Source organism: Neoarthrinium moseri, assembly GCF_022829205.1.
Source record: "Neoarthrinium moseri strain CBS 164.80 chromosome Unknown scaffold24_Wmoseri_CBS_16480, whole genome shotgun sequence".
Lineage (NCBI taxonomy): Eukaryota > Fungi > Ascomycota > Sordariomycetes > Amphisphaeriales > Apiosporaceae > Neoarthrinium > Neoarthrinium moseri.
Window position 1 is genome coordinate 301,187 of NW_026055138.1, and position 134,400 is coordinate 435,586.

Consider the following 134,400-nt stretch of genomic DNA (forward strand, 5'->3'; position numbering starts at 1 on the left):
AGCTCCGATTCTAGGTATCCCAAGACAAATGCCGCTTCACAGTATCATAAAACACGGTCATTATCATTTTGAATCAATAGTTAATCCGAGTCTTCTATCGTCTCAAGTGGCTGGGCCATATTCGATGCCATTGTCACCTGGGAGGGTCGGAAAGAGACACGGCCATCCCAGTGATATGGTTCCCTTAGTTGTATGGCAGTTATCGATGGCATGAGAAACGCGGGTCGAGATCAATCTTTTAGAAGTCGCGGCAGTATGGACAAGACTATCGTCGGTGTAATGGGATGACATATATCGCGGTTGCTGTAACATTTGATCACGCAACCAACTCGGCTGGCAACGAAGAGGACCTGAAGAGCGGACAAGTCCGAAGTGAGCGGCACAACAACTAGAATTGACTTGAAAAAATGCGATAACGGCTGCGATGATCGATGGCATCTTGGTTCGATCGGCTGGAGTATATCTCGAGCATATCTTTTCGTGTATTGGAGGAATTTCCTAGATATATGAAGACGGCGTCAAGGAGCTGGAGGCTTGAAGATGAAACAGAGAGGTGAGATGCAGCCGATGCATTGAGTTATCTACTGACATGCATAACCATAGCCCGCTTCTCGCCGTACTTGGGCAAATCTCTTTTGCGTAGTCTCGAAACCAGGGATACTAAGGGCAATGACAGTGAGGTTGAAAGTTATAACTAGATTGGGTATAATTTCCCAAGATCTGCAGCGACGTGGGCGCCCCAAAAAAGAAATAGACAACGATAATAGCAGTGCACTTGGCAAGATCTGTTTCGCGAATTTGGCGGCATTTTGAAGCAATTCCCATGACCCTGAGACTCAACTGAATCAGGTCTCTGTATTACACAGTGAGAAGCAGAAAGTCGAAAAAAAGAGTCAAGAGCATGTATTCGAAGAAAGTTGAGCTGATCTTTATCTCTTTTCTCTTCACTCGTATGATATCTATTAGCCTACACAACGCTCAGCCTCGAATACCCTTCTGCGTTTAGCCATAACCAACACCTGGTTTCGCACGAATGGGTGCGCACTTAAACTCAATATCGCTTCATTAAGGGGCTCTATCTGATCTCGCGAAGGCCGTCAGATAAATGAACTCGTAGCGATATAATCATTTATTAGAGATAACGCCAGGGCAAAGCCTGGCGTCAGACGAAAAGTCATTGTGTCTCTTAATCTATGTCCCAGAAGGTTTTTCTGAGACACCAACTCTGATGAAGTTGTAGGAAGGAGAGTTTGGGCATTGTGCTAGAATTATGGCTACCCTCTCCCCTCTCCCCTCTCGCCAGAACGTCACGAGCATCGAGCTGGAGCGTGGCGGCTTTGCTTGAACGCAACGGTTGTGAGTCGTTCTCTACTTGCCTCTTCCGTTTTTCGTCCGTTTGTATTCATCATCAGTCGCACGTACCGCTACTGAACTGCCGCGATTGCCTCCATGCATCTTTATCTCGACATAAGCCGGGGCAACGGACCTGGCCATGACAGACGAATGTGTGAGTGCGCCAAGCGGAGTCGTCCCGGCTGTTCCCAGCCCCTGAAATCTGCCCTCAAGACGGCTGGAGGCGGCATACGAGTAGCGGCGCACGAATCTATTACGGCGATGCATCTACGCGGTCCCTGTCTCGAAATATGGTCCTGGCCACCAGGCCTCCCGCGCTACTGCCAGACCTCTGACTGCATGTAAAGCATGTTTTGGGCACATGATAGCACCTACTTTTTCAGGGATCTGACAGACACAGAATGTCCCGTACCATGAGGCTAACATTGTACTGCATGTTTATTTGGTTGCGTCAAGTAGTAAAAGAGTAAGTAGAATTATTATGTGTATCTAGAATGGTCGTAAGCCCTGCGCACCCGTAGAGGTTGGCATATCATTAGACACTGGTTTATTGTGGACTGTTCAGAATCTTTGCCGTGTACGGTTGATACCACGACATCTATAATTCCAACGAGCAGCTGTACTGGACGAGCGCTATGGTGTCCATCACCCACCAGCGGAATCAGTGTCAGCCCATGAGTGGACGGGACAGGGCAACTCCACAACGGAACGATAGTGTGTGGGCCCGATGGCTTTCAAGAACCTGGGTTGATGTATATTGCATTTGCCTGCCATGTGCACTGTCTCCTGCGTGGTGTGGGACTTACTACATGATGCCGGATACTCTGGCCTGCTGAGCATATGACCGTCGGTACGTACGAACAAGCCAGCTGATGCCGGCTTGTCGTGTATACCACTAAGGCCCGACCGGGAAATAAGCTAGATCAGGGGTTATTCAGGGTTGACTCGGGCAATTACTGATCTCGGATCATTTAGGCAAAAGCTAGCATGACAACATTCCCCAGATTTTCTTCCCATCCGAGCGAGATAGCCTCGCTGAATTGAAGCAGTATGCAGGAGAAAGCGCGTTACTACAGGTAGAAAAAAAACAGCCCTTTCCAGCAGACACACAAATGAAGGTGAAAGACCAGTCTGATCCTAGGTTGATACGGACATCTCATGACATTTGGAGGGGGCGGCCATACTTCGGTGTATCCTAGTCGCATCGCACATCTAGCTGAGGCCCCTGCAAGACTAAACATGTACAGAACTGACTGTTGCTAATCTGTCAGCGGTATCTTGCGGTCGCAGCTCAGCGTGCCATCCAAGAGGCGTTCACATATATGCCATGGCCATGGTTCCGAGAAAGACAGTGTGGCGCAAAGATGAGGCGCAGTCAGAAGAAGCCAAGGTTCAACACGTATTCCTCATGTGCGTCATTCCGTATCCTAACGTTAAGGCATATACTGAAGCCGAAGCCGTTGATCGGCGGCTTTTTGCCTCTGTTGGCCCGTGGATCGCAAGATGTCAAAATGTCATCAATGCTACCCCGGATAAGTCATCGTGCCCACCGGGGATCTGCTGTACCCATGCCGCAGTGCCCATAAGATCCTGACAGCAGACGCCAAAAACGAGCTAGATGTGCCCAATTGCCAGGGGGTCTACCCTAAGGTAGCGTAGGGTCGGATCTGCGCCCAGGGCGATTCCTCCTCCGGGGCTGGACAGCGTAGCATCAGCCGGAAGCAAGAAGCGAACACCACCCAGTAAAATCTGTGCGTGATGCTTCCCTGGGTTCAGCGCTGTCCACAAAAGTCGTAGGTAGCACACGCGACAGGGGAACAAGACTCGACGGTGGGTCTGGATCTGATGGGACCTTAATAGGCGTCATATACCCCCTTTCGGCTTCTACGGCCAGTTGCATAACACGAACCATACTCTGTTTCAACCGGCTGCGCTCTGCTGTCGCTCGACAGGATCTAGGGAGGGGAGATTTGGTAGCATCCAGGGTATCTGGCCCGCTGGCCTCCGTGTATCCTGCGTGAGAACTTCAAGCTAAGTGCCGGCATCAGAGACATGTCGTGACTTGCCGGGGTAGCTGACGCTTGGAATCGGTGTGCGAAAAGGTTGCTAACCGCGATCTGCAAGAGCGCCAGGAAGAGGTGACATCGCAGGTACAATAGAGTCTATGGTGCATCGGGGCTGCCTCTTGGGTGCCTGGATGACATGACTTCGTGGCTGCTTGGAAATAATAGCGTGTATCTAAGCCTCGTGGAATACAACTTGAAAGCTGCGTTCCATGTCCACAGAGTTTCCCCCACCATTTCATGCAAGGGATTGTATATCAATGATGTATGTCATAGCCAATGGCATGTTGGCTATGTACACAGGCTGACTCTGAGCAGCCTGAGCTCCTTGCGTTTTGTTCAGCCAAACATCACTAGGCTTTCGTAGTAGATTGCAATATACCTGCTGTCGAGTATGTGTTTGCAATAGGAGCGCAATGAGAGAGAAATCTCTCCGAGCAGAATCTCCCTCATGACAACCGTTTCCAGTAGCAGTGAGGGCATCTTGACGGCCCAAAGTGATTTAAGAGCCAAAGCCAAGAGCTGCAGAACACCGTCCCAAGACCGTCTGCCCCATTCCATGTAAGACCCCAGTTCCGACCGGGTTCTGCAACCAGAAGCCAGAATCTGGAGTGTTACACAAAGCTTAGAGCGCCACGATCCCTCGATGAATTAGCCTTGGGTTGTGTGACCCAACATGCATTTTCAGCCTGCAGTGTCTAGGTATCCCCGCCGGTGCTCGACAACGTAAGACGTATCTATCCGTTTTGGGGGCTGGTTAAGAGTCTACTCCGGCCAAGCTATGCTCTTTGGGGCCGACAATCGAGGAGCTGTGCTCAAGATATCAGCCTCCCCAAGGAGGCAATTTACGCTTTAGCAAAGTATGGGCCTGCGTGACATCGCCGGACGTGCCTGACATCAAGGCGGTGAAGGCACTGGGTGAGATGTACGATGTTGCTGTGGAATACAACCCGCATAGTTGAGAAACACCAGATCCAGAGCCTGGTTAACGTAGTATTGAACCAGAGTCCAACGGTACATTGTCAAGCTTCAGAGGCGCTTCGGGTTTTCTGAGATGAACAGATCTGAAAGTAAATCAGCTAGGAATCGGGGTTGCGTTCCGAAGTGTAACCTAGGCATTACCGTGACTTGGATCTGCGGGAAATCTGCAAGTAGGGGAAGAGGCCAAATCGTGCCAGGCCCCAAGAAATGACAGCTTCCAAGAGGTAAACTGACGAGTTCAAAACACGCGATTGCGACCAAGAGCAATCGATTGGTTGAGTAAGCATGTTTAATTGCCATGGTTTTCACTCATAGCGCTCAAAGGTGCGTTTCGGGTCATGCGCCTTGCTGGAATTGTGAATGAACGGAGGTCCACAGAATATTCGGTATGCATGCGTAAATCAAAGTTGCAAAGTCTTGGACAATGTAGAGTTGCTTGGCCTGCTCTCATTTCGTAGCGAAGGCCATAGAATCTCAAGCTCGATCGTTTTTTATGTACATGGAGAAGCGGACTTCAGCTCGTTCCCGGCTAACTCAGCTCTCGTTCCTCGCCTGAAGAAGACATACCGTGTCACCGTCTTTTCGAAGGTCATGGCCGTGTCATTCTGCCTCTTCCATCGTTCCAAAATCACCAAACCCCAACGCCATTGAACCTGACTAATACGCTCACGCCCATTGATGCGATTCATTTGCCGTAACCCGGCAGCGTGCAAAAAAAGCTACCAATCCCACAAAACACACCAAGGAAAATATAAACCTGTATAGTAAGAACATATAACCCAATGAATAGAAGGCTGCAGAAAGAAAAGGTTGGGTATGTTGAAGTGGTCAGCACAAAGTTGCTGGAAGGACTTGACTACGCCTAGTACAACCCTGTTGCGGAGGAAAGAGCCCTGAGTGTTGGCTCGTTCAAGATGTATGGGGGTATGACTGTGCACCTGCGCCAGAGCTGTAGCTTCGCTTGCGTTTGAGGCTGGCTGCACCGAAGCTATCTTGGGAATATTCATCGGATCTCTCATTCGACCCTTGATTCTGATTCGCACCCAGGGCCGAACCACTGAAAGAATCCCTCATTGGTGTTCGTGTACTTGGGGCACCCATACTGCCATGGAGAGCCTGAGAGAAGTCCTGAGGGGGTGCTATGGGCGCACTCATTTGCGGCATCGAGTAATCATGGACCGAAGATCTGATGCCCGGAGTCCTTGGCTGTGCAAAATCAATTGGCGCAGTCAGTGGTGCCGAGGGAAAGCTCGAGGTGTATGTTGTCGAGTACGGAGTAGCCGAAGCAGCTCGAGGCGTCGAGTGTCCGGTACCCTGTAGGTTGTGACCGGACGAAACTGATCGGTATTGATGGCGCAGATCTAAGCCCAGGGGCAGCGTGGCTGAGGCAGCTCTTAGTCGCGTGTTTTGAGGAGGCTGCTGAAGAGTTGCGGAGTGTAAGCTGGAATAGTTGATGTGAGTCGGCGAAGATGAAAGGCCGCCTGCTAGAGCCGTTAGCTGTCTATAACATGGAAACCTATGGTTCGGCTACTCACCAGAGTAAGAACCCGAATCGTAGTTGAGGCTGTTGCCCGAAGAAGTCCCAGACTGTTCTGGTTGGTAGAGCGACGGGTGGCGGCCCCCAATCGCAGGACTCGAACTGCCTGGTTGGTAGGTATAGTCGATCGAGTCTCCTTTCCATGACATGCCCGATCTCAAGGGAGATTGGAGGTTGTCAGATCTTGATCTCGACATGGTTTCCCTCAGCTGAAGCGGTTGCAGGGGTCGAATCTGCTGTCTGCTCTGTCCGTGCAACTGCAAGCCAGTGTCCAGACTGTTCTGTCGTGCGAAAGGGTTGGATGACCTGGGACCACTGCTCAGTGGACTAGCTAGATGGCTTGAGTAGTATCCACGATCGTTTGACGTCGTTGACAGCGGCGAGAGGATATCAGGTGTGTTCATGCTTCCAGAGGGCGTGAAGCCAATGCTTCCAAAGGACGGGCTCAGGCCGGTCGGAGACATGTGGTCGTCACCTTCACCTCTCCTGATGGTGTCCAGCATGAGCGGCCTCATCATGTGTTCCGCGTATGATTGAGCTCCAAAATCCACAGGCGGTGTCATAGGAGCGCTCAACGTGTGTACAGCGCCATATGGAGAGTGGAGTGCTTGGACATTGTCAAAGTCGTCAGGGACAGCACGCATCTTGATCATGCGGTCACGGTCATCGGCGGTAAGTCGCTTGATCTTTGCGCGCCTTGTGTATCGTTAGCCAACATTGATCTGAGTAGGCGGTTCCCATTACCTACCGGTTCTGGAACCAGACCTGGACCTGCCTAGGGCTGAGGCCTGGGATCTCTCTAGATAGCCGCTCGCGGTGTGCAGCATCGGGATGAGGCTGCTTCGCGAACTCGCTCATCAGGAATCGAGTTTGCTGATGGGTAAGGCTTTGGGAAAATCAGCTAATCGGCTTGCATAAAAGAGAAAATTTACTTACCGAAATCTCTTCATCTTCCGTCTAGCAGCCGTCCTCTCTGCGGCTGTCTGAGGCTGCGTCCCAGTCTCCCCTTCACCTTCCACCTCGAGCATGTCGTCATCATCATCTACGATGTCGTCGTCCTCTTCCTTTCCCAAAGCCACATCTTCACTGCCATTTTGACCCTCAGGATTCACCTGAGCTTGCTCTGCGGAGAGTAGCCCTGGGGTGTCCGTCAACGCTAATGACTGCTCTTGTGCGCCTTCGGTCTTGACCCCGTAAAGTACAGCCCGGGGTTCAGTCATGTCATTGACTGGCGATTCGACCTTTGGTGCGCGTAGTCCTTGCGAATCCAAGGCGCGAGATTGGGATGGTGGGTCTGTCGTACTCTGACTAGACTGGTGAGGAGACTCTGGGACGTTGCTTGTGTTGGCCGAAGCGTGCGGCTCTGTAGGAGCATCGTTGCTCGGGGCAGAGGTTGAGACTGGCTCAAACGGTTGAGCGAATATGTTGGGCTCCCCTGGGGGAAGATATGAGTAATGTCCTTGCCACTCAGGCTGCGTTGACAACGGTCCCTCAAAGTTCGACATCCGTGGGCTCGTGGGCTTGTGGAATATGGTCTGGTACTTGCTGGACCAAGGGCTTGACTCCGAATCTAACTGCCTAGTAACAAGCATTGGGAAGAGTATGCTGACTGCCTGAACTGTGTGTTGGATTGAAAACCAAGGTCAAAACAGTAACTCTCTAGGAGCTATCTTGGAATAATAAACGAGCGTCGAGAGGGTTTCCAGACTCCGTGCTTTTGTCAGTGCTATTGCTGTCCGGGATTGCCAGTCAAGTTCTCGAGGCGAGTTCCCAAGCCGGACTGTGGATTCTTGACGTTGGTCCTGCTCAGCAGCTTCAAGAACGTGTTGAGGAAAAGTAGAAGTTGACGCAGATGTTGTAGTTCGAGACAGCTGTAGGCTTCGGATCTGTCCGCACTTTCCTTGCCTGCTTCTAGTTCTCTATCTTTCCCAAAAGCGCTGTGAACCAAGCTCGATGTTGTAGAAGAAAAATCCAGAAAAGAAATGGTGTGTCCACAAGAAGCTGCTAACGACGGTGGGACTAACAAAGATCGAGGCCAGCCCTTCAACAATCAAGATCAAAAGTAACCCGCCTGTAATGAGGCTGGATGTCCAAGAACGAATCGAAAGTGAAAGGGAATTGAAAAGAGAGCGGTGACCTCGTTGAAAGTGAAGTGTGAAGTAGAAGTGAAGGAGACTGTCCGTGGGTTTGAGCCTCCTCGATTGGGGATACGATGTGTATAAATTGGGAGGAGACGATGGTGCTGTGGTGGGGTTGATCGCCTCGACATGCCTGGGCCTGACGGGTCCAGTTATTATGTATGGGAACTCGAAGATTGTCTTGTCGAAGCGAGACAAGTCCTCGAGGGGACCCCTGCTCGTACGAATGGCAGAGGTGGAATTAATACCGGACAGTATGGCATACCCTGACGGAGAAATGTCCAGGCTGGATCCGAAAGAACGACAGGGCCAGCACGGGTAGTGTGTGAGCGATCACAAGCCGTTCGTGGGTAATGGACCAACTTCGGACGGTACCTTTAAAAACGGTCAGAAAATTGAGGCCAGCCCTGGTTGTCCGTTTCAAGGCTCCAAAGCGGAAACTTGGACGGAGACAGCTTGGTTTATGCTGAGCCACACACCTTTTTTGGCCAGTGGTATCAGTGACAAGATCTTGTCGAATCGAGCTAAAATCATTGGAGTTTCGGCTGAATGGGTAATGCCGTGTTATGGTAACCCTGCCATAAGGCTGTCTTTGAAGAGAAGGGTCATCGCTTGATGACGTTTGTCTCCCAGGTGATGGAACGTAAATTCTATAGTTGCTGCATTGAGAGGATAGGGAACAAGACAATGGCGAGAGCGAGAAGACAGCAATGCGGCATCAGTTCATCGTGGAAGTGTCCACACAAAGAAAGATGAGCACGGATCTATCCAGCCTAGCGGCGTAAGTTGCATCGATCTTGGGGTTTTCAGATGCGAGTAGTTGACTGTACACAGCTGACAGAGCAGGGTACCTGTGAGTTCCCAATTGGTCCTTCATTACACCAGCCGCGCGAGATATCCACGGATGTACGCATGACCGTTACAAAGCTGCTAGAATCTTTAGCCAATGGAAAATCCACACCATTAGTGTAGCTCGTCTATCCCGTGGGAAAGGGCGTGGCCCGACGCAGCGCGAGGAAGACTGAATTGGCGTTGTTGGCCGAGGGAGTGGGCCGAGTAAAGGAAAACAGAAGCAAGGGCATTGGTGTCTAATGCCTGAACCTTGACGGCTGACAGGGAACCAGTGGGTAGATCCAAGAGATCACCTCTGCTTCCGAGGACCAGTACCATGTACGTACACCATCCCCCAGAGCTCCTCCACTGGGTGGCGCCAGGACAGCGTACAGGCGGGCTTGTTCTCCAGCAACCGTCCGGAAAAGCCGTGGTCAAGGACATTCATTCGCCCGCCCGCTCGCGTTCGCCGCCAGGCGCAGCTGGTAGTCACAATGCCGGATCATGGAGCATGGTGAAGACAAGGTTCGCAAGCTAGGCCGCAGGAGGTTCACACTTAGATTGGGCCATGTTCGGGATGCCAGAAATGACCAGGCGGAGGAGGCTTCAGTCATGCACTAGCACGATGGCCACAGCAGACACCCAGCCATTATGCCGACGTTGGCGAGCTGACTATAGCGAGCCGCCTAACACTCGGCAGTCTGGCGCTGCTCAAAACGACCTAAAGGCTCCGGAGGGTCATAGGAAGCTGCGCCGAACAAGCCGTAGCCTGATATGACGGGTTACTTGCTGGCCGTAGTGGGGCTAGAACGACTGTAGGCAATGCGAGGTAGTGAGGTGTAGTGAGGTAGTAGTGCAGACGACCCAATGCAGCCAGATGTCTGGTGTCGTGATATCGTCCAGGCAGTGGCCGTGTTTGCATTCGGACAGGTGCCGTGAAATCCACACCTCGGTGCACTAGTCAACGTCAACATGTAGAGCCGGAGTCCAACACCACAAGCAGACTGGCAGAACAAAACCGAGCTGATGGTAGATGCAAGCCTCATGGCAATGGCTGCTAGGTGGGCATGCCCCAGGGCCCTTGAGCTTGCGATGCGGGCTTGCCAACCTTGGGTGGATCGCGGGCGAGCTCCAGTGTCTGTGCTTCGCGTTGGCCGCTTCTGCAGCATGGATTCACACCATGGCCTGTTTCATCAGGGGGTGCTAGCCGCGACATGGATGCAGGGTCGGGGAGGTCTGCCAGGACCCCAGGTCTGGGAGGGAAGCTGGCTGGGTCTCGCGCTGCGGTCCAGTTCGCCGACCGGTGATGGCTCGCAAGGATAACGATCCCTGGCTATCCCAAAACGCCTTGCGCACCTGTGAATACGTAGGTGCTGACCGCCAAGGAATCGCCCACGGCAGAGCAAATTGGAGGATTCCAGCGATGGAAACTTCATGGTCGTGGGCCGGTGGATACAGGTGTCGTCCTCCCGCAATCTCGCAAGCACCCACCAGCGCCATACCAGAACGACTTTTAGTCCGACTACAGAGGAATCTGGCCGTTCGCGCATCTTTAGCAGCGAACCCGACTGATAGCGGGACAGCCAGCAACGGCGCGGACACCGGCCGAGGATAAGCAATGGACTTTGCGAGCGCCGTTACAGTCGTGAGCCACGCTCCCCTGGATTCTAGCTCCGCCAATCACATGGCACCTGGAGCAGCGCGCCGGTGGACGGCAAGCCCTGGTAAGACGGCTAAGTTCGATGTACCTGCATATCGGCGCTACGGGACACCAGGCCGTGAGTACAAGATACCTGGACATCACAAGCCAACAAAGTGCGAGATTATCAACATGGAAGTCGATCCTCGTGAATGTCTTGCAGCACGGGGTGGCTGAACACGACACTAGCTGGACAACCTGTCCACGCTGTGGTTCTGGCTTGACAGGTCTGTCTGTCTGTCCGTCCGTCTGCTCGTCTGCCTCTCTGCCTGCTTGCCTGTGTGTCCGCCAGTCTAAGCCGAGGCCAGCCACACTGGATCTGCACTTCAACCCATGAGATGCCATATGTATTGCGGGCAACCGTGGCAATGGTACCACGGTAATTGGGAGATCCCAGCAGTGTGGGCAAGCAAGGGTCACCACTGACAGTACCGCAGCTCATGAACACTAACTAATAAGAGACCCCAAATAATGGAGTACGGAGTTGTCCCTGGATCAGAGTCCTCTTTTGTCAAGTATGTAGGAACTAGACATCTGGAGCAAGTTCGAGACAACGACTCTCAAGACGATGCACTTGTAATTCCCCCCGACGCACACAAGCTCCACAATGAAGCCCCAGCACATATCTCCAGTTGGACCCGTTGGCATCGCAAGTTGAGGCCGATCCAGGCCTTTAGGGTGGATAATTCTTTTGGCACCACAGATTGCTCACCGCTGCAGCGTAGGCCATCCATTACGCTGTCCGTCGACATTTGGTCCCATTGCAAATCAGAAGCTAGTTGCATCGTGAGTTTGTCTGAAAAAGCTGGTTCGCTGCTCCCTGCGGCACCCCGGCCTTCCGCAACAGGTGTCCACGCCCGTCGGAGCCGTACCGGAGGCACTGAATCTAGGAATTTCGACGGCGATCTTGTCTGCGCCGTCATGGGACAATTGGGCATAATCAGCAACCAGGCATTGTGGCGGGTGACCGCGATCGTCGGAAGTGACCTCGTCGTGCTGTTCAACGCCATGGGCTCCGACAGCAGCAGTTCCTAGCCGTGGCTATTGATTTGATATGTGGGTAAGCACCCTTGTCGCTCAACCTTACAGCAAGACGCGGCGTGGTTATTTGGGGAATGTATGCTTCTTTTTTGAGTAACTTGCAAGCATTGTTTCCGTCTGTGAGTAGGAGCACATGTTGTGTAGCTCTGATATTGGAGTCATCATGGTGATACCACACAGCAGATTCAGATGGCCGAAGTCAATTCCAGATTTGTCTACTGTCAAGCCATGTTATCCATTGCCATGCCAGGTCGTAAGTCGTGTGGGATGCACTAGCCTGGCTTTTCGAAACACCCTTCCACGGGATGACATCTGACATACAGGGAGGACATGTGTGAAAGATACGGACTCCATAGTCAGTATAGCCACGTTAGACGACCCACGCTGTCGACGAGGATACGAACGTATCGAAACAACTAAAAATATCGCCATTCCGCGGCCAGGCTCAGCAAAGAGCATCATCAGCGGTTGCGCAAGCATGATTCGACTCAAGACATTTTTGGAACCCCCGCCCGCCCAGGTAGCTTTCGCTCAGCGAAGACAACCCTCGCACTTAACGGTGGCTGCGTTATGAGTGCTGTATCCCAGAATAGCGAAGTCGCCTCCCGTCGAGGCGCTGCCAGCTCAGGGGCCCCGGTAATATGGAGTCACTGGCGATGAAGAAACCCACAAGAGATGTTTTGAGTCCTGCAGAATCAGTCCAGGCAGGCGGATTAAGGTTGTTCTGACTCGAGTTGGAAGCCGATGATCGAAGACGAGCATTGAAGTCGTCTTGGGATTTCCCAAACGGAAGCAGGCATGCCCACCTTGACAGGCGATGGCGACCTGCCATTCCAGTGAGGATCTCCCGGCAGAGTAGACTGCCCCACTGCCGTTGAGACACTGCGATTGCGCGCGCACCACTACGACCTACCAACTCGAGATCTGATACAGGGATGGCCGGGCCCGACACCCAGCGAGAGATGTGACAGCCTCACCAGATTTAGACGCTATCCAAGATGCCAAACGCGGTAGCTATAGCACGCGTCTTAATAGATCGCAGGGCTTCAGGGCCTGCAGCGTCCATGACGTGCCCGTTTCTTCCCCATGTCACTACATGTGACTAGGCTTCTGCAATACTGCAGAGATACGGAACCAAGGGCCTAGACAAAACGTTGCACTAAACCAGTAGTCTCGTTCGGGCAAGTGACAGATTCGAGCTAAAATGTATGGTTTGGGCATGGTATGGTTCGCGGTATAGGCTAGCAGGCGCCGCCTGTGCAGTGGTTTTCCAGCTCCAGAGGCTGTGGCTACCTGTCCCTTAGCTATGCCGCCTCTCGGAATATGCACCGCATAGTGTATGCCAGGGCGAGCGGGTACAGATATTAACGATATTGAGCTTCAAATTAAGATGCAGATGGTGCAAATGATTGCCGCAACCCAAAGAAAAACCTTAATTCAACTCGATGCCATTCTAACCATCATCTGCCACTACATCTCTCAACGCTTTTTCGAGATTTGTTTACTTCATCCCTTTGCTCGCTCACACGTGGGCATCCTACAGTCGATTTTTCGTGTGTGCGCGACTTTGCGCATGCGTCCCGACATGGCCTGCTTTAACGTTTTCTCCAGTTTCAGAGAATGCTTAACGTGTCGATCGACATTTACATAAACTGCTAAACATAGACGCACACCAAGGAACAGAACAATGCGGCCCCCAGCACCGTGGCCAAAGTTTACTGAGCTGGGTCAAGGATGCGACCCACTATGCTGGGAACCCCCCCTCTCCCCTTCGAGCATTCACTCGTCGCCAGTCCTTCCGCGATGGTACTGTAATTCACGGGTCGTAAGGCTGATTGATGTTGTTTGTGTTCTGATGAGACCATCCTCGTCAGACCGTAAGACTGGGCTGTCTGAGACTCTGGGTAGCGAAGAACCAAGATGAGACTGGTTGACTAATCACGTCGCCATGCAAAACCCGCGAAGCCGCTTTTGAACGTGGATAATTGCACGAAGTCCAGGGTCATAATACCTTGGCTGGGGCTTGATCAGTCCTCGGTAAATTCTACGTGATCATGGTTCTTTGCGTAGTGCGATTCCCTGGTTGGTGCGAATATACTAGCCATTTGGACACCTGAAGCACGGAACACGCAATGTGCGATCCATTATTCTGGACGCCAAGAAGACCGTGGCTTCACGACTGTAGGGGCGATCCGCCGTCGACTCCGTCCACCACCGTCGACGAGGGTTCCTTGCAGCTAGATGGGTCCAAGTCTAACAGGTCTCTCGTTCTCTCTCGGGACGGCCAAGCCTCTGCGCGGAAGCGAGATCATGGTCTAGGTCCCTGGAGACATTGGCGCCGTAGGCCGCGAGACAGATGCAGTCAACCGCCGGGTGGTGGGGTTGGGGATGATCTCGAGTAGCCGGTACAAATGCGTCGAAGACGAGAATAGAGCTGGTGATGCACTACACTGCGCAATGGTTCACGGCCGAGCGTTGCACAGAGTGTGCGCAACGTATTGCCGCCCCCGCCAGCGCAAAAAGAGCCTTGCAATATGACGGGTGGCATTTCCATCGAGCTGAGACTGCTTGATCGGAGATAGGGTCGTGTCCGAAGCGGAGACTGATGGAAAAAATATGGCACCAAGTCGTCTGATCTTCTGACGCCACAGAGCCTCTCGCTAGCCACCATACTGCGATCTCAACCCATGTAGCTGGATATCGTGGAGACTATCACCGGACGTCATAACCAAGACGGCAACGCAGTCGAGATTCCTTGCGTTTCTAGACCTTCTAGCTCGACGGCTTCCCCCATGTCTAGACAGACAGGGTGGAGGTGACCCCATCTATCTGTGTCAAACACCAAATTACGAAGCATGGGTATCAGGCAGCACATCTCCAGCGGGCGCTGGCCGACCCAACAGTCTGGGTGGACAACTGAGCGTGCCCTGGAGGAATTGGCGCCGCAAGAGTACTCAGTATCGTGTCATGGGTGGTGGGATGTAGCAATCCATCTTGGATGTTACCGAGGCAAGGGTCTGTCGTTGGGATCGCACTGCCGGGAAACCCGCACCCTTGTTCCCCCTCGGCACGCGTTGTTCGTTCTGATCGTTGGACCTCCTTTTCTTTTTCCTTTGACGTCTTCCCTCAAGTAGCTTTAGATGCGAACACTCAACGCGCGGACCCCCCTATTTTCCCGCCTCCGAGACGCACATTCAGCGACCCACCCTATCACATTGTGTGGGATTAACAAATCATACGGTCAGGGAATGATATCGCGTAATGTTAGCAGTGCTTTCCCTACCCCTTAGCCGTGATGACAGGATTGGGTGTTCAGATCTTCCGTGTAGGAGAACGTAGATCCCCCAAGTATACTTAGCAAACAATGGGACCTAGTGCGCCTGCATCTATGTATCAGTGTGCACGTATGTAATGCGGCAAAGATATCACAGCATGGATCTGGATTACTATACATTACTGGAGACATCATTCTCTCAACGGCAGAATTGGTTTAAAGTTTACGTACCGAGAGCTGTCTGGCTACCTGGGAAGTCTTGCGCTCCATGTATTGCGGTGTTCCGGCTTACACGCAAAACTATGCGTAGACGTGAGGAACTAGCTAGACGGCTAAATAGTCTGGTTATTGTGGTCCTTCCTGGAACAAAACTCGAAGATTGGAGAGCGCCAGCAGTAACATTCACAAATACCTGCTTGATCATTCTCAATTAGCTGATTAGGTTATCATGTTACCCGGGGACGAGTGAAAGCAATAGGGTGCCACAGGTAGGTAGAGGTACCTATAGGGAAGTCCAAAAGTGCAGGCAGTCAATGTACCCAGGTGGTCTACAGGCGTAGAGTGTACTGCACAAGCTTGCTGATCCGGCTGTAGCATGCTACATTTTGTTCCCTTTCATGTAAGGGCCAACGCCATACATAACACAGACCTTGGATGGGTCTACGCATACGAACATCGACATGTTTGCAAACTGGAGCAAGTTTGCCAGGACTCAGGTGCGGCCACTGATGGTCCATTGCACCCAATGTTCAGGCAAAACGCTCAATTAACCAGTGCCGCCTTGTTCACAGCGTGTTCGCGGTTCAATTGATATTGCAAGTAAGGTTTTACTCTCTGAACTTCAAGGCTACATTGGCATTGCTTCGTTCTCTCTGGCTTTCAACGGAATCCTACAAGCATTGAAGACCAATTTTCTTCAACCTGTATGTACTGAGTATTGTAGCATACGTTAACTGTAGATCCCCCGAATTCGCCTTGGAACCATTCAGCCGGCTCGCAGTTTGATACCCTCGCGCGGGGACTCACACGACCAAGTCAGGACTGAGTACATTCAGCCAATGTACACTTTCTTCACATCTGCACTAATGGGGGCGGATTCCACGGGTTGAACCAGCACATCCAAATTTGTGAATTATAGCCTGCTGGCAACGTAGTTCTACTTCCTCACGTACTATTCACAGATAATTTGGTTTGGGTCGTGGCCTTACCTGAAGCATTATGTTCCATCGACACTGTCCGGCATCCTGCTATTGACTGGTTATGAGGGCGTAGTGACGAATTTTAGATGCTGAATATTAGTATGGATTCGGCGGGATATGAGCACTGACGACGCTGGGCTTAATGAATAGCACAGCAACGATCTACGATCAATGACAAATAAAGAAATCCCTGGGTTGTACTTTTCAAACCATCTGTGTAACATATACCAACTGACGTTTTTTTGGCATACGCCTGATATATAGATGCCTAACGTATCCCTGAAAGAACTTGTTACTCGAACAGGTGTATCATGTTCTGGGAAGACAGCCAACGTATTTTATGCATTGAAGGTTCTGGAGGTAGATTGTCTCTTCGGAGTCTTATCTCTGACAATACATATCTAGATGCCGAGGTCTCTTTACTTTGGTGTCATGGAGGGCCATTGCAATACCATTAGATCTTTTGCCTCTGAGTATTACCAGCGCCGCTGAAATTGCCGTGAAAAATCATACATGACTATCTAGCCTGAAGAGGACTTTTTGGCTTAGAAAAGGAGTAACCGCTTTCTGAATTGCCACTGAAACGTCTACGGTGTCTACTGTTGGTAGTTCTTCCGCTTTGGGAAATACCGGTTGAGCCTGGAGGCTTGTTCCCGCCGGCTGAATGTAAGCTTTTGTTTTTCAGCGAAGATACACCAGCCACTGGATTTCATGAAAAGGAGAGCTACAATCCGGCCTTTGCGGGCCAGCTCCGGATCCTGCTTCGGGTGGTTGGGCTTCCTGACAGGCCCAACCGCCGCCAGTCGACTGCTGATTCGCTTCGGCCCTCTCCTCCCACCCTCCTCCCCACAGGATCATCACGATGTGCCTGGGCGCGTGACTCGTTTCCCGGGGAATAGTGCTCTCATCCTTGACATATGGTTGATGCGGAGGAGTTCGTGGGGTCGTCGACATGCTTGTGGCCCGTCCCCATGCAGCTACCGATCGTACCTGACCAACTTGCACAATCGCTATAGCAGCACAACTATTACGCCCTTAATTGATAACGCTATAATAGCTCATACGCGCCTTCGCGGACTCGTGAAGCAGGATTTGCCTCCACCACGGCCGTCAGATGATGGACGAGCCGCCCGGCTTCCCTGCCCACGGCTTCAGTTTCAAGGAAACGAGACCCTTCACCCAGCCCGTCCAAGCGGATAATTGTTCTTACCAACGAGCTCACTTGCACCGTTATGCTTACTCGCACCTGTGGAAGGGAAAAGACATTGTCTCGAAAGTCTCCGTTTCTTGACCGTTTGCGCATGAGCCGCTTACTTGAGCGGGGAGCGCTTGCTTTCGAGGCCGCCTGCCGTTCCCTCCCAGCGACCCTATATCAGGCCTTGCTGTCGCTGCATCATGACCATTGGCACGCCAACGGGCCTATCAGAGGGTGAGAAGGCGTGTCACAAGCATGGAAAGATAGATGAAGCGGTCATATCAGTTGCTTTTCTTTTCCGCGCTTCCGGCAGACGCGTGCTAAGCTTGGACGCGGCAACAAGGCCTTGCAATTGTGAGTTGAATCTGTCAGCATGTTGGGACCGGCCCTGTTTGATCCTGCCGCAATCAGCGGTGAGCTTTGGGGTTGAGTGCTGTCGGGAGACCCTCGGCGTGGTAGTAAAGGCGTATCCATTGTCCAGCATGCCTTGATATTCACTTATCAGTCATTGTGCAGTCATCATTCAATGTTGTATGGCTAGGAAGGAGGCTGGAATCCAGGGCGTCGGGAAGTGATAAGCTTCGTTTTCCATTCGCTTCATTTGTGAGAGATTAGTAAATATGTATTCATCTATCCTAAGGTGACGAGTCTGTATGTAATTAATCGTCGTAAGAAGCTTGCAATATGTCGAGTTGAGGAGATGGCTGTGTCGTCATATAGAAAGCTGAGCCTCATTTGACTTTAAACTTTCTATGTTAGAACCCTGATATAGCAACTTACCATGAATCATTCATATGGACCTGAAACCCATACCCGAGCCTCATCGTAGGCAAACGTTTCTGCACAGATCTACATATATATCACAATTTGTTGTTCTCTAGATGCTTTGGTTTCACACCCCTATACCGTGCTTGCTGTTTTATTCTCCTTAGCTGGAGATTAGGTTGTTAGCCCTTCTATAATACAGGATGACCCTCTTGATGATAAGCACTCGAGGTGATGTCCTGGAGCGGATAATAGTGATATCGACTAGTACTCTCAACGGCCTCTCAGCTCACGGCTATAGTCCATATGTGAAATATCAATTCCAGGATCCGTGTTATACTTTAAATACAAGGTAAACCAGCTTACTGTCTTCATTTCCCAGACACAAGATAATCGTCCGACGGGCCTCAGCGCTACCCCGAAACCAAAACTCCCTGTCGGTCTCTATTCGAATTTCTTGCATCGAGATCAACAGCCCACTTTTGTTCTGCAGTTGGCCTCCCGCCGGATGCACTTCCGTAGACGGATGTTAAACATACAGTCCCGCAAGTCTCCAGACGGCGCAGTCCTTCCCAGTCTCCCTGTGCTCGGACGCAGGCTGTGTAGTTAGCCTGACCCCCAATGTAGTAGCCAAACTCCAGAAAGCTGCCATTGTTTCACTAGTTTGACCGGAGTGGAACTTGAACGATAAAAATCGCACTGAAGTAATGCTAACTCACGGGTACTCCTGCGTGAAGTGCCGAGATACGAATAACGGTTGGACCAGTACGATAAATGCCGCCGCTTCCGACCGTAATTGACGACCCTAGAATTGTAAGTTTACTTCACGGGCCGCGAAAGCGTTGTGAAGGGATAGCTAGCAGGACCAGAATTCAAGTGGAGTAAGTCGACAACACTAGCATTGCCAGAGCGACCAATATCAACTAGAGTATCCATCGAGGAGCTAGAAATTCTGGTTGGCTGATAGATAATAAAAACCGTGTTGGCAGGGTCTATTTGGTATCAAAGCCAGCTAAGCTTCAATTACGTTTGTGCAATTTGGACTGCGCTTGCACCTTTACTATTTAAATTTCATATCTTGTAACACTTTGACGATGCAGCCTAATAATCGTAGAATCCCTTGCCACTCTTCTTTCCCAGCCAGCCAGCGTCAACCATCTTGGCAAGCATCACGCTCGGCCGGTACTTGGAGTCGCCCGTCTCGGTGTGCAGCACCTTCATGATGGCTAGACAGGTGTCCAACCCAATGAAATCAGCGAGCTGAAGTGGGCCCATAGGCACGTTCGTACCGTTCTTCATAATAGAATCGATAGAGTCCCTGTCGCCAACTCCAGTCTCCAGGCAAATAATGGCCTCATTGATATACGGCATCAGGATGCGGTTAGCAAGAAAGCCAGGAGAATCGGCGGAAACGGAGGTGATCTTGCCCATAGCCTTGCAGAAAGCCACTGCGGTGTCGAGCGTCTCGGCGCTGGTCTGGAGACCACTGATGATCTCGACACCCTTCTGCACTGGCACGGGGTTCATGAAGTGAGTCGACACAACACGGGAACTCGCCGAGGTGTCCTTAGGGTCTTTGGTGGTGGCGGCGGCGATTTTGGTGATGGATATCGACGACGTGTTTGTAGCCAGGATGGTGTGCTGGGGACAGATCGCGGCCAACTTGGCAAAGATGTCGAACTTCAGCTTGGGGATCTCCGGGACGGCTTCGATCACAAAGTCGACTTTAGACAGGTCCTCCATAGCGGTGCTTGGGGACAACAGAGAGCGCGCCTTGTCGGCCTGCTCCTGCGTGAGTCGTTGCTTTGATACATCCTTGGCCAACAGCTTGTCTGGACGAAGCAGTTAGTCAAGGCACGCTGCCGGGGTTGGCAAGGGATACCGACCCGCAAAGCCCATTCCCTTGTCTAGAGCAGCCTGAGAGGTATCGACGAGAGTGACGGGGACACCAGCCCTTTGCGCAGCCACGAGGGCTATCCCGAGGCCCTGTCACTGCGTGAGTCGAACGAATGCCAAATGCGCCCCCTTGATCACATGTCTGCGACTTACCATCTGGCCTGCGCCAATGACACCCAGGCTCTTCACCTCGGCGGCATTCCTGCGGGCCGTAGAGCTGAAGTATCTCGCCTTCGTCGCGAGCTGGAAGGCCCCCCTTCTGCCGATGAGACTTGCCATGTTCCTTGGTGTTCCAGTGTGGCCTATAGGACTTGGAGACGAGCTTCGGCAGCCGAGAGGTGATGTAGTGGTAACAAGCTCGGCCCTGCGGCTAACTTCGGCTCCGTCTAATCGTCGGCCCACGGGCTGGAGAATGGGCCGGGGTGGCTGGCGGGCTGGCGAGCGGGCGGGCGGGCAGCAGGTGGGTCCAACCACTTTAACTTAGGTACTCAGGTACTGTAGCCACTACCTCCAGCGGCCTGCGGTACTGTGGTACCACTGTAAGTTAGCGCGAACGCGTCGCGTTTCTGGTCCCGCGCAGCTAAAGCCTCGACGCGTCGCCCATCCCAGGCTTCGAGATAGCAGAGAGATAGCATCCAACACAAACACACAACGGTCAGCTTCACATGTACGCCCATTGATCCCGCAAACGGCCTCAAGACCCGAACCGTCGGGCCACCAGACCCCCAAGATCGCGAATATGGAGGTCGCCGATGGCACCACCGACGTCGTGCACCCGGAAGTTCGGGCCCACATCAACAGTCTGGTGTCGGCTGTGAGTACACGCTTCTTCCTGTGATATTGCTCTCGGCCGGGACACTAACGACGGCGAACCAGCTCGGTGGCAACAGCGCCGAGGATGACGGGCGCTATGTCATGGGAGACTCTGCCCTCGAGGTTCTCCGCGATATCAAGAAATGGATCCGCTTTTACGACGAGAAGACGAACCGAATGGACGTTGCGCGCTGTCTGGCCGAGGCGAACCTGGTCGACGGCGACCTGCTCCAGATCCTCGCCGCGTGGCCAATCGCTGCGACCGAGAACAAGTTCAAGTCGAGAGCCGCCTTGGCCTGTCTCGAGTTGCTGGTGCCCTTGACCTGGCCCATGGATCGCAACCTGGAGGAGATGACGGTGAACCATCACCGTCACATGCCCGTCTTGCAACTGGCTCAGGTCAACTACAAGCGCTCCGTCATAAACTTCGATGCTGCACAGATACTGCACACCGCCGTACGCCTCACTTTGCCGTCCATGGTTCTGTCGAGGAGCGACCGAACCGCCCGAGACGATGGCATCATCAAGCTTGTGCTGCTCTTCCTGCGCAACATCGCCATGATTGCGCCCCCTCCCAACGTCACGTACGACGGCGACGAATCGCAAATATCCCGGTCGGCACTGATAGACGCCTTCTCATACCAGGATATCCTGCTTACTCTCTTGACGATAGCCTCGAACATAGGCGAGGACTTCAATCAAGAGGGGGTCATACTGATGGAGATCATTTTCCATCTGGTGAAACGGGTCGACGTCACCAAGCTCTTCATGGACGACAAGCAATTGAGCAAAGCGAAGGCGAATGAGTTGACATCTCTGATGAATAAGGAGGCGGCGATGCATCGGCCACACAATCGAAAGGCACCAACGAGACATAACAGATGGGGCACCATGATCTGGGTCCAACGAGATGATGGGAAGGTGTCCACGGTCTCCGGCCAAGATGCACTCCTAGACGCTGCCACAAGACAAGAGAAGATGGACAGCAGCAAGACCTTCCGGCCACCCCGCAGACCGCGGAAGGAAGAGATGGAGCCCAAAGACCTCGGACCGCCTGTTACGCTGAACACGAGGGCTCGAGGACAGCTGCGAGACTTTGTCGAGGAGTTCCTGGACTCTGGCTTCAACCCCTTGTTTTTTAACGTGCGGAAGAAGCTAGACGAACAGAAAGACTACGTCATGCAGTACCACTACCGACAGTTCTACTATCTGGTGTCATGGTTCTTGGAAGCCGAGCGGGTGCGACAGAAGGTGGCCAAGGGCAAGGGCAAAAAAGCCACCCAAGAAGAAGGCGAGGAGGATGTTGGCAGCTTCAATCTGGTGGCCACTGTTTTGAACCAAGAAATGTTTATCACGCTGAACCGGAGCATGGCCGAGGCTTTGGACACCAAGAACTGGCAAGAGCTAGGTGCGGCCATGAGATGTTTCACACAGATCTTGTTGACAGTTCAAGAGATGTCCGAGACGGGCAAAGAGGAGGACGAAGAGATTGCGGAGAACATTTTAAGCCGAATCTTCTACGAGGAGGATACACATGATCGTGTGGCCAACATCGCCAAGAACTTCAAGGACCAAGGCTTCGAATACCTTGATGCCTGCACCGAGCTTGTGCATACCTACCTGCGCATATTGGAATCGTACTCGAAACAGAATGTAGATATGCAAGTGCGATCTCGAAAACGCGCACGAAGAAAGAAGAAGACTGCCAAGGCTGCAGGCGCCGAAGACGACGTGACGGCAGATGTCGTGGACGAGTCGGAGAACGACGAAGGAAATGCAGAACAGACCAGCAAAGAGCGGAAATTCGACTTCACCCGTTTCGCCAACCGATTTACTCCGCAAGGCGTGGTTGACACATTCGTCAAGTTCTCCAAATACTACCAAGATCTGAGTGATGCGCAACTCAAACGGGCTCACCGATATTTCTATCGCGTGGCCTTCAAGCAAAATATGGGTGTTATGCTGTACAGAGTTGACATCATCCATCTGTTCTACAGCATGATCAAGGGCCAAGAACCACTAGACAGAAGTTGCAGCTCCTATAAAGAGTGGGAAGAGCTGGTAAAGCAAATCCTCAAGAAATGCATACGCAAAATCGAGGAGCGACCAGCCCTGATGATCGAGATGCTATTTTCGAAGATCAATGCCACAGCGTACTATTTGGAGTACGGATACGAGAAGCAGACGGTATCGGCATCAACACCACGACCGGCAGCAGAATTGGAGTTCCGTCATCTTCTTGAGCATGATCAGCAGGTCGCCACTGCTGTAGGGGTCTTGCTAGACAAGGAGATGTCGCATCATATTAAATGGGTCAGAGATCAATTGACATCGGCAGAGAGCGAGAGGAGGGCGTGGGAGGCGGCAGAGAAGGCGATGGAGTCTGTGGAATCGAACGTAGACGTAAGCATGGAGCAGCCTATTGAAGGTTCACCTGTCAAGGAGGCGCCTGTTTTCTGTAAGTTTCCTACGGATCCTGCGATGAGTCCCTACTAATAGTTCCAGCTATTCGTCCCGACGATGATGCTCGTCGGACTGCGATGTTCAAGAACGCTCATTTGCGCTTATTGATGAAGCTAGTCGGCATGGAGTGTCTGGCCCCTACTCTGGACGAGACACCAGAGTCTGCATGGATCATCCCATCATCATTCACCGCAGATCAGCTCAAGGAGTCATTAGACATGGTTAGCAAAGCCGAGTTTGACCCACCGACCTTTGATGATGGCCAGTTAGCCGAAGATCAGCTTCGCAGAAAGACCGCGCCTCGCAAGAAGGCAGTTTTCGATGATGACGATGACGGGCTGAGTGACGATGAAGAGGCAACGCTTTTCCCAGCCGGCGGGCCAACAGCTCGCAAGTCAACGGCAGAGGACACCGATAAGCCAAAGAAGATCCGCCGCCGCCGAAAGGATGATGCTGAACCGCCCACGGAAGAACAGCTCGAGGAGAAGGCGCGCAAGCGGCGTCAGAAGGAGCTGGAGAAGGCACGTCGCTTTAAGTCTGACGTATACGTGCACGCCAGCGATGATGAGACGGACGAGGAGCGCGATCGCGAGTTCTTCGCCAACGAGGCACGACTGAGGCAGAAGCAGAAGATTGTTTCCATTACGCACCAGCGGCCGCCCTCCCCCAAGCTACTTACGAAGCGCAAAGCGGCTGCACTGCTGGGCAGTGATGACGAAGGCGAAGAAGAAAGCGAAAGGGACAGCGACGACGAATTGATGCCGACGCAAGAGTCTGCTTCCAGCAGGAACGCGGATAAGACACTGGATGATGCGGATGACGACGACGATTTGAATACAGATCATACGCCTTTGTCATCGAGTCCACACGCAGCTTCAACCACAAGCAGTAACGGCGCCAAGAGGAGGCGCCTTGGGGAGGCGAGTAACGCGGTTAAGATGGCCACCGTAGATGCGGAAATGGAAGACGCGGCGGAAGACGAGGAGGAGGAGGACATCCCAGCGGCCAAACCGGCGGCCCGCCGGCGGCCCAGAGCCAAAGCTGGGTTTATCATCGATAGCAGTGACGAAGAGTAATGAACAGGACGGTTTAGTTACGCATGGTCGAGCAACGGCGTTTCTAGGAATACAGGATTTGCTTGTCATTATCATGAACTTTTCACGTAGGTGATAAGTAATACTTTTCCGAATGAACAAAAAGTTATAATGCACAGCACCTCAGCATTATTACATTTACGATCTCATCTTACCATTGCAACTTAAGACTTTCAGTGCCCTGCCGATGTAAGTAAAACTAAAATTGTTTGCATTGGCTAGGGAGCAGTTGTTATACGGGAAATGTCTCTCAGCCGGTTATCTTAGTCCCTATAGTCTGCAAGTAATACTTGAGTCAAAATGGTCTCACGTCGCCTTTCATCTCACAAATTGTGTCTTGACGTTATGAGCCATATAGGACATGATAAGAAATCGATTTCATACTGTTATTTATGGCCCCATAGCATGTTTAGCTCGGTCTCAAACGCCCGCGCGACAACAAAGTTGGTTCCAACCCTTCTTAAGAGTGTCCGAACCTGATTGCGCTGCCAGTCATCGACACATCTTGCACCAGCCACCCTGAGAGGAAATAGGTACAGTAGATGTGAGATATTTGTCCGCTCCATTGCGAGGCTCACCGAGCTCAAAATCGTATGCACGTGACATTGGACATCCTCCTTAGAAAGGGTTGGGACAAGGATATCCCAGTTGCGCCAAAGCGTTATGCTATAGTCATATACTCCTGAAAGGTATATGCTGATCGCAGCGAAAAAAGCATTCGCAAGCAAGCCTGTGTGATCTACTATACGAGAGGACCCAACACAGGCTCCCAAATTCATGGCTGTGTCGAGTATTTCTGAGTTCATAACTCTCCACATCTCGAGAGTATGTCGCAGGCGGTGGCCTTCTAGGGCCAGATCATTGGCCAACTCGCTTACCTTGACGGCACCGAGCTGGTCCAGATTGTCTAGGAGGTTTCCGCTTCTGTTCAATGGTCAGCTACTGGTTATTTACCCTTAAAACACAGTGCTCCCATTCAACATACTGTACGCAAAGCTTTGAGCACATGGAAATCGCGTCCAAGAGACCATCCAGCGGACTCCATTCCCAACTGCCGTTACCAGTCCACGACTCACTCGATAAAGCCACCCAACCAGGAGTTGTCAAAAACGTGCTTTCATTAAAGACAACAGCCCGGCATACTTCGAACATTCTTGCTTGGAGGAAAAAGCCTCTACCCAGTCCTGACCGAAACAAGACTGGGCCGGCAGCCTCCATAGCTCTTGATGTTCCATGAACCATGTGCTTCACCCACCCGCTTCCAGTTGAGTCGTGCATTAGCTGTAAGATGTGGTTAGATAGTGGTATTTAACGGCTCAGGCAAGAAATTGTAGCGCGGCCAAGTTGGTGTGAAGGTGACTAACCTCGAACAGTCCCAGCAAGAGCGTGGTCCAAAGCACCTGGATCCGTGAAGGAACCCCGGGGAGGTTTATAGCATCTCGAAGTGCCGCCATCGAGCCAGAATACGACATTAGGGCATAACGACTGTCAGACCGATGATATGACACATCGATAGGGCTCGTGGCAGAGGACTTGGAAGACTCCAGGGCGCCAACGGCCAGAACGGCCTGGACCAAGGGACTTTCGGGTTCAGTGCCCAAAAGTTTTCTGATGTCAGTGTCATATGATGGATACCATGTGTTGAAGGTATTTTTTCGAACGAAAAGGTCAAAGTAATGGAGGTAGCGATAAGTGGGTTCGGAAGAAGGACATTGCAACAGACGGGGTGTGCGGCCGCCCGGCACCTCCGTAGTGGAAACTGCGTTATTGGTATATTGTTTGGGCGTTCTATGTTTCCCGCGATCAAGCGTAATAACATTTATGGCTTCCGCGTTGGGAAACTTGCAGGCCAGACCTCGGCGATAGCAGTGGCTGCAAGGGGGTTTTCCAGAACACTCCAATTGTTAGTTCAAGCATGTCTTCGGGGCTAAAACGAAGTACCTTCAAATGGCTGCTGGCACACTGCAGGCATCGCGAGCGCCTCGCTCTAGGGTCGAAAGGTCCGATGGTCATCACGGAAACAACGTGGGCTGAAAGTGTGTAATAATTTTCCACAGTATTCTTTCAATATTCTTCTGAATGTTCAACAGACCCACGAGAACCGGTCACTTGGCTGAAGACTCAGCTGAGAGGGCTGTAGCTGAGCGCTATGCCAGAAGCAGCAAAAATCGGGCGAGGATGGCCCACTTGCAATTTGAGGCGGTGCTAGAGCGGTTTACCGCCAAGGCCAGGGAGAGCCGTGTTCGCCAGACTATTACCGCAATAGGAAAGGATCTTGCGCGTTACTAGTTGACTGTCATTATACCATGTATGGATCTGGTGACATACTCCATAATCAGGCATGCACATTAAGGTGGGAAAATGTTATATAAAGTCTTCGATGCGAGAAGAGTTTAAAGGAAGCTTATTAGCAGAATCAACTGTTCACTTCTGTTGAACTCCATTCCCGACCACCATTCTTATATATCAGCGCAATACTACACTGTTACCAATCCCTCCTTCTCCTTCAGCCAACGCAGCCATCAACGCCGTCCCGCGCAGCGCCACGATGTTTTGCCTGACGTACCTTCTTTTTGTGGCATCAGCTTACGCTGTTCTCCTGCCAAACGCTACTGGGCCATACTCGGTTGGAGTATCAGTCCACACGCTCACCGATGCGACACGCATGGACCCCTACGCACCCGACGATAAGCCTCATGAGCGTAAAGTCTTGATCTCTGCGTTTGTTCCGCTCAACAGTACGACAACGCCATGTGTTTCTCGCTCCACTCTCTATATGACCCCCTTGGTCGCTAGAGATTACGATACTCTGGCTGCTTCTGCTGGGCTGTCTAACGAGACATTCACGTCCTTGAGGATGCAGCTGTGTGATATCCCACGGGGTAAATCTTGCTTCAATGGTCATGGTCAACGCCCAGATATCAGCAAGCCTTCACGTCCTCTTCTTCTGTTCTCTCCCGGATTTGGACAATCACGGCTCCTTTATGGCGCCATGGCGAGGTCGTTGGCAAGTGAAGGATATGTTGTCATAACGGTTGATCACCCATACGATGCCTCGGTGGTCGAGTTTCCGGACGGTAGCTTCACAAGAGCCGCCAATATCTCAACTGACGACATAGCAGCTCTTGAGATGGTCATACAGGTATGAAACGAATTCCCCTCGCAATCCCTCTAGATATTGGAGATGAATGGTTCTAACGACATCAAGGTCCGGGCGTCAGACATCTCCTTTGTCATCGACCAGCTCCAGAACGTTACAGCTCTGCGACAGTCCATTGACCACAGCGCTGTCCGTATCGACTTCGATAGAATTATCATGTACGGCCATTCGCTGGGTGGAGCAGCGGCTGCAGCCACAATGCTGTCAGACAAACGCATTCGAGGCGGTGTAAATCTGGATGGGAGGTTCTTCAGCCCCGTCAAGGAACTTGGGCTAGAAAGACCGTTTCTTGATATTGGGCGCCCGAACCACCGATCAGACGATCCTACTTGGGACGAGTTTCAACAAAGCATGCGGGCTCAAAGCATCGAGCTTGCCATTGCCGGAACCACTCACAGTTCCTTCACGGATTACCCGCTGATTGTCAGCGCTTTGGGTCTTACAGAAACGGCTAAGAAAAGCTTGGAGGATTTCTTGGGAACAGGGCAATGGGACAGAGTTGGCGACATCATCAAAAGACTCGTTGTGGCATTCGATGATCTTGTGTTTGAGCATAAAACCCCAAAGATCTTGCAGGGTGCAGATACCAAGTTTCCTGAAGTTGAGCTTGTACGCAGCAAACCTTCATAGGCGGTATGCTTAATGGATAGACAGTTGTCATCGTTCTTAGCAATTCTGTAATTAAGAACTATGTGCTATATTTACAGGACTTGGTTGATATATTTGATCCAGGGGGGATGGCAGATGTGGCTGTGCCAGTTGTCAAATGGATGAACATGTCAGCCACTGCTTAGTTAAGGAGATAAACTAGCACCATGGTGGACACACTCCGAGGAGAGTCACGGAAAGCTGCGTTCTCTATGTTTGATACATCACTCATGCTCTTCGGAAAGGAATAAGATATTCAGATCTCCGTCGAGAAGAAACATGGACGGGCGGCATAGGGCGGCTGCTGAGCGTTTTGATCTGGAGGTGGCGAGACATTCCATGATGTGGTTTTCCATGTTACGACTCGGGGGCATTGATACGCCACGGTGTGGCCAGTGAGTGGTGGCTGCAAAGACTGAGGTTAGTACCCTACGGCGCAGAAGATCAAGGCTTATTAAGACATCGGAATTAATACTATACTTCACACATCTTGCACAGAGTTGCTGATACGCGTGGAAATCTACAAGGCATGAAACCTTGCGATTGTGTCACTTCGTAATTCGGGAATGGCTAATCGGAAAGTTTCGTTTTTATAAGATTCTTGGGAGATTGGCAGAGAAGGAACCCGTAGTGGTCTACTTAAGGCAGGTGACGAAGATGTTGGATATCTCCAGTTCATCAAGGTGTTCCCAAACGCCTGTCAAAAGCTCGGCAATGCCACAATGCACTTGATGTTGAACTACAAATCTCTCTCACTATTGATGTATAACTTGCTACCCCATTCTAAGCTGTACGTCTCATATGTAGTTCTAAAGGTTGTTAGTATTTGGCAAAGTTCTGGTTTGCCCTGTCGAGGTAGTCCTTGTCGCTCATCCTGTTACTGCCGCCTGAAGAGCCACCGTGCGAGGAACTACCATGCGAAGAGCTACCGTGTGAGGAGCTACTCTTTCCCTTGTGGGAGCTGCCGCCGTCCTTTGAGGAGTGCTTCTTTGACGAATCCTTGGAGGAGGACGACTTCTGTTTCTTCTGCAGCTTTTCGGGCATTGTAGAAGTTGGCTGTTGGTTTTGTGGTGGTAATGTTGTAAGTAGAGAATTCTCAATGTCGGTGCTCTGCGATAATGCTTTGCTTCAGTGCTTGATGTTGTTGTTTGTGTTTATGAGAAAGGAAAGGTACAGTCTTCTAGAGCCTACGGATATATAGATATTCAGCATGAGTTATTGTATCTAGTGTTGCGTTAAAATCAACTATATGCACATGTTAAATTAACTCCATTTTCGCGTTATATTCAATTCACTGATGCATACCACCTAGTTCTAGACCAAAAGAATATCACTTCAAGTCTTCTTTGTTGTCGCATGAGGCTCACCCGTTTCCTCTGTCATTTCGAATCTTCGCTCGTAGACCTAAGGGCACCGTAGCTACTTGAGTTAGTTAGCTTAGCATCCTTTCTGGTCATTCAAATATCCACAACACATATCTTATCGAGATTTTGAGTGTCTGGATCACAATACTAGGCTCGGCCTGTAGCACTGATGGAATATCTCGGGAGACCTTTTGGACCTCTCCGTTGCATTCACCTTGTGGCACCAGAAAATCTTAATGTAAGATTTTCACCCCATCCGGTCGCGTGTGACAATGTCGAGGGTACGAACTCCAAGCTCTGCGTCCTAAAGATCATGCCGGCGGTCATGTTTGCGCCGAAAGGCTGTGTGTACCTGTAAAGGTTGGTTTTCAGAAGCTATTGAAACTCTCCCCAATGAGGTGCTGTCCGTCGACGGACTGACATATTTTGGGCTTGACGTTTTTGCCGCTCATCGTTGGAGGGAATGTTCTTTCTCGGCGTGCTTCCGATTCAATCTATGTAGGATCCACTTACCATTCTAAATGCCTGCTCTTCGGCAAACTTCAACGTTGTGCGACAACTATTCACCGCCCACGTAACAAAACTTTGGCAGCAACGTATCGCGCGTACGCGGAATTTTTTTCCAAGTGGAAGATACTTCAGTAAACAGTGAAAGAGTTTATCTTGAGATTTGTTCTAAAGTATTACTTTATTATTAATGCATAATTAGGTTGTATATATAGCCATATATCTCATACAACTGGCCCCAAATTATCCCATCGTGCAAATCCAAGGCGCAATGCAATCTACCTAGGCCAGCTGTCCTCTAAACGCACCAGGAACCGCCAGGCTAGAGTGGATATCGGTAAAGAAACCCTTGGGATCCTTCTCGATTTGGCTGACGTGGAAACCAGTGCCGGTGTCCGCACCATTGGTAATTACTCCGGTGGTGAAGGGTCCACTGACACATCCAACACTGACCCTCTTACCCTCTGGCTTGTGTTCGTCGACGGCGACGGGGTTCGGGAAGGCGATGCGTGGCGACCCATTCTGTCCTTTGGCAGCCTGGTGGATGTGTGTTGCCGTCGTTGCTGGCGACTGATAGTTTCCTCTGAATCCGTAAATCTCGATGCGGTAGCAGATGGTGTTCGAGTCAGCAATTATGCCGTAATTGAAGAAGCCTTTGCTGCCCTTCAAACCACCAGTGAATGTGGTCGCGGCGCCTGTGCCATTGACAACCTGGTCTGGAGTGGCAATGACGCTGTACGTCGAGGTGAAGATCTTCACAGCGCTGTCCCATTGGCCGTAGCCCTTGTTTCCATAGTCAACCTTGCTCCAGTCGATTTTGCTGTAGTCGACCTGGCTGTAATCAACCTTGGTCCAATCGACCTTGCTGTAATCGACGTGGCTGTAGTCGACCTTGGTAAAGTCCACTTTGCTGTAGTCTACGTTGCTATAATCCACGGATCCCCAACCACCTGGTGGGGTGTAGTCGATAGCTGTAGGAGCGGCAGCAACAGTAGCAGCCAGTGCGCCAATGGCGAAAGAGATGGTAGTAGACTTCATGCTGATAATAATTCAGAGAAGATAGCTGAAGGTATTTGTTGTGGTATTGCTAGGAATTGCGCGATTGGTGTTCTTCGTTATTGTAACGTGATGGAAGATGAAACTTATTGGCGTGCTTGAGCGCGGATGGTTGTTGTCCTTTATATCCGCACGTCAGGAACTTAATGGATATATGAGAGAGGCTGGATATTTACTGCCATATCTTGGCCTATGTCTGCCACTCACCACTTGCTGCTACTACGAGTTCAAGGGCAAGCAAGCTAAGTCTCTAAGCGTGGTAAGATCTACGCTGGCCTACTAGAGTCATCGATATTTGACGGGAGATAACTTCTCCGACTTAGCAGAGTGCGGCCGTGAGGTCCCGGTATTTGACTATCGATAGCCAAGGGGCTGCCAAGGGGGGCTTCTCGAAGAGCCAAGATCCTAACATGGCAGTGAGGCTCTGTATACACTTCGTTAGGCTTCCGTTACTCAGTACAGCCAATGAGGATTCACGCCCTTGTATGGTCAGGTGGGCATGGGAGATTGAGTCGACTTCGTGCGCTGCGTAAGTAGTCTTGCCCAGAGACGACTTTGGATGGCCAAGGCGCAACTGCTTGCTTGGCTAGACACCTATACCGAGCTACCGGCTTTGAATACGGGCTTTCGGTCGAGTGCCGAGACAGCGGGTACTGAGTGATCCGGCCTAGTTAGCGGCGCTGACGGCGCCAAGCGGGTAGGGAATATGTCCCAACTGCATCTGGTGGACGGTAGTGGGGCGCCCGGCATCGTGAGCTTCCGGGTGTCTACCTGCAAGTCCAACTGCAAGACGCTAAAACCAGCCTAATCCTCCTCCAGATGCTGGCGATCTTCTGCTTTCTTCTATGTAGCTTCAGGTGTCAGAAGGCGTAGTAGCTCGCATATGTCTTGGCAGAGCTAAAATCTAAGCTGAAGACATCTTCATAGCTAACCTACGTCGTTGATGTGCGCAAACGCGGTTTACCGGGATGCACCTTCATTTGAAATGTTGCAAGTTTGGATTATCATGTCGGAATTGTTCGACCGGAAAAAATCCTTTATAACCCATCGTACTATATTCAACTGGGTTTCGTACCCAGGATAGTTACGAAATGTATTTATATACGGTACGGCGTTAGGCCTGGCGTTATATGGGTACACAACTCCCAGAAAGTGGCCCAATGTCCTCTACTGTTAGTCTTGATTCTAAGACACGGCCTTTTCTATGTCATAATGAGGCTCAACTTGAGGACTACAATGGTGAGTGTTGTTATTGACTTCGGAATGTTGTCTTTTGCCGATGGCACTGTCAAACGCAATAACCCCTCGAACCCAGTTCGCAGAAACTGCCCAGAAAGAAGTCATCAAAGCGCACCTACGGTTTAGCTGACAGTCACTCGCGCCACACATCCTCGCTATTGAGGTAATCGACTTGGTGGTGCCCAGGATACTGATATCAGTGCGGTCTGTCCCGGGGCATCCTTTCGCTTCTCCTGAAGCTTCTGCTACTGGAGTCTGCTCCGCTGATTGTCCCAGCGACTTCGACCAATACCTAGCCCCTCTTCTTGTTTGTCACCGGAAGGGCGAGACCTACGGTACCCACGGCGACAGCGACAGGTCCGAGAATGCTCAACGCCTATATTCAGGGAGCCAACACAAGTTATTGGGGTTCTGCTCGTGGTCCCAATACGAACGCTAGATCCGCCGAATATAGCTATGGCTCATGTCACAGAAGCGTGGTGTACGGAGATTGTGTACGGGCGGCACAACGGCGCTGTCGACCAATACCACATTACAACACCCGAGGCGTCGTGGGACAAATACTCCAAATGCTCCTGGGAACGACTGTAGGTCTTCAGCACGGGTGTGACGACTGAGAAGATGAATGAGAAGCCAATCTATTCAAGGATACTCAGGATTGTACGCAATGAACTCTGGTACACTCGTACAAGGGATCAAGCTTATTTAATGATACACTCTTATCTACTAAAAGTAGACGATTTCTTCACCGCCTTACAACAGAAAGTTGAATGCATATATTCGAGATAGATTTGCGTGTAAGTAGTCTTGATTGTGCGGGAAACTGTACTGCCGAATTAATTAGGTTATTTGTTCAACCGTTGGATATGTTACACAGTACATCTTTGAAACCAACTGTCATTCCAACCGCTTACTCGTTAGTATTTTTGAATCACCCATGGGTCAAAGAAAATGGCCGTGGTAAATTAGTCATAATATTCATGAACATTGCACTGCAAGAATCATTGCTAATAACTATTTGACAAGAGAAGGGCCAATCCTTGGGCCCGAGCAATAACTTGCTCAATGCAGTACCCTTTTCCTCATTTATCGTTACGAAAGCCTACACATCGCACCGCTTATTGCTTCTTGGTGCGCTGTCCGTAGGCCTTGGTAGCGTAGTCACCGTCGATAATGATCAAATCCTCTGGCCTGTAGTCGTGCTTGCCAGACAGATAGCTCTGGAGGATGGACTTGGTACCCTCAGCATAGCGCTTCTGGGCGTCGAGAGATGTACCCGACATGTGGGGGACCATGGCGTTGCCGCCGCCGAAGGGGTTCTGGGCATAGCGAAGGGGGTGGTCCTTGGGGGCGGGCTGGGGGAACCAGACATCACCACCGTAGCCGCGGAGGTGGCCAGACTTCAAGGCCTCGGCAACATCCTCCTTGACGACAATGGCACCACGGGCGGTGTTGACAAGCCACGAGCCCTTCTTCATCTTGGAGATCAGCTCCTTGTTGAACAGACCGCGGGTCTTCTCGTGTAGCGGGCAGTTAATAGTAACAACATCACACTGGGCCAGCATCTCCTCGAGGTCGTCAACACGGCGGCAGCCGATCTCCTTCTCGACCTCGGGCTTGAGAGGCTGGTAGTCGTAGTAGAGGAGCTCCTTGCAGTCGAAGGGCTTGAGACGGCGCAGGACACGCTCACCGATGCGGCCAACGGCAACGGTACCGACAACCTTGCCCTCCAGGTCGTACTCGTTCTTGGCAGCGGCAGCGACATTCCAGTCGCCGGCGGCAATCTGCTCGTGTGCGGGGACAAAGTTGCGGACAAGGACCAGGATGGTCATGACGACGTGCTCAGCAACCGACACGACGTTGGAGCCGGTCACCTCGGCCACTGTGATACCTCCATTCGTCTTGTTGGCCGTGTCAAGGTCGACATGGTCGGAACCAATACCGGCTGTGATGGCAAGCTTCAGCTTCTTCGCCTTGGCCAGACGCTCTGCTGTAAGGTAGCCAGGGTGAAAGCTATGCAATTGTTAGATGATACATTCTCTCTTTGGTCCCGGTTTGCACCGCGGTTGACCGAGTCTAAAGCGATGCACGTACGGTGTGGTAATAATGATCTCGGCATCCACCAACTCCTTGTCGAAAGTGGAGTTCTCGCCCTCCTTGTCCGAAGTCGTCACCAGAGTGTGGCCTTGGTCTTCGAGCCACTTGCGGATGCCAAGCTCGTTCTCAGTGGTTCCCAGCAGTTCGGGGACCTGGAAGCAGAGAAATTACCCCACATTAGCCATTCTGTACATCATTGGTGCGAGGTGGTTCTAGGGATGCAGGGAATCGACATCGAGGAGCATATCCATCCGTCCCGGCCCCGCACGTCTCCAACAGAGCTCCGAGCTACGCCATTGGACCAGCAACACCAATTGTGCTCAGGCGGGCTCTGGGCGCTGCTTGAGAAACATGCAGGACCGTGACAGAGGCGGCTTCTCTCTTGCCCAAAATGCCAGGACAACGCCTCGCGAAGAGGCGATAAGGAAGAAAATGTCTCAGCGTGTACGTACCTGCTTGGCGTGCTCGCCGCCGTCGTATAGAACTAGCAGAACCTTGACCTTTTCACGTTTACCTGTCAGCATGCGAATCGAGGCGGGAGCTCCGAATGGTGAGCGACTAGGGAGAGAGAGGGGCAGGGGTGAGCATCTCGACGACGTCAGAGCTGGCCGCGAAGCCGCGGCTGCTCTTGTCGACGTCAACGAGCGGGTGCTCAAAGAAGATGTTGTAGAAAGTGCCCTTGCTGATAAGGGACGAGTGCAGCGTTGGATAGAACGAGCGAGCAGTACCATTGTGAAACGTCTTTCAAAGCTTTTGCTAGAAACGTATAACTAGTGTTGTGTAGTGTATATGAAAACGATCGAACCGACGTCTTTAAGGGGTGGTTATAAGTAGCTGTAGCTGGGCTAGCTGAGGGAGGGATAAGAGTAATGACTATGATGATGACACCTGGATGATGAAGCCGGGCGGGACGAGGCTTAAGTAGGAAATGACCAAACCCAAGGGTCTACAACCATCGGTATTTATGGTTCCACCTCCTGCACCCAAGGAGAAGCAGGATCGTGGACGACCGGCTGGCTGGAAGGTACCCACTGGGAGCATGCACCTTGGAGGCCACGATCAATGAATGCATGGCCTAATCTAGAGCTTGCCGTAGAACAGAAGACGCGTTGCCGAGGAGTCTCCATGCACCTCAATACTGATACATACCAACCGCCCCCTGTCCTTCGTGACATGCGGTGGCTCCATCAATGATCTAAGCTGGAGAGCCCTTACGCGATTGGAACGCGACCACATCCCCGCACTTCATATACTATGTACAGGTGGCGCAGACACTCGCGCTGCATTGCAGGTGCTCAAGATTCAGGAAGAAGCCAGGGCTGCAGCATCGTTCATTCAAGGGACTACAGGCCAGACCCCGCTTGACGGTGCGGTGCTTGGCAGTGAATTCTGTTTGCTCCTTGGGTTCCGGAGTGCATGCTCATCTGATAGAAGCGGCTTCGGTTTCCACTCGGAGTTGGCTCGGTATTGTCCAGCCGCCCCGCACTACCGATTCATTGTATGTAGTATAGTCGCGATCGACCCGGAGCTAAGTACAAACTATGTCGTTGTCTTTCAACATAACATCATTATATGGAGTATGGAGAATGGATACGCTCAGGCGTTACTGTCTAGAGGTGGATGAGGCTCGGAATTTGATTGTTCTCAGCGATCATTCCAGGAAGACTCCGTAGAGCCCGCAATGACGGGCGAGAGAAGCTTTGTAGGCATTGCATCACTGCAACGTTCTGGGGCCCAGAATTGCGGGGAAGTTAACGACCTACAGGCGGCCGTTGGTCTAGCCCCGCCCAGCCCGCCTTTCAGCTTCCCGGGCTGCCAAGCCATCAAGGTTGACACTATTAGCGTTCGCCCTTGGGTACATATAGTAGTTTAAGGAGTTTGGGTCCGAGTCTCACAGTTTGTCTATACCGCAAGTCTATATTGAAGACGAGGCCCTTTTTTGGTCTTAGGTCCGCAAGGTAGATTTTCTCCCTAGGAGCGGATAACTAGCAAGGAGACAGACGACTGAGGATCAACTCCTCACTTCGTGTGACGTTGACGATGCGAATCTGGGCTCATTCTCCAGTGAGATCTTACGAGGACTCAGTGGTGGGGTTCGTCCGCCTGTGGTAACTCGTAGTTTGGGGATAATTCGGCATTCCGCTGGGTGGACCCCTGGAAGTTGCCCAATGCCGGGCAACCGGGAATGCGAGTAGGCCGACTGATCATCTTTCTTACCATTCCAGCACGCGGTCGGGAGACCTCTTTCGGGAACCTAGTGCCTGTCCTGAGCGGTGCGACTTGATGGTTACAGGCAAAGGCACTCAACAAGCCAGATGACTATGCCGAGTCTACCCCGAGGGCAGCTGGTCACAAACTTGTAGCTGAAAGGTAAAGCTACCCGAAATGCGTCGGCATGCGGAAGACGCGCTTTGAAGGTGATCATGTTTGAATACTTGAATAACTGTCCTTGCATGCCGAAACGTTGTCAGTCGATTGCTGCCGTTGCATAGGTGAGTACAATGTAAACGGACACATAAGACGATGCGACGGTAGGGACAGCAGCGACTAATGTGAATTCATCTAACCGCCTCTGTCCCTGCGATCAGACTTCAGTGCATTAATACATGAGACGCGCCTATCCAAATATGTCTAGAATTCCTCAACAGCTTTCGGCTGGCCTTACCAGCATTCACTACAAGCGTATATATGCCCTACCGGTCATTTCAGAGGTGAGAACTTGAAAGCGAGCGAATGTTGGCAATACTCGCCAAGAAATACCGAAACATTCTGCAACGTTTTCGGGAGCTGCCAGGGTGCACACTCACAGGGGATGGGACGAGATGAAATACCCCGACAACATAATCCGGGGTTGGCTTTGGCCTGCCTTCAAATACAGATTCAAACTGTTTGCGGCTGGAGCAAAGCTGGCTGAAGTGAGTGACGACTCAAGTTTCTGGTTCGCCAGATGCAGCAGAACTCGATCGAACTGAAAGTCTTGGCTGGCGACGAATGAACCGAGCTCAACTATATGCGCCTTGGGGAGAACAACCCGCTCAGTAACGCTTGACGTGTTGCCTTCGACACTGGAGCTATATCACCGAATACTTCTTTCGCGCGAGTTACGTGGCTACTAGTAGTGGTGTTTTACCGACGGAAAAACATCAAATGTTGCTTGCATTTGCCGACCAGGTGGCCGTGGGTGGGGGAGACTTGGTCCCCGGATACCGATGCGTTGCGACAGGGCCTCGAAGGACATCCCAAGACTTACACGGGAATACAAAGGCTAATTTAAGCATTCGCCATATTCCAGCTTAGCAAGGCTTGATCGACAATTGTCACCAATTGGAAGAGTGATGGCTCAATTGATTCGTTCGGCTTGGCCTATGCTTGACGCTCGGCATGTAGCACCCCGTTTCACCTCACCGCGTGGGTTTCGGTTTGGTGGATCGCCGCGCGGATATCTACAAGGCTCAACGAAGAGAACAAAATGGTCATTGGCCCCGGTATTCTGAAGAATCTCAGAGGATTGGGGGAGATTTTCTAACATTCTGTCGTGTGTTGAAATTGCTGTCGCTCTGCTGGTCTCTGCGCTGCTGTCATCCTTCTTACCGTAATGTTGTTTAATATCGTTGCTGTCCTGGCGGCGGCGTCAGTGTCGCTGGCGGCAACTCCTCAAGGCTTCAAGCCCGCCTCTGAAACGCCGTTGTTGGTGTCTTTCAGCGGTATAGACGCAAGCGGCGGCAAAATTGTCGCGAAGGAGGGTAAGCAGGCTGTGTGATTTATCTCGTGAACGGAAACTGACCAGACGATAGCGTCTCAAGCGCAGCCACAACTAGCGACAAGCTCGCGACTGACGGGGACTTCGTTCGCGGTCCTGATGATTGATCTCGATATTCCAACGAACAGCCCGCCGGCTACGAACACCCTGCTTCACTGGATGCAGACAGGCCTGACACAGAGCAGTTCGGCAACCCTCCTGAACACAACAGCTGGAAGAAGCAACGCCTTCGCATTGCAGATGCCCGGTGCTGTTGCCGCAGCTGCGTCTTATTTCGGTCCGAGCCCCCCGGCACGTGTTCCTCTGTCGCACCGATACACCGAACTCTTGATAGACACCTCGGCAGCTTCGCAAGAGAGCATGAGCGTTCTCATGCAGGCGGCGCAAAGCCGTCAAGGCTTCAACGCTGAGCAAGTGTTGACCAAGGCTGGCTTGGCTAACAAGATTGTGGCGGGCAACTTCTTCAATGTAACGAACCCGGGACCTGTTCAAAACGTTGCCACTGGGAACTCCACGGGTGGAAGTGGGAGTGCTCGGGGTACCGGCACCACGAACGGGCCAAATCAGACGACGGCACCGATTCGAGGGTCGGCTGTCCTACAAAAGACGAACTCGTTGCTCTTGGGAGCTACTGTTGCTGGCGCTGCTCTCTTGATTCTGTAATCGGTTGTAAATGATAAAATCAGCTGTGACACCTCCTTTCAGCTATTCTGACATCAGTGTTTTCTGTCTATGAATTGACTAGAAAAGCCGGTCGCAAAATCAGCTGGAGGGTACGACGAAGGTCTGGGTTGATAGTACGCCGACAACCTCAACGAACCACGCGGTGGTATCATGAAGTCATTTACGCACAATTAATCTTCTGCAAGTATTCGTTCGGAATCCGGCCCTCAAAGCCGTAGTTATTTAATGCTCCCTTATCCCTTGTGTTGTAGCGGATATATCGTGACGTTAGCAGACATGGTGCCCACAAGTGCATGGTACATCATTCGTGGTCAGACTGGCGCAGAACACAGCCAAACGAGGCGGCGTATGCCGGGTGCAGAGCCTGGAGTGAGTTGCTTGAGTTCATGTTGTTGATTTAAAAGTCTAAAAGTTGCGACGGCAGAGTAAAATTGTTTTGCATGTTCGTGTTTTGTCGTAGAAGTCGCCAGATCCGTCTATGTAGGAACTCATAATGATTAACAAGCAGTGCACATGCCACAAAAGCTCGTCTCGCCCTGCCTCCTTCGGTTCGCCCTGCCTTGTGGATCAGGGACCAAGGAGGGTCCGCCCAATCAGCTTCCGTGCCGCTCAGCATATTGAGGATTTATCAATTGACCCGCGCGGGTGCTGATTCAGTCAACTCATCTACCGACTGTATTATCGCAATTTGGCTCGAAAATGTAATAACCCCTAAAAATGTCTCCGATACCATACGCACAGCACGCTCTCCTTACGCGAACATTATGCCGTCTCGGGCATTGCTAGATTGCGCAGCTGAGGCTTGGTAAGTCGATTCGTGCAACACTGAGAAATCATCTCAGCGGGTATCGTGATGCCCCCAGCGGTAAGAAAGACACTGATGCTGCCGCCTAACATATATATGCCCATGATCGAAGTCGATTCCCTCTAATGTTTCTGTTTATTCTGAGCACCACTGCCTCTCTTCACCCTATAGTATTCAAAGCACTTCACTCAACCCAGACTCGCAACCTTGACTAGTTCCTACCTCATCCATACCTTATCCCCAAAGCCCTTAGGAAGACATCACATCCGCAAACATGACGAAAACAGTCGTCGTTCTCGGCGCCGGTATGGCCGGCCTTCCCATCTCCCATTATCTCCTATCACACACCACTACCAGCGTCCCTGATCTGCGGGTTATCTTGGTTAACCCGAGTGACGAGTTCTACTGGAATTTGGCCTCGGTGCGCGCGGTGGTCCCAGGCCAGCTCTCCGAGGATAAGTATCTGTGGTCCATACCGAAGCTCTTCGCCAAGTACCCATCAGATAAGTTTGAGTTTCTCGCTGGCAAGGCTGAGACCCTGTCTCCCGACTCCAACTCGGTCGTGGTGGCTCTCAACGACGGGTCCAAGCGCTCCATTGACTACCACACCGTCATCATCGCCACGGGGTCAGATTCGAAGGATGGGATGCCCTGGAAGACCGTTGGCACAAGTCAACAGACCCGTGCTGCGCTCGCCAAACTGCAACAGGGAATCAAGGACGCCAAATCCATTGTCGTGGGTGGCGCTGGCACGACCGGTGTTGAGTTTGCCGGAGAGTTGGGCACCGTGTACGCCAAAGCGGGCACCAAGGCCGTGACTATCATCTCGGCGGATACTCTACCGCTCGAGTCGCGCGTCATGGAGTCCACCAGGTCAACGGCTAAGAGCGAGCTAGAGAGGCTGAATGTCAACTTCATCGCCGGAGCCAAGATCACGAACGTTACGGAAGCCGGCGGGCAGCAGGTGCTCGAGCTGACCAAGAAGGATGGCAGCAAGACGGCACTCAAGACGGACCTATTCGTCCCAACCTTTGGAATGGTTCTTAATACCCAGTTTGCGCCGCGCGACATGCTCGATGCCCAGGGACAGCTGCAGCAGGACAAGTACCTCCGCGCCCCAAAGTACAAGAACGTCTTTGTGCTAGGCGATGCCGGCAATCTGGAGGCAAAGCAGGCCGCCATGCTCGAGAACCAGATCCGCCACCTAGCGAAGCAGTTCGACTCATACTTCAAGTCCGGGCAGGTCGAGGAGTACAAGTTCGATCCTAGCAAGGTAATGCTTGGTATCTCGATCGGGTCCGGGCGAGGCACTGGACAGGTAGGCACATGGAAACCCTTCAGTTTGATCATGTGGTTCATGAAGTCGCGGCATCTTGGCACAGACAAGGCCATGGATATCGCCGCTGGGTTAAGGACTTTTGGAGGGAAATGGTGATGACCTGGCTGAGTGTACCTTCCCAGGCCGGGATTTCAGAAGCAGTCTGCTTCTTTTCATGTTTGCTCCTCTGATACCAATCTCCTTTGTCCAGAATCTTGTGCTTTGAATTAGATCATCCAGAATAAAATAGTCTTTTGCCCCAGCCTGTCCTGTGAAATCCAACCGTTGAGTAGTGATTGATGACCACACGCTTGTAGTACAATGACCTCTGAACCGAAACGAGCCTGACGGATAAGTCATGAATTAAAAGCCGCATGGCAGCTGCATTTCAAGCCCAAGGTATCTCCAAGTCATGGTTTCCTCTTGTCATTGCCGATCGTGTTGTTAGAAAGGAACGTTTAGGCCAGGCTTCTGGTCGTTCCTTGATGTAAAAAAGTGGCGACTTTGCCTTTGTTGGACACTGGTGTTGGGCCCAGTTTCCTCACGGTGATTTTTTGTCTGAAGAAGTCTGGTCGAAAACATGAGCTGTTGACACAAACCATGATAAAGCCGCTATGACATGCTATAAACCGAATTTCCTCAGCTTTGCCAACTCGGCGTCGCCAGCGCCTGGCATGTCTACAATGTCGCGATCCCGAATCAGATTCTGATACGGCCTTGGCGGAGACCGCTCCCACACGTCTCGGTAGACTTTATGACTAACAACAGCGAACTCCGGATCCACAGTCACCTTGTTCTCTGCTGAATATAAGAGCGGCAAGGGACAACCAGAAGCTGGAGTCTCATGATTTGATGCTTCCTCTCGCAATCCGGACAGCGGCCTGGGGACCAGGAAGTTCAGCAAGCTTTGCTGCTGGTCGTCGGTCAGTTGGTATATCAGGTATGTGCGCCTTGGGCGTGACGACTGGAAGAAAACGTTAGGCTCGTTGCTACCAGCCCCGTCACTCCAGTCCTTGGTACGGTCGAACAACACAACCCCTCCAAGTATTCGATCTTCCGCCCAGTATCCAACCATATCAGCCACTCCATCTGGGTACTGCTCATTCGCAGCAAAGGCTGGGTGCGTAAATAGAGTTGGCCACGGCTCAATCGTGAGGCTTATGCCATCTGTCGGCACACGTTTCCACGATGTGGCGTTTTCAATACTGAGGCTACTACCTGGAGCATGATTCTGATCGTGAAGGCGTACATTTTTCTTGAATAAGTAAACGGCGATTTGGTGCAAGGTCACTGCAACCAGTTCCAGAAGCCGTGGTTCGAATGCGGGAGAACCAGGTGGTGAGGCTTGATAGGACTGCAGTAGCTGCAAGATGGCATGTTAGTTGTTTAAGAATTCCTTCTTGGTGTCTGATATCGGCTAGGGTTTAATAGGGAGGCACCTACCCTGTTGTCAAACGACAGCGATGACAAGTCCACATCATCCCTCATGGAACTGGCCATTTCGAGTGAGCCAGGGCAGAGATTCACATGAGAGCTGATGGGATGCTCTCGATACAGTCTGTGCTGATATCGATCCCAAGCGACATCGCAAAGTGGCAGTCCATCAATGACCTGGGCATATGTTTCAAGCGCGAGATCAGTGTTGAGGACCCTGTGGATTGCGTCGTTGAGCGCGTCAAGATGCTCAGGGTCCAGAACATCTGTTGGTATCGACGTTGGAATTTTCATCCTGAGGTTAGCAAGATGTTACTCAAAATAAGTGGGCTTCAATGGTTCTTGTGAATGGAGTAAGAAGAAAGGGTTAGGAAGGAAGGCTGTGATGCATGGAAGTTCGGAGCTTGGGGTCGCCCAGCACGCTACCAACAAGAAGGGTGGGACCAGCCACAGCCTACCCCAGGATGCTCGCTCATCAGCCACTCGCTGGCAGCTACGCAATATACTTCAACCAATTTGAAATGCGAAGTCGATCAGAGTGTCATAAGTATTGCGGAATTTCCTAAACACAGCCTCTTTTTCAGGGACTCTTCTTGACATGTGCACCACAGAGCCCTGCGATACAGTGGAGAGTACTAATGATATTGGGCCTTGCTAATGGTGCTGTATCAAATCTGCTGTATGTGCTGTATCACCTGACCCCACCCCCTAAAAATTAGTGGGAGTCCCTTATAAACTACCAAAACTCAGCTGCCATCAGCTGCGCCCAAACCACCGGCCCGGCGAATAGACCGATTTTTTAATACCATTTTATTAAGTGTAATTCACTTAAATTGTTATAAAGGAGGCCGTTTTTTCACCCATTTATAATATTATAAATCCTTTTAAAATTTTACTTTACAATCCTCCCGAAAGAGGTCTTTACGAGATTAATAAATCGTAACGATTATTATAATTAATCGTAATAATAAATAATTAAAAAACGGTATCGAAATTAAAGACTTTATAAACTTAACGACGATGGAAAACGACGATTAAAAGATAATTATATAATATTATAATATTATTTTACGTAATTAACGTACGAACCACTTTATATATAATCGTACCACTTTTATTATATTAGTATTTTATTGCGTTTTTCGCGTTTTCAGGCTGATTTTACGGTTTTTTTTATTAGGTGCGTAGGTTGGGTGGTGGTGGTGGTAGATTTAAGGGGCTTACAGGGGACTCCCACTAATTTTTAGGGGGTGGGGTCAGGTGATACAGCACATACAGCAGATTTGATACAGCACCATTAGCAAGGCCCATGATATTAAGCGCTGGCGACGAAGATGGTATGCTCTGCTCTTAGTACTGTCGTCTATGCCTCCTACTGCTTTTCTCTTTCTGCTAGATTATCCAGAACTTAATTCGGGCAGGGGCGGGGGCAGCTCAAAACCGACAACCCCATGAGGCTCATCTGGGCGCCTATGAGAAGTTCATGTTTCTCATGACAGTCACAGTAGCTCATGAGCTGATGCACTTCTTCGTCGGATATCTGACTGGGTATGATAGGCCATCCACACCTGCCGAAGTGAACGTTCTCCCATCACTATATAATAGCCTTTCTTCGGATGGAACCCTCGTGGGCGAATCCGGAAGAGCCTGGGAGGCATTTGTCCTTGGAGGTGTTGTGGAAACTTTTGAGAATGTGAGGAACCCATTGGGTGCATACCAGGCCGGTGACTTTTACGTCATTGATGCGCAGCAGGTGGCACGCCGACTGGACCATTCATGTGTCAGGCGCATCTTAGCTTTGGGTAAGAGTGAGGTGAATCCTGTTCGAAGCAGACAAAGGCTAACACGTAAGTAGACTTCACTTTTCCTCTTCAGACCATAGGAACGTCTACTACTCTCAGTAGTTTGGATCGTTCCGCCCGTAGCATGAAGAAGGTCCGTACAGCAGTTCTTTCACAGACCCGGATTCCTTCACCAGGTCGCGATCGCTGCGGCCCTAGCACTATCAGTAGGGATACCATGAGAGCTTTCGTAAGTGTCCCTTCCCATACAGTCCGGGGACGAGGATTTTCTCTTGTTTGTCGGGCCCCTCAAGAACCCTCGTATCTTTTCTCTGCTGCGTGAATTTGGTCTGGGAACGGGTCAGGGCATACTTTGTATTGATCTTACTTTAATCTCGATGTATCTTCGCTTGTCTCATTGCTTCTAGTTAGTCAAATTTGAAGACCGTTATGCGTCCGTATAACATTTGTGAGAGACCAATATTTCATCAAGAATAGCATTTTGTCTATTACGGTGTTCGCTTCTTGCCTTGACAGTACCATCATAAGTCCATGGGGTTCAAGTGGAAGCACCATGTTTGACAAACAGGCTAGGTCATTGAGGCGGTCTGATGCGTTTAATTTGCTCTCAAGCTCTATACCCCAGACCCACACACATAGAATACTCGGCACAATTGAGCTAAATGAAGCCAGACGGCGCACCAACTCCCCTCCCGGCGGAGCACTGAATACTGTCCGTCGTACTGTTCAACAAAGTTGCGCTCTCAGTACTTCATTGATCCTTTGGCTCGTGGCCAGACATTTTGGGTTCGGGTTTCTAACCCCAAGGTCCCATGGCAACCTGACCGTCCCACTCAACACCGGGGCCCATACCGCCCTCGACCTGGGCCATGGTCGGGTCGAGCCAGGTGAACTCGAGCTTGTCCAGCTCCCTCTTGAAGAAGTCCTGCTCCTCCTGGAGCGCCTCGCGGACCTCGGCCGCCATCTGGTCCGGGTGTCTCTGAACATTGAACCAGTGGGTCAGACTCCGCAGTGCCTGCTCCAGAGGCAGCGCTTCCTCGACCTCGGCGTCGACGTCACTGCCCGCGAGCCACTCGTCGCGCAGCTCGGGCCGGCAGTGCAGGTAGACTGCGGTGATGACACGCATGTTGCTCTGCCGCCACTTACGGCCACAGTAGGGGACCTGATTCTTGAAGAGCTTGAGCGTATAAAGGCGCAGCTCGGGCTGCGGCACCTTGAGAGACTTGCGAATGATGTTAGACGACTTATACTGCACCAATAGCAGATTCCTGTGAGCTTTGTTTTTGCATATCTTCTGCAAGATGCGGAGGTAATTGATCAAGGCGAAAAAGTTGCGCCGCGAGAAGTCCGTGATCGGCTCTTTCGGCAAGGGGTTCAAGGGATAACCGAGTTCGTCAACTTCAGGGCGAGCCGAGGGATGAGGCTCGGGGTTAGATATCTGCTCCCCATTGGACGAAGCGTTCTGTGGTGGCCTCGGAGGTGACTTTCTCCGTTTTATAGGGGGAGGTGCAGCCTCGTCTTCGCTCTCATCTTCTGGTCCATCTATTTCCGTTGGCTCCGTAGGCTTATCGCCAGGACCTCGGGCCCGAAGATTACAGAACTGAAAAAAGCTATACACGATTAGCTTGGTTCAACCAAAACAAGTAGCAAGAACTCACCTGTGATCTAGGCGGTCGGCTTTGCTGTCGACCACTTGCTGGACGTCTTGATGGGCGAAGAACTTCAGAATGAGTGGTATATAATTCGAGTCCAGGAGCAACTGCGTCAAGTACTCAAATTTGAGCACGTCTGAAGTCTAACTTAGTCTGAGAAGCATTGGCAAAGGAGCGTGGGAACATACGTGAGATCTTGAACCATTTCAGTAGCAGCAAAATTACTCCTGAGAGCGCCTTGCCTTCCAGCTCTCTTTGCCTCAGCTGATCTAGATCTTCCAAGGACAAATCAGGAGAGTCCTGAGAGCCAGAACCATTTGTTCCATCTTGGGAGCGAAGTAGGGGCATGCCGGCTTGATTCATGCGGGCATTGTTCGCCTGAGCATCCTGTCCACGCTGAGGCATGGTGATGAACGCCGTCACATTCGCGAGCACGACCCTCATAAGGACTATGACAACGGATTGGAGCTGAGGTAAGGTGGTATCCTGTTTTCAGTCAGTGCCGCGGCGGGAACTTGAACCGAAAGTACAACTCACGTAGAATGTTTCAATGACTTGCAGGCGGTGTTTGATGTCGCCACTTAGTCGATCAGGTTCGGGGCCAAAGTCAATGGCAGGCCCCTGAGACTTAGCCATCCGCTTTTCAATAGTGGCAAGGAGCTTCTCTTCATCAATGTTCTCCTCGTCACCCAGAGACAGCGCGTCAAGGTCAAGGTCATCTATGTCATCGTCTGACCCATCGTAGCCTCTCTCGAATTTGAGGAACCTCTCACGTTCTTCCCAAAGCTGGCGTGTTGCTCTCGTCATCCGAACTCGTTTGGAAAAAAGCTCTCCCGCCTCGAGGATGGAAGCGGGTATATCGCTCCCCTCCCATCTGCGCCCAACAAGGAGATCTTGAAGACCAGCGCCGCCTTTACCGCCCGCACTATTGCTAGTCGCATCCAAAGGTGGGTACATGAAGGGGAAATTTTGGTTCGTCTGATAGTTTTGCTTTTTTCCTCCTTTACCTCCTACGCCCGGAGAAGGTGGCGGAGATGGGGCTGGCGTTGCTATATGGACGGGCTGGTGCAGAATCGAGGCACCGCTACTTTGCGCATTTGGCGGCCCAGGCAAGATGCCGTTTGATCCATTGTTTCTCGTCGGATGGTTGGGCAGAGGAGGCAAGAGGGAAGTGTCATCCGCCTCCAGGGGTAGAGGTAATTGCGGTGGTACATACGCAGGATATTTGGACGATATTTCCTGCCTGAAAGCATGGTAGTCCAGGGGTGAAGCTGTAATGGTATCCTTCTCATGTTCATTAGTCGTTGTTTCTGCCAGGGCCTTTTTTGTTTCCTCGATATCAGGCATGCCACCGAAGACAATCAGGATGGTCTTCCACAGCAACAACAGAATCTATCCTGGGTCAGCTATGAATTGTCTCAGGGTGACTCTAGGGCCACGAACCTGGGTCATGCAGGTGGGAACGCCTTCCAACCACCTGATCTTGGCGACTACTGTTAGCATGAAGGTGGCTATGTTTGGATCAAGTTGGACTATAGACATCAGCTCAGTTGACTCCCGATGGGCTAGTGACACTCACGTATTTTGTCGTGGACGCCGGGCAACTCGTGGCGGTTGCCTAGAACCACCTGTATCGTCATGTACATGATCGTCATCAAGTTCATTAATTCGTCCTGTGCCTCCTGGGAGCCTTCCTGCGGTGGACGGGTTGTGTCTGAAGTCCTGTTTGGCGTCGTGAGCGACCCATAAAACACGGTGGGATTTCATGGATGCAGGGGTTAACCAGGACCTACCATAGGATTTCGAAAGCATTCTGTAATGCTCTCCATATAACCGGCAGCCCGTCCGCGTCGGCCAGCAATGTGATACCCTCTGTGATAGCTCGCAGTTGCCCCGGCGTGGCCACAGTTCTTACCTGTGCGTGGTCCCGATCGGCCGCAAACGGCGGCACAACCGCCGTATCAGCCCAGCGCCCACAGACGAGGTACATGATGGTGCCAATAGCTTGTATGCGCGGCACATCATCTCCGGAGTCGACGAGGCGCAGGGTCTTGCGCAAGAACCTCATCCGGGTCTCCCCGTCGACGTCGTCCCACGCAGCCCACTTCTCGTCCAGCGCAGCCGCGACATGCTGCTCCCAATGCGACTCAAACACGCGCTGGGCGGCGTTCAGGCGCACCCACTGCCAGAACTGGTAGACGAACCACTCGTCAATCTCCTCGGCGTGAGGGCCGGTGTCCTCGTACGTGAAGTCGTAGGCGGCGGCCTCGGTTCTCGGGAACTCGGACACGATCCTACGCAGCTGGGCCAGTGACAGCGAGTCAGGCGGCTGGTTACCCGGGGGCGGCGGTGGCAGGCTCGGTGGATTGGGAGGCACTTGGTTCCGTTGCAGGCCCGGCCGTTGCCCTGCCTGCTGCATGTTGAGGGCACCGGCGGCGGTGGTACTGTTCGTGGATTCGGCTGCGGCTGCTGCCGACGCAGCATCGGACGGCACGGCGCTACTCTCGGCGGCCACGCCTGTATCAGCGACATCTACCGGTCCGGGGCCGGCGGCCTTGGAGCCGTCGGCGTCCTCGTTGGGGACCCGCGATGGCCACAGAGAGCTCATGGCTGTCGAGGGCGGCGCATGAAGTTCTGGGGGGATGTGGTAAAAATGGGTATCTAGCGGCGCAGGTGGCGGAAGCACATGTTGTTCGGGGGCGTCTCGCCTTGGGGTTCCAGGAATGGCTTCTTGTAGCTGCAGGTCGTCGACCAACTTCGCCCGCGCTCCAGTCTTGGGCCGATTGTCCCCTTTCGAAGCTGCGGAATCAACACTCGAAGTTCCCTACAGAATAGCTCGGTGGCTTCGATCCAACTAAGGCGCGAACGCGGGTCTCGCCCACTGATGATTGGCGCCAAGCTAAGCCTCTAGTTAGCATAGTAGGTGCCAATTAGCGTGCCTGGCTGGTGTGCTGTTTAGCAAGGGGTCCTGGGCAGCTGGGTACCCGTGCTACTGTAAAGTCTGCCTAAGGTACCTAAGGGCCCCTCGCGCCCCCCCAAGGTACATATCTAAGATCCCTACCATAGTACAGTAGCTATTCGGTCTAAAGGGGGGATAGGCATCCACGCAAATCCCGTTCAATATAATGGCATCCTATACTGCATGTCAGTAGTCTGGCCGGGTGTATCTATGCAGAGCTAGCACGCGACAACCCAGTATTTTCATCACCTCATGCGGATTGTACTCCCTGCCATGCTTCAGTCCTCTGGGCAGTGGTCCAGAGCAGCACATCCAAAGCGTTCCATTCACGTTTTCGAAATCTCTTCACGTTGATTCACGTGCAAAGCATGCTTCCATCTAAAACGCATTTTCTACGTGATTTTCGGAGATGGCTGCAGAAATGCAGAAATGGGGTATCAAATAATTCCTAGACTCCAATCCATCAGAAGATGTGAGGGCATATGATCCTGATGGTGCTAATGCCAGTCCATGCATGCATGCATCCGACCCGTCCTCAGGGCCATGGCCATGGGGGTGAAGCACCTCATCCCTTGCTCTCTACGGTCCCTCCGAGGGCTTTCCTGACGATGATGGACGACCCTCGATATGGGGTCGCTTAGTGTCACGTCCGTCATGCGATGAGCCCGGCCGTTTCCTCTCCTTATCTCGCACCTCGACTTCCTTTCCTGGCTTCTCTGCGTCCTTCGCCTTTGAGTTGGCAGCACGGCGGGCCTCCCGTTCCTGACGCTCCTTTTCGCGGCGCAGTGCTTTCGACTCAAACTCGTGCCAGTCACCCTGGATATTCGCAAGTCTGGGAATACATCGTTAGTGACAAGTGCATTGCGCAGTCACCAGGAGGGCACTTACTCTGTAGCTTGCCGGGGTGGCGGGTACTCCGTGGTGAAGTAAGGGTGCTCAAGGGCTTGGGCAGCCGAGGGCCGCCGAACAGGGTCGTACTGAAACATGGAGGCTAGGAGTTCGAACGCGGCTGCGGGAACCTTCTCCATATACTTCTCGGCGAAGACGTTCGGTTTACGATAGCCAGGCCTCAGGAGCTCGAACCACTCCATCTTGACAAGATCAGGCCATTCCACCTTGTTTGGCGTGCCGAGGATGGCATAGATCTTATCTAACTGGTTAATTTCCGTGCCATCACCGGGGAAGATAGCATGGCGGGTAAAGATCTCAACCATCACACACGCAGCGCTCCACACGTCAACTGCAGCGCTGTATCGTGTCTCGCCGAGAAGCAGCTCCGGAGACCGGTACCAGATAGTGATGACACGGTTCGTGTAGTCGTTCTGATGGTGTTTGGCATAAAACCGGGCCAGACCAAAATCTGCAAGTTTTAGTATACCGTCGCTGCTCACGAGAATGTTGGCAGCCTTGATGTCTCTGTGAAGGACGCCCCTGGTGTGCAGATAGTCCAAGCCCTCAAAGAGCTGCTTGGCTAGGTGTTTCTTCTGGTCGGGTTCAAGCTTGAAGGAAGGGTGGTTGAGAAGACCCGTGAGATCATGCGAGAGGTATTCGAAAACCATGAAGCAATCGTTCCTCTCAACCATTACTTCTTGTAAGGAGACAATATTCTCATGGCGCAGAGATTGGAGCAGTTTGATTTCGCGCACGGCAGTGACAGGAAAGCCATCTCTTTCTCCTTCCATGCGAATTTTCTTCAGGGCAACAAGTCGTCCGCTGTAAACATGTACGCCCTTGAAGACTTTACCATAGGTACCAGATCCAACCACCGAGTCATTGCCAGGCTTTCTATAGAACGGAGACTCGGAAGCGGCCAGGTGCTCGGGTAATGTGGGCTTTGGTTTCAGGCGCCTCTCTATCCTTATTACTTTCCTCGTTCTGGGAGGCCTCGCCGGCCTAGGGTGTTCGGGAGCTCGTTGCCTGCTGTGGTATTCGTGGTCATTTCGTGATCTAGACGATGCTGGACCAGTTGGGACATCCCTAGGCAAATCCCGGTCTCTGTTGCTACGATCATCGGCAGGCTGCGGCGGGTCTCTTCGTGGAGGAGCGGCGCTGAATTTCTGCGAGATCTCCGGCTTAGGGGCGGCAACTGGAGTCTTGGATGTAGCCTTGAAGGCGAAGCTGAATTTTGGACCCGACTGAGTGCTTGTCGTAGGACCACTGGGCGGAGCACGATTTGGTTGAGGCACTTGCTCGTCGATATCTTGGTCGTCGATTCTCTTTGCCATTGATTCATCAAATGGCGGCTCCTTCTCGGGTTGCGAGGGATCTTGGGTGACAGGATCATCCTTCCTGAGCGCAACTGTCTCAGGCTGTTGAAGGTTTGGTCCGTGATTAGGTGTGCTCTCCCCGGAATGGCTATGGCTCGTGTGGCCTCTCTCAGCAGATGGGCCTGTGGGCGGGTTGAATCCACCGTTCCGAGATCCGCCGCGAGGGGCACTGAAGCTTCCACCACGGAAGGACCCCCTTGAGAAGCCACGACTTGGTCCTGTCGGCGGGTGCGGCGGCGACTGATTGAACTGGGACTGAGGTCCGCTGTGAGAGCCACGCTGCGGGGAGAATGCCGAAGCACCTCGAGATCTCTCGCCATGGGGTGATTGTGCACTTGGTGAGCCATGATGGGATGAGCCAGACGTAGCATGAGAGGGCGAGTAGTTGTGACGAGGATCACTGGAACGGCCTGGGGGGTGGAGAGCTGCAGACGTATTCGGTCCGTAACTACTTCGCACGTCTGCCCTTCTATTCATGCCGACTTCGATGCTGTTGGCGCCTGACGAAGGTTGTGGCCGTCTGGCCAGGCGAGGGTCCTCGCGGTGCTTCTTGCGAGAGGCAGAGGGTCCTGTAGGGGGTGGCCGGTCGGGTTGCGGGGAGTGAGGACGATGAGACAGCGGAGCTTCAGGGCCAGGCGTGGACCTCCGCGAGTATGACCCGGCTTCTGAAAGCTGAGGGGGGTGGGGGGAATGAACACGTGAGAGTCCTGAATGGCGAGACCCGGGCCGTGGTGGTGAGCGCGAGCGATTACTCAACAGCGACCCCCGACGAGGGCGTTCGTGCGGCGATGCACCTCTGTCCAGACGAGACTCGCCGGGATGGCGCGGAGAGCGGCTGCGAGCCCTCGAAGGCGGGAAATCGAACAGATCAGGTCTGTCGGACGCGTGACGTCCACGATAAGGCGAGGGCGAGCGCCGGTAGGATGGGGATGACGGGCGGGGGCGGCCCTTCTTGACCCGTCGCTTGTCCCGCTCCCGATCGCGTTTCGACTTCTTGCTGCCGTGGTACGGTGGTCCGGGGCTGATGCTTCGCCGTCTCTTGCCCGGCGAGGTGGGCGAACGCGAGCGACGTCGAGGCCCCTTGGGGATATCGTCTCGTTCCCGGAAGCCGTCACGCCGTGTGTCGCGTGGGTAGTCGCGCCCCCGCGGGGGTTCCGCGCGTCTTGGTGCAGGCGATAAGGAGCGTCTTCTGTCGTAGGAAGCCTTGGGCGGACCTCGAGGCTCTCGATCCGATCTGCCTCGATCTCTGCGGTCGTCGTCGTCGCGGTTCATGGCACCATGTCCAGCACGCTCATAGGCTCGCCTCGAATGGCTGCGATGGGAGCCGTGTGGCGAGTGTGCTGGGCGGTGATATGCGTGGCCTGATCGAGGCTCGTGGTCTCTGTCGGCGTAGGCCATCTTGTGCAGCACGGAGTCGGGACTGGATTTTTAGTGCCAACGAAGACGGCAAGTTAGCCGAAGGACATGGGGGCGACTGCACCATGCAGTAGGCCAATGGTATGAGAGTCCAGTGGGCAGCGGGCAGATGAGGCTGCTCTCCCAGTCCCAGAATCCGGTCGATGGCAGGTCCGAACAAAGAGGGCGGCGATGAGATTCTCCAGTTGCCCACGAGGCCCTGCCGATGTTCGCGAGTAATGAGTGACCTTGCGCCTGATTGAGGGTGCAGCGTCAAGCTTCCGTCGCGGTGGTGGGTCGTCGTTTTCCCCCTGCTAGTGCCAGTGTTCAGTGCCACGGGCAGCGCCTGGTGCCAGTGGCCTGTCGACGCAGAGCCTCCAGCCTACACAGGCGTAGGCATAAGCACACGCACACAGGCACTGGCACAGGCACAGGCACAGGCACAGGCACAGGCACAGGCACAGGCACAGGCACAGAGTGCATTCCCGCCGACCAGCAAAAAGGACCAGAGGATACTGCTCCAAATCGGATCAGCATCCCGCGTTCCAATGATCATATGCTGGACGCGCCGCGCCCTCGCCACGCCTTGGTCGATTGATGCGCCCAAATCCACGGCGACCTGGGCCTTCAGGCTTCGCAGCGCTGCCGACCGTGCTTTCGGGTCGTTCGAAAGGCGCAGGCAAGTCAGGCAAAGCAACACAAAAAGGCTATCTACGAATCTCCTAGACGCCCATCCTCCGACAGCTTTCCCTTCCCTTATTCATGGCCCCATTTACTTGAGAATCTGCCCCGATACTTGTAAGACCGGAGTAGCGGGCCCGCCAGTGCCGACAGTAGACGTCCTGATGCACATTTGCAAACTTGCCGTAGCAGCTTGATCACCTAACGTAGGCAGTCCCGCCGCCCCCAGATTCATCGTGTGTCCCAAGATTCAAAGAAGAGAATGTTCATGCCTGATGGCGATGCTATCAGTTAGCGATGCAAAAGCGGCGCGTGCCTGGTTATGGCCAGACTGCGATGCGAAGAGGCGTTGTGACTCCCCGCATTTGTTGCATGCGCATATCAGCTGCCAGCGACACCAGCCCACCACATCAAGGCCCTGTCAGTCGCAGCCGGCAACCAGCCAGCAACCAGGAAGGTAGGGGCAGAAATGGGAAGAGACCGACATAATTTGACGATAGAGTCACATGGCGCGGTCCTCCCAGCCTTCCTAGCATTGAGAACAGTTGCACAGAATGTCCGTTAACGCTGATGGGTATGGCGAAAGCCAGGGGAGAGTGCCTGCAACGCCAGGAAAACCACCATCCCTTGGCTTCTGGATACAGAGCGAGAGCTGGCAGTCGAATCAAATAACTAGACAACTACCCGTCCATGCAACCAGTAGTGAAACGTGCCGTTCTTAAGTCGAGAGCCGACAGCAACACTGGTGCACGCAGTAGAGCATGGTAAGTTCAAAATATGATCCCCAACCACGAGAGCAGGGGGCTCAACCCATGTATACCTTGGACGTCGCGCGGGAGCGAAACCGTCCCCAACGTGGACAAAAAATGGGAGGCGAGGGGGGCCAGGCTTCAATGAGGCTTCGGGCATCGGGTACGAGGCTCGCTGGTAATGCGACCGCACTGGCCACGACCAGGAACAACGAACTCTGACGACTTTGGATAGGAACCGACCCTCGGATTGCGGAGGGCATCACGTCAACGCGGAGTGTCAATATAACTCCAAGACTATGAGAGATCGGGTCGGTTTGGCAGCGGCGGCGAGGTGCTAGAAAGAACTGCGCGATGTGGGATCGTGACATTAGATAGGACGCAGGTTGGCGGTGTCGACCGTCATCCAGGTGTGCTTTGCCTGGAGGCAGTCAGCGCTCCCATCGCTAGCAGAAACGGATGGTATCTCTCCATCCTGAAGGTGCCATGCGACATCGCGACGATGGAACGACGGCAAGTTCGATGGAAACCCCTAAGGTGAGGTTGGTTGCGGTGGATTCGGTGGGATCTGTTCTGCTCCTTGGCTTCACTGTCTGAGGTGTGTGTTGTTTGGCGAGAACAATCGCTGCTAGCGTCCAAATGCACGTGCTCGGATTGGAAGCCCCGTGCCGCGCCACGCCTCCTTTGTGGCGCATGACTAGCAAAGCTGTTGTGGCTCACTCTTAAGCTGGTGCGAGCCGTTGAACGATCAGTTGGGTTCTCGATTCCCAGGTTGTGTTGATCAATGATCATGTCATAGCAGGTTTTACATGCTGAAATGATAATCATTTCGGTAACTCAGATTTTGCCAGTCAGAAACACCTGCTTCCGACCTGTTACTTCTCTTCTGCAAATAGAGCCGTTCATCTCGTCTTGGGGATCACCAGCTTCAAGGCAGCCCAGTCGCAACTGATCATTCTGGGTGCGATCCAGATGGTTCGCCTCAACCTCCAGCATGGAAGAGTTGGTCCTGAGACGTAACTGCAAATCTTCTTGCCACACAATGATTCCGCGAGATCCATCAGCCGAGCATGTTGTGGCACCGTAATCATGGTATTGCTCACAGGAACTGGCAACAAGCAGAAAACACTGTTGAACTCGTTACTTAGAGCCGTTTCAAATATTGAAGAACAATGCCAATACTACCGTTAGTAAAATGATGTCTTGATAGTCCAACGCACCGGCCGACCATGATATGTGTTCTTCTGTACTCTACGTCAAGCTCGACTTAGATTTAGACGAAGGACGGCTATTAACATTTTTCAACTACACTAGACACAATAAGAGGGTTTGAAATGCTGTCTTTCTGTGGTGCGTCTCAGACTCGCAAAGGGTGCTTCGTCAACCCCGAAAGTCGCAGCAATTTTCGCTGCGCAACGTCAAGCATGAGAGTCACTTCTGGCCTTCTTCCGTCTCAAGATTGTGTCGTTTCTCGTTCGAACTTCCATTTCCACATATTCCATTCACGGGCGATGAGGCTGGGATGCCACGCAATATATCTGCTACCGGATCTTGAGACCGAATGTGGCTGTTTCATCCCGTTTTCCCCAACGGCTCGGTAAAAGCGAACCGAGTATTGATAGGAAGTTCCCACATGTACGGATCCGGAAGCTTTTGCGGAGCATTTTCTGACAATGGACTAAATTTTTGGCAGCGGACTATTACTGCTAGTTCCGCAAGGCCCTTGGCAAGTTGGCACACCGTTACTGATGTAATACGCTTGGCGCCGCATTCTCCAAGAAGCCCGGAAAGGTGAGTTATGCAAAGCATGATCAACACCCTGGTCATCACCGTTATGTCTTCCATCATAAGTTGCGCTTTGTTTTCTGTTCGCACTACACTCGAAGCGATGCCACACTGCTAGGAAGCATGAATTCTGGTGCTCAGAAGCTGAGTAAGACACATATATCAGTTTTCAGTCCACTTGCTGCCTACAAGCGGCTGATACGGCCAGCCAACTTCGGGAATACTGTCAAGGACCATTCCGGTCTGCAGGAGCATGTGAGGCTTGATCCCTCATTTCCACTACGCAACCACGGTCCCTGGGGCAGGATTCCTCGAAGATGGAGTTAACCTCATTAACAATAGGCCCGGAGAATAAGTGAACTAGCACCGCGTGGCCAGAAGCCAAGTTTTCTTGCTCGTCCTCATGTTTGCGCTGCCCCTTCATTTCGGATCGACATGCTTCCTACCACCTTCGCGCTCACTAGCGCAGCTGAATCCCCCATAGAGAGAGAGAGAGAGGCTGAGTAAGTCTACTTGCCTCGACGACAGGGCGGGAGTTGGCCTAGAACGGCACAATTCTCCGACGAGCTTGTTCATAGCTTTGCTTATCTTGGAGACCAGCATTATGCCGATGGAGCGAGCTCATTGGCTCGCAAACGCCGGCGTTATGCCCACAAGGCTCATACAGTCTTCTGAGGTGTGGGTTGGGGGTTGGCAGACCACCAACACATACCCACCCTGTCCATACCTTCTACGGGGCAGGGAGGTGGAAAATGTTTCTAGAACCTAGGCCCGAGGGTCTCAGCTGAGCGCTCCACACAGGTCTCGAAAGGTCTTACAGGTCACTGATGACCATTTATTACGACCTCCAGTGATATCATGATTTGACGATCACGTTCGAGTATATTCCTTTGACAAGAGGAGCGTCAAGGGTGTAAGTGAAGTCAACCAAACTTGCCACTGTATTACCACGAAGAGAAGATCGAGTTCTTGATCGCCCTCCCCTCGGATCCGTCATCTGAAAATTGAACGCTTCCGCATCTTGCCAGGGTAGTCGGCTGCCCCTCACGATGTATAGTCCGAGCACTTCATGCTGTTGACACCATTTATGCCTCAGAAACCAGCTGCAGTGGGACCAGACGAACCAGCACTTGGGTTGTAACAGGGGTTACGTTGTTTCTTGTCATCATCGGGCCAGCATCTACCTCGTAGCACCAGGCTCTTTCGGAAGAGGTGGCGTGGAGGTACGTTGAGCTTGAGGGTTCCCTCACTCGTCTTACACAGATTTCTGCCACGTTAGTGGCCAGGATGATCAGTTCTCAGACTTTTCCACGTACGTGTAGCACGTCCAAACAGCTACGTAGTCGTAGTGGGTCAGCACCCGGCTAGGCCAGTGCAGCAACTCTCAGAAACCCCCATGTTTTGCATGTCACTCGGTCGATGAGGGTCCAACCTGGAGTACGATAGCCTGCGTTCGTACGCTAGGTATCGGTCACCTTTGGTGCATGACTATGCCGCGGCCAACTGCTTGGACGCAGAGGCAATCAAGTCTTGATTTGGCTATTTGCGCTGTCACTTGCCGTCCTCTATTGCAGACTGGTGGCTCGTCTGTGCCGATGAGACACCGTCGTGGCTGCAGACCCGACGCATTCTGGCGGCATCTGGTGGCTGTCGTCGGTTGACTCTACCGTAGAACGCACCCAAGCCAGCGGCGCGGTTGGCGCAAAGTCGCATTTGGCAATAGCGACGGCTGATCCCCTGGCAGCTCGAACCCCAGCACGAGCGTGCAGGAGCCAGGGTCTGCCTCCGGGACGTTTGATCCCCGTCCAGACGCGGGGCGTGCTAGTCCGTCCTCGGTATAGCGCGGCCCCTTGGGGCTCAACTCCCAACCTTATTGTCATAGCCTGGTCCAACGACGAAACCTGGACGTGTTCCATCTCTGCCTCAACCCCCATCGCCACACAATGCTCTACACTTGCTTTGTCTAGGCCTGCGATCGCTTCACCACCACTATGCCACCTCTTGCTTGCAGACCTGACACCACTCCGTCAGGATTCGGCCACCCATGAACCAGTGACGGGAGTTGCCATGTACCCATTCGCCGGAATGGCGCGACATGTCGTCTGGAGGGTACCTTTGCCGTGTCCACTCGCATCTCGCTGTGTCCCACGGCGAGCAGATGCACCAGTGATAGCTATTTTGGGTCCCTCGAAACCAGTGTCCAATCGTCGTCTGGCCCTTGGTCGTTCCCATGCTTGAGTTCTCCGCCCACCACACCAGATGACGGTTGTGACCCTTGGTGGCCTGCAGGCCTAGCTCGATGGCGACGCCGGACCTTGCTGAGCCCGCGCGGGGGCCATGGTCACGGCGATCACCTTGTGCAGCATATCTGTGATATGATCTCTTCTTACCACTGGCTTTCATGCGTTCTTCTGATCTTCTTCCGTCTCCTCTGGAACAGGACTGCGGCCTGGTGCGAGTCTTCCTACCCGCTAATCCCAGCTCCCCAGTGGTTGCTGTGTCTTTCGTTTCTAACTGTAGACTTCTTCTTTTGCCATTCTGCAGGTTCAGGGTCTGTTTCGTCTGGTCTGTAATCCGGCTCCTGGTGTAGCCAATCCATCTTCTCTTTCCATCTCATCCTTCTCTTACTTTCCTCCTTCCTCCTATCCCCCACACGACATCACGGTAGAAACTTCGAACCGCCACCCGATATCATTTATGGATTAAATGACAACGGCCGAAAGACAGGTTTAGGCACGGCGCCATTGCCTAGAGTCCATTGTCAGCAACGATGTCTGGATTTCACAGCATTGGGAGTGGCTATTCAGCCAACAGCGCCTTCGCCATGAACACAACAATGACGAACAGTTCGAGGGGGTTTCTACAGGCGGCCAATGGCAACTCGACCTTCCAGGTCATCAATGAGTTTAAATTCCTCGCCGCACGATCGATTCGCCAGTCCGCCATAATACTGTCTGTGTTCAACACCATTTCGGCGTTCGCTGCAGCGTTGGGTATTCTGTACGACTGCTACCAGAGGGCACAGAGGAATAGAACAAGGGGACAGGCCAAGTAAGCATCGGCGCTTAAGTTTCACGATGAAAGAAAACACTCGCTGACTTTGAGTTCCAGACCAAGTATTTTCACTTGTGTTAAAGGCGCCGAGACCTACCCTTTCATATTATCTCTGGCTATTACGATACAGGGAATCATATTCGCTGTATCTCAGTCTCGCGGGTTGGACGGCCTCTTCGCTAAGGGCTGTTCATTAATATCCCAATTCATGTGGCCAGGTGAGCTGAGAAGAGACGGGCCCCTCTCATGCAAGAGAAACTAACAGGCATATTAGCAATCTTCATCGTTCCTTACGTGCAGCTTATTTTCGGCATCGAGATTGCGCTCCGTGGACTTCGAACGAAGCCGTTCCCTCCGAGAGGGAAGTGGACTGTAGCAATATGCATGGCCGTTTGGAAAATGCTACTTGTAATCACGGGTTTAGTGGCCTTCTTCATCCCGTCATCGGATTTCTGCTTTGCGTCTCTTTTTTGGTTCGTCGCAAAGTGGGCAGAAGGAGGGTTCGCGCTGTTCATGACCATCTCTGTTATCTTGATCGCATGTGCTGTGATTGTCTTCTTGAAATTGACAAGACACGCTACGATTGAAACGAGTGAAAGGGTTCAGGCGTCAAGGATGGTATACTATCTTGCTGTGGGCATTCTCTCCAACGTGAGTCTTTTTGGATCAGTATCTGTGCTATGCCAGCCCTGCTAACACTGCAAAGATCCTCATGGTACCATTCTTCATTTATCTCACCTTCAACAACCTTGGTGACATGGATGGGGACGCCGGTCTCACCTTGTCAATGATTGCGACGGTAGTGGCCAATGTCTCGGGGCTGATGAACGGCGGGCTCCACTTGTTCTTCCGTTCGAACATCATCTCCACGATTGGGCCCAGAGATAAGATGGCCGAGTATGAAAGACAGCAGTTGAAACATAAAATACGCAAGGCCGACTCAAACGACTACGACTTCTCCAGCCATGTACTGCAACCAGTCAGTGGCCCTCGTCAGCTTGGAAGGACAGCAAGTGAAGAGTCCCTTGTGCGTTACGAGAAAGAGGAGGAGTCCGTTGAAAATCAATCATTACGCACATACGGCTTCAGCCCGAATCCCTCGAAGTCAAATAGCGTGTTCCCATCCACAACAATACCCCGAGCCCCGGAACCGGCTCAGCTACCAGCCTCGACTTTGCCGTCAGCAGGCATCCACCAACGGAGGCCTTCAACATCCTACTCGTTATTTCCGAGCAACGCAGCCAATACTACCTCGGTGGCGATGCTCCCAGCGACAACATACTCACCCGTCGCAAATACAAATCCGTTCGACTTTGAGACCTTAAAACCGCCACCGTCAATCAAGACAGGCGGCCGCCACAGAAGAGACTCATCAATGGCATCATCCGCCACAGTACAGATCGGCTTGCGCTTCTCGAATGTGGACGATATGCCGCCAATGGCGAGTACAATGGTCAAGAATGCCGAGCAAGTACATAACCTGGATTGCCCGAAGGCACTGAGACCGAGCCCACTTGCAGCCTTCACAGGCAATGAGCCATCGAGTCCATCAGAGCCTCAGAGCCCTGTGAGCGCGACCAGCTCACGGGATCCAGTAAAAGATGCAAGGATGAAGACTCTGCCTCCTGTACCACGCGCAGTCACCCTCGCACAGGTTGACACTTCTCAGGGGCAAGAAGGACTCCTAAGTTCCAAAGTATACAGGCCGGAAAGCCCCGTCAAGAAGATCCCTAGCCCAAAGGGCGTTGGTTTCAACGTTCCGAAACGGGCGAACACTACGCCCGTGCAAGAAACAGCAACCAGCCCGCCGCCGCCCCGCAACCGTGGCAACTCAGACGTCGCTGAGCGTAGAGGCGACTGGATCTGATGAATTCAAAGTTGCTTGATGCAGAGGCGACACTCATCCTTGTCGCCTTGACATCATTTCCCATGACAGTAGCCTTGACACAGATTGTCTGGTCGCTCGTCACTGGGACTTCCAGATATCTGGGCGCATTTGTACGATGAACCAGAAAGATGTGTGAGAAAGCATGGCCTCAAAAGCTCAATCCGGTCCGGTCCACCACAAATCGGCGTTCTACGGGGGTCCTGTGTGATACCTGACCCACTTGTTCGTTTCGTTGTTTCAATATTTTTTTTCTTTAACTCTTTTCATTCCTTTACGAAGAAGCCCTTTTTTCACCACCAACTGGAGTCAAGACCGGGGAGGCGCTGTTCCATACATGTTTTCACTTGCATACTTTAGGCGTCGCACAGAAGACCAGGAGATTCCCATAACTTCCTTTGTGATTCTTTTCTCTAAGGGGTCTTTCAGATACAGAGGCCGGGTGGAGAAGCGACGGTGAGCTGGGGGGTTGTCATCGAAGAGAAGCCGCCCAGCTGGGATTATGCCATGTAGGCCGATGAGGGAAACGATTGAACGTCTGTGCTTAAGCGATGGCAAATTGCCATGGAAGAGGTGGGATGTAGGAACCCAGATAGTAGCATAATGGCGTCTGCAGAGGAGACCCATGATAAGATAGCTAAAGAAACCCCAAGAAGATTCATAAGTACATTGGATTCATCTGATTCATCTTATAGTCACAAGTGATAAGTTGAGCACTATCTTCGCCGGTCCGCGTGTATACGGGTATACAAGTCTGTCCGGCAATCTGCTCCACTTAAACCCCACCTCTCCTGCCTGCCTGCCTTCTTCCCCCGAACTGCCCAGATGGATTGAAGCCGCTACAGAAACTGAACGCTGCTGTAAGTCATACACATTCCAGTTACCGAAGAACTACAGTTCACACAAGCTCAATTCTTGCATCTCCACATAAAGCCTGTTTTTACGCAGGGGTTTCATATCCCATCAAGATATAAGTACAATTGGTTCCGCGCCGCGAACTCGACCCGATCACCCATCCATCAAGATTGCAGAAGAATGCGACAGACAGCCTTTCGCCAAGGTGCCAACTTGCAATGGGGAGACTCAGTCACTGCCATGTTGTCAACGCGAACAGCGGACGGCACAGTCCGTGATCAGTCGCTAATACCAGCCGAATCGCAGGAACCACACACATCTGACGACGAATTCGAGTCATCTAAGCCTCCGAATCATCACCGTCTGTGCTGTCGGGTGCGGCCTCAGTAGGCGCGTTCTGGCCGTCTCCCTTGGTGGCAGCCTTCTTCTCCTTCTCCTTGGCCCTGCGCTTCAGCTTCTTCTCGCGGTTGAGCCGTTTCTTCTTCTCTTTCAGGTGTTCTTCCTTGTCCAGGAGGGTCTTCTTTGCGGCCTCCTCCTTTTCTGCCTTCGCCTTGGCCCGCGTGCGCAGGATGATCCTCCTCTTCTTCCCTGGCCGTTTCCTCTTGCCTTCTGTGAGATCGTCCTCTTTTGGTTCCACCTGGGGACCACCCTTCGCTGTAATAGTGATATGAGTGACTCGCCACGGCTTCTCTAGCCCCCACCGTCTTCGTTTCGCATCTGCGAAGATGAAATCAGGTGTTACGGCGGCAGACCTGATGCGGTTCAAAGCATCACTGTCTGGCCCCTCGGTCATATAATAGGACATGGGCCGTTTGGGGACGACAAATGCCCCTTCGCCCGACGCTTTTTGGTCGTCATGCTGGTCGATGACAATGGTGTGGGTGGGGGCCTCGTCACGGAAGAGTCTGAACTCAAAAGCAAGCTCATCAGGTTCATCGGCGTCTGCGTCCTCGGCCCCAGCGTTACCATTTCCAGCCTGCTCCTGAGACCTGGCTTCTTTGGCCGGCTGGGCCGCCCTTTCATCTGAGGAGAAGTCAAAGTCCAGCAGGCCGGACAGCTGGGCACTCAACTTGCCTCGCAGCTCCCTGGCCGCCTCCTCATCCTGGCTGGCGCGGTCGCTGTCCGACGCCAGCTCATCATACAGGTCTTCACGCCGAACCCTGCATCAAAGTGGTCAGCTGAGAAGATCATTCCTTCGGTGCCGGGAAACTGACCGCTTTGCGTCAGGGACCTCGAACATGTCTGATGCTGGTGCCACTGTGGGATGAGGAGACGTGTAGAGTTTCCAGAGCGCAATCTGCCGGGCAAACAGCTGGCGGACAGGCAGACAGGATTATTCCGGTCAAATTTGGACAGAACCGGGGGGCTCCCTGACGAGAGCCGCATTCAATGGAACACTGGAGGCGGACCGGGCGCTGCAGTTGTGCGACGGAGACGAGCTTTGACGAGGGTTGGAAATGGCCGCCCACCTGCACTGGCAGTCTGTGTGGCGGCAATTGAGCAGGACCCCCCGAGGCGCAGAGGGCGAAAAAAACCGGGTTGATAACGCGGTGGATGTCCCATTAGGCTTATCGGCACCAGGCCGGCGGCGGGCAAGACGCGAGCTAGCGGCGCGGCCAGGGCGGGCGCCAAGCCTCGAGGTGTGGCAGTACCCAGCGTGCCATGGTGCCAGGCAATAGGCGGCGCCAGAGGGCCACAGGGGCCAGACTACTGAGGGGACCGATCCTTTCCCCTTTGTCAGCCCTCAGACCCGGCGCCCGTTGGGCACGTTGTTCGCTGCCTGTCAAACCTGCTCCCCGTCCCTTGCGGCGGACGTGGCAGCCAGGGATCATGGAGATTTAATTCTCCTAGATGATTCCCGCCGCCCAAACGGTGTCTAGTGACGCTGCGGCTGTGGGGCGCCGTCATTAGAGCGAAGCAATAGCTCTCGCAAGCATAGCTCACAAGGGGAAAGACCGCCAACTCTCGTGCTCCATCCGGGTCTTTGATTTTTGAGCGGTTTCAGTAGAATTGCGATCTGTACCGAGTATTTGAGGGTCTCTTTGCCCATAAGCCGGGCTAGGCTGGAGTTCAGAGGTGGAAGCCGTCTTGATTGCTACATGTCTGTCTAGTAACCTGCACCTAGCCGTGTGTGTGTTTGTGTGTAGCCTTCGGGAGCGCCCGTGTTTGTTTCCTGTCAGTGTCGCCATTACCACGACGCCACCGCGATGCTACCTACGTCCCATGTCGGCGTTACGTCCCGCCAACTTCCTACACCAGGTATCCGGGATCCCAAACCATCCCTAACCCAACGATGAGCGTATCTTGGCGTCATGGCAGGAAGAAAGAAGGGCCCAAAGGTCCTCGAAACGAAGCAGACCCCATTAGCTTCACTAGGACTCATCGACCATGTAATCGACAATTTTTTTCTCTTCGAACGACGGTCAAGCTGGGGAGGAACTCGGTTTTCAACACTTTGACTTGCTACCCTGAACTGCCTGCCGACTTTACCGATATCCGAGACAAGTAACTTCCGCCATATCAATCCATTCCAGGCTGTCAAAGGATACGGGATACCGGAAATGCGAAGAGAAAATATATATCCAACTCCGGATGGACGCCGCCCTCCCAGTGGCCTTGCTGTATCATTGCCGACCTTGAATCGCGCCGAAGGGGGGGTTGAAGGGGTGCAGCTATGCATTGTACAAGATGTTGACAGTAAAAGGCTTGGACGACATGAACGAAAAATTGGGCCCCCTATGACCAGAACCCCAAAACCCAACCCAAGATGCCTTTTTTCCCCCATGTTTGCGGCATTCCGATCCCTCGGAAAATCCCAGTCTGCCTGTGTCAAGACTTGGGCGACCCCGTTCTAAAATCCTCCTCTTCGGTATGTCGTTTGTCGATTATTAAATATAGTAGTACATTAGGTTTGAAGATTGGCTGCGCAGCAAGAGCTGACTCCATACACAGGGAGAGCACCGCACATATTTTCTACCCGATGGTGCACGAGGGCATATACCCGCTGGATTGCGGTATGATGATCACATCCCTTTACGTCGGGCTCCAGTTGTAATGGCCCATTGAGCTACCGTACGATGCCTGAGCGTGACTATGCTCCGTCTTCAAGGGTGGCACATTATGGCCTGCCTTGTACTGATCCGAGTAGCCGTATGGCCGACTGTCAGCGTGGTGATAAGCGGTTACGCTCGGCTCGCTGGCGGTTGTCGTCCAGGACGTGGTAGGTGGGTAGTAATCTCGTGACGAGCTCTGCTGCCCATGACCACCGGCTGAGCTACCGTCTCCCGTGGTGTAGGAGGATGAGCCCATGTCGCTAGGGTTGCCGTGGTTGACTGGCACATACGACGATCCGTAACGGTATTCAGAAGTGTCGTTATTCGTGATGGAGCCGGTGCTATGTACGGACTGGTTGGTGGCATGTCGTGGGCTCTTTGAGGGCCTAGAGCTGTCCATGTACCGGGGGACGCTGAGGCTGTTATCAGAGCTGGTGCTCATGGCCGTCGTAGGAATCGAGAGCTGCGGAGGAGCTGTGGTGTTCTGGACGTACGCGTACTGTGTTCTGATGGCAGGCTGCTGCTCGTTGGCGACCATGGATACCTGGACAGGCGGCATGGATGACTGAAGCGGCATCTCCTGTGGTTCCGTCGTGTACGTCGATGTTCCTGACAAGGGCAGCTTCTGATAAGCGTCTGAAGAGAGGCTCGTTGGCGCATAAGCAGCGGTTGCAGACTGTGGCATCTGTGATACGGGAAGCTGATTCGAAGGATTCCAGGTAGGATAAGAGCTATTGTTTTGTTAGCCACACGCTCAACCTGGCTTCGGTAATATTGGCAGCCCCTGACTGGGTGCTCTCCGAAAGAAAAGACGTACTTGGATCTCATCGTCATAGGGCTACCCGGCAGCTTTGAAGCGTTGAACGTGAAAGCTGTTCTAGGCAATTCCAAGTTCAACCCTCGCAACTTGGGATCCTGGTGCTTCACCGTTAACGGCCCTGCAACAATACCCAGTCCCGTCTCAACGAGGGCCTGTCCTCTCGACCCTGCACTCGAGCCCAGTAGAGGGATTTCCTTCCTGGCCTGGAAGTTTCTCGGGCTCCTCCCTCGAACAACGATGGGTGCGGTTGCGGCCTCAGTCAGGACCACCTTTGTCCCATCCGTCAAAGTTCCCATCACCTTCAGGTGCACCACAAAATGCTGCTGGAGTTCCTTCCGCCGTCCATTGTTCGCAGTCGCTCTTCCGTCATGGTCAGCACTAGATCCCCTGGCAACATTCGGTTCCACTTACATTCTGAATTGGAGACGTCGCCAACCGATTGGATATACAGCGTAGTCTCCGTCCGTCTCTGTGCCATCATCCTGGAACGGAATCAAGGGCAAGGAAGGGGGTTCCTGGTCCGGGCCTTGGGGTATTTCGGGGGCGTTCGGTGGTGGCGTCTTCCAGGGAATGACGATCAGACGGACAGGATGGCCGTCTACTGACTCGATTGCTGATACTGTAACCTCGGTGTTGCTTACGGGCACCTGCTCCCCCGTCTCTGCACGCAGAATGGACAACTGGCCTCGTGGCGTGATGAGCGAACCGCTAATCTGGAAAAGATTTCGCCGGTAGCACGTCAGCTCGGGTTGCAGTATCGAGCCATCATTGCTATTGGAAGGCATTTCCGAGAGGAAGAACATCCCATGGAGTTGCGCTGATAATTCCAGCTGCTGCATGCGGCCATGCTGGTCAACGATGGTGTGCTTGTCCTGGACTCTGCGGAACGACAGCAGTTTGTGGTCATGGTTTACTGTCAGCTTGGAGCCATCGTCCCGGAGGTCCTGGACAATTTCCTGGTACGGCGGGTGTTCGCTCTCATCATACGATCGCTTCAGATTGGGATAGCTGTGGTGCTGCGTCAAGGGCGGTTGCGGGTGTCTGCTGTAAGCTTCCGGTTCTCCGTGGGAGTATCTTGGATAAGGATACGAGTGGTCGACACTGCTCCTGGCTCGCGCTGGATGATGCAACGAGGACGCCGCCGAGGAATGAGGAAGAGACGACTCCACGGTATTTGGAAAACGGGTTGACAACGGGACAGTCGAGCCAGCATAGTTGGACCAAAGGCTTCCATGTGCCGACTCCGGCTTCAGGTCTGCCATGGTCGCCGTTAGAGTCGCTGTGGCGGACATGGGAGCATGCCTTTCCTCCAGAAAACCGGTGTCGATTCTGGAAATCCTTGAGGTTGCTGGTGTTGCCTTCGTGATCTCAAGCCACCGTCGTCAACCTAGATCCAGCTACCGCTACAGGAGGTTCAGTCCCAGAGACTTCCTGCTTTGATCGGTCAAACTGATCTAGTAGAGACTTGATGATCACTTCAAGGTACGGGGTCGGAATAAAGTGATATTGGAAGATAAGGTTGCAGGCAAGTTTGTACTTGTATGGGGATGGATGGCTACGCTAGATATTGCGAGTCGGAGGGGCCTTGGTTATGTGCAATGGACGGCACTAAACGATATTCTTGGCGGACGCTTATGAACGTTGACGGCCAGGGTCCCGGAGCAGGATAGATGGAAGGGAAGCCAGGGCCAGGGCCAGGTCCAGGTTTAGTGAGTGGAAAGGTCTCGGGGTCTAAACACGACTACCGCGCGCACTGCAAGCTTTCACCACAGTGCATACGGCCAGACTGGGAAGGAGGCGGAGGCGACAAGCGCTCTAGCAGGGTGACCACAGCACACGGCCTATGTCGTCTCGGCACCTCGATATCTCGGTACGACGCTGTCGAAGATCAAGGCTTCCACCTCGTTGAAACGCCAAGGTAAGGGTCAGGTACGGAATCTGGCACTTGAGCCTTCTTTGTTACTCTGCCTGTAGGGATATATAGCAGGAAATCTTGGTGATCGTAGTTGAACGAGGTTTATTTTTTACTCAAGGGTCACCGTAGAGAAGCAACATGGGCTCCCAATACATATGTATTATCCATGGCAAACCCACCCATAGCAGAGGGATGTTCTCTTCTTGCTCTGCCGACGACTGACCAGGGCCCCGGAAGTACTGTACCTAGTTATGTACATACCAAACCCTCGCGCGGCCAAGGCAGTGGGGGGAAGGGGAGGGGGGGGTGAAGAGCCAAAGAACCTAACGGAAAATGCTCACACAACGCTCTGAACATGTGGGATTGGAGGGACGGAGTAGGCAGGTAGGGGGCACATGGATTGAATGGAGGTACGGGCCATCGAGCGATTAAACCTGGAGTCACTCGAGATGGCCCGCAAGGCCCCTCCCATAAACAAGGTCCTTCTCGACCCGGTGCCCGCCCTGGCCCCCAACCTGGGCGTTCTGATTAGTTAGCAAAATCCTCCGAGTGAGACCTTTCAAGGCCCGCTATTTTTCTAGAAAGCCGTTGGGCACACGCGCCGATGAAGAGCCAGAGCGGGAATGGTGTGAGGACATGGGGTCCTGGCCGCAAAAATCGGTTCACGAGATTGCCCTTGACCGGGGTCAAGGATGTGTGGCGGGGACCTAGTCAGCTCGCTTCGAGAGCAGGAGAGAAAAGCGACTTTGTACCGAAGAGCGTTTTGGGAAACACACCCATGTTTCTTTTTGCCCCAGACGCTGCTGGGCTTGTTTTGCACGTTCTGGATCACGGCATGCCAATAACAATGGGTGGTGGTCATATACGTGAGAGGTGCCGGTGATTAAAACCCTAAACCGGGTACCTTTAAAGAACAATGGTATAGGTAACTCCAGTTAAAACAAATTTCGGCTGACGAACACGGGCATTAGGCATGGGATTGCCTCTCGAGATAGAAGACGACCGAGATGAGAGATCCAGTCTGCAATGCAAAGTAAAGTAAACAAAAGTTGATGCGATGAATGCGATACTTTTCCCGCCAGCCCAGGGCAAAGAGAACTATGTCGACTCTGCGTCATTGCTTGTCTAGGATTGTTACGAGAACGCGGTGGACTGAAGAGGCAACTGTTGGATGATGTCGGTACTGGGAGAAGGACTTTGCTGATGTGCAGGGACTAGATCAGAGCCACTCCCACAGTTTCTATATCACATTCCCTATTTGGGTCATAGTGCCTAACTGCAGCTCCACAGAACTGAGAACCCACGAAGTCGATACCATAGTTAGGGCATCAGGTGTGCATATCAAGCAGCAGATGTCTACGAAATCAAGTGGCAGGGCGTCTCTTTTCGTTAAGCGCACGTCGACACACCTCCATGCAGCAGCCGCAAGAGCAGCCGAGGCCCTCGTCATCGGCATTCTGATTGGGCGGCAGGGAAGAGGAGAATCGCAGCCGGTAGAGGCGGCCTGCCTCTACCGGCATGTCAGCAATAGTCAAATGTTGTGCATGCCGAAGGGCAGGAGTCAGAATACATCAGCATGCCTGGCGAGGTTTGGGCCAGGCCGAGAGCTGGCGAGCATACCGCTTCAATGGTTGTAGATCTGCAGACTGCGCCTACGCAATTCATCAGCGTCTACAGGCGGACTGAAGACACAATTAGACGCACCGTTTAAAATAGAACGTCGAGCCCGCCCGCCTTCACGCGGCATGATGCAAATCATCTTGGGATTGACTCCTGGCCACCCACCTTTTGCTATTAATGTGCATTGCCCCGGCCTCCGCCGGGTGAATCGCCATCGGCAGCTTGAGCCTCGTGGCAGCCTCCAAAAGGTGCATAATCCCAATATTGTCGTTCGTGACAAAGAGATTGGCCTTGGGGATATATCATTCAAGTAAGGACGGCGATGTGGTACACTTCACTCAGGGTCGACTTGTCGTCAACGCTGCGCCGCTCCCCACAAAATGCGTGGGCCTTTGCTGGGGGCTTGTCAGGGGCAGCACCGGACATTTTGTGTCTCGAAGAGATCTCCAAGGACCTTCGTCGTCGTGGCTCTAGTGGGTTCAACCGTCAACGGCAGTCGTTGATTCCCCCTGATCCTACCGGTTCGCGCTGAAAGTACCCCACATGATTGGCCCTGAACATCGATAGCTCGATGCCAGTCTGGAATCCTGGCCTGCTGATGTCAGTTTCGACTAGAGAGTTCTGCGAAAGGAGCTAGTAGCGGTGCAGCGGGCCTGCGAGAAAGCGGCGCAACTGTCATGTAGCGTTCCAATTTGCTATCAATGGCAACGATGAACTTGGCCGCCAGCTTTCTTCATGAGATTCAGCGGTTTGGCCCGCCCTGCCAATCCGGCTCGCATCTGCGTATAACATCGCTCATATGCCACAAGGTACACTTGCTAACCGACAATAACGATGGACGAAAAACGATAGGCACCGGAGCCACATGTAGGTACTATTGATGTGCAAACCGAAATGAAGTAGAGCTGGTCCATGACCATAAGATTTCCGGATTAATGGCTATATGTGGCGGTTAATATAGTTGAGCCAGAGAATGGGACCCCCTGCTAGGTGGGCGAGCTACCATAGTATGAGCTTGCCCATCCGCATTCGCGAAGGGCCAGCGTACCAGCCATCGTCGAATCGGTGCAGTACTTCAGAGCGATTACCCTTCTTGTTGCTTCGTACCACCCCAAGCGAAGCCCTCAGCAGCGTTGCATCTGCATCGAGGTGCCGCGATATCCAAGATCGCGCAGCAGATGGGCCAACATGGACACCATACTGTACGTACCTGCACCATCTTAATCGCCGCCATGACAAACCTCGTATGTTCTGGTATAAAACAGTCTGGGGGCTACAATACAGCTGTCGACCCTCATTTAACGACCTCAAAGCATGTGATACCGAAATCTTGTCCCTCTGTATGACGTTGGGCCAGAGAGAAGATCGCAGGCAGGGGGGCCTTGGCGCAGGGTATGTATTCCAGATCGCGGCAGATGAACGCTCCCCGTTGCCTCTCTGGTCAGGGGCATTGCAAGGCTCGGGGGAGTCGGAACCAGTCAGGCCAGTCGTGGTGTGGCCTGCGGGACGGGCAGTTGGCGCCTCACCTGTGACGAGAGACCAGAAACGCTTGCTTGATCGTGATACACAGTCCATCATGTCGTGTCGACACCGGCAGCATCCCAGCAACGGTTGTTTTGCATCTCGTTCCTTGTGCAATTGGCCAGCGCAAGCCTCTTGTTCCTACGGTTGTTGCTCATCACTGACAAAGGCACATTGCACTGCATTTGCATCGCCCATGCTTGTCGCACTCCAACCTGAGCTAAGTATGTACGGCAAGGAGCCTGCATGGCTCCACCCGCTCTTCTAATCCACTTTGAGGCACCATCGCCGGCCGGGAGACTCTAATTCGTACGAGGGTCCCCGACTGTGCTGGGGAAGGTGCAGCTCGATGAAGCAAGGTTGGATTCTGCCGATCCGAAATGAGAATGCTTTTCTTCCTCCGTAGCAGCCACTGGCGGGCTGGACGTCGATAGCCTTTACGGGATTCTGGATAGCATCATCCAGGGTCCTCCTCCTACATAGTACTATGTACATAACCATCGGTAGGTGTCTATAGTGACGAATCATGTGCGAAGCCGAATCTCTATCACACTGCAGGTAACCACAAGGCTCAAGATGCCGATAGGAGTCCATGGATGCTGTAGTTAAGCATTCTGCTCTATTGGTAGCCATGTGTAAGTATTATGTCATATTCTGAATCCATTACTCCAAGGTACGGAATGCATGTCGATGGGGTTGAGCGAAGGCCTTGATTATCCAGCTTCACCGTTCGGATTTGCAAGTTCGAAAGCCGTGAGTCGTGGCTTTTGATATTGAGGTCATGACCTCCGAACGCTAGGTGGCAGAGCTTCCGCAAATCCCATGGGTCAGGGGCAGACCAGGGCACGCAGGGTAAGCCTTGTTCCGCCGGAGCGTGCTGGAAGCTCGGTTACAGCAAAGGCCTGCAAAACGAGATGGATCATGATTCAGGACAGGCCCTCGAAGATTGCCCTGCCTGAGCGCAGAGCAAGGCATCGTGAGCTTTGTGGATCAGCTCTGTCCAGGGCCGGGCACGATTCCGAGATGCAGATTTCGGTGATCTCGGCTCGCGGAATGTTGCTTTTGGGTCACGACATGTCTGGCGAAGGGGGAAGGGAAGAAGAGACAGAAACGGTTGCCAGCCTTTTTCTTACGGTGTGGTTGCACTGGCAAGCTGCAGCGATGGTGCATGGTAAGCACCTGCAGGCTTGAACCTTAGTATGTCATCAGCGCCTATGGACTGTCGCCGCTCGTCGTCGCCCTCTGGGGGAAACGGGACACACGAGTACGAAGGGGAAGCTAGGCACGCCGTCGTCCTATCGAAGGGCCCGTAGAGGAGAACTGATGCGGGGGCGACCGGCTCCCATGCTTGCAGAGCCGTGAAGCAGGCAGTCCAAGCAATCCAGGGGTGCTCGGCTCCATTCGCGACTAGCAGGAATCGACAAGGGGGGCTTGATCAGGTACTGCGGTACAGATACTTAGCTCGTCGAAACGGTCGACGTACATGGCGGCCAGCAACCAGTGTGAGCAAACTGAAGCAGGTTGCAGCCAGAACCCACCATGCGCAATCGCGGAGCAGGTTTGGGCGCGGCAGCCAAGCAGGAGCAGCAGCAACAGCGGCAGCGGCAGCGGCATCACATAGCGGGCCATGCCCGGCGTACGTTTTGATGCTTTGGGAGTAGAGCAGAGAAGACCTCGGGCCCGTTGAAGATATGCATCTTGCCGATAGGTTGGTGCAGGAGGACGAACGTTGGCGCGAATCTCATTCGAGAAGCTGCAGCACTGGGGCCAAGACCTACGTCTCGCAGTTCCTTTGTTCCTGTTCGGTGCCAGGCCCCCAACAAGGCAGTTGGGGCTTGGGAGCGCGTCCACTAGTCGTCGACGGCGTCCCTAAAGGATGCGGCTAGTGACCCTCCTTAAGGCTCCTCCCGCATTATCTAAACGTTACTCGCGTCGCCGCTCTCATGGCTGTTACCACACCTGTCCAGGGGCAGAGTACAAGCAGCGCTGGATGGCCCGATGGTAGCAGTTCGAGCATGGGTAGCCACCTTCCAGGGGGGGCCTGATATCGACGGGCAAGCTCCTTAGCTACATAAAGAATATCTCCGAACACGACGTTGAGGGTTGGTCACAGCTACGTCCAGGGAGGGAAAAGCAAGCTAGAACTCGCCGGGCTAGGAGCACTCCAACCATCAACACCATGTACCGCAGCAGGAGGCTACTATACTGGACCATCTCCATTAGTAGTGCAGCTCGAGCGGATGGGCCTGATGACTAAGTGTCCGTCCTAGGCTAGGAACCAGACCAGGCTGGATGTGGTGATTTGGGAAATCCGATTGCCTCGTGTGACGACTCACTCACCAACTTACTGCACCTGGCTGTGTTGTCACCGCGGCTGCTTGTTTTCCCATGCAGTGCCGTCCCCGTGTAGTGACAGTACTTGGTTCCGACGAAACTCTCCCCGGCAGCCAGCGTCCCAAGTGAGCGTCCAGCGTCGCCATCACCAACAGCAGCCGCTCCAACCAAGGGTCGATGTTCTAACTAAAGAAACACCATTGATTGAGCCATCTATCTTTAACCTCGACGCAACTGTGATCCAACGCATCCAGACCATTCAGGTGCCGCAGAATCTCCCCACGTTCTTCCAATTCCCTGGGAAGCTTTACGCCCCTTCATATCAGGCAATCTAGGTAAGGTCATTTTATCCAGCTTCCTGCCACCATCCCAAGTTCGTCGAACGGGCATCATGGAAGATACCCATATTCTAGAAGTTCCACCAGACAGATGGAAGCTCCTACCTCGCCTACTACATAGGTCCCGTGCCGCAATTGCAAGCGAGATTCTGCATCTTGCTGGCCCCGTGACAGAGCCGGCCTCTGGACAGCGAAGAGTCGGCTTGCGAATAGGATGCTCAGCCCGGACGAGTCCACTTGCACCGTGTCGAGAAGTCTCCCATTCCTCGTCGGCCTTGGCCGTCCCTCGTCGAGGTCAAAACTGCTTAGCTCCCACAATCAGACGGACGGCTTGCCTTCTGGCAAATGCTCTACCCCGCAATATACCGTACCCTTAGCATGCCTGCTGCCATGTTTCTTTCACATGCCGGCCTCAACAACTTGGGTAATTGCCAATAACCATACCTAGGTATGATCCCTCCTCGCGCCTCGTCTCGTCTCGTGACCACGTTTTTCTCCTCCGCCATTCCAGCAGCTATTTCCGAGACTATTCATAGACAAATGTATTGAAAAGTTTCTTTCGTCCCAAGGCCATTGAATGGCAAGCCAAGCCGTCGGCAAGCGAGGCTTGTTCATATGACAAGGCTATATTGTGGGCGTGCTATACACACCTCAGTTTTTTTAGCCTGGAAGGGCCGAATGCGCTACCGACTTTAACCCGGCCAATCTCCGCGGCCAATCGACACACACCACCGGGAAACAAGGTGCGGCTGCGCCGATCTGTGCTTTCCCTGCGTGCCTCTGTGTTCTTTCTTACTTGACTCCCTTTCGGTTGCGTTGCTCTACCGGGACGTCTACCCACGGCGATAATTTTCGATGCGAATGCCTCCAATCGAGTCCATCGCCTACGCGGCTAGACCAGATCGCACAGCACACTAGTAGACTGCGCAGCAATCTTTCACCGTCTTGTTCTGACCTCCCCATACCCGCAGCAGAGCGAGCTCTCTTGGTTGTCCCCTCAGTTCCATGTTTTTCGTCAACGGCCAAACTTCCGGCCAGGTTGCTCCACAGCTCTATTTGTTCTATCTATCTTAACTATCCATCTCTTCTCTCATCTGCACAAGCAGGCGCACCTGTTGACTTACGCGAGCCTTCCGGTGGAACTCTACCAGCGGAGCGATGACACATCAATTAGTATCTCCCACGTGTTGGGTAGCGGGCGATCGCATGCACCTAGCCCACAAATCTATGGCTCTGATCTGCTCTGCTCCAACTGACTACTGCACAAGTCATGTCATGTCTGCCCAAGCGTCTAGCCGTAACTGTGTATAGGCCCTTCGTCGATGATGCCCTTGACAGACCCTATCCATGCGAAACAAGCTGGCACCAGGGGAGCCCACTGCCACTTTTATTTCCTCTCCAAGTCTTCGTAGGCCCTCTACATGACACTAAACGAACCCCCGTACTACGTAACTACTTGTCAATCAGAAAATCTTCCTAGGGCTTCATGGTTGCCGGTAGATCCAATGTCACCACGAATCTGCCAACGCTCCTGCATCAGGTACAGTAATGTGAACCAAAGAAAACCGACGGAGCCCGTTACCAACCAGCCCACTTCAATTGACGCACAGGTGCGAACCGAACGTGCACGAGCACACAGCGGTGCAGCTTTGACTCGTGATACGAACCCGCGAACGGAGAACAGCTATATTGAAAGCCATAACAATAACAGAGACAGGGACAATTGCTCATGAGCAAACGTACCGTACCTCTGCAGCTACAATCACGAACCCTCATGCCACAGCGGGGCGGCTATACTAGAGTTTCTTGGACTACTGCAAGCTCACGGACCTCGCAGCCTCAGGACCTGTTCTGGAGTGGAGCGGTTCCAGGGACCCTCGACAGAGCAAGCGTGCCTAAGTAGTAGCAGCGCCGGTGGGAGAGCGCGGCTCTCAGCATCCCGAACTGTTTGGCAGGGCCGCTGTCACAATCTCCGGCTGCTCCTGGACTCCCTTACACCTCATCAATTATAACGGGTTCTTCTAATCAGAAACATGAGGGTTGGGCTTCATGCGTGTCTGGTTGCGGCATAGTATATTGTACACAGCCCCCAATAGTCCATAACACGTACGGGATATCATTTCGGAACCCCTGTCCGAGAGCTCCGGCCGGCTGGGGACGAAGACTTCGAGATCAATTGGATAACCTACTACGGACATTTGCACACATCCACCGAATATCAATAGTCTCGACGACTTTCATGCAGTGGGGATCGATGTGATGACATTATACTGAGACTCCATCTTCAGAGAACGTTTTTTTACTATTTTTAGGTTAAAGTTGACAAAGCCTTGGTTGACGACAGATTAGACCCGAGAATGTATGCACTACGCACATGGATATGAGAGCAGCACGGGGATCCTCTCTTCTCGGCTGCGATATGATCTTCAAGTTCTTCCCTGTGGGAATCAGGTACTCACCCCGTTAAGTGGTGTGTTCGTCTGGGGACTCAGCAAGGAAGCTGGTTCACGACGCTCATCAGAGCTTAACCAGGAACCCAGTTCTGGAACGGGCAGCGGGACCTGTCACGCCACCGGACAATTGCGACGTGACAGGAGACCGATCAATTCGAGAGAATTCTCCGCGAGGGTCCTGGTAATCGTACCTAAACCTGAAGGGAGCTCGGTCTTGTCGTGCCAGGCTTCGTTTGATTCCGACCCCGTGACAGATGCCGGGAACCGGCGGAGGGACATCGAGACGATGCAACATTGGAGGGGCTAAGTCGCTACCAAACACCACGGCGCTCTGGTTTCGCCCCGTCGGGAGTTGTTATTCAGCAGAAGCTTGCCCGGGCAGTACGTGAGAAGGGAGGGGTTGTCTCTCGAATGGCATTAGAACGCAATCTTTCTGAGTCTACAAAGTCACTGCTGTTACTGCTTTGGGCATCAGGTTCCCCGCCGTGAACCAAAAAAGACAACAGATGTATTTCCTTAATCGTCCTCATCGCCGCTGTCTCCTTCAATCAAATGCTCTTGGTCATTGAGCGCAAGCTGGACAAAGTGGCGAACCCAGACCTCGTCGGCTTGGTTCAGGGCCTGCCCAAGAGGCTCATCATGCTCCACAGGCTGGCCGTTGTTGCGGCCGTCCCTGTTTGCCCTCTGGTTCTGCTGCCCTTGCACCCCATTGTTGTTGTTTTGCCGAACAGCAAATGCGCCGCCTGGTGCTGCTGCTCTGCCTCTTGCTCCTCTCCCGCGTCCGCGCTGGCCGCCGTTCACCGCCTGTCGACCCCCTCCACGCGCAGGTGCAGGTGCAGGTGCAGGTGGTGCAGCAGCAGGTTGACGGTGTGCCTGCCTACCTCGTCCCGGCGGAGCGTTACCCTCGATCCGTAGAACCAGCGGGCCTTCACGGGCGATTGCAACTCTCCTATCAGGCTGTTGACCCTGCACGGGTTCCTGCAGCGGTCGTGGTGCTGCTGCAGCGTCTGGCCTACCGACCTGCTCTTCTTCATCTAGCTCTGAATCGCTATCCTCGTCCTCGCGACCGCCCTGTACAATCTCCAAGTGCTCTCCATACTGACCTGGCCGAATGTTTGGATTACGGATAGCCTGTCCTCCTTGATAGGCCATGCCAACATCATTTCCGTCTCCGCCCTCGAGTTCCCATAGCCTCATATAGCAACTGTTGACTTCCCCTGAAGGTTGGGTGTTGAAGTGCTGGTAAGGGTTCTCGGGGTTGAGCCAGGCGCTGCACAGGTAACAGAAGTGCGTCTGGCACCTGAAGCACCTCATATGGTTACAACCCTGAGTCTTCTGGCAAGGTGCGGCACAGGTGGGACAGGGGGTTGTGTGCATCTGGAGATATTCGAGTGACGCCTTCTCCTCTTCCGTGATCTCGTCTTTGCGCTCCTTTGGGATGCAATATTTGAACTCGCCATGCCAGGACTGACCACACCGCGAGCAGAAGGCGAAGCCACAGTCTTCGCAGATGGCCAGCAGGTCTTTGCTAGCTGGCTCTTTTGTCTTCTTGCCGTCCGCGCCCGCAACGGCCCCAGCCGTATCCTCTTGATCGGATTCATCCTCTGAGGCTTCCGCAAACTCCAGGCCTTCAGGCTTTTTGTGCTTCTTGGACCGAGCTGCACCTTGGCACCATGAACGTGGACAATAGACCGTATTCTTGTCCGACTCGAGCTCTGCCTTGTGCTTCAATGTCACGTACCGTTTGACCTTGTCTTGGTCAAGAGGAATTTGCAGCAGCTCGCTAGGACTGATGAAAGTCTTTGGTTTTCTTCTCCTCCCGGGTGTGGTTGCCCGGGCTGCCTTCTCCCGAGTGCTGGCGCAGTTGGGCTCCAGACATTGGACTGAAGCGACGTCACCTTCCGTGATGGCATTATTGTAAAAATCTTGTAGGCATTGTTTACAGAATACATGTCCGCAGTCAAGCATGCGGTGGCAGACTGAGCCCTTCTTTGGATCTGCGGATGGTTCTGGTCAGCAAAGCTGCGGATGACTATAGAGGATAGGGGTAATCCTTACCTAGACAAATACCACAATCGAATGTGCTCTTCTGGAACGCCTTGCGCTTTGCCTCTATGTCATAATCTAATATGGCAATCTTGTGCTCCGGCCCAACCTCGAGTGTGTTGTCCATGCCAACCAAGCCAAACACATCATCTACGGACTGCTGCACATCATCGACATAGGTGAAGATGACTTGATCCCGTCCCATATCTTCCCATAGCTTCTCCGCATTTCCCTCAAGCTTGATGATGACATTCTCTGGTAGCCATGGTGGCGTGGTCGATATTCGGACGCATGGAGGTTTGCTGTGAGGATAGCCCTCTGGGAGGGATATCTGGATCTGCAGGGACGGCAGATTGGATAGCTCTTGTGAGTCTACCAGGAGGCCATCAGAGGGGCCTGTTGGTATGCTGTCTTGAAGCGTAACGGGCACTGCGGCCTCAGAGGCGGCCGGGAACTTGACCGCCACAGGCTTCCCCAGGCTGACAGGAAGCTCGATGGTAAAGGCGTAAGGGTTCTTTTCATCGACTCTGAGTTCCTCCGGGTAGATAGCGGTGATGGTCGAGAGCTCGACCTCACGAGCATCTTCCTCATCCATAGCCGTCAATAAATGCTACCGAGTCATGGGTATAATGTGTTGTGGATATGAGCACATATCAAACGCCGATTATGTTCATGTGTAACCAGCCCCCTGCCGTGGAATTGTACACGCCGATCAGGTCTCGCTTGAAATGGCTAGCTGCTTCCGGCTTCCCTTGACGGCGATCTCTTGTACAAAAGAGCGCCTCTGGCAGGATGTGGGCTCCTGGCAAGGTCGTATGAGAACTGGGAGTCGTTCAAGGTATATGTGGGTGAGGGTTGAGGTCGTCGTGAACTCTTTGTCATCGGCGTGGTGGCGCAAACAAGTGACTGGGCCGGGAGCTAAGAAAAAAATCCCACAGGCCAGACCCTGGATTGGAGGGGCAATGTCGCGTTAGATGACTCTTTTGCCGCCCGCACCCAAGCACTGGAGATCCCGACACATTGGGAACGCCGCAATCCTACGTCACTAGTAAGACTGACAGCGCAGGCCGCAATGGAGGAGCAGGTGCATGGAGCATACGCGCATACGACGCAAGCGAGAATGGGCCAGCGATCATGGAACCGTGACAGTCACCTGGGCCATGAGTGAGTGAGCGAGCGAGTGAGTCTGAACCCAGGCTGCTTGATCGGGCGGGGAACTCATCGGACGGCCAAACTGAAGCGTCTAGACGTCCAGGCTTGTGGTTAGCAGTTTAACTACCTGGGGCAGCGGGAAATGCAGTGCTCCGGGGTTAACGGCGACGCTAATTTTTGGTGCTCCGTGTCTCGTGTCGAACCGCACCGGAGCCTCCAACAACCGCGGTTGGTCCTGGATTCCACGAGCGACAAGAGGCACGAGGCACGTCGCGGTACCGCCTTTTCTTTGTCCAGCCGGCTACAACACTCCGATTGCAGTTGGTATAATTCGACCACACGGCCTCGAGGACTTAGCAGTACCCAGCACCTGAAGGACCACAACTCAATGCATCGCCGCAGCCGGCCCTGACATCATTCCTCAATCTCCTCCTCGCCATCCCCCCTTTGCTGCCCCAGCCTCTGCAACCCGTCGAAAATGGACGACACGACTCCGCTGGCATCTCTGTCGCTTACCCATGTTCACTATGTAGGTGTCTAGCCCTCCCCCATGTGATAGTACTCTGCTACGTCCGGTCCATCCCGCTAACCCGGACGCCTCCAGGATCCAACCGACCCGATCTCCTACCTCTGCGCCTGGCTTGCCCTCGTACCCCAGGGGCTCTGTGTCGTCTACGCGACGCTGATATGGTCGACTCGCGAGGTCGAGATCGCCCTCATGTTTGCCGGCCAGCTGGCCTGCGAAGCCCTGAATTTCGCCCTCAAGCGTTTGATTAAGGAAGAGCGGCCACGGCGAATGAACGGGAAGGGCTACGGGATGCCGAGCAGCCACTCTCAGTTTGTGGCTTACTTCGCTGTCAGTTTGGCCCTGTTCTTGATCTTCAGACATCAGCCAGTCTACCAGGGGCGGAGGAGAAATCACACACCCATGACCATGGCTGAACGAGCTTTCTGGAGCGTCGTGGGAGTCTGCATGGCCGGAGCAGTTGCCTGGAGCAGGATATACCTGAACTACCATACCGAGAAGCAAGTAGTTGTGGGGTGTGCCGCAGGAACTGTGAGTGCAATCGCGTGGTTCATCCTTACGGCGGCTGTCCGGCAATCGGGGTGGTTGGCCTGGGCCATTGACCACCCGATCGCCAGGTTCTTCAGAGTGCGGGATCTGGTTGTAGAAGAAGATCTGTGCCAGGCCGGGTGGGAGAAATGGGACGACAAGATGGTGGCGTTGAAGGCTCGGGGTAAGAAGGATTGATGGCAGCATATTAATAGGGGCAGAAAGGCTTTCTAGAGACCATGGAGATACCCGCATATTGCCCACTTGCATTGAGTAAGGTTTGGAAGAAATCCAATATCATATTAGCTTCGGGTTCGCAGTGAAGGCTATGTAGCTGCCTCTATGAACTGGCTATTCTCATGTGCAGTGATTATCTCTGGAGACAAGAGCAAAGTCGCTTTGTACACCATTGATTCGGATGTTAATTGGCTGAATGATAAGCGAAGGAAGGCACCCAGCCTTGGACGACGTGTCGGTCTCTGCCGCCAAGTTTGGCGGTCGCTTGCTTCCCAGTCCACAAGCCATCCCAGGGCTGCAATCAACAAGGAGAGCAGGTCAAGCAAGCTATGTCTGGTTTTTCTATGTTAGCCATTTTCGCTGGCTGCACTTCTCGGTCTGTTAAATGGTTAGCACTGTAGCTAATGACAATCATGGTAAGGTGCGTCTCGTAAGGAATGAAGGCTCAGCGCAGGTCTCGTTGGATATTGCAACATAGAAGTTTCAGATGGTGTACCCAGTCTCTCATCATAGCCAATTTTCGGGCCTGGTAGTCGAGTAGAATTGAACATACCACTTTTTTGTAGCTGCAGCTTGTATTATGCCCGTTTCTCCGATGATTACTCGCAGCCGTCCCAGCCTTAGGAACAAAATATGATAACCTGGAGTACTTGAGATTCCGGGGCGAGATCTCCCTACTCGCTCACAACTATGTCAGATAGAGACATACATTGTTGGCACTCGGCTAGAAATTTATTCCTGCTACCAGAGATGCTGAGTCGAATTCCGCTGGTGGAGGCCGTACCGGTTTCGTAGACACCGCATGCAGATCGTGATCGATAGCATGCAATCGCGATGGAGTTCCTGTTCGGGACCTTCATATTCTGCATCATATGTGCCTTGCCGAGTCTTCGTTGTTAGCTTTGCGTTCAGGCATGATTCTAGGCGCCATAAAGGGAGGAGATCACCTCAGAACAACACTGTAATATGCTCTTGATCATATTGCAATCAATCATCTTACCAAAATTCATCATAGAGCCAGGTGCGCACTCATTGAATGTTGAAGAAGAGGGTTGTCATGAGAAAATCCACCGTGGAAATTCTCATTACGGGCAGATATGATTTACCGTCACGCCTGTTACGTTCCCCGGGTATTTACCCTATCAGTGGTGAAGGAAAATCTGTTCTCAAAGTTGGGCTTGTGTCACCTAATTGTCAGATGCTGTGGGTTTTAAGCCAGGTGACAGCGCGGCAAGTTGCGGTGGCAACCACAAAAATGTTGCGATCATCCAAGGTAAGAACAAACGGACGGGCCGTGCATCAAAGCCCCGAGGTCATATTGGCGGCATGTCCAAAGTTGTCGTACTGGGAGACGGCCTAAGCAATGGGATGTCGGACAAGGTCTGCGGAGGACTTAAAGACTTGCAGAGAATGATCGTGCGTGAAAATGAGGCCACTGGAAGGATTGTACGTTCTTACGGCGACACAAAGATCTACTCGTCACCTTTGATTCGTAGACCTTTGGATGAAAGTCGAAATGCGACAACATAGACACAATTTTTCCAAACGATTGAATCCCCTTTCAGTAAAGCAGGGCAAGGAACCGGAAGTGCACACTGAAATATTTCTACGTGAGCTCATTCGGCTCTTTTGCACTGGAGAATCAATATTGACCATTCCTACTGAGAGCTCATGCAAGCTTTCTTCCTACGAGAAGTGAACAGCGCATAGCACTTATGTGCAAATCTTCCCACCCAGTGCCACGAGAAGATAGGCAATTTCTCATGTCGAATCTTGACTTTGTCTAGACCATCGAAAGAGCATTATGGTGAAAAGCGCCCCGAAAACCAACTCGCCAGTTGCCGATGAAATTCGACTGACTGTGAGTGGGAGAGGTCGTCATAGGACCACAAACGCTTCGTTTGAGCTTTCTCAAAGCCGTCCAGCTGCCCCTTTCCTCGAGAGCGCTACATATGTTTACCTGGGTATCTGAATCTTCTAGCATCTGCCGGTTTTTTCTCCTTGGTTTGTATCCATGTCTTCAATCAGACACACTTTTGTCATCTCCGTGAGTCTCATTTCGGTGAGCAGCTATGCCGTCCAGAAAACGCATTGCCAGGCCACACGGCACGGCACGATATTATAAGTGAAGTAAGGGGCTGTGCAGCTCAACTCAGAATCCAAGCGGCTCTGGGTGCGCTTGCTATATGTGTCTACCCATATCGAGTGCCTTGCCCGTATGTGAGGGACCCTTGGGAGGTTTGATGTGTCATCCCATATGCAGAAGTTTTGGCCGAAGTAGCCGCGCCAAGCCGGGCATGATGGAGATCTTTCGAGCATCAAACACGTCATACGCCAAGGACAGGTGTAGCTGGGAGGGAGCCCCGGGGATTTCTGGGCCTTCTCGGAGGCTTTCTCTCCCGCCCGTCCTTGAGACTTTTCTCCGTCTCGCATTTGTCAATTTCAAAGTCTATCATCATAAAGCGGGACTTGAGCAAGAATGTTTGAAACTGATTAGAAATTTTATTCCAAGTTGTTAAGACGCTATGAGAAGAGCTTCTCTCGGCTCCTCTGCCTATGGGGTATCGCCTGTATAGTCCTCGTGGCCAGCCTCTGCTGCCTTCCATCAATTGACATAAGTAAACCAAAGTAGATCCAACGATCTTCCGCCGTTCCTGTTCTCCCCTCTGCTGTAGGCTTCGCGCCGATATGGGGACTATAACAATATAAAGAGAAAAAAAGGTAGCTATAGTAGATGTGATATATACAAGTAGCAAGAAGTGAAGTAGTATGCGCACCCAACACCTGCAGTAGAGGACAGAACTAAACAGCGGCTTTCTATTATCAATCTAAAACTGGTGGTACTATGCGAGCTACCGACCAAGTTCCAGACCGGTGCTGTTGTTCCCCGCCGGTGGTGCCGTTGAAGGCGCGCGCCGGGCCTCCCCTTCTTCTGTTTCCGCTCTGCTCCGCTCCGTTCGGGCCGGAAGCCAGAAGTCGCAGGCTCCTTCATTACCGCATTCTCCTCATATCCGTCCTTCGATGGTCCGGGGCCGGGATTCATCCGGCTGCGGGGACTGAGCGCTTATAGCGAGAGGACCATGGGACCGGCGAGGATGATGTCGTCCGAGATGACACCGGTGGCCGGGGCGGCGCTCGTGAGGGTCATGTAGGTAATACCGGCCAAGTTCTGGGGAAGCTGGCAGCCGGCACCCTCGGTGAATGAAGCGAAGACGGTACCACCGGGGGCGTTGGCGTTGGTGAAACCACAGAATTTTGCCTGAGCGGAGGCCGTGCTCTGGACCTGGATACCGGTGCCTGCGGCCAGGACCTGGCCGGCCGCGGGGGCAGCAGTGGTCATGGTCAAGGTGGGGAAAGCAGTGAGGGCCAGGTTGGAGCCTGCCGGGCACGACTGGATGAAGGGGGCGGCGAGGGAGAAGACGGCCTTGGGACCCAGAGGGGTGTCGAAGGGCTGGGGAACGGCAACGGTGCCGCTGGCGGCGCGGATGAAGGACTGGTGACGGGCCTCGACGGTCAAGATGGAGCCGGCAGCAGCCAGGATTTTGGAGTCGGCCAAGATAGGGGCGGCGCCTAGGTAGGCGGAGACACCAACGTTCTCGAGCACACTGGCGGTGGCAACCATGCCCTTGGCGTCCGTGAAGCCGAAGTTGTACGTGCAGGGCTGGACGGGCTTGACGCCGGCCTGGGCGATCGAGCTCTGCAGCGTCTGCACGTGGGCCTGTTCCGTCTGGCCGATGTTCTTGAGATCCGAGATTTGCTGAGCGGTCAGGCCGAGGGCGGCAAACTGGTCATCGGGGAACTGGGCAAATCCTTGCTGGTAGAAGGTAGCCTCGAGCCACTCGAGAGTCAGGGCGCTGTAGAACGTATTAGTGAGGTGAAACAGCGAGTGCCAGCTTCTGGAAGCACTACTAACAATTGCAGAATATCGACATCCGTAAGTCCCAGTGCTTGCTCGGCAGCTGTCTGACGCTTTGCCACATTGAAGATCTTCTCTTGCGCCCTGGTGAACTTGGGCTGGGCCGGGAGAGCACTGGCAACAGCGGCCACGGCGGCGACGACACCGGCAATTTTCGTAATGGAAGGCATCTTGGCGTTTGATATATTAAAAGTTGTCCTGACGACTTTTCTTTCTTCTCACTTCGATCGTAATATGTCCGGATGGGGGGAAATAGCGACAGTTTGGTTGTTGTTAATAAAGAGCGATAGATTGTCGTATAATGAAAGCAAGACCAGCCTGGCTGTTCTAGGTAAAAGGTCCCACCGGGGTATTACAAGAAATTAAACTTGGGGTTGAAGGAGAGTGATGAAAGTCGTTGATCCCAGGAAGCAGACCAGCGCTTTTTGGTTCGGAGTTGGACACGAAATAGAACGGGATGGGAAGTGGAAGATAGAAACCGCGTCTGGAAGGAGGAGGAAACGTCCTCAATAAAGGCATCCGCCAAGAAACGGATCTTGAGATTCCCAGAGAGTATGCGGGTCACGGAAAGAGGGTTGGCCGGCAAGAGGGCCAGGGCCACAACCCCCCTGTCAGCATCCGGTTCCTTGTGGATCTGCATCGTGGGAGTGGAAGGTGAGCTTCCCTCGTCGCAGTCGCCATTTTCCCAGCAGGATCCGAGGCCGGGCGTCCAAGGGGCCGCCAGGGACGAGAGCCGTAGAAGGGGAGCCGGGCGAGCAGCACCACCAATCCGCGCGCGGTGCGTGGCGAGCGGCCAATCAGGAGCCGAGCGCATGTCGAAAACGGAGGGCGAAACGAAACGTCTTGGACAATAAGCTTCCGAGCAGCCAATGAGCAGAGTCGCTGGCAACTAAGCTTAGACGAAAGACTTGGGACGAAGGTTGTCTGTCAGTGGTTGAGCCTGTCCCCAGCGAGGCTAAACCGGCTAGGGGAAGGGGGCACCTGGGGCACCTGGGGCGCGCCGGGGGGGCTTCGGTAGGGGTCCGAGGCGCCCAGGAGGCCATCTGCGTCAGAACCCGTTTCAGCGACCTGCCCGCCGGCGCATAGCCGAGCCTCACACAACGGACGGACTGCAACCCGACACTCTGAAACCGAGCGCTCGCTATGCCGGCCAGCTCGCCATCCACGCTCTTTTCTCATACAACCTGGGCACCACAGCAAGGCTCGTTTCCCTGTCCCGTGCCGCACAGGACTCTTGGACGGGGCGCCATGGCGAGATGCGAGATACCAGGAGGTTGCCATTTACACCCTCCTTGGGCCTGTTTCCCCCTCCTCGGCGAATCAGAATGCTCGCTGCGTGTGACTCCTGCGTTTCCCAGCTCGTCGCCATCACGAAAAAGGCAATAAGCTGCCTCCTGTGGCCGTGGCCGTGGCCGTGGCGCTCAGTTTACAGGTTCTGCCCTACACCTTCAGACGGAGGGGGATTTTCAATGCAACCCAAGATGGCCCAAGATGTCCCAACATTGGAAGGGATCATGGCTTCAGCCTAGGGGAAACATCTCCGTTCCCTTGGCAAATAAGATGACAGGATCGCGAGTGATCTCCTGCCCAGCCTGCATATCGCGGCCGGCCGTTAGGAATTATATCGAGCGCACTCACTCGGCGGCATCGAAAGAAGGGGTCGCTTAGTAACGTCCTGCTCCGTAGAGAAACAGGCTGTCATGGTTCCGTGCCCCAGTATCTCTGAGCCAAATGTGACTATACTACTAAACTATTATACACAGGCTCGCGGTCACGTCTGACAAGTTGACCTCTCAACCGGTGCCAGAACATCTCCTTGGGCAGAAACATTTGAGTCATGAATTACCGACAATACTCCCCAGTCCAACTCATATGCCTGTATTCTTATCGTAGAAATTAGAAATTACGAACGACTCAGTCCCCCGTTGAAATAATCCCGAAAGCCCAAACGTCACACACGTGGAGCTATCGGCGCCCCTGTGTAGCCAGCGGGGCCAATCGAGTCTTTCTCTCCAATCGGTACGTTGTAAGCCAGGTAGGTATGTGAGAGGTTACTTATGCTTAATCCTCGCCCTCGCCATCACCCGTCCCGAACCCAGGATGACCCCTCCGCTGCGAGCAAGTCTTGCTTGCGTCCAGTGGGAGCCGCAAGTGGGTATACGCAAAGGCCACATAACAGGCTCAGATCTGCTGCGCGTCCCCGTCGTCGCTCACTCGAACTTCAGCCGGGATCGACGGCCGGGTGTAGCAAGACCTGCACATCATGGCCTTCGATAGCGGCTCACGCACGTGCCCCCTCTCTTCTTGTCGTCCAACTCTGCTGCCCTGTCGCGTCTCAGATTCTCCGTCCATGCCGTGGGTACCGTGGGTGTTCCCATTGCTTGGCTCGGGATTTTTGGACACCGTTCGGAACCCGCGGCCTGATGAGAGGTAGATCCTCTTCGTCCCGTCTCCTAAACGATCCCGGCGGCTCGGGAGATCATATGCTCTAGACTCTGGCTCCAATTCCAAACATAGTGAAGCAATTGTCGTTTGTAATGATCCGATGGTTCGCCACGATGATAAGAAATCCCGAGCATGAGCTTGTGTCTCTGGGCCATCGCAAAGCTATGCCATCAACCAGAAAAGACCAAAAAACATTCGGCCGAACGAAACTTGCATGCATTTTGCCATCCAAGGCATAACTTGAGTAATTAAGGAGCAGACACATTTGGTAACCCGTCTTAGTTGGTTCCCTGACGTGAGGCCCATTTATACATGGGGTTTTCTTCATCATCTCTAAAGGAATGCGCAGCTTCGTAGCTTTCATCGCGTCTCTTCCTAATTGTGGGCATCTTACGCAGAACGACTCGCACTAGTTGCTGTTTTGGGTTCACATATTGACAAATGAACACACTGTGCATATATGAAACCGGTCTTTGGCTGATAATATGGCACTAACAATCTACCTTACTTTTATTCCCGGTTATGATCCTGACTCACCACGGAGCACAGAACCTTCCTCCCCATCCCCGTCAAATTAGAGCTCAAGGATTATTCGGGAGCAATGTGTCTATCTCCGCGAGTCCCCGTTGAGGATATCTTACAGAGCGTACGGGTTCAAGGACCGGATGGTGAGGCACCTGTCGAGGCTATTAGTCTTGAAAGTAGGTTAGGCTGGTGGGAGGTAAACTTACGGTGGGCTCTTCGAGAGATCCGTCTTGAGAATAATGGGCACTCTCGTCATCTCGGTGACATCCTGGATATACTCGCCACCCTCTTCCCGCAAGGCGAAATGCTTCAGATACTTCTCCTTGTTGGTCAGACGAGTCTCAACTGCCTCGGCCATTGGCACCTTCGAGTCAGACCTAGTGCGGTGAAGGACACCGGCGTTTGAGGTGGATCGAGTCGGCGAGCCGGGGACACTCTGGGTAGGTCGCTCGGCCAGTGACGCACCGGCCATGGCTTCAGTAACGTCAGAAGCGTTGTCGTCATCGTCGTCGAACAACGCATCAACGTCGTCCGTAGATATGGTGCCAGTCTCAGTCTGCTTACGAGCAGCCTCTTCGCGCTCCTTCTTCGCCCTGTCGGCTTCCTCGGCCTGCCTGGCGGCAGCCATGGCATTCGACATTCTCTGCGACTGATGAGCCTTGGGGCGTTCATCCTCAGGGACATATGCAGAACTTGGGACGCCCTTCTCCCAGTAAAGCTCCAGCACCCGCTTCTCCTTCCTGAACTCGGCCTTCTTCAGAGGCAACTGATCACAGTGCACTCGCTTCTCGAAGCCCCATTCTGGGATCAAGACATCGAAGGCAGATTCGTACACGCAGATGACAATGCCTTCGCTGATCAAGTCTCCATTGACCTCCTGACGCTTCTTGTCCATGATTCTGCAAGACTCTATGTGAATACTTTGCTCCTGAGCATTCTGGGCCGACTCCTTCTTGGTGTTACAAGATTCGACAGTCTTGACCAGGTTCTCAATATCGTCAGCGAATTCCACCTTCCCTTCGGACAATACAGCCTCGAGCTGACGATGGACAACAATGTCGGCGTAGCGGCGGGTAGGTGCTGTGAAGTGGGTGTAAAGCGGTTGGTTGAGCGCGTAGTGGGGCCACAGGGACTTGTTGGTCTTGCCGGCAATGTAATATTTGGCATGGTTCATGCTCTTCACCAACAGCGTCTCCATTCCCTTGCGGATCTCGTTGTCATCGACCTTGAAAAGGCTGTTCTGAACAGAGCCACTGCTGGTAGTGTCAAAGTCGTATCCAAGTGCTCTCATGCGATCCTCCAATGTCTGGAGACGGCGGGCATTGGGCGGGCCTTGACGACGAAGCAGCGCCTTTTCGGGTAGGCCTTCCACCAGGCGCTGGGCCACGTAAGCATTTGCCTTGTGCAACAACTCTTCGACGAGTTCGGTACCAGGGGTCGAGTCGAAGAGATTGTGCTGGATAGGAATGTTCTCATCGTCCAGTTGGTGGAGCAGTCTCAGGGGTGCGATAGGCTCATCTTCTGAACCCAGGCGGGCTTCCCGGAACTTTTGGGCAACAGCCTGAAACAAGTTAGCATGTAGTACGATAGTGGCCGCCTAGATATATCTTACATTGAGGATCTGGATGTCCTTTGCTTGGATAACATCGTGCTTGAAGGACTGATTGGAGAGAGCATCATCAATCTGCTTGAGCGTGACGTTGGCAGCGCTCTTAATGATACTCTTGCCAACCCAGGTGTCGCCTTCCGCCACAACACCAGTCTGGGGGTTGACGCGGAACACTACACTGACGGTAAGCCGGTCCTGACCCGCGGTCAAGGTGCAGACTTCTTTGGCGATCTGTGGTGGCAGCAAGGCGCAAGTACGGTTCACAAGGTGGACAGCCATACCGCGCTTCTTGGCCTCGCGGTCGACAAGTGAGTTAGACTTGACGAAATGGGCGATATCCGGCACGTGAATGCCGATCTCGATCTTGCCATCAGACTCGGTCCTGACATGGACAGCATCTCCCAGCTCTCCAGTACCAGCCAGGTCGAGGGTGAACGTAGTCACGTCCCGGAAGTCTCGGCGAGTGCTGATGGCAGTCTCGTCCTCCTTGGCGATTGACCAGTCTTGAAGCCCAACGCTCCTGAGGACAGCTTCGGAAAATTCATCGGATGAAAAGTTGTTGTCGCGCAGCAATGCATCAGTCTCCACCTTAAGATCACCCATACGGCCAAGCTGCTCGACCAATGTTCCGAAGGGGTGCAGCGAGGTGATGGGCCAGCGCTTAATGCACGCAACGAAAATGCGATCAGCGTACTCCTGGTGCTTTTCAACAAAGTCACGCGGGGCCTGCTCGGTGGGAATAGCGATCAGTGGCACACGCTTATCCGTCGGCTTAAACCAGACAATCTTGGGCTTGTCCTGGTGTCGGTTGTTGTCCTGGGGCCGACCTCCATCTCTGGCTGCCCGCTCGGCTTCTTGCTTCTCCTTGGTAGCCTGGCTACTAGGTCGCAGCAGGCCGAGTGTGCCCGAGAACATTTGGCCGGCCACTCGCTCAATAACGGCGACGATATGTCCAGCGTAGAGCGGCTTGGACTCGTCGTTGATCTCCTCTTCCTCGACAAGGAGTAAGCTCTGGCCTTCGACCTCAACATCATCATTCTTCTTTTGCGTGGGTCGCTGTCGCAGACTGCCGCGACGGCGGATGCCACCCTCGCCAGCGTTGGCATCATCTCCATTCCCAGCACCGGACTGAGCGTTACCGGCAGTTGACCCGGAACGAGTATCGGTGATATCCTTTCGCTTCTTCTTCTCCTCTTTTTCGCGCTTCTGGCCCCAGACTTCATCAACGTCCAGAAGCTCGACGGCGACCAGATCTCCCTCCAGGGCACGGTTCCGGTCCTTGCTGCCACAGATGAAAATATCAGCGTCGAGAAGGCCGTCAGATGTAGAAACATAGGCGTCGCTTCGGTTCTTCTTGTTGACACGTAGGATGCCAGAAACAAGCTGGCCATCACCTAGGAGGGCAGGTAAGGTGGCCTGAGGGAGATACGGGGTAAAGAGTGTCTTCCTCTGCTGCTGCTGGTTCTGCTGACCGCCCATCTGGGGCGCGTGCTGGCTTCCTTGCAGGCCAACCAGGTGCTGTCCGTTCATCTGGGCCGCCTGCAGGGCCTGGAGCTGATTCAGCTGCATGGGGTTGAGCTGGCCAGGGTACATCTGCATCATGGGCATCTGACCGGGAACCTGCATCAGCTGGGGCTGGCCAGGGTACTGGAAGGCACCAATACCCGAGACCGACTGGTTCACGGAGCCGCGAGAGCGGTGGCCGGGCTGGAAGGGCTGCTGACCGCCGGCCTGTTCTTGACCCTGGTTCTGGGACTGGTTGCGCCAGTTCCCCTCAAAGTTACGTGAGCCGGTTCTGGCATGACCGCGACCACGGGTGAAGTCATTGCCTTGGTGACCACCTGCATTGATGGAAACCGAATCGCCTCCGCGGCCATGGCCTCTGGGGTTTGCACCAACAGCCATGCTCTGGCTACGTCCATGGCCGCCCCGGCCACCTCGGGTGGATGAGCCTTGGGCGATAGGGGTGTCGGCGGCGGCGGTGGTGGTAGTGGTGGTAGCGGGCTTCGCCTCCTCGGCGGGAGCGCTATCAGACGCTCCGGGCCCGGGAAACTGGAAGCCGGATGTAGTGCGCTTCTGCTGAGCAATCTCAGCGGCCTTCTTGGCATCTGCCAGTGCTAGGGAGTGTCTTCGCTGGTGGCCGCCTCCAGAACCGCCGCCTCGCCCTCCTCGAGGGGCGTTGTTCTCTCTGCCGTGGGCCTGCGAGTTATCGAACTGGCCGAAGGTAGAGCCAGATGCTCCCGAAGATGGAGCCGGAGGCGGGCCCATGCCCATGTTGGGAAGTGCCGACTGATTACGACGGTGTGACATGGGCTGGCTCGGGGCACCCATTTGGACGTTCTGTTGCTGTGGAAGCTGGTTGGGGAACTGGAAGCCCTGTTGCGCCGCCATGTTGGCCATGCCCGGCTGCATGGGGTTGAAGCCACCGGGACCCAGCTGTCCAGGCGGCATCATGCCCATGTTCAAATATTGTTGTTGCGTAGCCTGTATCTGCTGCTGCTGCTGCTGTAGCAGCTCGATCTGTTGCTGAATAGCAAGTTGCTCCACTAGAGAGGAAAGGACACGCCGTTAGCCATCTGTGGGGTTCTGTGACTCGGAAACTGTACAATCAAATCAAGCTTGCGGCGGCAGCCTATACGTGGGTGTGGTAACACCCGACGGGGGCAAATCTGTGCAGGAGGGATAAGGAAGGACTCACTCCCAGGGTTGGCAAACATGCTCATCAACGGCGTCAGCTCCGAGGGGCTTCGACGATGAGCAATGTGCAAGCGACGGCCGGTCGGGCCAGGAACGCCTCCCGCAGGAGGCGGCTGCGGCGGCTGCTGCTGCTGCTGCTGTTGTTGGTTCTGCTGCTCCATGGTGGGCGAGCAGTGGGATGGGTGATGGCACGTCAGGTGCTAGTAGTATGTATCAATGGGAAAGTGGGTAGATAGCTGTAGCTAGAAAAGGGGCCGTCCCAACAGTGTAGGCGGCTAGGAACCGATCGATGCTGGCTGGAGCGTCTATGTGTGCAGATATGGTGGTTGCCGGCAGTCAGACAGCATGTAGGGGCTTTTTTGGGTTGGAGTGAAGATTGCGTTGCGTGGGCTTTTGCGACTAGACAAAAGGAGGGTGAATGAGAGATGTGAATGGTGGTCTGGGTCTCGTGGCGAGATGGTCCGTCCCGGATGAAGCTTTGAAGAAGGAATGTCAACAGAGCTGTGGGTTGGAAGGGGGGAGGAAGGAGGGAAGATGGGTTGGCACGGGGGAGAAGTTGGCGATGACGATGATGGGGAGGAGGAGAGCGTGGGTGAGGTGAGGTGAGGTGAGGCAAGGCCCAGGTAGGAAGTGGAAGCAATGGCCCCAAGGCAGCCCAAGGCCCCAAGGTCCAAGGTCCAAGGTCCAAGGTCCCGACGCCGCGCGCGCAGCAAGGTTGCGAGTCCCCCCCAAAGCCCAAGGCCCAAGGCCGCAGGGCAGGGTCCAGGATTGGATGGGATGGAGGCGGCAGCGCCCACCACGCAGTACTCGGAGCTCTCTGGCAGCTCCTCTACAGTGCCCTAACTAAGTCAATACGGGGTAGCAGCAAGAGCCCCCTTCCCCCCCCCCCCCAAGGGCCTGGCCCGGGGGATGGTTGAGTGCAGGTGTTCAGGTCGCTGTGAGGCGCCCCTCTCGCGCACGCAACCTGAGGTCAGGTCCTTTAGCGGCGTTGCTGCTAGCAGGCTAGGTGCTGCTCCCCTACTGCCTGCTGGGGGTCGCTAGGTGTGCTAAACCTTGCCCAGGCTAGCTCCCCCTCTAGTGTCAGTTGGTAACCAAACACTAGCGGGCCGTCGTCACCCCCTTGCTGGAGCTCGCACGGGGTTGAGACAACACGCCTGCTACCTCGCCGTGCTCTCACTGAAACAAACGTGCACCCGATGCCATAGGCAGCTGGTTTCTATCACTTCTCAGCCTCCGCCCGTGCGGGCGGCGGCCTGGGCAGTCACGAACAAACACCCCCGGGCTCCTGGTCCGGCATTGTGGACATGTGGCCTGTGTGCTGCTCATCCGAGAGATGCGATGATCCTCCCAGAGCTACCCCTGTCCGAATGGGGGCTAACGTAATAAGGTCGTAGCGGGTGGTGTGCCGCAGAGCCCAGCTTGCAGCGTGCAGCAACTCAGCAAAGCTTCGTTATCAGAGAGAGGGGTGGTGGCAAGTCTTTTCAGAGTCATGCACCATCATGACGGTAATGATAGGCTGTCCCGGCTGCCGACCACATGAAGGTTTCCTGCTGTGCGCAGAGAAGCCGTCAGAACTGCGCAAGTGCGATTCCAGACTGCCCTGAATGCTCTCCTAACGACGGTTAGTAGTCAGGTCTACTGACTGACTACTGGCCGTCGGGTCAGAGTTTGGTAACACATGTGCAGCAGCTTGGTCTGGCAAATCGGTACATTACAAGAGTAGATTACAGTGGGCCTCGACTCTGTTTTTTTACGAGCCTCGCCCACTCCCACCATGTCCCAGGTCTCGCCTGAGCAGACCCTTCCAGCTTCAGCTCAATATGATGCTCAGTGGGGACCTCGGAACCTACCAAGCAACCCGGACAACGTTGAAATATCAACGAAACAACACCGGGCTACATATCTCATCCTCGCTCTGTGGCTAATGGAGCAGGCACTTTGATACGTTTGTTCAAGTAAAAAGGTCGTCTGCATCTTGTTACATCGATAGGAAGGCAGGCCTTTCAAAAATCCTACATTCTTACTGGATATTCAAGGGTATTCGGCGCCGTCCCATCGTCATCTAAAGTCGCCATGTTAGTCTGCCTGAGTACCGAACGACGACGGTGGAGTCGTCAAGCTGAAATCACAGCACCTCATTCCAAAATCTCTGCAGGCAAGGCATATCAATCGAAGGCCAAGTCCCACATTGCCAATGAAGGGCAATATCTGAGAGACTGAACGAAATGACGATGACGAAAGGGCACGCGATGCTGCGATATGGCTGTCCTAGGAAATCCAAGGCTCTCTCGCCCATCGGCGTGCCGATCGTTGCCCGTCATCTTACTTTCAAGAGATGATCACCGTGGCTGACGGGTACAGTACGGTTCCAATGGGACGGCGCCTGGGACAGCCAATCGTTTCTTCACTGGGGAGAAAAAGAACAAACCGACCCCAATCTAGCCCCCAAACCAGACCCCCAAGTTTCATCATTATGCCGATGGCACGAAGTACCACAGTCAAGTTATTCTTGGGACCGGACCCAACCAAAGTTCAGCAAACAAAGAACGCCGAAGGACGCCATTGTCTCGATATTTTTGGTCTGGGTCAACGATGAAGCAGCCGCTCAATCAGCAGCACTGCAGCTGGAGGATTGCAAACTGATGTACAGAGCGACTCCCTCGTATGGAGCACGTTAGGCATTCAAGACAGGACCTGTAGAGCTTGTGTGTACATTCGACTCTCGTCTACCTGCTCTTCTGCCCCGTTACCGAGACAGCTGTTTTTGGTTGGTATCGAAGGAGCAATGGCTGAAGGCCAAACCACATCGTCATTCACATACTGCAAGGCCCTTAAGTTGTTTCTAATCAGCATACTAGATTCCCGAGGCCAGGTACGTTCCAAGGTAGACATGTATGTAAGTTGCCAGGTCTGTGGTGAGTATGCGGAGCTTGTTGCGAGTTATGCATGCCCAGGAGTACTGTCACATAGTACTGTAGATAGCGTAACTCAAGGTACCTACATAAGTTACAGCAGTTAGTTACCTAGTAAATCTGATCTTTGGCGGGGTTTGACCGCCCGCCGGAAAAGGCATTGACTACAGCCCAGGTACGAGTTAATTGTACCAGCGCTTTTCTACCCCTACCGGGCCAGCTAGTCTGGAACCGGCAGAAACTATGCAATCCGAGCTTTCAGCCTCCAACTTTCATCCAAACATCCATTCGACGACGACAGACATCTCGCGCTTGCCAGCAGAGGTTCTTTCGGCGCGCGATAGATCACCACACTGCCCTTACTTGTTTTCCTGCTTGAACCTCTGCACTATTGTATCCCGGTCCCGCCCCGTTATCGAAGAGCGCCCGAGGTTGCAACACGTTCTACGACCAAGAACACACCAAACATCATCATGAGATGAGCGCGAGTGCAACAAACAAGACATGGCGGAATCCTCACCCGCTCGAAAGAGTGCACAAATCTCTAGCCCAGAGAGGCGCCACATTGGAAGCTATCTCTCGGACGATCGCAACAACGAATTGAGCCACCAGCAAGCCCTGGCCGCTGCTGCGGTCGAGCACGAACGGGTCAGGCTTGCCGCCCTGAAGACGATCGAGACGCACGCTCTACGCCTTGAGCAGCTCCGGCTACGGGATGAAGAGTCACGCATATTAGAGAGGCAGCGGATAGAGCGGGAGCGCTTGGAACAGGAACGTAAGCTGCGAGACGAGGAAAAGCGACTCCGCGATCTCGAGGCGCAGAAAGTCGAGAAGCTCCCTCCTGTTGAGCCCAAACCCAAGCCCAAGCCCGAGGCCAGTGATGTCCCTGCCCCTACCACCGGGAATGGCCCCGACGGGACACATACAGAGGTATCTGGGCCTGGCGCTTCAGCCAAGCCAGCTGCGCTCGTTCCTCCCAAGGCGAGCTTGTTTGGGACTTCGTCGGCCTCGCCCGCTACGGAGACCCAGGGCCAAGCGAATGGGACAGCTGCAAAGAGCGCGTCTCCGTTCCAGCAGACACCTTCAGCAACTCAACAAGCCCCGGCTCCATCGAATCCTTTCTTGAAAGCCACCACTCCAGCCGCAGCTCCAGCGACGAACCCCTTCGCAAAACCTACAAAAGCAGCAGCGAACCCGTTCCAAAAAGCTACTCCTACACCAGCTGCCAATGGCCTTCCCACGAATGCAACAGTGCCAGCCGCAGCCCCATCACAAATCCAACGAACTCAAGCAGTAGACCGGTATATTCAAATCCACCAGAGTTTGAAGAAGATACGCGCCAGCATCAAAGAGCAGATGAAGACCAACATTGACCTCAAGAAGAATGCGGGCGACATGAGGCGGGAGATACGCAAGTCCATTGGGCAGTTGACAGGCGAGAGAGGAGCGAATAAGCAACAGGTATGTTCTCGCACTCTATACTGGCGCACAGCCCACAACTGACCGGGTCCAGCTTGAGCGGATAAGAAACACTCTTACAGCAGCCTTACGTGGCCAACCTCCAAGTGCTTTGGTGGACCCATCCGAGTTTGTCTGCGACAAGCGAGAACCAGCACAGGATGCCTCAATAAACGGGGAGGTCCCTTCACTCTTCATATACCTTCTGAATATTCTGGCCAAGGACATGATCAAGCAGTTCGACAGCGAATGCGGAGCAACGCCGAGTAAAGCCGACCCGATCGGCGTCGTTGCAGCGCAGATATTCTCTACCAAAGACTTTCTGTGGCGTGGCAAGTCACTGATTGATATTCTGATGGCCAAGTTCCGGGTAGCATGCCCCGTTCTCTTTGGCTATAGGGGAAGTGAAAAGACTGAGCAGGGCAGGGCACGCCTAGGTTGGAGGAGAGAAGAAGGCCACTGGGCGACCGAACAACAACACGTCGATCGGATGAAGGGGCTGGGCGTGGGATACGCATCGATTGCGCTACGCGACTTCTCCAAGGCTAAAACCACAAATCCCTTTCCCCCCTCCCATTACTGGACAAGCATGGCCAGGATCTTGAACACACCTCCAGCTGAGATCTCGGATACGCAGTGCACGGTTCTACGTGCCATGATCAATCTCTATGAGGAGAAGTTCATCAATTTCTACGGCAACCAGGCAATCGCGGCACTGCGGAAGGCTTTGGTGGAGTTTCCTGCAAAAGCACCCGCCAAAACGCCCGCTGTCAGCGCACTGGAGATCCTGGCACAGTTGTATATCAAGAATTTTGGTCTCGATCTCAGGTGAGATTCAGGCCACGGAGGGTTGGGGACCGGGAGCAGATACGTAAAGGTACCACGTGTCATGGTGAATGGGAAAGATGAACGCGGCCACTAGAGCAGCTGGCGGCGTTCAGGCAAGCGATGAGATTTCAGAGCCACGATTTGGCACAGCGTCAGGAAGTCTTACTTCATAGAGAAATTGCTGCTCCTATGGGACAGGCACACATCTCCGTCCATCTGAGAACTTCATATCTTGAAAACTAGTAGGCGCGTACCCTCTCTTCGGGGCATCCGGAGCAAAGCCATGGACCGCTAGCCCCTCATCATAAAAATATCTACAAGAACAAATGAAGCAATGAAAAAGAAACCGAACCCACGCGCCAATGCTATGTCTTCTAATTACGCAGTTGGAACCAAGCCTCCTCCTCCCGCTCTTCTTTCCCGTCTTTCCCGTATCTGTACACTTCCAAGGGCCTGCGGTCTGCAGGCTCGCACGGCTCCTCCCCGTCATCACCGTCATCATCGTCCGCTGGCCTTACAGGATCAGCAGCAGCACGAGCAGGATGATCAGCACCATGATCAGGACGGCGATGCAGCAGCCGCTCCAGCGGTCCTCGTTCTTGCGCACGACGTAGGCCATCTTCTGCATGCCCGTGGCCAGGCGGCCCTGGACGCGGTCGGCCAGGGAGTCGACGACCTCGAGCATCTCGCGCTGCTCCTCGAGCTCGCGGCCCATGTCGTCGGCCTGCCGCCGGATGTTGCCGACCGTCACAAACGTCGCGTCCAGCATGTCGTCCTGCTCGCGCATCATGTGCAGCTGCTGGTGGTGCTCGAACTCGGCCGCGTAGTCGTCGCCGCCGCCGCCGCCGCCCTCGTGGCCGTCCTCGTCGATGGCGAAGGCGTTCGGGTCCGGCAGGTCGCCCGACGCCGCCTGGCGCGCCGCCCGCGCGTTGCTGCTGCCGCCTCCGGGCCCTGGCGACGACAGCGCCTCCCGCATGTCCTCGACCTCGCCGCCGACCTCCTGCACCAGCCGCTGGCGGCGCTTGAGCTCGGCGGCGCTGAGGCCGTACTGGGCCGGGTCGGATTGCACGGCATTGACGGCGGCCTCGAGGTCGGCCAGGTCCTCGGCGAGCGACTCGAGGGCGCCCTCAAGGTCGGAGCGCGCGGCGGCGAGCTCGGGGTTGGACGGCGCCGACGTCAGCGACCGGATGCGGATGTAGGAGGAGAAGAGCGGCCGGGTCTGCTGGAGCTGGGCGAGGACGTCCCTGTCAGGTTTCTGCGAGTCAGTCCCCGAGGGATCGGATAGGTAGCTGCCTTTGTTCCATGGAAGCGGGACCTGTAGGCGGAAAGGGCTGCAAAGGGGGGACGGGGATGCGCCGGGACGTACTGTTGGACCTGGAGGAAAGGGTCCTCCTCGTTTGTCGAGGACATCATGCTGGCTCCCTTCCGGCCTGGGGAATCTGCTGTTTCCAATAGGTGCTGAATGGCTACATCTGTAAACGAGGAAGTCACGGGGCGCTAGATGCTCATGGAATGCCGATGCGGGCGTTCTGTGCTGTTTGTGGTTATAATATGTCGGTGCCGGACGAGGCTGAAGCTTGGGAGGGATGACGTGTGGTTTAGTGAAGGCTCGCTGGGATCCATCCATCTGGCCCGTCCCACCCACCGTCTGGGTAGATCTTCGGCGGCCAGCCGGGCGGTCGCGGGTGGGTGCCTGCCCGCCAGCCTGGGTCTGGTGGAACCCCCTGGCCCCAAGTTACACTCCGCCGAAACGGTGTCACCCTGTTGAACTCAGGAATTTGCAATCTGCACCAAGAGCTAGTTCAGGAGGCCGCATTGATCCAGTAAATCGTGCCATCCTGAGAGAAGACGAACACCGTTATGAGCCGCGCAGCTCGTTGACTTGTGCACTGGTAATGTAATAGATGAGAGATCTGCATGGCTTGGTACTATACACCAACAAATAATCCCGATCACCAAACTTATAAACTATAGACTATAATATATCAAACAATTCTTAACACTCATGAAAAGCGGGCTGTTTTATTTTTACGAGTCTGACCACGGGTTTGACAGGGGATCAGCAAATGGATCATCATAACTCATGACCAAGTTCTGCCTTTCGGGCTGTTGCTGCGTGAGAGGCGCTTGGTCTGCGAACACCGAGACGGCATTGTTGCCCAATCCAGCGCCCAAAACCCTGCCAAGCTCGTTGTTGATAATCAACAGAGTGTCTATGTTGTCGTTGTATGCAGACAACCTGGCTTCGTGTTGTTTTTTCTGAGGTAGCGCTTCCGCTTGGTGCATACGGCTGCTCAAGTATCCGGCTGCGTCGCTCAGGCGCTTTCGAAACTCGACAGATGTTCTTCGACCAGCTTCGCTGGTTGGTAGGATTTCGAGGAGAGAGTTGATCGCTTCACGAAGATCGGTCGAGGCGTTCTCGAGGTTTTCAATCTACCAAAGGTTGATCAGTATGGTCATAGCCCGGTAATGTTTTTGTTTTTATCACGGGGCCAAAGCGCAGTATACCTTGTTCTTTTTTATGTTGATCTTCAGTGTTTGGACCGCGGCATTCGTTGATCGCCATACACAAACACACGCGCTGAATGAGGTAATGCAGGTACTGCCGGCGGCAACGTATACTATAACAGGTGCTGCCGGTAATGGCATCTTGGGCTGCTTGGAGTGCGCTCACGATGGAGTCTGAATCTAAGAATGAAAGGGTCAATCATGAGGGGTCTCGTAGATATAGCCTTGCCTTCGGGAGAGGTTGCAGAGCTGATGGGCTGAATGGTGGCTGAACTTTGCTGATTGTTGTGGCAAACACTCATTGGCCGTTGTCCTGGTCTCATACAGCCCGGGCGATCTACCGGCTGGACTTGAAGCTCCTTTGTTCGGCTGCGGGATAACCTGACGTCGCTCTCGCACCTATGCGAGAGCCAGGTGTGCTGAGTTGCGTTCAAAGATATGATACTTGCATCACGGAATCGATCCTGATGTGCTCAATGGTATACCTCTAATCAAGTACTCATTTCGATTTTAAATGTACCAACAGAGCAACGAGCATCAAGACTTGAGCCAAGTCGCTGCCAAGGACATGCGCCATAGATATATGATAGGGGGGAGAGCGGACGATAGCGGCCTCGTCAGAGTCAACGAATAGGTACAGTACGTAATAGTGGATAGAGACGGAGCATTTGACATGTGGCATTAGAGCGCCACTTCCGGTTCAGGGATTCTGCACATATAAACGCGATGAGGCAAGATTGAGACTGGGTGTGAGGCGGTCGTTTCATCCGTTGAGTTCAATGACCATCAGAGCTTCTCGGCAACTAACATCATTGTGTTGGCCTATATATGGAAGTACATATTGTCAATGGGTAAAGCGTAATGAATTTAGGAACTGCTACTCGCACGATAACAAACGATGCCTCATTCCAGGCATCAATTGATCAAACACTTCCTACACCTCGGTGGCATTGCGGCTGATATGTGTCTCTACACCAGCGACTCGGTTGGGTTTGACAAGATCGGACGTACTTCCTTTACTACTTGTCTCAAAATTGGTCATCGTGTATGCTTCAAATCTTGCCGGCTTTTTCTTGTCGCTGCCACTTGTATCTCTGATGTAGCCAGAACTGCTGCGATGGGTTGACCACGTCTCGCGCTTGAATAGGACGTTGAGGCTCGGCGCGTTCACGGCGAAGATGGTTACAATTGCTTCTCGCTGAGCCCACATGGAGCTGGTGTTGACGGTTTTCGGATTTCCAACGGTCATGATGCAGCGAGCAAGACTCATTCCAATGACGAAGAGTCCAAGCGAAAGAAGGAAGAGGATGCGAAGTTTCCTGGTTAGACATGAAGAGGTCAGAATTGCGGCTAACGTTACCCGTAAGCTACGGTACAGAAGTCACATACCTCCAAAGTGGCATCCTAAGGTTCCTCATGATAATAGGAGGTACAGCAAGAAGTAGCACATCAGTACTGAAAACTAAAAATCAGCAATTGTTGAAGATCACATTAGGTGTGTAGACTTACAGGACATTACCAACAGCTATGACGATATTGGTGTTGACACCAGCAGAACATTCGATCCCCGGGTCAGGAAGAATCTGCCAGTTTCGTTCGATCGGAAGGCAATGGAGAGTCTCAGTCAATAGTGCAGCAATCAAAGTTGTCAGTGAGACGCCGGCCACGATCTTGACATATCGATGGATCGCCAATTCACCTGTGAGTCGGAGGAACATGGCGATGAGCATGCCTTTGAAACTCCAAGTCAGGAGTATGAGGAGATAGAAGGATGCGAACATCGCGATGCCCCCTTTCCTCAAGTTTTCGCGCTGCTCGTCAGTGAACGATTCTCGCATGGCCTGGTCCATCGCTGCAGGGGCGCCGACCAAGACTGAAGCGATACCAACATATGAGCAGGATAGTCACTTAATAAGTGGGAGTCCATCTTACCGAGATACTCTTCCATTGAGTACAGCAAAGTGAACCAGACCCAGGCTGACACGGCGAATGCATCATCCCACCACCATTTTCTCGTTTTCCATTTGCAAAACAATCGGATCACGAAGATGGCGGTACCAATAACATATTCCGTACGCACTTCGGTGAGCATCTGCGTTACCGCGTTCGGCATTTTGATGAAACTTGTGAACTTCTTCGATGCGTGATGTTGTTGAAATTCTTGCTGGAGTTACCGGAAGGTTGACAAGAGACCAGAGCACATCTTAAGGATATGAATGCCAACATCGCAACGATATTTCCTGGAGAGGACCAAAGCAGATCTCAACCCTTATTTCCTGCAGTGAAACGGGCTTCGCACGCAATAAGCAAACATTCGGGAAGTCGATTGTTACAACGAGGCCATCATCATACGAGTTTAGGACTGGCGGCGCCCAATCGGGTGCAGTACTACGGATTTACATGCGACCCCTAATCGCGGTATAATGATATCCGTTGAGGCAAAGGGTGTGAACATGGTACAATATGACCCGTTGCTAAATGCTCGGACCTCTTTCGCCGTTGGGTTAGGAGATCCCTGATTTATTGGTTCATCTAGATTAATGATGCAGATCTATGGTACCTTCATTGGTCAGCTGATCCCAGCGGGATGGTTCTTTTTCCTTCCTCCTCTCTTTCAGGCACCAGGATTGGTTCGTCATATTCCGGATAGCAACCAGGTCCACAAAGCTTGTGTCTCCGCAGCAGTCGCATGGCAGGGCATGGATGTACAAGATGCCGATATGGGCTGCCTTCGTGAGGTTTCACAGTTCCATCATGCTCTCATTTTCCTTTTACTGGAACCCGTTCTATTTTGGTAGGATACTTGTCTATGGCTCACCACGCGCTCGTTTTCGGTGCCTCGGGCATCTTGGGTTGGTCTGTAGTAGACCAGATCCTCAAGAACTACCCCGAGAAGGGAACGTTTACCAAGGTTACTGCACTATGCAACCGGCCTTTGAGGGAAGAGAATGCGTTCTGGCCAGTCGGAGGACCTGGAAAGCCATCTCTACAAATCGTGGACGGCATCGATTTGACCTCGGGAACCATGGCAGAAGTGAGAGAGACACTCAAAAGTCGTATCCCTGACATCGAGTCCGTCACTCACATTTATTATTTTGGTACGTTTCCAGAAGTATTCGCACCCCCAATGAAAAACTAACTCAAGTAGCCTATCTATTTGATCCTGACTTCACAGCGGAGTCGAAGATCAACCTCGGCATGCTGCAGGGAGGTTTTGTGGCGGCAGAAAGTCTTGCGCCCAAGTTGCAGTATGTGATTCTACCCACTGGCACGAAGGTAAGGCTCGTTTGAAGAGACAGCTTCGCCCTAACTAACCTTGTCAAGGGCTATGGTATTCATGTTCCGAGGCGGCCATTCGAAGCCCCTTTCACGGAAGATATGTCGGACGTCCCTCACCCTTGGCACGACGAGCTCTTCTACTATGTGCTGCACAAAGAGCTTGACAGCCTCCAGCAAGGAAAGTCGTGGAAATTTGCTGAGATCAGGTGCGGCCCAGTTGTAAAGTCCATCAAGTCTCATCTTGGTCCATCATGTTTCTAATGATTCATGGACAGCTCGGTTTTGTCCCTCACAAAAATCCGTACAATCTTCCTGGGATTTATATGAACTTTCTCTCCGTATACAAGTTCCTACAGGAACAGGGACACCCGGATGCCAAGTCTAAAGAAGTCCCCTTTCCCGCTCCGCCACCATCCTATAACACATTGTTTAACGACGGTGGACAGGATATCTTTGCGAAATTCAGCATTTATTTGTGTGTGAACCCGGAGGTTGCTGGCAATAGTGAGCTCTACAACATCGGAGACGCTGCTAAGCCTGTCAGCATGGCTGATCGTTGGCCATACATCTGTTCTCTTTTCGATCTTGTAGGCGTCCCGCCCCTTGAAAAGTCAGATCCAGCATTCGTCCTGCCCGTCTCATTCGTGGGTAGCCACGCCAACGCTGTGGCGGAACTCAATAAAGCAAAGGGTTACGAGCTTCAAGAGATTGGACTTGATACGGGCCTCGAAGGATGGATGGAACACTTCACATTCGACCACCACCTTTCCCTAGACAAAGCGAAAACTGCAGGTTTTGAGGAGGAATTATCATTCCAGGACTCATGGCGGATTGTGTTCGACAGATACCATCGTGCACATCGTTGCTATTACGGTAACGGCAAGTAGGGATCAATGTCGTATGGGTCAAGAGGCTGGATAATATACCTCCCTCAAGCAAAATGAGAGATGAAAATCCAACGATGAAGCCTACCAGGATAGCAGGCTTCCTGAAGAGCCTCCTCCAATTTCGAGCTGAGATCCTAGCAGTGTGACCTGTTCCATCAATTACAAGAGTCTTGCTGCCTTGTGTAAGCTTAGGTTCCATTTGCCTCTCTCTATAGGCACCCGAAGCGCGATAGGATCGGACTGTACAAGGTGGAACTGAACTCATCATAGACTGAGAATTTCTTAGCGCGGATCTGCTAAGATGAGGTGAGAAAAGTGTTTGAGATAATACAGTTGCTGAAAGCCGTAGGTCTTAACTTACCCCATGTCGCGCAGTATGCCTTGCCTTGTGCACTAGTCCACTCCGGGAAAGGGCGCGACCGCAGCTGGAATCGTAATCGTATGTGCCTCTCAGCCTGACCGCGATTGTTTTCAGCCTTTGGCCACACCAGGCCATCCAATATTCGTCTATATTGACGATGGAATCCGAATCGATCCTATGAGGAGATTTGGCTCAGCACCATAGTTGTTTGCTCTATCACAGCTACTTGCGGTGGCACCATGGCTTCCCGTGAGAAAGTCAAAGTATATCGTCTGCAGGGGATACCTGCAGATGTGAAGAGTCACGATGATGTCCTTGAGCGCATATACAGAGGAAGGGATTACTTGGCCGATTACGACATCAAAATATGCTCTCTCGCTTCGGCGATCATTCCGATGTCTACCAAAGTAGCCACACTCATGCAAATGGGTCAACGGAGCACAGCTAAACGCCGCAAAATCACATCAACAGAAAGCACTACTACTTCAACACCAGATCACTTTCTTGCAGCCTTTTCACGGGTGAAAGACGGCCTCGTCTTGGACGACCATTTTCTGGGCTGGACCCCTCTCAACGACGTTGCGCTGGACGATTGGGAATACGAGTGAGTCGAGTCGGATTGCCTATACAAGACAGACGCTGACATCGCCAGTTGTATTGCCATTTCGGGGATAGGAAGCCACCCATTCGGTTCCTGGCAACCACACGGCGGTGACAAGGATTTTATGTGGATAAGGGATGCTCTGCCTAAATCCCATCCGTACGCAAGGACATTGCTATATGGCTATGACACGGAGTTACGCAACACCATATCTTTCCAGCGAGTACACGACATCTCCACCACTCTGGTAAACCAGCTGCGTGCCTTATACCGTTCATCTGGGTCTAAACGATCTACGGTTTTTCTGAGCCACAGCCTGGGCGGAATTGTACTCAAGCAAGCCCTGATCTACCTCTCTCAAAGCACAGATGCCATCGAATCCAGCATCCTCGAGACCACATTGGGTGGTATCTTCTTCGGGGTTCCCAACCATGGTATGAGCATCAGCCATCTTATTGCTCTCGCCATTGGAAGACCCAATCACTTCTTGATTGATCAACTTAAAGAAAATGCCCCTTATCTTCAGCGCCTGGAGCAGCAGTTCGAGTCGGTGTCACGAAGAGGAGAGAAACTGAACCAGAAGATTTTCTTCTGGGGCTACGAAACGAAGGAATCGTTAATACCTATCGTAAGTTCCCTCCAACTACATCCTGTCCGAACAGTTTGGAATATAGGTGACTCACAGACTATGGGTACAGAAAAATCCGGCGGACGGGACGTGGTCTGCTAGAGTACCTGGAGCGCCGCGCTTGAAACTGGTAGAACGAGAATCTGCGACACGTGGATTATGGCGAATCCCTGAGCGGCGACACTTCACCTTCCAGATAGATGAGGACCACTCCAGCATGGTCAAGTTTATAGGCATTCACGACCCAAACTTGACTAACGTTCAGAACATATTGGGCCAGATCTTTGATTTACCTCTTCAAGAGGTCCGCGGCCTTCAGCCGGAGCATACAAGTAACCCCATCTCTCGGTCCAACTCTGGATTCCGAGAAGGTAATTCGACTTTCGAGATCAGCGAATTAGGGCATGTGGAGGAATGCCCTCCCTTTCGCTTACCGTCCGAGAGCCCCAATTTTCCTCCCATGGAACCATTGTTGGGCAGAGGATCAGAGCTGGAGAGTATATCGACTCTTCTTAACCCTGCGCAAACGGGGAAGCAAGTCATCTCTATTCACGGCCCACCGGGTATCGGCAAGTCCCAACTTGTCACAAGATATGCGAGGTTGAACCGGGACGCTTTCACCAACGTCTTTTACCTCGACGGTCAGACAAACGAGCAATTTCGGGTTAGTCTGAGGCGGGAGATCAATAGAATAGGTGAGACTTGGTCTGCATTCTTGCTCAGATTTCTGAGCGCAGGGAAAACCCACGCCGCAAACATTGAGCACTTCTGTGCGTTCCTCAACAAGGATGGAAATGGCAGCTCGCTTTTGGTCATCGACCATATCAAAGAGTTTAGTTTGGTCGCGGATCTTTTCCAGAGACTGAACCAAGGATTCATTGTACTGGTGTCATCCTCGTCACAAATAGGCGCAGGGTACCCAAGCGTCAAACTAGGTGCAATGACCCCTGATGCGAGTATCCAATTACTCGTCGATAATATACCGGGCCGCAATCTGACAGTAGATGCTGGTAAGTCATAAATATCAACTCAAAATTGTACACACAGCTGATCTCCAAACACCACACAGAACACCGCCAATTCCTGGTGTACTTGGATCATCACCCAGGCCTGATTCGAGCAGCCGCACCAAGCATGTGGATTTATAAGTCTTTGACAGCATTCAAGAAGCAATGGGCGCATGGCAAGATCAGGTTACCGGCCCAATTCACCACTGACATTACCAGCATATTCACTTTAGAGTATGGCAGCAAGGGACCTGGATCAGAAGCAAACGATCTGCTCTCCTTGTGCACTCTATTCGACAGCCGTGCGTTGACTTACGAGTTTCTGGAGTTTATAGAGGTTCCAAACTTGTCTCAGTTCTTCATGTCCATTATTCCTCGGCTGGTCGTCCATGGATTAGTCGAAATGAGATCTGATCACCAATCAGTCGGTTTCTCACTATCAGAAATTTTGAGACAGTACGTTCTTCAAAACCCAGAAAGCAACCCGCGGCTTATCGGAACTGCAATGAAATTGTTGGCGGAAAAGGCACCGCGAAGTTCCAAGGACGGCTACAGCAATGCCATAGACCTCTTGGCTCCTCACGCCGAAAGGTTTGCCCAGCACCTCATGAGTATGCCAGTGGCGCCGTTCATTGATAAAGAAGCACTGAATAATCTGGAGCGAATCGCGTCTGTACTTCGGTTGAAGGGTAGCAGCAAAACGACGCTCCAGCTCTACGGCTATGTTCACCATAAGAATAGGGATGTGCCAGGGCAAAGGGCTGGCAAGTCAGAACTTATACGGATGCACGCCAAGGACCTGTCGCAACAGATAACCCCAGAAATGTTTCAGCTTTCACCTCGCCGAACGGCTGAGCTATACAACAACATGGGATTATGCAGTCTACTCGACGGCGGAATCAAATTTGCGCAATCTTGCTTCACCAAGGGCTTGAATGTCCTAGTTGCATGCGATCTGTGTGATTCGCCTACGATTCTGGAAGTAGTGGCCAATTTAGCTTGGACTCATATTGAGATGGAGCAACTTGAAAGTCTCGAACCTTTGCTTCGTCTGCTGGTCAACGGCTTCGAGGGGGGAGACTCGCAGGCGCTTCTTTCACTGGGACCTATTCAACACCTTCATGGTCGCTATACTAAGCGCCAGATTGCCGAGATGAACGCTAAGCCATGGTGGACGTCTGAAGACATCGTAGAGAACCACCAAGATGCCTTGCTAGCTCTGGAGCATGCTTTTGGATTTGGTCTTGTTCGGCTGGAAGAACCAGAAGCCGGGTTACAAATACTTGAACATTGCCACAAAATCGCCTCCACAATGCCCCGGACAAGCAAGCGCTTAATATTTTCGATCATCCACGACATGGCAACCGCAAATGTGCTTCTGAAAAGATGGGATAAGGCAATAGCTCTGTATGAAAAGGCCAGAGATGGAAGGAGGAGGCATCATGGCAGCCAACATAACTACACGGTGGAGACAACTGCAGCGCTCGCGAATACATTCGCCCTGAATGACCAACCCGAGGAAGCCAGAGTTGCCTTTCAGGAGGCGCTGAATTGGCAACGGGAGAATTTAAGGCCCAATCACCCGGCAACGTTGCAGACGCTTCAGAATTACGGCATCTTTCAACACAAGGCCAAGGACCTTGAGGTGGCTGCCAAAGCGCTGAAGCTTGCATACGAAGGGCTATCGGACTCTGACAACGAGAATGGGACCTTTTCTTGGAAGCGTGTCAACGCTGGCGTCTCTCTGGCTCTCGTTCTCCAGGACATGAAGAATTTTGACGAGGCCTCCAATCTGTTTCAAGAAGCTGTCAGATGGCATGAGCAACATCCTGGTAAGAGTTGCCCGAGGATGGCCTACCAGTACATCAAGACGCTATACCGACAGGGCGTTATGTATGAGGCTTGGAGTGCGGTTGGGCAAGTATCTCATGCTAAACAAGCATTGTACTGCTATCAGTTTGCCATCACAGAATCAGCAAGTATTGATTCGAACTATTGGAAGCAACTGGCAACACGGGGAGTGGAGAGACTCACAGAATCTGGCCGTTTAAGTAAAGATGACTTGGGCCAAATCGGTAGTAATGTTACGCAATGAATGGGAGAATCGGTTTGCATGGTATATTTCTAGCTTGATCTGGTCTACATAGCTGAGGACAGTTTTTGCATCGACTGCAGGCGAAGTTTCTGATATACCCAAGTTTTCTTTCGAATTCAATAACAGATTTTGAGCAAAAATAAAGATAGAAAAAAGTGAATTAAAAAACAAAACAAGGTATTGATCATAACGACATGGGGATAGACAAAAGTGACAATGAGATTCAAAAGTGACGCACTTGGCCGAAAGAAACGGGAGCCTTTGCTTGCTCATTTGTCTGAGGAGCATTTCCATGGTCCCAACTCCATTTTCCCAGCTCCATTCGATTACCAGCGGCCCGCTGCGCGCCATTTTGGTGACCATATGAGTTACCATAAGTGTCATCTTCGCTCGTTTCGTCAGTGCAGCGACTGTCATATTCCTCCTCGCTCGTATCCCGCTCCGTCTCCTCCTGTGTGTCATCGCTCTGCGGATCTGGCGTGGCACTCTTCTTTGGAAAGAGCAAATCGGTGATGCCGCGCCTCCAATTCGAAACCTTCTCGGCGACCTGGGCTGCGTCGTCTCGACGGAGCGGGTTCGCGGCCTCGTCGCAATACAACTCAAGTCGCCTCGTCAACTGCACCTCGAAATCATCAGGCGCGGGCTGCCGTGCAGAACCTCGCGTGCCGCAAGAGACCAGAGTGCCTGCGCTGCAGTTGGACGCGGGCGTGTGGACTTGGCTCTCGTACATCTCACTGTTGCACTTGCACTTTTGTCGGCGTTAGTATTCGACCCCCTTTACGCTTCCTCAATCAGGACCGACATCGGGTCACGTACACATCTGTACCCAGTGCTCTGCCACGGACATGTTGAATCCAATTGGTGCCCGCATGCCCTGTTGCGACAGACGTAGGTCATTTTCTTTTCTGTCAGCTTGTGTTATGCGATCTGAGTTGTACAAGAAGAAGAGGTGGGCGATTCTCACCTTTTCAGCCAGCCTTGCCCAACGCCTGCGCAGCGTTTCCGACATCAGCTAGCTTTTAATGGCTTCGAACGGGTGGTATGCACTGCAGAAACAGGGGGGCCAGCGAACTGCCTCAGCCCCGTTGTAGACGTTGCCCTGGTCGCACATCTCGTGTGTGGTTGGCCCACGTCTTCGGTGTATCGATCCATTACATGGCATGGCGTGGCGCATTGTCAAGTCTCGTGAGGTCTGGCGCCTCGAAGAAAAGTCACTGCCACGGAACTGTAAATACCGGAATTATACCTTGATTCAAAAAGCAAATAGGATAAACCACATGCTAGACTGACAATGCAACAGCCACGACTCCACAAGCAGGACATTCAGCAGGGTCCCCTAGAGCCATTCAGAAATGCTCTGCTGTGATGCGGGATATAACGCAGAGGGAGATCGCAAAATACTCGATGTATTACATCGTATGAGTGAGGTTGTCATATAGTAAATGCCCAGGGAACAGCAATACTTGTACCCTGGAGCCTAGCAGATCACTGGGTCTCTCCCTGAAGGTAGTGGACGGATTGAGCGCAGGGACGAGGTATGATTGGCTGTTAACTTAATTGTGGGGTCATCTAGAAAATCAGAAATTCATCGCGACAAACGCATTTTGAGGTCCATTCCGACTCTTACATACTTGCGCTCTCATCACCTTTCAGAGTGAGCTTTAGGACGAACTCGATTTCTGTTCAGAGTGACAGGTACCACCATTGGCTGCCCCCGGCCATCAATTGGGCAAGACTTGAGTATTTCTCTGTCTCCAGCACGGCAAAACGTCATCATGATACCTGAAAAGCCTCTTCCCTATCCCGACTGCTGGGGCAGCACTGAGGAGTACGTGTCCAGCTTGCTAGAGTTTGCAAGCACGTCGGACAGGTTTCAAATGCTCTGCGGAGGCGTGCACGTTCTCGACTTTTTCACAAATGAGCCGGGCCTATTTCAGCAGATCATCCCGCAGGACTGGCAGGATTACCTGATGCGGTGCGATCCCATGCGGCTTCTGGACGTGCTGATGCGAGATGACCTGGATTCGCCGGCGGGAGAGCACGCTGCCGGGCTGCCCGACAGCTTGTTGCAGTACATAAAGGAGATCCGCAAGCATTCGCTGGCCCGCAATTTCCAGGCGAAGCGGGACAAGCTACCCAAGATGACCAGACTTGTCTCTGTGGGAATGAAGCCCAAGAAGATACACGAAGTCAGCAATTTTGCTAGTTATGTGGACAGGCTGTCTACCGACGTGGAGACTCTCACCGGTGAGGATGTCACGCACTTTGTTGATTTTGGGAGCGGCCAGAACTATCTGGGCAGAGCTCTGGCAAGCGCTCCTTACAATAAGCATATCGTGGCGGTGGAAGGACGGGAACACAACATCACCGGCGCAAAAGAGCTAGACATGCTAGCCGGCATGGCCGAAAGAGAGAAGGTCATGCGCAACAAGAAGCTTTGGCAGCAGCTGCTCAATAGCAAGAAAAATGGCGATGAGGTAGACGAGAGCACTCTCAAGAGGCTTTCCAACCTGCCAAAAGTTTCCGAGGATTATGTACCAGACTTCAGACCCACCCGAGATCTACAGGCTGTGTACAAGCCCGAGGATGGGAAGGGCTTCATACGATACGTCTCTGGGCGGCTGGAGTCAGGAGACTTGTCTGACGTCGTCACGCAACTTGAGGCAAATCCTGACAAGGCAAGTGAGGAGTCAAAAGATCTCCGGTTGATGGCCATATCGATTCATTCCTGTGGCAACTTGTCTCATCATGGAATCCGTTCGCTCGTGATGAACCCACGGGTGCGAGCGGTCGCCATAGTTGGATGCTGCTACAATCTGATGACCGAGAAGCTAGGCCCTCCAACCTACAAGCATCCATATATGCGGCCAAGTCTGCAGGCTCTCAATGGCCGAGTCATTCGAGAATCTGCAAAGTTCGATCCCGAAGGATTTCCCATGAGTGAGCGGCTTAGCACCTACAAGACCGACGGGGTGCGTTTCAACATCACAGCCAGAATGATGGCCTGCCAGGCACCGCAGAACTGGGGCGAAGAAGATAGCGATGACTTCTTCACTCGCCATTTCTTCCGGGCCGTCTTACAGAAGATCTTTCTTGATAAAGGGGTTATCCAGAAGGTCTACCACAATGGCACAGATGACGAAAACGGCGAGTGCAGCCCCTTCAACATGAGCACAAATCCCGTCATTATCGGATCACTCCGCAAGGCCTGCTACAAGTCGTTTCATTTGTATGTCAGAGGGGCGATCACAAAGCTGACAACCCATTCTGATTACCATGAACATTGCGAAATCATCAAAGAGAAGCTGGGTGATATTACGGATGAGGAGATTGCACGGTACGAAAGTCTCTACCGCCACCGCAAGCGAGAGCTGAGTGCTATATGGAGCTTGATGGCTTTCAGTGCTGCGGTCGTGGAGTCCCTCATTGTGACAGACCGTTGGTTGTTTCTGAAGCAACACACCGATACGGTGAAAGACTGCTGGGTCGAGACTGTGTTTGACTTCCGTGAAAGTCCTCGGAACCTAGTCGTGGTGGGCGTTAAAGAGCGCGGCAAATGAACGGTCGTTCCCAGAGTCGAGTTGCTGCCCAACCGTCCCAACAACCAAGAAACAACCAATACGTCACGATTTGTGGAATGTAAGGCCTTTGAAGCTCTTATCTCTTCTTCCACCTCAAAATATCCAGGCAAGCAGGTACCCTCACTAGGTGGCATGCGGGACCCGGCGACGTTCGGGCATACGCAGCTCATGTTAGGGTGCGAGCATCCGGAATTTTTCTTGTTGAGGAAAGTTGACGGGATACTGCCGACATATCCACTTCACGAGAATGATCAAATGGGAAGTCCCAGCCGCTACTGCTCTCGCCATCCCGCGTCAGTTCGGCCAGTTACCTGTTACACTAGTGGACCCTGCAACAGTATGCAAGTTGATTGGCTCGTCGCCATGCGCGGCATAGACATGAACTAGCCTTCAACTTGGCTCGTGAGTTGATTCGGATGCCTTGCAGGATCTTGCGTCAGAGTGGATGTAGCTAGGCCACATCACGTCTGTTGGCGGGTTCCTCGTGTCCTCGACGTCCAGTCGCAATCGTCGAATGGACTTGGGCGCTATACTGAAATGCAGCAAACCGAGAAACATCTTAAACGGCTTCGGGTCTAGCCGCTAGCAGGGGCCGATCTGATAGCTAACCGATCGAAGCAGCGGCAATGGTCCCATATGGTCACTGCCCGGAGCCGAACGAGTCCGCCAAATTCCGGAAGCATCTTGGATGCATTGAGCTTAATCCAATCTTCACCCACTGTCATCTCGAGGCACGTGTCAAAGCGGCCCGCTTGACTGATAACGCTGACGAGCAGCTACCGGTGGAAAGATCACCCTCATCCATAGTTTAATAGCTCTGAATCTAAAAAGAGGCATCTGGGATGAACAAAGGCCACGAGTTTCGTGGACATCGTGTAAAATCCCACGCCAAGCCCAGCCGCTGGTTGATGTTGTTAATATCACGCCTCTGACGATGCTGTCCCGCTCAGGCGGTGCGTTCTGTCGGTACGAGTCATAGCCCTAGGGCGTTTTGCCAGACATAATTGGAGGAATTGCCGTGCAGTTGCCGGGGAGGCGGCCTGCTGACAAGAATAGCCATAAACAGCTCCGGCGGTACAAGGTATAGGTGCGCCCGTGTCAGCCTGGCGTCCCCGTCCCCAATCCTGTATTACTTTGGGGGTGCAACACTTTTGGAAATGTCAGCGGCTGGTGACAACCCTCTGAGCGCTAAAGGTTAGAAGCGGCTCAGGGGACCGTACGACTGGGTAGGATCGACGATCTCGCGGACGAGAGGCAGCCAGCGTGCCATTGTACCAGGCATGCGGTCGGCCACGGGCTGTTCGCTGTCAATTGAAACCTGTTCAGCATTAAACTTTCGTGCGGACAGATTTTCTGCACGCGGGAAACGCTAGTCCAGGGCATCCCCTGAGATGTATGACGCCTTCCGTAACACGAAAGTGCTGCAGGCGTTGGATGCAAGGGAGGGACAGAAGAGAGACAGAGACGGACAAGCAAGAGGAGGTGGGGTCGCCAGCCGGTGCAATGGGACTGCGATCCAGTGACTTGTATTATAACTTACAGCCTGGCTGGCGTTCCGCTGGGCAAAGCGTGCACGACAGCGGTTCGACGTGGAAACTCCGTGGGGCCCGTCACCTGTAACTTATCACTTGTCCCAAATAGGGTCAGAAACGGATTCATCATAGTTCCATACCTGCGCATAGGAGGTAGCCACCGCATAATCTCGCCTCGTTGCGTGCCCCGGGGGTCGATTCGCTCATCACAGATCGTGCCATTTGGCCCCCCCCTCAGGCCCCCCAACGAGCGAGTATACTGCTAATTACATGACGTGTCGAACGTGCCCAATATGCTGTAGAACGTGGGCATCCTGCGAATCACTGACCGAGGTTCCGACCCCGCGAAAAGTACGCCCGCCCAGCAGACATCATCCTGCAGTCACAGATAATGCATTGCCTGCCTCCTCCAGGGTCCCTGCTGCAACGCTCTAGGTTTCCCCCACGTTCTTGGGTAGCGGTTTGGCGCAGCCCGCAGCGCACCCTGCACTCGAGCTCGCTGCAGGTCGCGCCCGAAATCACCTAGGCCGTCGTCGTCTCACGCATCTGCTCCCGTGCGTGCCACCCACGGCGCTTATGCCGCTGCTCCAAGGGATGCCCGGCCGCCCGTCAGCGGTATACCCTTCCTGGCGATTCGATCATCTGGCCCATCAGATCTGGCCCATGGCTCGCCGCTCAGGAACCATCTTTCTCAGTCCCCAGCTCCAGCTCCAGCTCCAGCTCCAGCTCCAGCTCGGGGGGTGGCATGCCACCACCGATCATGGTAAAACTAGCTCTGGCCTCTGTATAAATGTGTCTGCCTCCGGGCCCCTCACCACACCGGTCGGTCAGGCACAGTTTCCCTTCCAGGTCTCACCTTGTCTTAGCCGTCGTCAAGTCGGAACTGGCCCTGACGATCTCCTTTGGGCACTCTGCAGAGTTGCATGGCGTATAGTACCGGCATCGTCCCGGCGCGTTGACGATCATCACAGTCGACAACAACCAAGAGTAGAGTCACATTCTCCATACACGCCTAGGACCCTCTCAGACTCCATCTGCCCGCGCTCGACGCATTGAATCGAGCTCTCTGCTACCGAATCACGAAAATAACAACGTCAATCCCTGTCCTCAGGCCCCGCCTGTCTGTAGATGGTGCATGTTGATGGCGCTATTCAATAGAGTATGGCTCTAAATCTAGATGCATTTCCCACCAACTGCCCCATAAAGCGCCCCCAGTGCTAGCCTCCGTCAAATCCACCGACTCAGGTCCTATCGTGACTGGATCCGTTTTGACAACTTATCTCGCGATCCGTTACTAAGGTTTACCCTGAACTCCTGTGTCCTATCATCGGAATCATTCGTTTGCGACTCACCTTCCATCCCGGGGAGAATCGCTTCCTTTCCCCCCCCCAGCCCATATTCTGCACCAGTATCGATCCTTCGGCCTGGCTTGAGGGAACCTTATTAATCAACCAACGACTCGTCGCTAGGGCGCCAATCAACAGTCCACAAACGCTGAATCAGGGACCGCTTTCGTGTCTGTGCATCTTAGGGGTCCCTCCCCCAGAACTCTATCAGATCGGATGAAGCGTCATTGGGGACATCGCGATCTTCGGTGATGCAAAGGACGGCACATTCACCATGAATGCGCCTAGCCAGATATCGTTTCTTGTAAGCCCTCCTGATCTCGCGTATAATCGACAAGCACAATTGGGCAGAGTTCTGTACTCATCGTGGGCGAATTGGGTGACAAAACCGAGTCTTGGCTTACAAGCCGATCTTCGCTCTACCAAATCGCAGTGCACTTTTCTGCCCATGCCACATGAACACACCAGCGCTACATGTGCTAACTTTTCAATCACCAGGACGGGACGTTCAGTCTGATACATATTCCCTTGAGTCTCTATCCAATATTTCTGCAGCCAATATTACAGGTGCTTCTGCCACAAGGCGATTGTGACTCAGACAGCCTCGATGAGGCGGTCGAGGGTCTGAGTATAGACAATAAACATGGGTTTCTCAACATCAGCATAACACCTGTCGAGTGCTCAGTTGTATGTCACAACAACTGGGCCAAGAAGGTCTTCGAACCAATCATAAAAAGGCTTCCCAAGGATGCGTCCAAGACTGTCACCATTTCAAAGGACAGCTACCTGATCCTGTCGGTGGAGAGCGCTGCAATGGACGCCGGGAGTCGGGTCATGGAATTGACGTCGCCGCTTGCCTTCGCAGGCATCCCTATCTTCTTCATCACGACATATTACTCGGATTTCATCCTGGTGCCCGCCAAAGACCGGCAGACGGTGCAGCAGGCGCTGTTGGCACGGGGGTTCGAGTTCTCCGAATATGAGTCGGCTTTCGTCTCTCCGTCGACGCACACGAGGGGGTCAAGCACGAGCAGCGGGCCTCCGTCCACACCGCCGCCTTCGAACGTCGCCGAGCTGCAGACGCGAACGTTCGATCTGCTGAAGCGGCGCAACGTGGTTCCTTACATCGAGGATGACCTCAGCCTCGTGGTCTGCTCCGGCAGAGACACCAAGACAACGCAGATGAGCGACTACCGCCGGCCGGCCCCGAGCCGGCAGCCCACGGGCAACGGCCACGGGAGCCGGAGGAGCTGGCTCGACAACGTGGACACGAAGCTCTACACGAGCCTGATCTCGGTGCTCGTCCTGCAGCCGCGCTTCCTCTCCATGACGCTCGCCCAGGAGGACCCGCCGTCGCTGCTGCTGGACAAGTCCCACCTGGGCGTCTTTGGCGACTCGGTGGTCGGCGACATGAGCGGCGATCTGGTGCCCATCTTCCTGGACCTCGAGAACCTGCCGCTCGAGGCGACGGGCATCGTCTCGGGCGTCGCGGGAAAGCTGGTCTCGGAGATGCGCATGGCCGAGACCGGCGTCAGCGAGCAGCTGTCTTACCTGTCCACGGCGAGGGCCGGCGCCGTCATCCTCTCGCACGAGCAGAGCATGAAGGCGCTCGAGGTCATGAAGCCGTTGCTCGGCAAGGAGTGACTAGCTGAGGAGGAGGAGGAGGATGATGGTGACCAACTCAACGCGGCAGCAGCAGCGACACCGAACTGGCGCTGTAAAATATGGGGGCTCCGACCGTTGCGCAACCGGCAACCACCAAATACTCAGCAGTGATTCGTCCCCTTCGTGACCAGTGACCATCTTGAGTGATGAACCAGAAGAACCTGGATGTGAATTTGGAAAGAGAGAGAGAAAAAGAGATAGCATGCATAGCATTGAAGCATCAGGACCGGAGCAGGTCGGCTTTTTGATTTCTTGGGAAAAAAGCATCGCCTTCCTTTTTCGGCGGCTTCTTTCTCGTTCCTGGGGAGTTCTTTGGCGAAAGCGAGGAGAGGGGGCCCAGGAGAGATGGGTGTTAAGGGAAGTAAGGACCAGCAAGAGCAATGACGGACGAATGTAAAGATGGAGGGAATGCGTATGTAGCCTTCTGCGGGCCCCGAGCATCGAGATACCCAGCTCCGGCTAACGAACTGAAACGATATCGATGCTCTCCCGTTTATGAACGTTGGCGGGGCAATGTTTGGTCTTTCTCCGGCTCATGCGGCGTCCTGTTTTCGAGTTCCCTTCTCCATGGGGAGGATAGACGTGTCGTTGGATAGCAATATACCATTCTTTGATGTTGGGCGAAGATCTGAATCACCACAAAGCACCACTATTAACGCGTGCTGTTTTTCTGGTTTTATCGCCGAGTGCATGGAATTAGAATCGTGGGCAGACAGGCGTCCTCACAATGGCGATTATGGACGGCTCGTGGTAAACTGTCGATATAATTTGGCTGACAACAGTATACTGGTTACGTCTCTGACCAACGTATCGGATCTTTTTCTGCTGGCTTGCACGACAACTCCTAGTGTATCTTCAGTTGAAGAGATCGAGCCCCATTGGCTCTAATACAACCCAAGCTTATCTCGAGATTGACCAAACCTCAAGCATCACTTCCTTTACCAGGACTGATACGTACGTGCCTTAGGGGGCTCGACTAGAGTTCCAAGTGGAACACGCCCCAGGGCTGTTGTCCCACCATTCATCTTTTAGAATAGCAGGGCTGTCTCACAATCAGTGGGACCCCTCTCTTATGTGTACAAGGACATCCAATGCTCAATATTTCAATAACAGTGCAAAAATAAATAGATTTGATAGCACAACTAGGGCTCGTATTGCCCCCTATCCCAGTACCTAGTCTCTGTCTCTCGTCTCCTCGCTCTTGCATTCCCGTCTATTGTTGCCGACAGTCTCATCGTATACACACAAAATGCTGTTCAATGCCCCCTTTACTCATCCATCACGGCGGCAAACTTGTCCAACAGCTCTTGTTGGATAGCCTCGTACTTCTTGCAGACAGCCTCCTCGCCCTCGCTGGGCTCCTCGAACTTCAGGGTCCTGAGCTTGGCTTGCAGGTCGCTGGTGGCGTCGCGCACCTTGGTCCAGCTCTGGCCCTGGGCGATGGCCTTCTGTGCCTCGTCATGGAAGCCCATCATCAGCTTCATCATCCACTCCGTCTTCCAGAGCGGGCAGAACTGATCGTATGTGGAGTAACCGTTCTGCTGCAGGAAGTCTTCCTTGAGCAGCGTGGCCAGGTCGAGGGTGATCTTGTCGGGATCCGACAGGGCAGACTTGCCTACCAGCTGCACGACTTGGTCGAGCTCCTCGGAGTCGGAAAGCAGCTGCTTGATGCGGTCACGCAGGCGGGGGAAGTCGGGGAGCTCCTTCTCGTACCACTTGCTCAGGATGTTGTCGTACTTGCTGTAGGAAAGCGACGTGTTGATGGAGGGGAAATGCTTTCGCTGCGCCAGCTTCTTGTCGAGACCCCAGAAGACTTGTACGATGCCGAGGGTAGAACTCGTGACGGGATCGGAGAAATCACCACCGGGGGGACTGACGGCACCGACAATGCTGACACTACCCTCGCGCTCGGGCGAACCGAGAGACTGGACCCTTCCGGCACGCTCGTAGAAACTGGCCAGCTTGGAACTGAGGTAGGCGGGGAAACCCTGATCAGCAGGCATCTCACCGAGACGACCGGAAATCTCACGAAGGGCCTCGGCCCACCGCGATGAGGAGTCAGCCATCATGGCGACGTTCATGCCCTGGTCACGGAAGTACTCGGCGACGGTGATACCGGTGTAGATAGAGGCCTCACGGGCGGCGACGGGCATGTTGGAGGTGTTGGCGATCAAGGTCGTGCGCTTCATGATGGGCTCCTTGCGGCCGTCGACGTCGATAGACAGCTCGGGGAAATCCTTCAAGACTTCAGCCATCTCGTTTCCTCGTTCGCCACAGCCCACGTAAACGATGACATCGCTGTTGGAGAACTTGGACACGGACTGGGAAATGACGGTCTTTCCGCAGCCAAAGGCACCGGGGATGGCGACGGTTCCACCCTGGACGCTGGGGAAGAGGGCGTCCAAGACTCTCTGGCCGACAATGAAGGGCTGGTCGGCCGACAGCTTCTCGGTGGTCGGTCGGGGCACACGGACGGGCCAGGTGTGCATCATGCCGTGCTCGGTCTTGGTGCCGTTGAACTCGACCTCGAGGATCTTCTCCTCGACCGTGTACTCGCCCTTGCTGGCAATCTTGGTGATGGTACCCCTCGCCCTCGGGGGCAGCAGGATCTTGTGCACCTTGATGAACGAGTTCTCGTAGACAGTACCCCAGACGTCACCGCCCGAGATGTGGTCGCCAACCTTGAGGGTGGGGGTGAACTCCCACTTCTTTTGCCGGTCGAGGGCGGGCGCGGCAACACCGCGGGGGATGTAGATGCTCTTGGAGTTCTTGGAGATGGTCTCGAGGGGCCGCTGGATGCCGTCGTAGATGTTCTGCAGGAGGCCGGGGCCGAGCTCGACGGAGAGAGGCTTTCCGGTGCGGAGGACGGGGTCACCGACGGTGAGGCCAGCTACAGACTCGCGCCGGTCAGTGGCAGGGAACTTGGTCAAGGGGCAGCAGCAAGGCTTGGTGGTAGCGTACCTGTTTCCTCGTAGACCTGGATGGTGGCCTGGTCGGCGCTGATGCGAATGACCTCACCGACTAGGCTCTCGTGGCCGACCTTGACGAGCTCGTACATGGCCACTCCGATCAGGTCCTCGGCGATGACGACGGGACCTGAGATGGAGAAGATCTTGCCTGTACACGCAACATGGTAAGCTATCCGAGGCGGAGCGGCACAAGAAGCAGAGGGGTGAGAGAAGGGAAGGGAGAGGCATACCCTGGTTCAAGCCATCGGACTCGCCATTTGTCTTCTGGTTCGAGCAGTGTCAGTGCATGTGTATGTCAATGAATGCATAAGTGGACGTGAGTAAGGGCGCGATGTGCATGCAGCATCGTGAGAGCCGCAGCCGGCAGCGCAGCCAGCAACAAGCTGTGTGGGATGCTGTCGTCGTCTCGCGATGCTGCTGCTGCTGCTGCTGCCTTGCTTGCTTATCGGAGCTGGGCCGAGCTGAGCTCTCGGGGCGGGAGGTAAAACACTCACGGGAGCCATCTTGACCGTCTTGCTGGGTGGTGGAGCTGGGGTCTCCTGTTGCTGTTCTTCTTCTTCTTCTTCTTCTTCGTCGTCGTCTTCGTCTTGTTCCGCCTCTGCACCTCGCGCTGCGGGTTCGGCTATGGCTGGGGAGATGGAGATGGTAGGGGTTGCGAGTGGTTGAGGGGAGGAGGGCGGCTGCTCGCTGGGACTGGGATGCGGACTGAAGCTGATGCGACGGCGGCTGTTGCTGTCCAGGGCGGCGGTGTTGTCGTCAGTGGGCGCAGGCGGTGGGGAGGTTGGCAGCGGCTCCTCCAGAGCTTGCGCTAGAGCTTGCCCCAGCTGCTGCACCCGCTGTAAGCTCGAGCTCCCACCCTGTCCGCCGCCACCTGCAGTGCCAGCTGGGAGGCTGCCGACACTGGGACCGGGACTGCCAGGACTGCTGCTGGTGCCCTGGCCGGGGCTGCCGATGCTGCCAATGCCGCTGCCGCTGAAGTAGCTCCAGCTGCCACTGCCCGTCGCTGTGGCGGGCCGCCGCGGTGTGCCAGAGGGCGTGCCAGCGCCTGTGCCAGGTGATCCAGGGGGGGTCCGCGCCCGTTCCAGCAGATCCACCAGTGACGGCCTGGCCTGGAGACGCGGTCGAAAGCCCGGCTGCATCCAAAGGTACCGATCAGGACCTGCGCCGTCTGGGACGCAAGATGGCAGAGCAGGCTGGCCACCAATGGACGGCCGTGGTTGGGTTAACGTGCTGGGTGTCGTCTCGGTTCAACACACAAACGTCGTAGTTGTTGTCGAGAGTCAAGAGCAGAGAGGGTGAGGCTGCACACTGCTCTTGGTCGTCCGCCCAGGGCCCAGGTGTCTATGAGCACGCACGGGGATGGCCCACCTTACCGCTGTTTATTATGCCCCCGTCAACAGCACCTGTCCCGACCCCCGACCAGCCGACTGATCGGCTCTAGTGGCCACGGGCCATGCCATGGGCATTTCCGCCGAGCCCCTGAGACACGACTCGCTCTACTACCGCCGTGTTCATAGTCATAGGGTAACTCGTGCATGTTCGCAAGATGGATGGGACAACTGGCTTCTGCGGGGAACGGCGCTGCCTCAACAAGGACTCGCCCTTGGATGTATATCTCGTGCTACAATGGCAGGGTTTCTTTCCACTTTGCACAGGATCCCAAGAACCAGAGTTGGACTTCACATACAGGCTCAGCAAGGCTATTCGTAACAAAAACGAGTGTCAGATGCACGCCCCTTGCTTATTGTGACAGTAACAACGCAAACGATCTTGATTCGTTCTACATTATCGTCTATCGTAAGTCATTATCATTATATATAATGGTCCACTCTCATCCCTCCACCACCGACTGAGTCCGTCCTCTTAAATCCACCATGGAGAATATACGTTGGAATCCAAACTCAGACACAGGCCAGCCTGTTCGCCTCAGCCTGGCCTATATCCGTACTCCTAAGCCGCGTATGATCCAAAGGTCCATTTCACGACCAAATGGCGGCGCAAGCCTCCTCTGAAATCCAACCCATGGCCCTAGAAATTGGCACGCCCCCCGCTGTGTCCGTACATGTAGTATGCCACTACAGCACATCCGATTGATCACTGCACAGCTGCTGCCAAGAAGAAAATTACACATTACCCATTGTCCTGCTTAGTGGGCTTTGTCCTTGATGCTCTGGAAGCTGGGCTCGAATGTCGTGCTCTCGGCCGGTGGGGAAAGGCTCTTCTCCCACTCTTTGATGAAATCCGATGAGAACCTCTTGATATTACTGGGGGCAAGGCTGTTGAGTAGTGCAGATGGCAGCTCTCCAAGAGTGCCCGCGGACTGCGGTGATGGCGATCGCAGATCGCTTCGAGACCGTTTCTTCCTCCTGCAAAGAGTGTTAGTCAGATCGAATCCTCCCGACGGTTAGAAAGCGAGACGCGCTTGCTTCTGTCCGGCTTTGGTATCCTTACAATGTTGCCTCGTTTTCATCAGCTTTCTCCGGTATCGCAGGAATAATATCCCCGTTGACCGTGCTGCCACTCCATCTCGCAGTCTTCACGTTGGGAGAGTCCCAGTTTGACCAATCATCATCGCCCAGGTCGTCAAAGGTGAGTGGTGTCCAAGAAAAATGCTTTCGTTGTTTGATTTCGGCCTTGGACGACGAGGAGCGCTCGTGTTGGGATGCCCGGTCCTGGAAGCTGCCCGGTGAAGGCCTTCGTGGTGTCTCGATCTGTGAGTCGGATTCCGTCGAGAAGGGAACACGGCCCCGTGCCGACGTGGGCGCGCGAATAGTATCTTGGTCTGAATACGTTCTGCCATTCCTGGACAAGAACTCACTTGTCCTGTTGGACGTAGCTGAGATACCCTCATCACCAACAGTTGCTTGCCTGAGGTCCTCCACAAATGTCCACAGGCCGTGCCTAAAGTCCTGTGCTATCTGCTTCATACCGGCTGGTTGCTGCGTCTGCCGAGGGGTCCATGTCGCACGTTTGTTCAGGGGCGTGGGTGTAAACTCTAGCGGTTGCCCCGAGAAGGCATCTGGAGACCGAATCACGTCGAGGTCATGATGGATCGGAATATCGTGCTCAGACTTGGTTGGCGACAGTAACGACAACGTCCGCGTATGGCCACCACGTATGACTCTCCGCCTGTAGTCCCTGGGCGTGCCACCACTCATAAGAAGGGCCTTCTTTCTCTCCAGGTCCAGGCTGCGCCTGTTTGCGGGGCTGTCATTCGTGCCATCGCCATCCAACCCCGCAGAGCCCATGGGACGGACAGGTTCGCGACCCCGAAGGGCAGATCTGACCTTGTGTGCTTCGGAAGAGTTCCATCGCGTCTTCAAGGTCTTGAGCTCCACCTCGGCTCTGGCGAGCTCTTCCCGGAGCTCCAGAACGCGCCGTTCTTGCGCAGCGATTGCTACTATGAATTCGTTGGGGTCGGAGGGCGACGCAATTGCCGAACCAAGAGATTCGGTAGGGGTTGGAGGAATTGAATTTGGTGTCGGCCTCGAAGGCAGACTATTTGCGGGTGCGATTGGAAGTGTTAACGAGAGGCGATTCGCATTCCGAGATGCTGTGGAGCTGGAGCGCGTCGAGCGCGTGTCGAATGTCTCACTGCTAGTCTTGGGGCCCGGCGTAGTGGTAACAGAGCTTCTCCACGGCTGCAGTGTGAACTCTGGTTGGCCATCGTTGGAGGCATTGTCTGCATCTCCGTCATGCGGCGAAGACACAGGCGCGGGATCCGACTCTGGTCGCTCTTGGGAATCCAAGTTTCCACCCGTATTGCAGCTCGTGTCGACGAGTAATGTGTCCAGCGACGCGGCTTTGAGCGATGAGCCGCGGTGTCGCAGCTGGCCGGAAGCCATGATTGCCCGGACGAATGGCTTTGGGAGCGAGTGTAATGCCCTGAGGGTCGAGCTGGGAAGCAGCTGGCTTGCGGGAGCTTGCGGCCTTCGTCGTCGGCGTAAAGGAGTGGATGGAGCGCTGGTGGCACGGCGGTGCCTCGGTCTCCCAGGGGACGATCTGCGGATGCAGAGAGTGCGGGCTATACCGTTGAGATGTCTATAGTCATTTAAGAGAGTGTTGGAAGCGGATGTAATCAAACAAATTTTCAAGAGTAAAGCTGAGGTCATGGATAAGAGTGAATGACAAGGAGCACCGCCGGAGTACCAGCCATCAGCGACAAGGCAGATGGTGATATTCGGGGCGGCAAGTCCTTGTGGGAAATTGTGAGCTGGGTTCGCTGGCGAGATGGGGACGGAGATCCTGGGACCTGGGCCGGTCGCTGGGGTGGGCCGGGGGATTTTGGGGGGGATTCCCAAGGCCAAGGTGCGCGTCCCTGGGTCGTGAGTGGTCCAGGGGCCCAGCTAATGGGCAAATGGGCAAACGGCAGCGTGCTCAGCAGGCGGCGGATCAAGGCAGTTGGAGAGGCGGGTTGGGGCGACGAGGGCCAATGGAGCCCATCTCCGGGCGGTCGAAAACGGGGCAGCCCAGGCTGGCGTGTGGGTGCGCGGTGGACTTGGGGTGGACTTGGTTGAGGCCGTGGATATCGTGGTGAGAGGTGGAAGGACGGGCAACGGCCAGGGGACTCGAGGGCGAGCTCTCGTTCGCTTTAAAAACACTTGATGACTCTCATTTCGTCCCTGGGTGTTTTGATTCCAATGTTTCCTCCAGTCCCCCGTCAACCACACGGACGCGGGCCCACCTGCCCACTAAATCCCACAAAAGCAAACGACTCGTCAGGGGCGCCCGCCAACCCGCTGCGGACGAGTGAGGCTTTGGGGCTTGTCCAGTGGCCCAGTCGCCCAGGGGGAAGCTCGGACTGGCGGAACCGGCGGGACTGCTTCTTCTTCTCTTGCTGCTTCCAACCGTTCGGGGGTCCTCGTGGCTTGCGAAATTTGGCGGCATCGAAGCTGTCAGGGACCGCGGATGGCGACAGGGGCACCCCTGCACCATGACCTCAGCTTCGTCCAATCACGGTAAGCCGGCGTCCGATGGCATTGAAAATCGTCCCGTCGTCTCTAATGACCACGACGACACAACGCCGAGCTTCCAAGGCGAGCATCGTGACGTTCGGCGTCGTCGACGTCCCACGTCTTTGCCTACAGGTCAACAAGTGCCCAGATGATGCCCCCCTCCTTTAGAGAAGCCTCGGGACCCTTGAGCAGTGCGACAGGCCGATTCTTCTGTTTCTATCAAGGCTCGCTGCTCTTGTCCGGCACCTATCCCTATGGCACCGACCAAGGCCTAAGCGCAGCCAGGCTTGCTGGCGACGACGCTAGCTGAGGCGCCATGGGGCGAGGCGAAGCCTGTGCATACAGTTGCTCGAGTCTTACAGCAGAAGAATTCTCGTAGATGCTGGCCAGAGGTGTTCCTGTACCGAGCTTACGATGGGACCCCATCCCATAGGGGATTAGCAATGTGGACTGCTTCCCTTGAGCTCATCAGTGAGTGTTGTTGTGCGACCCGAATGGTCATCTGCCGCCGAGCATTGATTCTGGCCCAATTAGACTTCAGTGATTCTGTAGCGGGGACTATAGGACATTGTCTTCGAGCCAAACCAAGAAAATGTAGACTACTGCACATTTGGAGGCAATGCACTTGAGCGGGCCTAACAAGCCAGCGCAACACTACTTGAAGATGCAGAGCTTGCCGCGTAACTATTGAGGTCCATTGAGGTCCATTGTCCATCGAGATGATCTGGCGACCTGCCCGTGACCCATGTACCTATATGGTGCATCAACGCTTACTGTTCTGCTGAATATCAAGTGGGAAGACGTTTACAATCAATTGGGTCTGGACCGACCTAACGTTGTCTTCGTCAGTCACGATCGCTGGGGAAAGACTCGGAATCGATTGTCCAGGTTGATGAAAGCCCACACGGAATAGGCCATTCCCGGGTCTGAAGTTGGCTCAAAGCCCCCAGGTTTTGCAGCAGCTGGTCGGTGGTCTCAGAACTAACTTCAACGTTGCTCTGGATACGGCGTCTGACCTAGATCGCCAGTTACGAAACGGCGTGGGAGATGCAGCTCTAGCGTAGTTCCACTTTTCGAGTTCAGCTGTCTTGGGACTTCTTTGTAGAGACTGAAAGACTGGCTAGCCTCTCTAACGACCTGGAACCCTTGCACAATGGTTGGAATACAGAGCCGACTTATTAGATGAGGTACAAACTGTCATCGGCGACTCTCAGGATAAGGGCTGAGGAGTCAATTGAGGAAGGAATCGAATATCTCCGGGGAAGAAGCCTAGGTTTTGAGTGAGACATTGCATTGGGAGCGGCACAAATAACTTTGCCGGTTTGACGCCGGGCCAAATAGGATCATGCATACAAGCTGTTGGAGAAAACAGTCATATGTTTCCAAGGACCAGAACAGTCTGGTAACACCAACATCGTTTCTTGCCCCTTTCCAAGTTTGCTGAGCTCAGCCTTCTGAAGGTTACGTAGTCTTTGCGATAGTGTACAATGTCAAGACTAGAGAGATCACGCGGCCAGTTGGGAGCAGCTGTGTATCCAAATTAGGCAATTAATCCAGCGGTTGACCACAATCCTCTCTGAAGCCCACTCCGATTGATTGGTGCCTTTGTTCAAACCTCACGAGGACAAGGAAGCAAGGCAACATCAGCACCGCGATCCCTCTCTTCTCCACAAGCACACTATTGTTGCCTGCCAGTATGGGAGCACAAGTTGGCTCGTACCTGCCTTGTTCGCTGCTGCCTTTCCCTTCTCTCCTACTTTCCTGAGCACCTCCCTTCTTTGTAGATCACTCCACGGCAGACGCGTTATGACTTATCAGGCTGAGTATGCCTTTTCCATTCAGGCATATTTGCGATCTATTGCAAAGACTAGAAGACGAGGTGAAGCTGGCGAAGAAGCCGACGTCTTCGAGCCAGACCATTATCCAAGAATGGTTTCGCGAACACCGCGTGCGCTTAGACGCCCCTGACGTCGATGTCTCCTCAATCCTATCAACTCTTCTTCCTGAGCGGAGAACAGATCGCGTCTATGGTATTCAGGTCCTCACCCTTGAAGGGATTTTCGGAAGCGCTCAGTCACTAGCGGCTGCGCGATTAAGGATACTGCGCCAGTACAAGACCCCAGGCATAGGTCATGACCTTGGGGACTGTGTAGAGAATATTCTGAATATCACAGTAAGGATCCTGTTATTCACATGCGGATGATCGCGGCAGTTCTTGCTGCTCTACCATCACTGCCCAGCTTATGCCCAGCTCCAGCTAACAAGAAACTTAGCCAAATGCCAAGCAAGCAATCGAAGTTACAGTAGAGGAAATCGACGAAACGCTACACCGGCTGGCGGCAGCATGTCGGTTCAGTTCTCCAGCAGTAAAAGGCTATGATGCCACAGGAGCTCCTAAAGCGGATAAAAATGACCTCAAACAATTTTACCAGCGCCTCACTGCACGCGACGCAAAGTGGTTCACCCGGCTGGTATTGAAGAACTATCAACCGGTTGCTCTGGATGGCAATGTCGTACTCAGGGCATATCATCCTTCATTACCGCAATTATTAAGCGTTCAGGAGGACTTCTCAAAGGCAGCGTCGCTGATCCAAGATCTGAAGCAATCGTCTAAGGGCCATGTCTCACGCGAGATGTTGAAGCCTGTGCTGGGTACCAAGGTTGGAAGGCAACCCTGGATCAAGGGCAGAAGCATCAAGCATTGCGCAGACATGATAGGAAAACGGCAGATAAGTTGTGAGCAAAAAATTGATGGTGAATACTGTCAGATCCACGTCGATCTGCGCAAGCCAGTACGGAACGCTATCCAGATTTTCTCCAAGAGTGGAAAGGACAGTACCAAAGACCGCGAAGGTCTCCACAGGTGAGCTCGTCCGATCTTATGCATCAGATTGCAATCCTGATGACTACCGGCAGTGCAATACGTGACTCGCTGAAGCTTGGCCAGCAAGATTGCAAACTTAACGCTGGCTGCATCCTGGAAGGAGAACTGGTAGTTTATAGCACCAAGGTATACCAGCTTGATATATTGCAATGACACCACCTTGCGGCACTGACGCATTTCTAGTATCAAAAAATAATGCCATTTCATAAAATCCGGAAACACGTTTCGCGGTCCGGCTCGTTCCTCGGGACATTGGCCGATTCTCAGTAAGTCCCATCTGCTACTACCTCGCGCTTCTAACATGTTGGCTAACAAACACGAGGCGTCACTATCACGAACACTTAATGATCATTTACTACGATGTACTGATGGTTGATGATCAATCACTATTAGAGGTCAGACATTCTAAACGCTTTCGGCATTTAGAAAGAATCATTACTCCTCGAAAGGGCTTTGCCGAATTTGTGAAAAGGCAAATTATCCCCTACTCTGGCCGCGATGCGTCGCAGCGTCTGAGAGAGTTATTTGCGAAGTGCATCACAACGAACGGAGAGGGCCTAGTCCTCAAGCCAGATGACCCCTATTTCAACTTCACGCCCAAGTGGAAACGCTATGGCTCGTGCTGCATCAAGCTCAAAAAGGAGTACATACAGGGATGGGGTGACGTCGGCGACTTTGCCGTCGTTGGTGCGTCTTACAATGCTGCGAAGGCCAAAACATACAACATTCCGAAGTTGAGATATACCGAGTTCTTCATTGGCTGCTTGGAGAATCGAGACGAGGCACGAGCCTGCGCGGAAAGGCCGCGATATATGGTGACAAATATCGTCGAACTCTCCGAAACCCTCATGAAAACGTTTCGAACCTACTGCAATCCAGCTGCTGTGCCTTTGGACCAGAACAGCTTCATTGAATTGGATTTCCAGGGTATCGGCAATTCGAGGGCTCCTTCAGAAGTTTTCCCCGATCCTCCGGTGTTCGATATGAGGTGCTTCTCATTCGACAAGGAACCCAATTCCAACACCTGGAGTATGAGGTTTCCGACGGTAAGCAAAATCCACTTTGACAGGTCATTTTTAGATGTTATGACCTTCGATGAGTTGCAACAGGCGGCATCCACCGAAAGAGAAGCTCCTGAATTAGAAGATAGTCAGCAGCTACGCCTCTGGGTGTCGAAATTGGAACAAGTAGATCGCCGAGGAAAGCACGCTGCTATCGACAGCCAGAGTAGTGTGTCGACGGTCTTGACTACTACCACACATGCATCATCAACGTCAGAGACGAGCAACGGTAACCCTTCCGATCCTATAGTTCCCGCTGTTGATGCAGAAATCATCAATGGCTATTCAGATGGCAAAGCTTCTGGCGTGGCAGCACCAGAGCAATGGATTGCTACACCTCCTATGTTATCTGCAGCGAGGAAGTCCGATGGCCACTCCGCAGTCACTCCATCTCTTAAAAAAGCAGAGCGCCGAAAACGACACAGTGAACCCTCAGCGATCAACATAAGTCCAAAGAGGAAGAAACGTCGTTCAAGCCAGGAGTCAGGACAGACAACACAGCCTTTGCAGTCTTATTCTGTCGGAGCTACATCTTCACCAACCGAGAACAGGGAGCCTCTCGGGGCGATCAATGGCAACAGTTCGTCCCAAGACCAGAGACTGGGCCTTGATATATCTGCTCGCTCCCCAGTAGAGCCCGATGTATTATCACCGACGCTGGAGGGATACTTCCCAACTGTGACGACTTCATTCCACATAGCTGGAGGCCATCAATCTTCGCCGCCGACATGCACGCCAATACGGGAGAATACGCACAGGGTAACGCAAAGTAAGCCAAACATTATCCGAGAGCCGCAACCATCCACAGGCTGCGGGCATAGCAAAGTCGAAACGAAATGTGCATTCGATGATCACAGCTTCCTGGTGTCACCCTGCATCAGTCAGTACGCGTGGATAGCCGATCTTCTACAAAGCCATGGTGTCCTCAGTTTTGTCGTCGACCCATCGTCGTGGGCGCACCAGCCATCCTCCGAGCCTTCATCTCCCGCGCTTGAGGCCGGTACGATGACCCCGGTTGCAGGAACTTCGAGAAGCACGAGGAAGTCCCGGATTCGGAAGGTCTGTCTCGTTGAAGTGAGACGGCCAGCGGCGACGAAGGACTTCCTTCAGCGGATTGAGGCGGCCGGGTTGAAGCGCAGAAACGGACAGCGCGAGTGGATCCCGGTGTATGACTGGAGGATATTGGAGGATTTCACAAGTATTGAGTCGGGTGTGGCGCACAAGGGGTTAGATCCGTGGCGACATCGCTACGTTGGAATCGCATAAGTATCATTTGGCGCCTTTGCGACTGGGGACTAGGAGGTGCATTCTATGGCATTAGATACCACGGTACAAAGGGCATTTTCATGGAGCAATGTGATTTACTAAGAACAAAGTCGGCAGATTCTTTCTGCCGAGCACCTGCAACCATCACTCTGTCTTCATTCTGGTGTGAATGGCTACAAGCTCCTTACTTAGTTTCCGCCTTCTCCTTCTCGTACAGCTGTAGGTAGCTGGCCTGAAGCCTCATCTGCAGGTGCTCATCCGCAGTGAGCACCATGCGCTCCGCATAGGGGTTCCCCTCCTTGGCACTGTCCAGGTCCCCTCTGAACTCCCGCACCCGCTGGCTCGGCACCGGCACCAGCCGCGTCTCGCTGGCCGGGTGGCAGAAGAAGGCGATCGAGTACCGGGGCTCGCTGGTCGACTCGCCCTCGACGCCGCCGGCCTCGAAGGCGACGCGGTGCACCGTGCTCCGCAGCAGCCCGTTGGTCCAGTACGACAGCAGGTCGCCGATGTTGACGAGGATCGGCGGCGAGGGGTCGTGCTCGGTGCCGGGCGGGCACACGGGCACGGGCGCCCACGCGTTGGCCGGCGTCAGCACCTCGAGGCCCGCCTGGCCCCGGACCCGGAACAGCAGCGTGATGGAGCCGTAGTCCGAGTGGGCGCCGGCGCGCAGGTCGTCGCCCCGCGCCCCCGCCGTCGCCCCGCTGTTGGGCGGCGGGTAGTACAGCAGGCGCAGGATGGAGCCCGAGGGCCGCTCCGGCGAGTGCGCCGCCTCGAAGAAGTCCGCCGGGTCCACGCCCAGCCCCTGCCCGAAGAGCAGCAGCAGCTTGCGGCAGAGCGCCTCGCAGGCGCCCCGGAAGGCGCCGATGGACGCCTCGTGCACGCTCAGCGTGGACGGGATGGGCTGCGTGGCCTTGCCGTCTGAAAAGGGGCCAAAGTTGAAGGCTCTGTTGCCATGACAGTCAGCTATACTCTTAAGAGATAGATAGTGGTCTGGATTCGTGATGGAGGTGGGTGTGCTTACTCCTTGAAGTCGCCTACTCGCTGCGTCTTGGGATCCAAGGTCTCAGTATGCATGCCTGACCAGCCTTGGTTGTTCTTCTGGATTTTACATTTCTGCTTCTCCTCCGTGGGTGTGCTGAACAAGGTCCGCGACTATAGTCCAGGTGTGTCAGTGCGTTGGTTCTGCACGTGAGGTATACAGCATAAGAAGAGTATGTGATAGAGTCTCTGTATTGCCTCCCCGAGATAAGATGGCCCTCACTTACAACATTGAATGCATTTTCAATCTGTTCTGCCGATATGTCTTTTCCGGCGTTCTTGATGTAGACGAATCCGTACTCGGCAGCGGCGTCGACCAGTGCCTTGGCTACCTGAGCTTGATCGGCGCCATCCGCCGAGATGTCAATGATGGGGATTTTTGCGGCTTCCGGCATGGTCACGGGTTCCAGTATATCGTGGCTTTACTCTAGGGATTACTCCCGTAAATGAAGACCGGGAATACAGACTGGAAACGGCGCCGCGTCGTCGAGGGTTATCTCTGCTTGCCCGGTGCCGGCGACTGCCGCCGATAAATGGAACTGTCCAAGTGGATCTTTTTCGGGTGAGCCCTCTGACCAGTCCGCGGAAACACTGTTATAATCAACCAGAAGCTGTGCGAGCGGCCCAGTATCGAACTACAGCCCATGGACAATCAGTCGTCTCTGAGATTATCTTGGAGTTTGACAGCCAATGGAATCAAAGTTTGCCTTGGTTTGGACGACCTGCAGTCCTCGTCTAATGTACGCTCGGTTGAGCCGGCGCCATGATGTCAGCTGGCAGCCAGGAATGAAGTCTGGTTAGAGGTGACGGCCAATTGTCTAGGATCTGTCTATTAACCACCCCATAATATCCTCCGCATAGTCTTGGTCAAGTTTCCACCCCGAACACCTTGCAAAGCCCTCGTGTCTAAGATTGACTAGTCGAAATCGACACATAGTCGTTTTCCATCATCCTGAGTCAAGTGTGTATACCCTAGCCCCACAAGGTCCAGTTCGGGAACCCGCAATGGCCTGCACACACAGAGTAGTGGAATCTAGACCCCATTACGATGCAAATTTTCAACAACCTCCTCGTTCGCCGCGAGGAAATGGTCCGATGGTGTAGTTGGTTATCACGTCAGTCTAACACACTGAAGGTCGGCGGATCGAGCCCGCCTCGGATCAATGATTCTCTTTTTGCGCATCGACGCCATCCAATGCTTGCTCTCTTGTGGTGTTGGTTGCCCAGCGTTCCTTTTTGCATCCCTCTTTTGCCCTCCTCTCATTGGGAATCAAATGTGAAGCTACCTCAGACACACCCAGCTGAGAACTCAAGTGAAGCGATTTCTTTTCGCATTCGAGAGCGGTTGCGCGGTGTTCTTGTACACAGCTTGCCTGGTCAGGCATCTGCATGCAATAGAGATCTCACATGGCTATACAAAAGCCCGCTCTCCTCTTTTACCTAGCATGGCACACGCTAACGACGGTTCTCCCTCGGACGTAGGCCTCGTTGCCAACCCAAGTACCGTGAGAGAACGGCTACATGGTGTTTGTTTGACTGTATCCCAAAGTATAATCCGATGTGGTGTAGTGGCTAACATTTGACGCTCTCATGAAAATGACCCGTCAAGCCCGGGGTTCGATTCCCCGCATCGGAGATGTGTATAGTATTGTCTCTCCTGACGAGGTGCAGTGGATTCAAGCTTTTCTTTTGTGTAATTTCTATACGTCCTTCTTGATGCTATCTTTTTGTCTAGGTGTGAGATCAGTGGTCTACTGTCACTGTATGACCCTTGAATGGGCAATCAGCCCAGTTGTGTAAGCGTGACGAGGGCCAAGTATGTTGTGTCTTGAACGTGATAGCTCAAGTATTCTGCAATGAAGCTAGCACTATGAGAGCATGCATCTCATGTCTGCAAAGGGGCCACGAATGCCGCTGCGTTCAGGAACGGACTGTTGGGGGCAAACCCTCCTCTCGATACCATGGATTGCTGACCAACAGGGGCGGGCTGGATCACCTAGAGACAGGAGACACCCGGACTGCAAACATGTCGATTCTTCTGGTGTCTCTTTTTCTTTGTTCTCTAGCGTGTGGAGCGGCCTCCCCCTGCGAAGCTTGGAAACTGGTCCTGGACCTGGACCTGTGGCAGTGCGTGGTGGCTCGCCAGGAACGGGCTTGGGGGTTTTGGGGGTTTGGGGGTTTGGGGGGAGTGATCAGAGCCCGGGGTTCGCTGGTGGCTAAACTCAGCTAGGCGCAGTACCTTACCTAGGCCTGCTAGTTAGGTACCTGGGTACTTTGGTTGGCAGCAGCTCCAGCTTTGGCCCAGCTTGGCCCAGCTTGGCCCCAAACCGCCAGCATCCAGCGGCCATTGTCCAGGGTCCGGGATCCAGTCGATCCAGTCCATCAATCAACCTGAGGTCGTTGGCGCATCTCTCGCAACTGAGGCACCACTTCACCTCACCTGCCTCCCGCCGCGAGAAACACCAATTCCGCACACTGCCGCATCACCGGCTGGCCTCCACCCCCCGGTCGCGCTTATATTGGGCTTCGCTGCTCCGTCTGGCATTTGTGGCGAGCGGCAAGTCAAGTTGGCCGGCGCTTCCCCCCCTCTAAACATTCGTTTTGACCTGCCTTTGTCGCCGACGTCGTCAGCTCTCCCGTCCACTCTCCCGAGGCGCCGCCAGCCGGATCGAGACCCCCCAAAGCTGCCCAGCATGCCTTGTGAGCTTGCCCTTGCCCGTGCCTGGCTGCGCTTTTCGTGCAGCTAGCTGACCTGACCGTGACACGCAGCCCTGCAGGAAGACACCTGGATCAACGAACAGGCTCAGACCGCCGAGGTTTCGCAGCTCGAGGACACCGCCATCGCCGTCGACGCTTCCTACTACCTGCAGCTGTTCCTCGACATCCCCCCCACCCATGAGCCCCTCCTCCCCGCGCTCGGTGGGCTCACCGGCATCGAGACGCACATCGAGGCTGATCTGGACAGCTGGGCCCAGAACCGAACCACGCCCTTCTTCGTCTTCAATGGCCAGACGGTTGTAGGACAGGACGAGATCGCAGTCCAGCGCGGCAAGGCAGCCAACATCAAGACCGATGAAGCTTGGAATCTCTACTTCAGAGGCGAGGCCAACCTCGCAGTGAGCACCTTTGGTCAGGACAGGAAGGCGTACCCGGTTCAGAACCTCTACCCTCTCCTCCAGGCCATACTGAAGAAGCGGAACCTTCACTTTCTTGTACCACCCTTCAATGCTTCTGCACAGGTAAGCATCCCGCGGGCTCACCACGCTCTCTCTCATATCAAGCTAACCTACTGCCTACAGCTGGCCCACTTCGACATGACCGACTCCGAGCAGTGCTCCGCAGTCATGGGCTCCCAAGAGCTGCTGCTCTACCCCGTCAAGGACTATGTCATCAAGTCCATTGACTGGGAGGCCGGCAACTTCCGTGTCGTGTCCAAGAAGACCCTCATCCAGAGACAGGGCTGCAGCGAGTCCATGTTCATTGACGCGCTGCTCATGATTGGAAACTCATTCTTGCCTGCCTTCCCGCCCCTACAGGACAGCACTATCAACACGAGACAGCCTCATATCCTGACCGATGCCGTCAACATGCTGCGTACTTCGGAGAAATCTGTTGCGACTGCGTGCGCCTCGTTCAGCGACATCCTGCAGTCCAGAGACCCTAGCTGGAAGAACAAGTACCAGAAGGCCCGTTTGATGATCGATCACTTCATCTACATTGCCGAATCTGGCGAGATCAAGGTTCACAACTTCGAGACTCTAACACACGACAACTACGAATACCTAGGTTACCAGCTTCCCGCAGAGTTGTTCCACTATCTCAACACCGGCTTGATTAGCGGCCGTCTGCCGGGTTGGATTACCCATGGGCAGATCGTCATCCCTCCCACGTTGGACGGAGTCAAGTCCGAAGAGTACAAGAAGCTTGTCACAACCCAGCTCATGCCCCTCCGAGAGCAGGCCATCAGGCTGGTACTACCTCGCCTTCACAGAGGCATCCAGTTCAAGCCCATCTATGCCAAGGTCTGGTACGACGATACTTATTCGCACACTATTGAGGGTCGTACGGCAACCAACCGAACGCTAGACCAGGTTCGAACCTGGAATGTACAGGAGAGTACCGTCAAACAGTTTTTCCCTGATGCCAAGTACGGGTCCATTTTGTTCGAGGTGGATGCCTTGAAGAATGCGGACTTCGCTAGAGCGACCGTAAGCAAGGAGAAGATCAAGGGCATCGACTCCACAGATCTGGTCACATCCGTAGTCGTTTGGAGGTTCCTGCATCTGCGCGGATATGTCGACCAGAA

At 53.5% G+C, this 134,400-nt stretch overlaps 37 protein-coding genes across 37 annotated transcripts in view; 15 read left to right on the top strand and 22 right to left on the bottom strand.

Annotated features, from left to right (window-relative positions):
• Positions 1-5,306: 5,306 nt before the first annotated feature.
• On the bottom strand, positions 5,307-7,439 carry JN550_006745 (uncharacterized protein; the record flags this gene model as incomplete). Its single annotated transcript, XM_049318518.1, has 4 exons — positions 5,307-5,878; positions 5,933-6,630; positions 6,683-6,820; positions 6,871-7,439. The coding sequence occupies 4 exons, from the start codon at positions 7,437-7,439 to the stop codon at positions 5,307-5,309; spliced, it is 1,977 nt and encodes a 658-aa protein (XP_049171314.1).
• Positions 7,440-11,073: 3,634 nt separating this feature from the next.
• On the top strand, positions 11,074-11,637 carry JN550_006746 (uncharacterized protein; the record flags this gene model as incomplete). Its single annotated transcript, XM_049318519.1, has 1 exon — positions 11,074-11,637. The coding sequence occupies one exon, from the start codon at positions 11,074-11,076 to the stop codon at positions 11,635-11,637; it is 564 nt and encodes a 187-aa protein (XP_049171315.1).
• Positions 11,638-19,177: 7,540 nt separating this feature from the next.
• JN550_006747 (uncharacterized protein) lies at positions 19,178-20,251 on the bottom strand (the record flags this gene model as incomplete). The annotated part of the gene is made up of 3 exons (XM_049318520.1): positions 19,178-19,908; positions 19,963-20,062; positions 20,126-20,251. 3 exons carry the CDS (start codon positions 20,249-20,251, stop codon positions 19,178-19,180), a joined length of 957 nt encoding a protein of 318 aa, XP_049171316.1.
• Positions 20,252-20,711: 460 nt separating this feature from the next.
• Positions 20,712-24,324, top strand: JN550_006748 (uncharacterized protein; the record flags this gene model as incomplete). Its single annotated transcript, XM_049318521.1, has 3 exons — positions 20,712-20,786; positions 20,849-23,243; positions 23,291-24,324. 3 exons carry the CDS (start codon positions 20,712-20,714, stop codon positions 24,322-24,324), a joined length of 3,504 nt encoding a protein of 1,167 aa, XP_049171317.1.
• A 404-nt stretch (positions 24,325-24,728) lies between these two features.
• On the bottom strand, positions 24,729-26,314 carry JN550_006749 (uncharacterized protein; the record flags this gene model as incomplete). The annotated part of the gene is made up of 4 exons (XM_049318522.1): positions 24,729-25,266; positions 25,328-25,623; positions 25,707-26,101; positions 26,284-26,314. The coding sequence occupies 4 exons, from the start codon at positions 26,312-26,314 to the stop codon at positions 24,729-24,731; spliced, it is 1,260 nt and encodes a 419-aa protein (XP_049171318.1).
• Positions 26,315-26,890: 576 nt separating this feature from the next.
• JN550_006750 (uncharacterized protein) lies at positions 26,891-28,132 on the top strand (the record flags this gene model as incomplete). The annotated part of the gene is made up of 2 exons (XM_049318523.1): positions 26,891-27,484; positions 27,551-28,132. 2 exons carry the CDS (start codon positions 26,891-26,893, stop codon positions 28,130-28,132), a joined length of 1,176 nt encoding a protein of 391 aa, XP_049171319.1.
• An 837-nt stretch (positions 28,133-28,969) lies between these two features.
• Positions 28,970-29,841, bottom strand: JN550_006751 (uncharacterized protein; the record flags this gene model as incomplete). The annotated part of the gene is made up of 3 exons (XM_049318524.1): positions 28,970-29,276; positions 29,555-29,569; positions 29,729-29,841. The coding sequence occupies 3 exons, from the start codon at positions 29,839-29,841 to the stop codon at positions 28,970-28,972; spliced, it is 435 nt and encodes a 144-aa protein (XP_049171320.1).
• A 462-nt stretch (positions 29,842-30,303) lies between these two features.
• On the bottom strand, positions 30,304-31,059 carry JN550_006752 (uncharacterized protein; the record flags this gene model as incomplete). Its single annotated transcript, XM_049318525.1, has 1 exon — positions 30,304-31,059. One exon carries the CDS (start codon positions 31,057-31,059, stop codon positions 30,304-30,306), a length of 756 nt encoding a protein of 251 aa, XP_049171321.1.
• Positions 31,060-33,434: 2,375 nt separating this feature from the next.
• JN550_006753 (uncharacterized protein) lies at positions 33,435-35,144 on the bottom strand (the record flags this gene model as incomplete). Its single annotated transcript, XM_049318526.1, has 3 exons — positions 33,435-34,329; positions 34,411-34,565; positions 34,866-35,144. The coding sequence occupies 3 exons, from the start codon at positions 35,142-35,144 to the stop codon at positions 33,435-33,437; spliced, it is 1,329 nt and encodes a 442-aa protein (XP_049171322.1).
• Positions 35,145-38,008: 2,864 nt separating this feature from the next.
• On the top strand, positions 38,009-38,836 carry JN550_006754 (uncharacterized protein; the record flags this gene model as incomplete). The annotated part of the gene is made up of 2 exons (XM_049318527.1): positions 38,009-38,156; positions 38,208-38,836. 2 exons carry the CDS (start codon positions 38,009-38,011, stop codon positions 38,834-38,836), a joined length of 777 nt encoding a protein of 258 aa, XP_049171323.1.
• A 1,100-nt stretch (positions 38,837-39,936) lies between these two features.
• On the top strand, positions 39,937-41,097 carry JN550_006755 (uncharacterized protein; the record flags this gene model as incomplete). The annotated part of the gene is made up of 1 exon (XM_049318529.1): positions 39,937-41,097. The coding sequence occupies one exon, from the start codon at positions 39,937-39,939 to the stop codon at positions 41,095-41,097; it is 1,161 nt and encodes a 386-aa protein (XP_049171324.1).
• A 505-nt stretch (positions 41,098-41,602) lies between these two features.
• JN550_006756 (uncharacterized protein) lies at positions 41,603-42,708 on the bottom strand (the record flags this gene model as incomplete). The annotated part of the gene is made up of 2 exons (XM_049318530.1): positions 41,603-42,343; positions 42,424-42,708. 2 exons carry the CDS (start codon positions 42,706-42,708, stop codon positions 41,603-41,605), a joined length of 1,026 nt encoding a protein of 341 aa, XP_049171325.1.
• A 1,040-nt stretch (positions 42,709-43,748) lies between these two features.
• On the top strand, positions 43,749-44,659 carry JN550_006757 (uncharacterized protein; the record flags this gene model as incomplete). Its single annotated transcript, XM_049318531.1, has 5 exons — positions 43,749-43,751; positions 43,811-43,962; positions 44,020-44,216; positions 44,270-44,445; positions 44,624-44,659. The coding sequence occupies 5 exons, from the start codon at positions 43,749-43,751 to the stop codon at positions 44,657-44,659; spliced, it is 564 nt and encodes a 187-aa protein (XP_049171326.1).
• Positions 44,660-45,012: 353 nt separating this feature from the next.
• Positions 45,013-48,476, bottom strand: JN550_006758 (uncharacterized protein; the record flags this gene model as incomplete). The annotated part of the gene is made up of 7 exons (XM_049318532.1): positions 45,013-45,826; positions 45,875-46,004; positions 46,057-46,354; positions 46,406-47,260; positions 47,312-47,400; positions 47,448-47,590; positions 47,662-48,476. 7 exons carry the CDS (start codon positions 48,474-48,476, stop codon positions 45,013-45,015), a joined length of 3,144 nt encoding a protein of 1,047 aa, XP_049171327.1.
• A 930-nt stretch (positions 48,477-49,406) lies between these two features.
• JN550_006759 (uncharacterized protein) lies at positions 49,407-52,492 on the bottom strand (the record flags this gene model as incomplete). The annotated part of the gene is made up of 2 exons (XM_049318533.1): positions 49,407-49,659; positions 49,716-52,492. The coding sequence occupies 2 exons, from the start codon at positions 52,490-52,492 to the stop codon at positions 49,407-49,409; spliced, it is 3,030 nt and encodes a 1,009-aa protein (XP_049171328.1).
• Positions 52,493-58,474: 5,982 nt separating this feature from the next.
• Positions 58,475-60,625, top strand: JN550_006760 (uncharacterized protein; the record flags this gene model as incomplete). Its single annotated transcript, XM_049318534.1, has 4 exons — positions 58,475-58,755; positions 58,816-58,976; positions 59,033-59,409; positions 59,465-60,625. The coding sequence occupies 4 exons, from the start codon at positions 58,475-58,477 to the stop codon at positions 60,623-60,625; spliced, it is 1,980 nt and encodes a 659-aa protein (XP_049171329.1).
• Positions 60,626-61,838: 1,213 nt separating this feature from the next.
• On the bottom strand, positions 61,839-62,738 carry JN550_006761 (uncharacterized protein; the record flags this gene model as incomplete). Its single annotated transcript, XM_049318535.1, has 2 exons — positions 61,839-62,658; positions 62,713-62,738. The coding sequence occupies 2 exons, from the start codon at positions 62,736-62,738 to the stop codon at positions 61,839-61,841; spliced, it is 846 nt and encodes a 281-aa protein (XP_049171330.1).
• A 1,793-nt stretch (positions 62,739-64,531) lies between these two features.
• Positions 64,532-66,633, bottom strand: JN550_006762 (uncharacterized protein; the record flags this gene model as incomplete). The annotated part of the gene is made up of 3 exons (XM_049318536.1): positions 64,532-65,282; positions 65,369-65,731; positions 65,783-66,633. The coding sequence occupies 3 exons, from the start codon at positions 66,631-66,633 to the stop codon at positions 64,532-64,534; spliced, it is 1,965 nt and encodes a 654-aa protein (XP_049171331.1).
• A 9,435-nt stretch (positions 66,634-76,068) lies between these two features.
• JN550_006763 (uncharacterized protein) lies at positions 76,069-78,193 on the bottom strand (the record flags this gene model as incomplete). The annotated part of the gene is made up of 2 exons (XM_049318537.1): positions 76,069-77,549; positions 77,611-78,193. 2 exons carry the CDS (start codon positions 78,191-78,193, stop codon positions 76,069-76,071), a joined length of 2,064 nt encoding a protein of 687 aa, XP_049171332.1.
• A 1,035-nt stretch (positions 78,194-79,228) lies between these two features.
• Positions 79,229-80,002, top strand: JN550_006764 (uncharacterized protein; the record flags this gene model as incomplete). Its single annotated transcript, XM_049318538.1, has 2 exons — positions 79,229-79,279; positions 79,355-80,002. 2 exons carry the CDS (start codon positions 79,229-79,231, stop codon positions 80,000-80,002), a joined length of 699 nt encoding a protein of 232 aa, XP_049171333.1.
• Positions 80,003-83,105: 3,103 nt separating this feature from the next.
• JN550_006765 (uncharacterized protein) lies at positions 83,106-84,127 on the bottom strand (the record flags this gene model as incomplete). Its single annotated transcript, XM_049318541.1, has 2 exons — positions 83,106-83,895; positions 83,955-84,127. The coding sequence occupies 2 exons, from the start codon at positions 84,125-84,127 to the stop codon at positions 83,106-83,108; spliced, it is 963 nt and encodes a 320-aa protein (XP_049171334.1).
• Positions 84,128-84,309: 182 nt separating this feature from the next.
• Positions 84,310-84,771, bottom strand: JN550_006766 (uncharacterized protein; the record flags this gene model as incomplete). The annotated part of the gene is made up of 1 exon (XM_049318542.1): positions 84,310-84,771. The coding sequence occupies one exon, from the start codon at positions 84,769-84,771 to the stop codon at positions 84,310-84,312; it is 462 nt and encodes a 153-aa protein (XP_049171335.1).
• Positions 84,772-87,039: 2,268 nt separating this feature from the next.
• Positions 87,040-91,394, bottom strand: JN550_006767 (uncharacterized protein; the record flags this gene model as incomplete). The annotated part of the gene is made up of 4 exons (XM_049318543.1): positions 87,040-87,079; positions 87,134-88,488; positions 88,540-91,082; positions 91,235-91,394. The coding sequence occupies 4 exons, from the start codon at positions 91,392-91,394 to the stop codon at positions 87,040-87,042; spliced, it is 4,098 nt and encodes a 1,365-aa protein (XP_049171336.1).
• Positions 91,395-94,649: 3,255 nt separating this feature from the next.
• Positions 94,650-96,435, top strand: JN550_006768 (uncharacterized protein; the record flags this gene model as incomplete). The annotated part of the gene is made up of 2 exons (XM_049318544.1): positions 94,650-95,606; positions 95,659-96,435. The coding sequence occupies 2 exons, from the start codon at positions 94,650-94,652 to the stop codon at positions 96,433-96,435; spliced, it is 1,734 nt and encodes a 577-aa protein (XP_049171337.1).
• A 510-nt stretch (positions 96,436-96,945) lies between these two features.
• Positions 96,946-97,844, bottom strand: JN550_006769 (uncharacterized protein; the record flags this gene model as incomplete). Its single annotated transcript, XM_049318545.1, has 2 exons — positions 96,946-97,675; positions 97,798-97,844. 2 exons carry the CDS (start codon positions 97,842-97,844, stop codon positions 96,946-96,948), a joined length of 777 nt encoding a protein of 258 aa, XP_049171338.1.
• A 615-nt stretch (positions 97,845-98,459) lies between these two features.
• On the bottom strand, positions 98,460-99,080 carry JN550_006770 (uncharacterized protein; the record flags this gene model as incomplete). The annotated part of the gene is made up of 2 exons (XM_049318546.1): positions 98,460-98,864; positions 98,940-99,080. 2 exons carry the CDS (start codon positions 99,078-99,080, stop codon positions 98,460-98,462), a joined length of 546 nt encoding a protein of 181 aa, XP_049171339.1.
• A 793-nt stretch (positions 99,081-99,873) lies between these two features.
• On the bottom strand, positions 99,874-101,052 carry JN550_006771 (uncharacterized protein; the record flags this gene model as incomplete). The annotated part of the gene is made up of 4 exons (XM_049318547.1): positions 99,874-100,258; positions 100,329-100,394; positions 100,449-100,812; positions 100,872-101,052. 4 exons carry the CDS (start codon positions 101,050-101,052, stop codon positions 99,874-99,876), a joined length of 996 nt encoding a protein of 331 aa, XP_049171340.1.
• A 430-nt stretch (positions 101,053-101,482) lies between these two features.
• Positions 101,483-103,105, top strand: JN550_006772 (uncharacterized protein; the record flags this gene model as incomplete). The annotated part of the gene is made up of 5 exons (XM_049318548.1): positions 101,483-101,672; positions 101,738-102,037; positions 102,088-102,215; positions 102,264-102,437; positions 102,494-103,105. The coding sequence occupies 5 exons, from the start codon at positions 101,483-101,485 to the stop codon at positions 103,103-103,105; spliced, it is 1,404 nt and encodes a 467-aa protein (XP_049171341.1).
• Positions 103,106-103,705: 600 nt separating this feature from the next.
• JN550_006773 (uncharacterized protein) lies at positions 103,706-107,797 on the top strand (the record flags this gene model as incomplete). The annotated part of the gene is made up of 4 exons (XM_049318549.1): positions 103,706-104,070; positions 104,119-104,695; positions 104,766-105,705; positions 105,765-107,797. The coding sequence occupies 4 exons, from the start codon at positions 103,706-103,708 to the stop codon at positions 107,795-107,797; spliced, it is 3,915 nt and encodes a 1,304-aa protein (XP_049171342.1).
• Positions 107,798-108,020: 223 nt separating this feature from the next.
• Positions 108,021-108,644, bottom strand: JN550_006774 (uncharacterized protein; the record flags this gene model as incomplete). Its single annotated transcript, XM_049318550.1, has 2 exons — positions 108,021-108,545; positions 108,624-108,644. The coding sequence occupies 2 exons, from the start codon at positions 108,642-108,644 to the stop codon at positions 108,021-108,023; spliced, it is 546 nt and encodes a 181-aa protein (XP_049171343.1).
• Positions 108,645-109,572: 928 nt separating this feature from the next.
• Positions 109,573-111,357, top strand: JN550_006775 (uncharacterized protein; the record flags this gene model as incomplete). The annotated part of the gene is made up of 1 exon (XM_049318552.1): positions 109,573-111,357. One exon carries the CDS (start codon positions 109,573-109,575, stop codon positions 111,355-111,357), a length of 1,785 nt encoding a protein of 594 aa, XP_049171344.1.
• A 3,173-nt stretch (positions 111,358-114,530) lies between these two features.
• JN550_006776 (uncharacterized protein) lies at positions 114,531-115,900 on the top strand (the record flags this gene model as incomplete). Its single annotated transcript, XM_049318553.1, has 2 exons — positions 114,531-114,560; positions 114,755-115,900. 2 exons carry the CDS (start codon positions 114,531-114,533, stop codon positions 115,898-115,900), a joined length of 1,176 nt encoding a protein of 391 aa, XP_049171345.1.
• Positions 115,901-117,189: 1,289 nt separating this feature from the next.
• Positions 117,190-120,029, bottom strand: JN550_006777 (uncharacterized protein; the record flags this gene model as incomplete). The annotated part of the gene is made up of 4 exons (XM_049318554.1): positions 117,190-118,811; positions 118,883-119,038; positions 119,121-119,154; positions 119,385-120,029. The coding sequence occupies 4 exons, from the start codon at positions 120,027-120,029 to the stop codon at positions 117,190-117,192; spliced, it is 2,457 nt and encodes an 818-aa protein (XP_049171346.1).
• A 1,007-nt stretch (positions 120,030-121,036) lies between these two features.
• JN550_006778 (uncharacterized protein) lies at positions 121,037-122,735 on the bottom strand (the record flags this gene model as incomplete). Its single annotated transcript, XM_049318555.1, has 2 exons — positions 121,037-121,256; positions 121,342-122,735. The coding sequence occupies 2 exons, from the start codon at positions 122,733-122,735 to the stop codon at positions 121,037-121,039; spliced, it is 1,614 nt and encodes a 537-aa protein (XP_049171347.1).
• Positions 122,736-125,670: 2,935 nt separating this feature from the next.
• JN550_006779 (uncharacterized protein) lies at positions 125,671-129,056 on the top strand (the record flags this gene model as incomplete). The annotated part of the gene is made up of 6 exons (XM_049318556.1): positions 125,671-126,018; positions 126,119-126,708; positions 126,762-126,855; positions 126,913-126,995; positions 127,052-127,124; positions 127,179-129,056. The coding sequence occupies 6 exons, from the start codon at positions 125,671-125,673 to the stop codon at positions 129,054-129,056; spliced, it is 3,066 nt and encodes a 1,021-aa protein (XP_049171348.1).
• Positions 129,057-129,240: 184 nt separating this feature from the next.
• On the bottom strand, positions 129,241-130,489 carry JN550_006780 (uncharacterized protein; the record flags this gene model as incomplete). The annotated part of the gene is made up of 3 exons (XM_049318557.1): positions 129,241-130,000; positions 130,078-130,208; positions 130,322-130,489. 3 exons carry the CDS (start codon positions 130,487-130,489, stop codon positions 129,241-129,243), a joined length of 1,059 nt encoding a protein of 352 aa, XP_049171349.1.
• Positions 130,490-132,787: 2,298 nt separating this feature from the next.
• Positions 132,788-134,400, top strand: part of JN550_006781 (uncharacterized protein) — a gene marked incomplete at both ends in the record, with an annotated part of 2,372 nt that continues 759 nt past the window's right edge. The window contains 3 exons of the mRNA XM_049318558.1: positions 132,788-132,794; positions 132,864-133,333; positions 133,394-134,400. The exon at positions 133,394-134,400 is cut by the window's right edge and continues 420 nt beyond it. Coding sequence (XP_049171350.1) covers positions 132,788-132,794; positions 132,864-133,333; positions 133,394-134,400 — 1,484 coding nt within the window. The remainder of the gene's footprint in view (positions 132,795-132,863; positions 133,334-133,393) is intronic.